The sequence below is a fragment of the Coloeus monedula genome, assembly GCF_965178545.1.
Source record: "Coloeus monedula genome assembly, chromosome: 2".
Classification (NCBI taxonomy): Eukaryota; Metazoa; Chordata; class Aves; order Passeriformes; family Corvidae; genus Coloeus; species Coloeus monedula.
In genome coordinates, this window is record NC_138782.1 from 119,414,253 (window position 1) to 119,541,186 (window position 126,934).

At 54.6% G+C, this 126,934-nt stretch overlaps 2 protein-coding genes across 4 annotated transcripts; both read left to right on the top strand.

Annotated features, from left to right (window-relative positions):
* Positions 1-17,516: 17,516 nt before the first annotated feature.
* On the top strand, positions 17,517-95,800 carry OTOF (otoferlin; the record flags this gene model as incomplete). Of its 3 annotated transcripts, XM_082276672.1 has the most annotated exons (52): positions 17,517-17,595; positions 22,420-22,478; positions 26,181-26,269; positions 33,175-33,274; positions 38,075-38,286; positions 41,031-41,117; positions 44,271-44,306; positions 46,065-46,100; positions 46,665-46,685; positions 47,695-47,742; positions 50,279-50,308; positions 55,870-55,943; positions 57,931-58,057; positions 58,607-58,661; positions 59,317-59,448; positions 59,820-59,882; positions 60,690-60,774; positions 61,850-62,009; positions 63,250-63,436; positions 63,746-63,932; positions 64,879-65,102; positions 65,965-66,073; positions 66,527-66,710; positions 68,023-68,143; positions 69,034-69,134; positions 69,567-69,657; positions 70,717-70,833; positions 71,994-72,146; positions 72,589-72,778; positions 73,110-73,234; positions 73,771-73,905; positions 74,640-74,801; positions 75,770-75,889; positions 77,464-77,625; positions 78,828-78,990; positions 80,404-80,534; positions 81,248-81,277; positions 82,052-82,201; positions 82,533-82,599; positions 84,120-84,274; positions 85,112-85,246; positions 85,385-85,522; positions 86,857-86,984; positions 87,493-87,663; positions 88,247-88,407; positions 89,120-89,262; positions 90,044-90,132; positions 91,952-92,050; positions 93,315-93,556; positions 94,602-94,780; positions 94,942-95,042; positions 95,620-95,800. In XM_082276672.1, 52 exons carry the CDS (start codon positions 17,517-17,519, stop codon positions 95,798-95,800), a joined length of 6,324 nt encoding a protein of 2,107 aa, XP_082132798.1. The 3 variants fall into 3 exon arrangements, with proteins under 3 accessions (XP_082132798.1, XP_082132799.1, XP_082132800.1); XM_082276673.1 differs by lacking the exons at positions 41,031-41,117; positions 44,271-44,306; positions 50,279-50,308; XM_082276674.1 differs by lacking the exons at positions 17,517-17,595; positions 22,420-22,478; positions 26,181-26,269; positions 44,271-44,306; positions 46,065-46,100 and having other exon boundaries at positions 33,194-33,274; positions 80,464-80,534; positions 84,150-84,274.
* A 5,548-nt stretch (positions 95,801-101,348) lies between these two features.
* LOC309570410 (interferon-induced very large GTPase 1-like) lies at positions 101,349-113,944 on the top strand. The gene is made up of 2 exons (XM_082277204.1): positions 101,349-101,481; positions 106,193-113,944. Exon 2 carries the CDS (start codon positions 106,195-106,197, stop codon positions 113,488-113,490), a length of 7,296 nt encoding a protein of 2,431 aa, XP_082133330.1. The 5' UTR covers positions 101,349-101,481; positions 106,193-106,194; the 3' UTR covers positions 113,491-113,944.
* Positions 113,945-126,934: the final 12,990 nt, after the last annotated feature.

Here is a 126,934-nt window from a genome sequence, read left to right on the forward strand (position 1 = left end):
CCCCGGGCGATGTCCGTGACCTTGGGACAGGAAGTGCTGCCGTTGGGAACATTCCAATATTGACGTTTTCCACTTCCAAGCCCTTGGAGCTGGGCTGTGGTCACGGATGAGGCTCTCTGGCTCCTCCGGATCGATGGGAACACCACAAGGACCTTGCCGGTGTCCTTGTCCCCACCGTGGGACAGGGAGGGATCATCCCAATCCTTGCGCTTGACCCCCAATCCCTGATGTTCTGCATTCCCTTGGAATGTCCCACCCTGCTCTCCAGGAACTGAGGAAGGAGGAAAAGCAGCTCCCAAGCTGTGGAAACCCCTGGATCCCGAGGATGGTTTTCCATGAGGATGGAAGGAGACGGGAAACGGCAGCATCGGGAACATGGGAGATGCTTCCAAATCCCAGGATTTTGGTGCCTAAGGGACAACGTGGGGCTGGGAAGGGCCCTCCTGGAGTGAGTGGGAAGGACTCTGGAAGGTCCTCCTGGAGCCGAGCCCTCTCCGGGATGTTCTCCTGCCTCCATCAAAATATTCCCGGAGTCCCAGGGGCACACGGAACACGCTTGGATGCATCCAGCCCCAAATCCATCCCCACCCCAGCATTCCCAGGAGGGATGAGCGTGCTGGAGGCACCAGGAGCACCAGGAGCCTGAGGAGCAAAGATCCTAAAAAAGTCCCCTCCAGACCTCGGGATTTCATGGAATTCCAGCCTGGTTTGGGTGGGAAGGGACCTTGAATCCCATCCCATTCCACACCCGACACTTCCACGATCCCAGGCTGCTCCAGCCTGGCCTTGGACACTTCCAGGGATCCAGGGGCAGCCCCAGCTCCTCTGGGAATTCCAGCCCAGCCCCTCCCCACCTTCCCAGGGAAGGATTCCAGAAGATCCCAGACTCCGAGAAGTTTGGGACTGTGTGGGGCTGGAGGTGACAATCCTTGTTGTTATCCTGGAATGGGACAGAGCCCTTCTGGAATTTTTGGAGCACCAGAGGGGGAATATCCCTTGCTCCTTGAGGGAATGGCCTCAGGAATCACCACGGGAAGCTTCAGTTGGATTTTGGGAACAATTCCTGCCTGGAAAGGGTTTTCCAGCCCTGGAACAGCTGTCCAGGGCAGGGCTGGAGTCGCCATTCCAGGCGGGATTTAAATCCCTGTGGATGTGGCCCCTGGGGACGCGGGTGTGGGGTGGCCCTGGCAGCGCTGCGGGAGAGGTTGGAAAAAACTCCGGAGGATTTTTCCAGCCCAAACAGCTCTGATTCCATGATTGCATGCCCAGACATCCCAGATTCCATTCCCTGCTGGTCTCCGTGAGGGAGGAAAGGGGAGAAACCAAGGGAAAACTTGGATAAATTTGGGAGAACCCAGCTTTTCCTCACCCACAGAAACAGCAAATCCCACCTGGAATTCCCCCTTGGAGAGAGCAGCTTTCCCTGGAAGGAGTGGGCAGGTGGGAAGATCCCAGCTCCAGCCGGCTGCCGCAGGATGTGTGGGTGGGAATGTCTCATCCCAGCCGGGCCAATGCCGGGAATCACCGGGGATGCAAAAAAAGGCGAAAAAATAAAGGAAAAGCATTGGGAATGAAGGAAGCGCCAGAATCCCAAATCCCGGTTGCCTGGACAACGACCCCGGAGCCCTTGGATGAGTCAGTCCTGGATAACGCCACCGAGGATGGGCTTTCCCTGCTGGAATCTCGGCTTTCCCAAGGAGCCGGAGTGGGAGCAGCCGATGCCTCACCCTGGGCTCGCCTGCTCCGGACCCGCATTCCCGGTTTCTGGCCAGACACGGATTTATCCCGAAGAACCAAAGGAATCCAAATAAGAATTGGGACAGGGGACATGGGACAGGAGGCTCCAGGTCCTGCAGGGATACCCTGGGAAGGGAAGCCAGCATGGGAATCAGGAAGCAGCAGCAGCTATAAATCTCCATCTCCCACTTCCTGGGGAATTTTGGGATTTTCCTCCCGTTTCCAGCCTGGGAAAAAGTCACTGCCAGGATGTGCCTGTGGCCTGTGTTTAAAATTCCCTCAGGTGTTGCTTTTTTATTGGATATTTTGGATTTTCCACTTTCCGGCTGCTGGCATCCCTCCACCGACCCATGCTCCCACCGGATTGGGAATATTCCGGGCAGGAATAAATAATTCATGGAGCACGGCCATGGAATGAGGCACCCGGAGGACACAGGGAGAGGCCAAATGGAATTCCTGGCTCCAGTTGGATCCCGATGCCGGCACCTGGCAGGGCTGGGAGTGGGATGTTCCTGCGGATCCATCCCGGCCGCTCCATCCGGGAGATTGGGATTCCCATCCCGGATATCAGAGTTTCCTTCCTGGAGATCGGGATTCCCATTCTGGAGATCGGGATTTCCATCCTGGAGATCGGGATTCCCATCCTGGATAATGGGTTTCTTTCCTGGAGATCGGGATTTCCATCCTGCAGATCGGGGTTTCCTTCCTGGATATCGGATTTCCATTGTGGATATCGGGGTTTCTATCCTGGATATTGGTATTCCTTCCTGGAGATCAGGATTCCCATCCTGGATATCAGAATTCCTGTCCTGGAGATCGGGATTCCCATACTGGAGATCGGGATTTCCTTCCTGGAGATCGGGATTCCATCCTGGAGATTGGGTTTTCCTTCCTGGAGACTGGGATTTCCATCCTGGAGATCAAGGTTCCCAGCATGGAGAGAGGGAAGGAACTGGGATTTGAGTTGGAGAAGCTGGAGGATTTGGGATGGGGATTGATGGGAATTTTTGGTCAGGCTGGGGATGGATGGGAATTTTCCGGGGGTTTGGGAGGAGGAAGAGCTGGTGACAATCAGGATATGGATCCCGAGGGAATGCAGGGGCTGGGACAAGGAATCCTCACCGGAGCCATCCATATCCAAATCCATGTCTGGATCCAAGGATGGAGTGAATCCAGGGAAAGCGTGGATCCAGCTGATCCCTGTCTGGATCCAGGGGTGGTGTGGATCAGGGATAGTGCCTGGCTGGATCGAGGGACAGTGAGGATCCAGGATGGCCCCGGCCTGGATCCAGGGAAAGCGTGGATCCAGCTGGTCCCTGGCTGGAGCCAGGGATTGTCCGGATCGATGCTGTTCCCTATTTGGACCCTGGGATGGTGTGGATCCAGCTGGTCCCTCTCTGGATCCAGGGATAGTGTGGATCCAGCTGGTCCCTGGCTGGACCCAGGGATGATCTGGATCCAGGGATGGTCTCTGGCGGGATCCAGGGATGGTGCGGATCCAGCTGATCCCTGTCGGGATCCAGGGATAATCTGGATCCAGCTGATCCATCTCAGGATCCATGCTGTGTATCCAGGGATGATCTGGATCCAGGGATGGTCTCTGGCTGGATCCAGGGATAGTGTGGATCCAGCTGATCCCTGTCGGGATCCAGGATGGATCCAGCTGCTCCCTGTCCCGAAAGAGGCCATTGCCAGAGCTGGTCCAGGTCTTTGTAGGGAAGGAGTCCGGGATATTTCAGGAAAACCATTCCCAGCAGGATTGGCTGCTGTCCCTGACTCCCTTTGCAGGATCCTGTCCCACCTGGAATTCCCATCCTATCCCAGTTATCCCAGTGGGACAGAGACAGCCCTGGGGCCCATAAAACCGGGATTCAATCCATCCTGGAGAAGGGGAACATCCCAACTTCCACAGCTTCCAAAGGCGCTATTCCAGCTGGGAGGAGCCAGAGCCACTCTGGGATGTACAGCTACAAATCCTGGAGCTTTGGCTCATTCCTTGAGGAATTTTTCCCTGGAAAAAGCCCTTCCAGAGGGCTGGAATGTAGCGGGGAGGGGGGGCCTGGAATGTTTTTGTGTCACCTCTGCCGGAGCTTTTCCAGCTGCTCCCACGCCTCTCCCTGGGGACAAGGAGGGAACACGGCACCGCCGGATAGGGATGAGCTCCCGGATTCCTGCTGGGAATGACATCCCTGCAGGCAGCCCCGGCGTGGTCCCGCTTCCAGCCTGGACAGGGAAATAAATCCCAAGGGTTGGAGCTGGATCCCCACAAAAGCACCTGGATTCCTGGGAATTGCGTTATCCCTTGACTTCCTGGGGGAATTCTTTCTCCTTCTCGTTATTTGGGTTATCTTTGTCCCATTATCCCAACAGTTTGGTGTTGGGAAGTGCCTGGATTTCTGCTGTGCAGGGAATGATGTGGTTCCGGAAAGGAAAGTATGGAATGGAATAAAATGGGTTTCAATAAAATGGGATGGGATGGGATGGGATGGGATGGGATGGGATGGGATCAATGGGATGGGATGGGATCAATGGGATGGAATGGAATGGGATTGGGATGGGATCTGTGGGATCTATGGGATGGGATGGGATCTATGGGATCTATGGGATGGGATCTGTGGGATCTATGGGATGGGATCTATGGGATCTATGGGATCTATGGGATGGGATCAATGGGATGGGATGGGATGGGATGGAATGGGATGGGATGGAATGGGATGGGATGGGATCAATGAGGTGGGGTGGGATGGGGTGGGATCAGTGGGATGGGATGGGATCAATGGGATGGGATGGGATGGAGTGGGATGGGGTGGGATGGGATGGGATCAATGGGGTGGGATGGGGTCAATGGGGTGGGATGGGGTGGGGTGGGATCAATGGGATGGGATCAATGGGGTGGGATGGGATGGGATGGGATGGGATGGGGTGGGATGGGATGGGATGGGATGGGATGGGATGGGATGGGATGGGATGGGATGGGATGGGGTGGGATGGGATGGGATATTTTCATTTGGAAGGAACCTACATGGATCAAATGGCCTTGGATCAGGGACACCTCCCATGATCCCAGGGTGCTCCAGCCTGGCCTTGGACACTCCCAGGGATCCAGGGGCAGCCCCAGCTCCTCTGGGAATTCCAGCCCAGCCCCTCCCCACCCTCCCAGTGGGAATTCCTTCCCGTTATTCCATCTATCCCTGCTTTTTTCCTCCTTGTTTGATTTCTGCTGGAGAAAATCCTGTTCCCGAAGTCCAGTGCAGGGTTTGGAGCAACTTCCAGCCCCTCCAGTCCACCTGGAGCAGTGGGGAAGGCAGGAAAAAATGGCAAGGAAAATCCATGGAAAAAACATTTCCCAGAGGGATCAGCCTGTCCTTGCCCGGAGGAGAAGCACAGGCGGAAATGGGGGAAAATCTGGGATAGTGGGAAGTGTGCCCTGCCCATGGAAGGGGATGGGCTGGATGGGCTTTGAGGTTCCTTCCCACCCAAACCATTCCACGATTCCCACCCAAACCATTCCATGATTCTTACCCAAGCCATTCCACGATTCCCACCCAAGCCATTCCACAACTCCCACCCAAACCATTGCATTATTCCAAGGGATTCTGCACTGCCCATGTCCCCCATGGCACCAGCTTCCCACATCCCTCCCGGGATCCTGCTCCGGCTGCGTCTCCGCATCCCTGGAACCAGCAGCAGCCGGAGGCAAGGGCTGCCTTTGATCTTTTTCCAGGAAATCCAAGGACACGGAATAACCGGGAGAGGCCCAGCAGGGCCAGCAGGTGCCTGATGGAAAACAGAGACGGCTGCAGGCGCTTCCCAAAATTTAATTAGGGATTGTAAACAGCTCTGCTGGGCTGGGCCTGGACACTGGGAGAAACCCTGTGGAAAATGGTCCTGGGGGAAGGGCTTCCTGGGAAAAGGGGGATTTTTGGGGCAGCCCAGGGAGGTGGGGGAGGGAAAACGGGACCAAACTCAGCCCAGTTCGGCTCCGGGTCTTCCCCAGTGGTGGGAGAGGAGCGGAGGGTGGGAAAATGGGTGGCCAAAAATGGGAGCCTCTGGATCCTGGCATGGCTTCGGGAAGTCACTCGGGACACGGAAGTGATGCCACGGCCGGACATCCGGCGGGGATTTGGGTCCTTCACTCTGGATTTGGAACCTCCACCTCTGGATTTGGAACCTCAACCTCCAGGTTTGGAACCTCCACCTCCGGGTTTGGAACCTCCACCTCCGGGTTTGGAACCTCCACCTCCGGGTTTGGAACCTCCACCTCTGGATTTGGAACCTCCACCTCCGGGTTTGGAACCTCCACCTCTGGGTTTGGAACCTCCACCTCCAGGTTTGGGCCCTTCACTCTGGATTTGGAACCTCCACCTCTGGATTTGGAACCTTCACCCCTGGATTTGGATCTGCCACCCCTGGATTTGGGTTTACCACCTCTGGATTTGCATCCCCCACCTCTGGATTTGGGTCCTGGGATGGCCTGAAGTGCCACTGTCCCTCCCATCCCATCCCATCCCATCCCATCCCATCCCATCCCATCCCATCCCATCCCATCCCATCCCATCCCACTGTGTGCAGATTCAGGGAATCATGGAATGGTTTGGGTGGGAAGGGATCTTAAATCCCACCCAGGGCCACCCCCTGCCACAGGCAGGGACACCTCCCGCTCTCCCAGGGCGCTCCAAGCTCCATCCAGCCTGGCCTTGGACACTCGCAGGGATGGGAATGGGACCCCAGCAAGGAATGTTTTCCTCATTTCCCGCTATTTCCGGGGCACAGGGACAAATCAATCCCTTTTTGTTGCAGTTTTGGGGGAGCCTTTCCCTGATCCCACCCTCCTCCAGCTGCTCCTGATCCTGCACATCCCTTTTCCAGCCACAGAAGGGGATGGAGATGGGATGGGGGAACAGGATACGGGAGGAGGATGGAGCCAACGGGCTGGAGGGGCAGGAGGCAGGGAATGGCTTCCCAGTGGGAAAGGGGAGCTTGGGGTGGGATCCTGGGAAGGAATTCGTGGCTGGGAAGGTGGGGAGGGGCTGGGCTGGAATTCCCAGAGAAGCTGTGGCTGCCCCTGGATCCCTGGGAGTGTCCAAGGAAAGGTTGGAGAAACTTGGGGTCAGGGAAGGTGTCGGGGTTGGACTGGGATGGGATTTAAGGTCCCTTCCCACCTTTCCACAATTCCATGGAACATCAGGTGCCAGCATCCGGAGCGGTTGGAAGGAGGAATTGCAGCTGCTCCCTGTTCCAAAGGCTGCAACAGAGCCGGGATCCAGAGCCCGGATCCGATCCAACCTGGACCTTTCCAGAACCAATCTGCAAAGTGGGAGATCATGGCTGGGAGCCGACATTCCCGATCCCTCTCCCGGACATTCCGGATGGACTCCCGACACCTCCGCTGCCTGGTTTTCATTTGGATTTCACCTCCAGGCCACCCTCCCGTTTTTCCACTCGAATCCTGGTTTTCCACTGCTGTCGGATCCAGTGTCTCAAGTGGCCAGTGGCACCGTCTGCTTCCCCAAGGGATGGATAAGGAGCTTTTTCCCGGGAGGGAATAGAATTAAGGAACCTGTCGGGAATTAGGGGGGCACTCGCTGGATTTATTCCGGAGCTCAATCCAATTCCAGCCACAGGAGAGTTTGGGCTCCGCATCCACAGCCCTTGGAGCAGGACAGGCAAATCCAGTTCCAATCCCCCTGGAAAACCTCGGCACGGGGTGAGGGTGGAGCCCCGGGGATGCTCCACAGCCGCCCTTCACCCACAGCGGGAATCCTTGGAGCAGCGGGAAAATCCCTGGAGCTGGGAGAGGGGAATCCAAACTGGGATCAGGGTGCCCAGGTCATCCAACCTCCCATTCCCACTCCATGTGAGCAACCCCGACATTCCCAATCCATGTGAGCAGCCCCAACATTCCCAATCCATGGCACCAACCCCGACATTCCCAATCCATGTGAGCAACCCCACCATTCCCAATCCATGTGAGCAACCCCAACATTCCCAATCCATGGCACCAACCCCAACATTCCCAATCCATGTGAGCAACCCCAACATTCCCAATCCATGTGAGCAACCCCAACATTCCCAATCCATGGCACCAACCTCAATGTTCCCGGTTTGTGTCTTCCAACCTGAACCTTCCCAGTCCATGTCACTCATCCCCAACATTCCCAGTCCATGTCACTCATCCCCAACATTCCCAGTTCATGTCACTCATCCCCAACATTCCCAGTCCATGTCAGCCATCCCCAACATTCCCAGTCCATGTCACCCACAGGGAAGAATTCCTTCCCAATATCCCATCTATCCCTGCCCTTTCCCAGTGGGAAGCCATTCCCTGGTTCCTGTCCCTCCACCCTTCTCACAAGTTCCTCTTCAGCTCTCCTGGAGCCCCTTCAGGCTCAGGAAAAGGCTCCAAGGATTCCCTGGAATCTATTTTTTTATGCTTTGATCCCTTGGAGCTTCATCCCATGGGATTTGTCTGCAGGGACACAGAATTCCAGCCTGGAGCCATCCCAGCAGCTCCAGAGGATCCTGGAATGGTTTGGTTGGGAAGGGACCTCAAATCCCATCCCATTGCAACCCTGACCCCTTCCCCTATCCCAGGCTGCTCCAATCCCATCCAACCTTTCCTTGGACACTCCCAGGGATGGAGCAGCCGCAGCTTCCCTGGGAATTCCAGCCAGAGCCTCATCTGCTTTTCCCGAACTTTTGCAGAACCTGGGAAAAATTCACTGGAATTTTCCCTCTTGTTTTGACTCCAAATACAAACGGAACACCCGGAAAACTCAGCTCCGGTTTTCTGCTCTCCTTTTTCCTTTTTATTTATCCTCTTTCCTTGTTGGTTTTTTTTTTCCTGCTTTGTGGCTCTCCCCACTCCAGGAAAGCTCTGGAGAAGGGAAAGGGGCTGCCAAACTTATTCCCTAAAAACCATCTGGTCGTTTTCCAGCCGCTCCAGGGTTTTCCTGCCTTTTTCCTGGCAGCTCCATGTTCCCAGTTAAATCCTGACCTTGTCCTTCCCTCTTCCCTCAAGGCAAATCCGTCCTTTCCAGCAGAGACTCCTCCAGGCTTTTCCAGGAGAATCCTGGGAAGCAGCTGGGCTGGAGCTGTGTGGTAGAAATTCCAGGATTTGGGATGGATTGGTCTCACCTGGGCTCACCTGGAGCCGAAAGTGGGGGGAGGGGGGATGCCCAAGGTGGGAAAAAGGGAAAATATGGGGGGGAAAAGAGGAGGAAAAAGAGGGGGGAAGAGGAGGAAAAAGAAGGGAAAGAGGTGGAAAAAGAGGGAAATAAGAGTGGGAAAAAGAGGGGAAGAGGTGGAAAAAGAGGGGGAAAGAGGAGGAAAAAGAGGGGGAAAGAGGAGGGAAAAGAGGGGAAAAGAGATGGGAAAAGAGGGGAAAGGAGGTGGGAAAAGATGGGAAATAAGAGGTGGAAAAAGAGGGGGAAAGAGGTGGGAAAAGTGGGGGAAGAGGTGGGAAAAGAGGGGGAAGGAGGTGGGAAAAGAGAGGAAAAGAGGTGGAAAAAGAGGGGAAAGGAAGTGGAAAAAGAGGGGTGATAAGGAAAAAAAAAGATGATAAAAGAGATACAGAAGGATGTTGATAAGAGAGATAAAAAGACACAAAGTGATGATAGAAGAGGTGTAAAATCAGGATAAAAGGGATGGAAAAGGAGGGTGAAAAGCGGTTTCAAAGGGGACTGATAAGAGAGAGAAAAGGAAATAAAATGATGATAAAAGAGGTGTGAAAAGAGGGGAAAAGGTTTAAAAAGAGGAGTAAAAGTGGTTCAAAAGGAGGGTGATAAGAGGTTTAAAAGAGGATTGATAAGAGATGGAAAAGGAAATAAAATGATGATCAAAGAGTTGTGAAAGGAGGGGGGGAAAGGTTTAAAAGCAGTAAAAGGGGGTGAAAGAGGTGTAAGAAGGCGATGATAAGAAATAGGAGATAAAACGATGAGATAAGAGGGGCAGAAGGAGAGAAAAAGATGAAAAAGAGAAGAAAAGAGGTGCAAAAGGAGAGTGTAAAATCAGAGGAGTAAAGGGAGGGCGATAAGGGATAGAGAAAGAAATAAAACTGCTAAAAGAGAGGATGGTGATAAGAGCTGGAAAAGGAGGGCGATAAGAGGTACAAAGGGGGTGGGAAGAGATAAGAAAGGAGATCAAATAATCATGAAAATGCGTGAAATGGGGGGAAAAGGGGGGAAAAGGAGGGGAAGAGCAGAGTAAAAGTGGTTTGAAAGTGGGGTGAAAGGGGGTCACAAGAGGAGTGATAAGAGGTGTAAAAGGAGGGTGATAAGAGAGAAAATGGGGGCGATAAGAGAGGGAAAAAAATGAGGATGCAGGAGGTGTAAAAGGAGGGGAAAAGTGGTTTAAAAGGCGGTGATAAGAGGTGTAAAAGGAGGGTGATAAGAGATAGAAAAGGAAATAAATGGATGATAAAAGAGTTGTAAAAAGGGGGGGAAGTACTGTAAAAGGGGGAGAGAAAGGTTTAAAAAGAGGAGTAAAAAGTGTAAAAAGAAGTTGAAAAGGAGGGAGATTAGAGCTAAAAATGGGGGTTGATAAGAGATAGAAAAGGAAATAAAATGATGATAAAGGAGTTGGAAAAGGAGGGTCAAATAGAGACGAAAGGGAGGGTGGTGAGAGAGCAAAGGAAATAAAATCATGGTAAAAGAGGCGAAAACTGAGGGTAAAAGAGGTGCAAAAGGGGGGCAAAAAGGTTCAAAAAGAGGAGTAAAAGAGGTGTAAAAGGAGGCGCAAAAGGGGTCCAAGAGAGAGGTGATGAGAGGTAGGAAAAGGAAATGAAATGATGATAAAAGGGAGAATCCAGGGTGGTGCTGAGAGCTCTAAAAGGCTGTAAAAAATGCTGATAAAAGAGCTCGAAAAGGGTGGGAATGTGGCCCCAAAATTCCCTGCGCTCCCAGGGCCGGGCAAGCCTTGCCCATGGAATCGTGCCCCTCTCCGGGTCCCATCCCGGGCAGGGATGAGGCTCCTCCTTTCCCAGGGATCGGCGGCATCAAGGACAAATTAATGAGCAGCTTTAATTAACGATTCCTCCCCCCCCCCCCCCGGAAGCCGGGGGGGGTGGGGGTGGGGAGGTGTGTCAGACCCAGATGTTCTCCACAGCTGGATATGGAAAATCCCAATCCCAACCTCAGGAAAGGACTGGGAGAGACCGGGAGAAAGGATGTGCCTGCCCAGATCCCACTGGGAATGAGCCCGGCCTGGAACTGGGAATGCCCGGGAAGGGTGGTCTGGAAATTGCCATCAGCGATTTCCAACGGCCCCAAAGTGTAATTACAGGGATTAGAGGGATTAGGGAAAAGCAGGACACGGCAATTCCCTTAATTCCACATATTGGCACTCCGAGGGCGAACGGGAGCATCTGGGGACAGCCTGGAATGGTTTTCCAGGGGGATTCTCCATCCATTATCCCAACCCGGCCGGGGATCAAAGCAAATCCCCTGGAAGACAGAGCAGGGAATGGCTGGAGATACATGGGTGGAGCTCGGGGTGGGATGTTGGGAAGGAATTCGCGGCTGGGCTGGAATTGCCAGGGAATGCCCGGATCCCTGGCAGTGCCCAAGGAAAGGCTGGAGCAGCCTGGGATCATCGGGGGAGGTGCCGGCCTTGGAATGGGATGGGATTGAAGCTGCGTGGATCCCAGCCAAAGCATTCCGGGATTCTGGGATCCAGGAGGCTCCGAATCCATGGCCAGGGGTTTTTCTGGAAGTCGGGCATGGGAAAGGGAAGGGAGAGCCTTCCTGGAGTGCCGAGATTGCCAGGGAAGGGCCTGGAGGCCGGAATTCCTTCCCGCAGAGGAGTCGGGATGGGGCTGGATCCAATGGCAGGCTGGGAGAGGCGGGAATGGAGGGATTTCCCTGGGAAAGGGCAGCTCGGGCTGGGATCTTGGGAAGGAATTCCCGGCTGGGCCGGAATTCCCAGAGAGGCTGTGGCTGCCCCTGGATCCCTGGAATTTTCCAAGGCCGGGAATCTGGGATAGTGGGAGGTGTCCCTGCCCTTGGAATGGGATGGGATTGAAGGTCCCTTCCCAGCCAACCCATCCCTTCATTTTGGGATTCATCCTTCTGCTCATCCCAGGAGCATCCGAGGACTTGGCAGAATTCCCGCCGGGATTTGCAGAGCTGGCTGCTCCTTCCCAGCTTATTTGTGATCCTGAAAAAAAAAAAGGAAAAAAATGGAACTGTTCCTCTGGAAAGGCACAGAACAGAGCGGCCCCGTCATCAAAGAGAGCCTTTCCTTGGGATTTTTCCAGGTTTTTCCTGCTGACGCCACCGGCATCCATCACCCGCCTGGGACTTCAAACACGGACGGAGAGATCCGTGCGGGAAACGTGCTCCGTGTCCCAGAAAAGAGTCCAAAGGAGGAATTCCGGGCTGTGCCGAAGGAATCCGAGAACGGCGCCTGAGGATTTCATTAAAATCCAGGAATCTGAAGAGATTTGGCCGCGCTGGCCATCGGAATCCCCCCTCAGGATGGGAAAACCCCAGGGAGTCATGGAATTGTTCAGGCTGGAAAAGAGCTCTGAGAGCAGCGAGTCCATGGGGAGTTTGTGCCTCTCTTCCCGGGAATGTGGATCCTGGAGAGGACACTGAGGACAACTCCATCCCGGAGGGCCAAAAGCTGGAATTGCAGCCGGGATTCGGGAATTTCATGGGATCCTGGAATGGTTTGGGTGGGAAGAGCCCTTAAATCCCATCCCATTCCACTTCCCACGATCCCAGGGTGTTCCAACCCCATCCCTGGACACTCCAGGGATCCAGGGGCAGCCACAGCTTCTCTGGGAATTCCAGCCCAGTGCCTCCACACCCTTCCGGCCAGGAATTCCTTCCCCAAATCCCACTTTCCAGGATGAAACCATTCCTTTCCATGATTCCCCCGCCTCCAATCCCTGCTCCAGCGCTGCCATCCCGATATTCCAGCGGCTGCGATCGGGAGGGATCTCCCGCTGCGGATCCCACACGAACGGGGAATCGCCGAGCGCCGGGACACCGGGAATGGATCCCACCGGGAATGGATCCCACCGGGAATGGATCCCACCGGGAAGGGATCCCAGGGCGGGCGGGCAGGGGTGGCTGGGATCTTGGGAAGCGATTCCTCCCTCCGGGAGCTTCCAGGGACGCAATTCCCGAGCTCGTGGGGCCCCCTAAAGGCCCGCATTGGGAGCGAGCCCGGGAGTGGGAAAAATCCACGGAAAGGCCCCCAAATCCCTCCCTTGGAATCTCAGATGGGAGCGCGGAGCCGGCCCGGATCCAGAGGGGGATTTGGGATCGCCCGTTCCAGGCGGGAACATCCCCGAAGCCCAAAAGGAGCTCCGGGATCAGATCCCGGCCCTGCCTGGCCGGGGCAGCGCTGAGATTCCGCCCTTCCCGTTAAAGATCCCACAGAATTCCCGGATCCCCGGGGCTTTTCCTGCATTTCCCTCCTCTTCCCTGCCTTTTCCCAGATTTTTCTTCCTCTTTTTGTTTCATTTTTTCTTCATTTTTCCCCATTTGTTTTTGTCCTTCATTCCCACCTTTCCCTTCTTTCCCCTTTTCTCCCCTTCTCCCTCTCTTTTTCCCATTTTTCCTTTGCTTTCCCCCTATTTCCTGCTGTTTTCCTTCATTTTTACCCTTTCTTCTCAGTTTTCCCTTCGCTTTTCCCCATTTTTCCCGGTGTTCCCCATTTCTCCCCCCCTCCCCCCCAGCGCATCGGGGGGGGTTTTGGGGAAACCCCAAATTGGGGGGGATTTGGGGGTCGGGGGGGAGGAAATGGGGAACACCGGGAAAAATGGGGAAAAGCAAAGGGAAAACTGGGGGGAAAGGGGTAAAAATGGAGGGAAAAATGGCAGGAAAATGGGGAAAAGCAAAGGAAAAATGGGGAAAAAGCAAAGGGAAAACTGAGGGAAAATGGTAAAAATGAAGGAAAACAGCAGGAAAATGGGGAAAAGTGAAGGAAAATGGGGGAAAGTGAAGGAAAATGGGGAAAAGTGAAGGAAAATGGGGAAAAGTGAAGGAAAAGCAGGAAAATGGGGAAAAGCGAAGGGAAAACTGAGGGAAAGGGGTAAAAATGAAGGAAATCAGCAGGAAAATGGGGGAAAGTGAAGGAAAATGGGAAAAAGCGAAGGGAAAATGAGGAAAAGAGAGGGAGAAGGGGAGAAAAGGGGAAAGAAGGGAAAGGTGGGAATGAAGGACAAAAACAAATGGGGAAAAATGAAGAAAAAATGAAACAAAAAGAGGAAGAAAAATCTGGGAAAAGGCAGGGAAGAGGAGGGAAATGCAGGAAAAGCCCCGGGGATCCGGGAATTCTGTGGGATCTTTAACGGGAAGGGCGGAATCTCAGCGCTGCCCCGGCCAGGCAGGGCCGGGATCTGATCCCGGAGCTCCTTTTGGGCTTCGGGGATGTTCCCGCCTGGAACGGGCGATCCCAAATCCCCCTCTGGATCCGGGCCGGCTCCGCGCTCCCATCTGAGATTCCAAGGGAGGGATTTGGGGGCCTTTCCGTGGATTTTTCCCACTCCCGGGCTCGCTCCCAATGCGGGCCTTTAGGGGGCCCCACGAGCTCGGGAATTGCGTCCCTGGAAGCTCCCGGAGGGAGGAATCGCTTCCCAAGATCCCAGCCACCCCTGCCCGCCCGCCCTGGGATCCATTCCCGGTGGGATCCATTCCCGGTGGGATCCATTCCCGGTGGGATCCATTCCCGGTGTCCCGGCGCTCGGCGATTCCCCGTTCGTGTGGGATCCGCAGCGGGAGATCCCTCCCGATCGCAGCCGCTGGAATATCGGGATGGCAGCGCTGGAGCAGGGATTGGAGGCGGGGGAATCATGGAAAGGAATCGTTTCATCCTGGAAAGTGGGATTTGGGGAAGGAATTCCCGGCTGGGCTGGAATTCCCAGAGAATTCCCCCTCCTTTTTGGCGGGGTTTATCCCGGTTTTGGGGGTTTATTTTGGGATTTGGCCTCATTTTGGGGGGAGGCTCGTTCCGGTCCGGCATTAAAATGATCCCAAATAATCACCGGAATTCCGGAGCCAACGAGCCCGGGAGCCAAAGCCAAAACCATGGATTTTCTTGAAATGATCCCAAATAATCGCTGGAATTCCGGAGCGGGAAATGTGGATTTTATGGAACAGGGAATGCGGGAGAGAGGGACGGGAAAAGGCAGAGAAAGGGCCGGGAGCGAGGTGCGGGGACAGAAGGAGGGACAGAGCCAAGGAAACGTCCCCATCCCGGGATCCCGCTGGATCCACGCCCGGGGGATCCTCCCGGGATGGGGCAGAATTCCCGGAAAGCGCAAATCCCGTGGATTCACAGGTGGGAACGGCCCGGTTTGTCCTGGGATGGGGGAGAATTCCCGAAAAACACAAATCCCGTGGATTCATAAGTGGGAACGCCCGGCAGCCTCCTGGGATGGGGAAGATTTGGGGTCTCTGGGGTCCCTTTGGGGTCTGGGGGGAATTTGGGGTCTGGGGGAATTTGGGGTCTGGGGGCGCTTTGGGGTCTCTGGGACAGTGCTCGCTCCCCACCCAGGGACCTCACTGGGGGAGCTGCACCCCCACTTTGGGGTGATTTATCCCATTTTTGGGGCCGTTGCAGGGCTGTACCCCCACTTTGGGGTGATTTATCCCATTTTTGGGGCCGTTGCAGGGCTGCACCCCCGTTTTGGGGTGATTTATCCCATTTTCGGGGCCGTTGCAGGGCTGCACCCCCACTTTGGGGTGGTTTATCCCATTTTGGGGGCTGCTGCAGGGCTGCACCCCCGTTTTGGGGTGATTTATCCCATTTTTGGGGCTGTTGCAGGGCTGCACCCCCACTTTGGGGTGATTTATCCCATTTTCGGGGCCGTTGCAGGGCTGCACCCCCACTTTGGGGTGATTTATCCCATTTTTGGGGCCGTTGCAGGGCTGTACCCCCACTTTGGGGTTATTTATCCCATTTTTGGGGCCGTTGCAGGGCTGCACCCCCATTTTGGGGTAGTTTATCCCATTTTTGGGGCCGTTGCAGGGCTGCACCCCCACTTTGGGGTGATTTATCCCATTTTCGGGGCTGCTGCAGGGCTGCACCCCCGTTTTGGGGTGATTTATCCCATTTTCGGGGCCGTTGCAGGGCTGCACCCCCACTTTGGGATGGTTTATCCCAACCTCAGCAATTTTCCCAGCCTCAACAATTCCACAATTCCCGGATTCCAGGAGCAGCCGCCTCCTCCCAGCCCCGCTCCCCGCATTCCAGCGGCTCCATCCTCATCGCTCCCGCTTTTCCTTGGGGTCCCTCCCTCTGTTCTCGGGACACCAAGAGAATTCCCAACCCCCTCATCCTGCCCAGGGCAGGGCTGGGGTCCCCATTCCTGGAGGGATTTCAGATCCCTGTGGATTTGGGGGGACCTGGATCAGGGGTGGCCTGGAGGGGGGGGGGGGCGGTTGGGCTTTTCCAGCCCGAAGAATTCCAGGATTCCCGGAGCTTTCCCGCTCGCTCCTCTCCCTCTGGCGCTGACGCTCACCTGGGTTCGCTCTTCCCAACAGAGGCGGGGCCGGCTCAGCTCCTCCGCGACATTCCCGGGAATTTTGGGAAGGGCGGGCGGGGGGTGCTCGTCCTTATCCCGAGGTTGCAGCCTCGTGGAGCCGTGCCTCAGTTTCCCCATTCCCGGCCTCCCGCGGCTGGGAAGGGAAGGGAAGGGAAGGGAAGGGAAGGGAAGGGAAGGGAAGGGAAGGGAAGGGAAGGGAAGGGAAGGGAAGGGAAGGGAAGGGAAGGGAAGGGAAGGGAAGGGAAGGGAAGGGAAGGGAAGGGTGGGAGGAGGAGGAGGGAAGGGTGGGAGGAGGAGGAGGGAGGGAAGGGTGGGAGGAGGAGGAGGGAGGGAAGGGAAGGGAGGGGTGGGAGGGGTTCGAGGGAGGGGAGGGGCGGCCCCGCTGCTGAATAATTCAGCGCTGGCAGCGGGGGAAGCTCCGCACCGGCACCGGCACCGCACCGAGCTGAGCTCCGGAGCGCGGCACCGGCACCGAGACCGGAACCGCACCGAGCTGAGCTCCGGAGCGCGGCACCGGCACCGAGACCGGAACCGCACCGAGCTGAGCTCCGGAGCGCGGCACCGGCACCGAGACCGGAACCGCACCGAGCTGAGCTCCGGAGCGCGGCACCGAGACCACACCGGGACCGGGACCGCACCGAGCTGAGCTCCGGAACGCGGCACCGAGACCGCACCGGGACCGGGACCGCACCGAGCTGAGCTCCGGAACGCGGCACCGAGACCGCACCGGGACCGGGACCGCACCGAGCTGAGCTCCGGAGCGCGGCACCGAGACCACACCGGGACCGGGACCGCACCGAGCTGAGCTCCGGAACGCGGCACCGAGACCGCACCGGGACCTCATCAGGCTCCGGGCACCTCACCGGGCTGAGCACCAGGACCACACCGGGCTGAGCACCGGGACCGCATCAGGCACCGGGACCGCATAAGGTACCGGACACTGCACCAGGACTGCACCGGGCACCTCGCTCTGCACCGACACCGCACCGGGACCGCCTCAGGCACCGGGAACCGCCCCGGGACCACCTCGGGCTCCGCTCCGAGACCGCCCCGACACCACCCCGAGCTCTGCACCGAGCACCGGGCACCGCAGCTGGATCGTATCAGCCACCGGGACCACCTCGGGACTGCCCCGGGCACCTCGAACCGCCCCGGGACCGCCCCGGGCTCTGCTCCGAGACCGCACCGGGACCACCCCGAGCACCTCGATCCGCACCGGGACCGCCCCGAGCCCTTCCCGGCGCCCCCCGGCCCCGTCCCGAGCCCCCCGCAGGGTCCCCCCATGGCTCTGGTGCTGCAGCTCCGCTCCGTCTCCGGCCTGCGCGGCAAAGGCGACCGCATCGCCAAGGCGGCGTTCCGGGGTACCGGGAGCGGGGACGGGAATTTGGGATCGGGATTTGGGCCGCCGGAATGTGGGGACAGGATTAGTGGAGCAGGATTTGGGGTGCAGGAATTGGGGGAGGGGGATTTGGGGAGCAGGAATTGGGGGAGAGGGATTTGGGGAGCGGGATTTGAGGGAAAGGATTTGGGGGGAAGGATTTGGGGGAGCGGGATTTGGGGGTGAGGCTTTGAGGAACAGGATTGGAGGAGCAGGATTTGGGGTGCATGAACTGGGGGAGCGGGATTTGGGGAGCGGGATTTGAGGGAAAGGATTTGGGGACAGGATTTGGGGAACGAGATTTGGGGTGCGGGATTTTGGGGTCAGGATTTGGGGGGCAGGGTCTGAGAGACAGGGTTTGGGGGGAAGGATTTGGGGGACAGGATTTTGGGGAGCGGGATTTGAGGGGCAGGGTTCGAGGGGGAGGATTTGGAGGCAGGAATTTGGGATTTTGGGAGCAGCATTTGGAGAGTGGGATTTGAGGGACAGGATTTTGGAGCAGGGTTTGGGTGCAGGATATGGGGGGCAGGATTTTGGGGGGGGTGCGGGATTTGGGATGCAGGAATTGGGGGATCAGTATGTGGGGAGTGGGATTTGGGGGGACAGGATTTTGGGAGCAGGGTTTGGGTGCAGGATATGGGGGGCAGGATTTTGTGGGGGCGGGATTTGGGGTGCAGGAATTGGGGGAGAAGGATTTGAGGGAAAGGATTTGAGGGATCGGGATTTGGGGAGCAGGATTTTAGGGGGGCAGGATTTTTTGGGAGCAGGATTGGGGGATGGGATTTGGGAACAGGATTTTTGGGGGCAAGGTTTGGGGTCAGGATTTGAGGGCAGGAATTTGGGAGCGGGATTTTGAGGACAGGAATTTGGGAGTGGGATGTTGGGGACAGGATTTGGCGGACGGGATTGGAGGTCGGGATCTGGGGACACGGAATTTGGGGGGTGGGATTCGGGGACAGGATTTGGGGATCAGGATTCGGGGAGTCCCAGCATCCATCCCTGCCTCAGTTTCCCCACGCACGACCCCAAAGCGGCTCTTTTGGGGTCCCCTCCCCACGGGTTCATCCAGGGAAAAGGGGGTGAATTCCCAGGGTGAAATTCCCGCCGGGAATCCGGCTGTGGGATCACGGCTTTGGAGGATCGAGGGTCGCAAGGAGAGATCCCGAAGGAATCCTGGTCTGGGATCCGGGATCAGCCGGGATTTCTCCCGAGGATTCCGCAGCTTCCGATTCCCGCCGGGATCCGCAGCAGCTCCAAAGATTTCCACGGGAAGGAGGAACAATTCTGCCGGGGATGTGGAAGTTCGGGAGCTGCCGGAGCTTTTCCAAGGCTTGGGAAAGGCTCGGGATGGGATCCCGGCTGGGGCCGGATCCCTCTTCCAGCGGCTGGGAATCCATGGAGGCGGAGTGGGATGAGGGCAGCAAGAGCGATCCCAGCTCAGGGAAGCGGGGGAATTCCAGGAATTCCATGGCCGGCCTGGATCAGCTTTCCCTGCTCTTAACGACCTTGGGATCATTAACCAGGGCCAATTAACCCTCAGTTCCCTGTGCTGCTTCCCAGCGCCAAGAAAATCCCCGGGAAGAGGCGGAATTCCCGGCTAACTCGGAGCCTGGAGCAATCCCAGCAGCGGGAATGGGATGCAGGGCGGGAAAAGCCACCTTGGGTTTTCCCAGTGAGCCCTGGGAGATCTCAAATTTCCAGTTTGGAACATTCCCGGTCCCGAATCCAGCCCAAATTCCCTGTGGGACGGACAGGATCCATCCCAGGACAGGATACAGGGAATGGCTTCCCACTGGGAAAGGAGAGCTTGGGGTGGGATCTTGGGAAGGAATTCCCGGCTGGGAGAGTGGGGAGGGGCTGGGCTGGAATTCCCAGAGAATCCCTGGAAAGGCTGGAGCAGCCTGGGATCATGGGAGGTGTCCCTGGAACGGGATGGGATTCAAGGTCCCTTCCCACCCAAACCATTCCAGGATGGAATTGCAAGGAAGGAATTTGGTGTCGCCTTCCAGGACAGTCGGATCAGGGTCCAGAGGTTCTTTCCCGGTCTTTTCCTTCCGTGAATTCCTGTGGAAAGGGGGATTGAGCGTCATGCTGGGATGAAGCTGATCTCCCTGGTGCTTCCAGGTGGGAATTCCTCTTCCCAGGCTCATCCAGGCCCTGGCCAGGAAAATCCAGCTGCTAAAAGGGGCTGGAAGCAGCTCGGGAAGCGATTCCCGGTGCGGTTGGACTGGGAAGCGATTCCAGGTGGGGTTGGATCGGGAAGCGATTCCAGGTGGGGTTGGATCGGGAAGCAATTCCAGGTGGGGTTGGATTGGGAAGCGATTCCAGGTGGGGTTGGATTGGGAAGCGATTCCAGGTGCAGTTGGATCGGGAAGCGATTCCCAGTGCGGTTGGATCGGGAAGCGATTCCAGGTGGGGTTGGATTGGGAGGTGATTCCAGGTGGGGTTGGATTGGAAAGCGATTCCCGGTGCGGTTGGATCGGGAAGTGATTCCAGGTGCGGTTGGATTGGGAAGCGATTCCAGGTGCAGTTGGATCGGGAAGGCAGCGGGGAAGCGGATCAGGATGGATCCATCCCTCGCACGCACCCGGAGAAGGATTTGGGCTCATTCCCTGCTCATTCCCTGTTCCAAAGCTGCAGCAAACCTCGGATCCGCAGGGGAAAGATCGGCTCCAAAGGCTCTCAGCATCTTTCCCAAATTCTTGGTATCCGAAGGGAAACCGAGGGAGCAGCTCCATAGGGACAGGGAATTCCGGGGACGATCCCCGGGAACCTCTTGGATGGGCAGCCGGAACATTTTGGGATGTGGGAGAACTCTGGGGCTGGAATCCGGGCTGCACTCTGGGCCGGAACGTTCCGTGGGATGCAGGAGCTGGTTCGGGATGAGGGGATGGGAATAATCCGTCAGGGTAAATAAGCGGGATAATCCTTAGGGATCACCCACACCGTGGATGCCAACAGCAGCAGGAACAGAAAGATGGGAGTTCTCCATTCTCTTGGGATCATGGAATGATTTGGGATGGAAGGGATCCTCAAGCTCATCCCATTCCAACCCGCCTGAGAGCTCCTCCCTCATTCCATGTCTTTGGGAATGCTCTGCTGCCCCCTCGCTCCATGAAAGTTTGGGAATGCCGGGCAGCTCAGTCCTGCTGGCTCCTCGTCCTCTCCGAGCAATTCCTTAAAATCCCTGAGGGAATTCTGGCGCTTGGATTAAACAGACGGTGCCCTGAGCCCCATCCCGGCCCCCAGGGGAATAATTCCTTGGGAATAATTCCTTGGGAACAATTCCTGCCTGGAAGGGGCTGTCCAGCCCCGGCACGGCTGCCCAGGGCAGCGGGATCCCCATTCCGGCAGGGATTGAAATCCCTGGGGATGCGGCACTCGGGGACACGGATCAGGGAATGTTGGGCTGGCTCCCAGAGGGCTTTTCCAAGAGAAGTAATTCCGTGATTCCGTGATTCCTTCCTTAACCAGGGCCCTGTCCTGCCCTGGGATGGAATAGGATGCATTCCAGGCACATTGACCTGGAATTCCAGGCCTGGAATGTGTCCAGTTGGAGCTCAGTCCCAAAATCTGTTGGGAAGAGCTTCCTGCCCTTTTCCAGTGCCTCTGGAAAAGCTTTGGAGCCTTGGCCATGGGATGAGGAGCCCTCTCCCAGCTCCCGGCTGGATTTTCCTCATTCCTCTGGTTTTCCTGGATCCCCGAGCCTGGCACGGGGATTCCCTTCCCGATGCCAGCCCCATCCAGCTTCTCCCTCCGGCAGCGCATCCCGAGGGATCTGGCGGAGCTCCCAGGCTCAGGTGGGAGAGGAAGGAGTGAAATCCGGGATGAAGCATTCCCGAGGCTGACACCGCGTGGGAAGGCCTTGGGATGACGCTGCTCCTCCTCTTCCGGGAATCCTGGGAGCTGCAGTGTTTTCCAAACCAGGGAAACTGAGGCACAAATGGAATTCCGGATCCATGGGAGCAGCCAGGGAGGGGGGAGAGTGGATCCTGCTCGGGAAGTGGAGGGAAAAGATGGATTCCGTGGCCAAAATCCACTCCCATCCTGGAATTTCAGGGCTTCCTCTCCATCCACAGCCTTGCATTTGACTCCCACATTCCCAAGGGATCCCTGTGCACTGTGAGGATCCGGAGGGGGGGGTTCAGCTTTGCCTTTAGGATTCTCCCAGTTTTCCATCAGGGATTTGGGAATGGGATTGAATTTCGGTGGCTCCAAAGGGCTCCCGGATCTGTCGCGGTTCCATTTCTCCCCCTCCTCGCTCCGCACATGGAAACAAAGCTGGGATGACTCCAGGATTTTTCGGGAATTCTGGCTTTTCAGCCTGGCTTCAGGGAAAATGCAGGAAAACGGGGAATTTTAATTACCTGGCCCGTTTTTTGGGAAGCTCCAGCAGGATCGGAGCTCTTCCAGAGTCACTTTCCCATGGGAATTCCCACTTGGAGTCCGGCTTAATTGCGTTTGTGTCCGGGGTAATTAGGGAGCCGGGAGTTAATGGATCACAGATGGATCGTAATGAGCTGCCAGGAGAGGCTTCCTCTCGGGAATGGGGCTGGAAAATCAGGGATGTCGCTCATGGATACCTCCTGGAGAACTGGCAGATAAAGATTCTGCCGTCAGGAAAAGTTGGGATGCTCCTGGATTGGGAAGGGTTGGAGCAGGGAGGTCCCACAGGATCAAGGGGCCTCTCTCAGGAGATGGGATTCAGGCGGAATTTTCCTTCCGGCTGTTCCCAACCCGCAGATCCCAAAATCCCAGGCTCTCCCACACCTTCATCCAACTGTTGTCCCTCTTTTTCCCTCTCCAGGGCTTTCCTTCTACACCCGAGTGCTGGAAAACTGCGAGGACGAGGCCAAGTTTGACGAGGTGGGAGAACTTTTCCATCCTTTTATCCCATAAATCCTTTTTGCTTTCCCAGGATTCCCAGTCCCGGTGAAATCCCTATTCCCAGTTATTGTTGCCACCCTTGTTGTCTGCTCCAAGGTTTTTCCTGGCAGGGCCCAAATGGGATTCCTGGCTGGACACAGGTGGGAAAATCCCTACGGCATTTTCCAAAGGGGGAATAAATGAAAACCACAAAAAAATTCCACGTTTTCTGCTGAAATTTCAGGAAAATTTGTTCATCCACGCTGGGAAAATCCGGCTGGGATTTTGGCTCCATTGTTCCTTCTCTCAGGAGGAAAAAGTCGGATTTTTTTCCCCTTGAAATTCCTTCTTTTTCCTTCAGAGTGAGGCCCTGGCACAGAATTCCCAGAGAAGCCGTGGCTGCCCCTGGATCCCAGGAAGTGGCCAAGGAAAAGGCTTGGAGCACCCTGGGATGGTGGGAGATGTCCGTGCCCATGGAATGGGATAGGATTTCAGGTCCCTTCCCACCCAAACCAGCCCGTGAACACTTCCAGGGTTGGAACGTCCCATAATTTTGGGAATTTTTTCCTCTCCAAGCCACATCAAATTCCATCTCCCACCCTGTGGGATTTCCCCCCCTCATTCACCATGTGCCGTTGGAAAGCTCTGTTTGGGAATGGTTTGGATCGTGTTGGCTCAGGAGCTGTGTCCAGCCTGGAATTCCAGCTTTTTTTAGGGAAGCAATTCCCTCCTGGAGCAGCCACAGGCTCCGTGTTCGATGCCGTGGAGGCATTCCCAGACCCAGAGGATCAAATCCTTCCCGCTGGGGGACTATCCAGGGAATCACCACCCTCGTGCTGGCACAGGGAATACCTGGGAATGTTTTAAGTTCAAACCACCTGGATTATCCATGGCAGATCCCAAATCCCGGAGCAGGAGGTGGCGGCCGGGTGGGATCGAGCTTTGATTCCAGGGAACAGGGATGGGATGAGGGAAAATGGCCTCAGGCTGTGCCAGGGAGGTTGGATTTTGGGAACAATTCCTCAGGGAAAGGGCGGCCAGGCCTTGGAAGGGGCTCCTGGGGAGGTTTGGAGTCCCCATCCCTGGAGGTTTCCAAGGAATTCCTGGATGTGGCACTTGGGGGCTCCGGTGGGGATCGGCCACAGCTTGGATTTGATGATCCCAGAGGGATTTTCCAACCTCAATAATCCCTGGATTCTGTGATCTCAGAGCTGGAAAAATCCATGGCAATTCCCTCTTTTCCTGCCACCGCTTCCCACGAATCAGGGGCTGCCTCCAGGCAGGATTTGGATTTCAAGCCCCGGTGGTTTCCATTTGTTTGGTTTCGCTCCGTTTCTTTTCCAATTATTTTCCCTCGTTCCTTAACGAGCTCTGCAAATCCTCGGCTGCTCCGGAGCCTGCCGGCTATTCCAGAGGCTGCACACAGCTCCCCAGTTAATCAGGAATGTTTGCGTTCCGTGCTGCGTCCCGAAGAGTTTAACCTTGGAGGGGCTTTTCCTGGAGATCTCCCACAGCTCGGGAGGGAAGGGAATCTCCGGGAATGAAGGAGCCTGAATTCCGTGGAGCTGCAGTTTTCTGGGATAATTTCGAACAGGCCCTGAGGGATGAGCTGCTCACATCAATCCCAGGAAACACGAACCATGGAAGCATGGAATGGGTTGGGTGGGAACTTCAATCCCATCCCATTCCATGGGCAGCGAATTCCCGATCCCAGGGTGCTCCAAGCCCCATCCAACCTTTCCTTGGACACTTCCAGGAATCCAGGGGCAGCCACAGATTCTCTGGGAATTCTGTGCCAGGGCCTTCCCTGTTGGTTTTTTCCCAGCATGTGGAAAACCCCTCGGATCAACCTGTGACTTTTCCAGACTTATTTTCCCCCTTTTCCTTTGGCAAACACAATCCCAAACTTTACCAAATCCCTGGACATGGCTCCCCACAATCGCGGCCATTTTCTCTGCCTTTCCTTGGATTTGGAGTGGATTTCCTTGGATTTGGTGGATCTGGAGCCCCCAAAGCACATTCGGGACCCTTTGGAAGGAGCTTGGACAGGGACAAGGGAACCTGGCTGGAAAAATTCCCATTTTTGTCCTCCTCTGCCTGGGAAAAGGAGCTGAGGGCTGATGGTGCAGAGGCCTGAAAAGTGGGAACAGAACAATTCCTCAGGCCAGAGAGGTATTCCCGAAGAATTCCTTCCTGGAAAGGGCTGTCCAGTGGTGGAGCCCCCATTCCAGGAGGGATCGAAATCCTTGTGGATGTGGGGACATGGATCAGGGGTGGCCTCATCAGCGCTGGGAATTCTTGGATTTGGGGATCTCCGAGGGCTTTTCCAACCCAAACAACTCCTTGGTTCCATAATCTTGGGATTGCCGGGGGATTTTATCACTGGATCCAATCCCTGGAGCATCAAAACCATTGGAAAAAAACAGGAAAAAGCAGGGGAAGGACTGAATTCCATCCCCACATGGAGAGCTTGGGATAAATCCTGCTGCAGGATCCAGAGCGGTGCCGGATCCATTGGCACCATTTCCCATTTCCTTTTATATTCCCGTAATTTTTCCTTTGCTTCCTTGGCTCTGCAGACAAATTAAAACCGGGAATAAATAGCTCGGGAATGAGGGCTGGGGAAGTGCTGAAGAGGCACCGGTTCCTTCCTGGGAATTTGCTGGATGAGCAAATTCCCTTCCCGTGGTTTTCAGTTCTGCTCTGCTGCTCCTGGGAGAGATCCCGGATCCGCTGCCTCCGGCACATTCCCAGCCTGGGATGCACCGGGAGCAGCTTGGGAAGGGGGGATGATTGGATTTGGGAGGCTCTGGGGCTTGGGAAACCAACGGGAATTCAGGGGGTTGGGCTGGAAGAGGGATTTGCCTTGGGAAGCAGAAAAATTAGGAAAGGGATTCTATTTTATGGAATGCATTGGGTGGGGAGGGAATTCAAGGATCATCCCATTCCAACCCCGACACCTCCCACGATCCCAGGCTGCTCCAACCTTTCCTGGGACACTCCCAGGGATCCAGGGGCAGCCACAGCTTCTCTGGGAATTCCAGCCCAGCCAGGAATTCCTTCCCAACATCCCACCCCAAGCTCCCCTTTCCCACTGGGAAGCCATTCCCTGCCTCCTGCTCCTCCAGCCCTTTCCCAAATCCCTCTCCAGCTCTCCTGGAGCCCCTTCAGGCTCGGGAAGTGGCTCCGAGGATTCCCTGGATCCTTCCCTTCTCCAGCTGGACATTCCCAGCTCTCCCAGCCTGGCTCCATATTCCCATCCTCATCCAATGTCCAGATTTATATTTTCCATATGTGCATCCATAAAATATTTGGCGCTGGGCACATCCTTAGCGACATCCCTATAAAACAGCCCTGCCGCCTTTTTCCTGGGAAAAGAGGCCTTTTCCCATCCTCATCCCCCCCACAGCAGCTCCCTGGAACACTCCTGCCTCATCCCTCTCTTCCTTTTCCCAAAAATCTCCTGGATCATCCTTGTCCTCCTTTTCCCAACTGATCCTCGCTCATCCCTCTCCTCCTTTTCCTGGAATGCCCCTGGCTCTTCCCTCTCCTTTTCCCAACCGATCCTTGCTCATCCATCTCCTCCTTTTCCCAAAAAACTCCTGGATCATTCTTGTCCTCCTTTTCCCAACCGATCCTGGCTCATCCCTCTCCTCCTTTTCCCACAACGATCCTGGCTCATCCCTCTCCTCCTTTTCCCAGACTTTCCGCTGGCCGGTGGCGACCAACATTGATGGGAATGAGATCCTGGAGATCCAAGTGTTCAACTACAGCAAAGTCTTCACCAACAGGTGAGTCCTCCCTTCCCAAGGATCCCATCCGGATCTTATCCCGCAGGAAGAGGCAGCTCCGGTTTGGTCCGGAGGCGGGAGGGTGAGGAATGCACCGGTTGGAGTTTCCCGGGAATTTCCAGTGCCGTGCGAGCAGCTCAGGGGGTGAGGAATTCACCCCAGGAATTCCGTGCCGCTCAGCTCCGATTTTTCCCCGAGTTGTGCCGTTTATTTCCATGAAATGTCTGTGTTTTAAAGGAAACTGGAATTTTCTGGTGGATTATCCAGGTGGAAGTTGATGCCAGAATGTGTTTTCCCAGATTTTCCAAATCCTGAAGGTGTTGGATTTATTGTCCAGGGAAATTGTGGCTGCCCCATCCCTGGAAGTGTCCAAGAAAAGGTTGGATGGGGCTTGGAGCAGCCTGGGATAGCGGAAAGTGTTGAGGTTGGAATGGGATGGGATTTAAGGTCCCTTCCCACATGGATCCATGAGGACCCCTGGAAAAGAGAAGGATCCAGGGAATCCATGGAGGCACTTCCCGAGCCTAAAGGGGCTCTGGAAGAGCTGGAATTTGGGATTTGGGATAAAGGCTGGAGGGGCAGGAGGCAGGGAATGGCTTCCCAGTGGGAAAGGGGAGCTTGGGGTGGGATCTTGGGAAGGAATTCCTGGCTGGGAGGGTGGGGAGGAGAAGAAAGGAGCTGGTGCTGGGAGCATCCCTCCAGGAATGCTGGGAATATGTGGAATAGGAAATCCCACAAAACCAAGGCAGTGCTGGAACTCCGGCCCTTTTTCCTTGTCCAGGAGTAAGTCGGAGGAGGTTGGGATGGTTCTGGGAACGTCCCTCCAGGAGTGCAAGGAATAAATGGGAAAAGAAATCCCACTAAAGAGGGGCTGTAACGGAACTCCAGCCCATCCTTCTTATCCAGGAAGAAGCTGGAGAAGGAGAGTGGAGAGGAGGGAGAAGGTTGGGAACATCCCTCTGGGAATGCAGGGAATATGTGGGAAAAGAAATCCCGTGGGCTGTCCAGAACCGAGTTGGAAGAGGAGGAAGAGAGAGGAGGGAAAGGGTTGGGAACGTCCCTCCAGGAACGGCGGGAATATATGGGATAGGAATTCCCGTCAAACCAAAGCAGTGCTGGAACTCCGGCCCATCCCCCAAATCAGCTGGAGGAGGAGGAGAGGAGGGAGAAGGTTGGGATCAGCGGGGCTGGGAAAGCTGATCCCGGTGCCCCGTGAATAATTCACACGCGGCTGATGAAGGCCATTGATCAAAGGCCTGGAAAAAGGCGGGATACCTGATCCAGACCCTCCGGAATGACGAGGGAGTCGCATCCGAGGGGCTGCTTTTGTTCCCTGTCTCTGTGGCCGTCAGCAGCAGACAATTAGCGGGAATATGATCCTTGTTTGGCCTCATCCAGGTGCCTCTGGATCCTGCTGGGTTCATCCCAACTCCAGAGGGTCCCTGGGAGTGTTCCCAGGGTGCTGAGTATCCAAGGAAAAGGGCAGGGTTGGATGTAGGGAGAAGCCTCCTAAGCCTCCAAATGGGCCCCGGCATCCCAAAATCCTGTCCCCAGCTCCTGGATTGGGAATCTCTAGGCTGGGATTCTCTCCAGGACACATCCAGAGCATCCAGGTGCAGGTGGATGAAGGGCAGGGCCACATTCTGCCTGTGGAAATTCCCACTGGAAAAGCTCCACACGAGGGAAGGATCAAAAATCGTGGGGCCTCCACACCCTGCAGAAAACCCAGGAGATTCCCATGGCATGGAATAATCCATCTGATCCCATCCCGGAAAATCCTGGTGTGAGGCGGGATGAGCTGGGTGGGAACACCGGGATCCTGCTGGGATTCAGTTGTTTTCCATGCTCCTCTGGGACACCTTCAGAATCCCTCCGAGATGGGAGAAAATTCCTGGGATGTTTTCCCGTGGTTTTGGGCCCTGGGAAAGGCTGGATGGAGGAAATCTGAGATCCCAGATTTTTGGGATTTGAGCAGGAAAAGCTGCAATGGGACATTCCTGAGGCATGTGGGAATGGGAATCACACTCAGGAGAGGGGAAGATCCAGAAAAAAGTGGAGGCACAACCAGGAATGAATCCAAGAGGCAGCCATGATCCAGTGGCTATGGAATACCATCCCTGTGCTCCCGTTCCCAAAGTTCTGGGACAGCCTGGACCAGCCTTTCCAAGCAGATTTTCCTCGTGCAGAAAACAGGGATAACACTGGGAAGAGATCCCAATCCTTCAGGAGCGTGCACAAAACCCAGGAGCTTTTGCTCCCGGGGGGTTCCGTCTCCTCCGTGTCCCTGTTTTCCTCTGGAGCAGCAATGGGATCCGGCCAAAGGCCCAAAGCCACATTCCAAACCCGGAGCAGGGGGCACAGAGGATTTTCCTATGGAAAACCGATCCTATGGAGAAGAGGCGGGAGCTGCTCCGTTACCCGGCAGGGACACAAAGAGCCGGATTCCGAAGGGTTTAATCCATCCCCGGAGTCTCCGGGATGGAAGCGGAGTTTGGTCCTGTCCTTTGTTCTTCTCCAGCCACGGAGATCCTGGCACAGCTCAAGCCCTTCGTGTCTCCAGAGGGAAAATTATCTCCGCGGAAAATTATCCGGTACCGGAACAGGAGAATGGGAAAAATGAACTCCGGAGCCAGAGGGTTCCCCCTTGTCCAACTGCCCTCCCCACACGGAGCAGTTACATGGGATTTTGGGATGGAATTCCTGCCTGTGAGGGGCTGGGATGGAATTCCCAGGGAAGCTGTGGCTGCCCCTGGATCCCCGGGAGTGTCCAAGGAAAGGTTGGACGGGGCTTGGAGCAGCCTGGGATAGTGGAAGGTGTTGGAGTTGGAATGGGATGGGATTTAAGGGCCCTTCCCACCCAAACCATTCCAGGATTCCATGCTGGAATCCTCGGTGCCCAATCCCTGCCTGCAGCCCCTCGTGTGGGGCCCCTTCTGCTCCGGCCACGTCGGATTTTGTGGAACTTTTCATTTCTGGATCAAAACTCGGAGCGACACCGAGCCGAACGCACCCAAACTGCCGCTTCCGGAATCTCATCCCGAATTAATTGCCTGGCAGGATATTCCCACACCCGGACCCGACTTCCCTTGTTATCCTACTCCACTTGTCTCTCAAAGAAAAATCCATTTATATGTAATGGGAATTTTCCTGAAGGAAAAGTGTGAAGAAACTCGGCTGGGGCAACTTTTACTATCCGGAGGCTGCTGAGCTGGAGCAGCTGGAGTGTCCCGGATTTCTCCCGGTTATCCAGGCAGAAAGGAACCCAGAGCAATTACGGGCTCCTGCAAGTGGAGTGAAGGGGATAATTAGGAGGGAAGCGATTTTGGAAGCTCTAATTCCAGGGAGTCCCACAATTCCAGATGAAGCTGCAACTTGGCTGGAGAGGGAAAAAGGCTCCTCATTCCGGAGCGAGCTCCGAGCTCCAGGCGGGAGCCACAAGAGGAAGCAGCTGGAATTAATCAGGATTGCCCAAGCAGGGATTTGGACATCCATGGAAAAGCTGCAGGTTCCAAATGGGAATGGAGACCTTCCGCTATCCCAGGGTGCTCCAAGCCCCGTCCAACCTGGCCTTGGACACTTCCATGAGGGTTCAGCAGGAGAATTCCCTGGGAAGGGGCCAAAAGCTGTGGAATCCATCCGCTTTCCTTATCCCACCTTTCCAGGGATGTCTGGAAGTGGGGACCAAACCAGGATGGAGGTGCCAGGATTTGGTTCTTGTCAGTTCCCAGGGAGGATGGAGGGATGGAGGGATGGAGGGAGGGACAGATGGATGGACGGATGGATGGACCCATGGATGGATCCATGGATGGATGATGGATGGAGAGAGGGAGGGAGGGATGGATGGAGGGATGGAGGGATCCATGGATGGATCCACGGAGGGATGGATGGATGGATGGATGGATGGATGGATGGATGGATGGATGGAAGGAGGGAGGGATGGACACAGGGATGGATGGGATGGGATGGAGGGATGGATGGAGGGATGGATGGATGGATGGATGGATGGATGGATGGATGGATGGATGGATGGATGGAGGGATGGATGGATGGATGGATGGATGGATGGATGGATCCATGGATGGATGGATGGATCCATGGATGGATGATGGACGGAGAGAGGGAGGGAGGGATGGATGGAGGGATGGAGGGATCCATGGATGGATCCACGGAGGGATGGATGGATGGATCCATGGATGGATGGATGGAAGGAGGGAGGGATGGACACAGGGATGGACACAGGGATGGATGGGATGGGATGGATGGATGGATGGATGGATGGATGGATGGATGGATGGAGGGAGGGATTGATGGAATGGAGGGATGGATCCATGATGATGGATGGAATGGATGGATGGATGGATGGAATGGATGGAGGGATGGAATGGATGGATGGATGAAGGCATGGATGGAGGCATGGATGGAGGCATGGATGGATGATGCCATTCCCAAAAAAGAGCCTCTCCCTGGCTTCAGGAGCAGAACTTGCCCATGGATCAAACAGCATCCAAGGGCTGAGGGAGCAGAAGAGGGAAAATGGGATTTCCTGGACTGGAGAATGCTCTTGGCACAGACAGGTGGAATTCCTGCCTTTGGAAAACTTCAGTGCTGGCAAAGCCTGACCGGATTCATGGGATTCACCATCACCCCTGGATGTCCCTGGAATTGCAGGAGGCATCCCTGGAAGTTGGGATGCACCACGAGGGCAAAGCCTGGTGGGTCCTGGGGTTTGGAGCATCCCGGACTCCCTGATCCCGGGATTTGAGCGAGCTCCTGGTACGGAACCAGCCTGGCTGGGGTTGGAAACCAGAGCTGCTGCTCCGGGCTGATAAAATTACGGATGACCCAGAAAATGTCCCTTTTTTCCATCAGTAGAAGTGCCGGGGAAGGGAGGGAGCAGGGCCCTGATGAATTATGGAACACTTGGAATTGAACGGCTGCACAGACGAGTCCTGAATATTTAATTCCGTCTTGCTCGGATCCTGCTGGGGGAAGCGGCTGGGAAAGGATCCGAGGAAGGAGAGGAGCTTCTCTGGGAATCTGTGCCAGGACCTCCCGACCCTCACGGCCGGGAATTCCTTCCCAATCTCCCTGCCCTCTGCTGCAGGGCTTGGAATGGCTCTGAGTTGCCTGCTTTTGTCATGGATTCATGGAATGGTTTGGGTGGGAAGGGACCTTTGGGATCATCCAGTTCCAACCCTGACACCTCCCAATATCCCAGGCTGCTCCAAGCCCCATCCAACCCAGGGATCCGGGGGCTGCCACAGCTTCTCTGGGAATTACAGCCTAGCCCCTCCCCACCCTCCCAGCTGGGAATTCCTTCCCAACATCCCACCCCAAGCTCCCCTTTCCCACTGGGAAGCCATTCCCTGCCTCCTGCCCCTCCAGCCTTTATCCCAAATTCCAGCTCTCCTGGAGCCCCTTTAGGCTCAGGAAGTGACTCCAAGGATTCCCTGGATCCTTCCCTTCTCCAGCCGGACATTCCCAGCTCTCCCAGCCTGGCTCCAGAGCAGCTCCAGCCCTCGGAGCAGCTCCATGGCCTCCTCTGGACTCTCTCCATCAGCTCCACATCCCGATGCTGGATCCTGGAGCTGGAGCAGCTCTGCAGGGGGACATTCCAGGAGGAAATTCCTGTTCTTTCCTCAGGTCTCTCTGGGCATTGAGCACCTGGGAGCCAAAAGTTCCTGGATCCACCTGGATCCAGGAGGAGCAGGGAAGCCACCACCACACCTGGGAATGTTTGGGATTCCAAACAGGTTAAAAAACAGGGACACCTGCAGGAATCCAGAGCCCTGCAGGCTCCACTCCTGAGGAATAGCTGGAATTGGCCTGGATGGTCCTCGTGGGTCCCTTCCAACTCAGGATATTCCATGGAATAAGCCCCAGCCTTTTCTCAAGGAATACTTTCCACAACAAAAGAGCTGCTGCTCTGGCAAACAGGGAATAACGTTGTTCTCCAAACCCTGAAATCCAGGTGGATCCAGCCGCTTTCTCCCCATCTTGGAGAAGAAGCAGGAGATTTCCATGGGATGCATTGCTCCTTCTGGATTGAGAATTACGGAGTAAACAAAGGAAAACTTTCCCTGCTCCGTGTCCTGCAGGGCACCTTGGAGACAGGGCTGGGATTGATCCGTGCATGGAGTGTGGAAAATGAGGGATGGAGGTGGAAGTCTTGCAGGGACCTGGAGGGGCTGGAGCGTGTCCAGGGCAGGGAACGGAGCTGGGAAGGGGCTGGAGCAGCAGGAGCGGCTGAGGGAGCTGGGAAAGGGGCTCAGGCTGGAGCAAAGGAGGCTCCGGGGGGACCTTTTCCCTTGCCACAGTTCCCAGGGAGGAGCCAGATGGGATTGGGATCTGCTCCCAGGGAACAAGGGACAGGAGGAGAGGGAACGGCCTCAGGGGAGGTTCAGGTTGGATACTGGGAACAATTCCTTCGTCTCATTGGATGGGGCTTGGAGCAACCTGGGATCGTGGAAGGAATCGGGTGGGATGGGATGAGCTCCAAGGTCCATTCCCACCCAAAGCATTCCGTGGTTCCATGTCCTGGTGCAGACAGATGAGGGACAGTCCCTGGTCCTTGTTTGAGTCACCAGCATGGAAAACACGGAGGACATTCCGGATGGAAAAGGCTGGTTTGGGATCTCTCAGCTTCATCCCAGGAATTCAAGACTGATGGCTCCCAAATTTCCTTCTTTCCTTATCCCAACAGCATTCCCTTGGAACGGCTCCTCTCCCACCTTCTCCGTTTTCCAGCATCTCCTGGATGAGCCCTGATCTGGGATCTCACCTCTCCCTAAGCAAAACGGGAAGCAGAGCCCCGCACAGCTCCTTGGCCAGCAAAGCCCTTTTCCCGTGAGAACCAGATCCTGGTGGGTGAAAGCTCCCAGGATTTCCTGTCCTTTGCTCCTCAGGCTCATCGGGACGTTCCGGATGGTCCTGCAGAAGGTGGTGGCGGAAGGGCAGCTGGAGGTGACGGACACGCTCATCGATGACAACAATTCCGCCATTCAGGTGGGTCTCCAGGGGGAACAGACAACATTCCCATCATTCCTGGATCCACGTGTCCATGTCTCCGCTGAATCTGTGGGAACGGGGGTATTGGTGTTCCCACCTGGGTCCTCAGCCTTGCCTTGATCCCGTTACTCCTGGTCTGAAGGGATGAGGCAGCCGGGGGTGTCCAGAGGGTGCACAGAGAAGCCTGGATTGGGAAAGTGTGGGAAGTTCGGGATGGGGAAAAGCAGGAATGGATCTGGTTTGATCCGAGCATGGACAGGGACCACCGGAGCCCAGGATGGAATCACTGAATTCCAGATTGGTTTGGGTGGGAGAGGAGCTTAAATCCCATCCCATTCCAATCCCAACACCTCCCAATAGCCCAGGCTGCTCCAGCCTGGCCTTGGACACTGCCAGGGATCCAGGGGCAGCCACAGCTTCTCTGGGAATTCCAGCCCAGCCGGGAATTCCTTCCCAACATCCCACCCCAAGCTCCCCTTTCCCACTGGGAAGCCATTCCCTGCCTCCTGCCCCTCCAGCCCTTTCCCAAATCCCAGCTCTCCTGGAGCCCCTTTAGGTTTGGGAAGGGGCTCCAAGGTTTCCCTGGCTCCTTCTCCAGCCGGACATTCCCAGCTCTCCCGGCCTGGCTCCGGAGCCTGACACTGGATCCATTCACACCCAGCTCCTCTCTGAGAAGGAATTTAAGGAATAAGGGACTTCACTCGGAATCCCGGCATTCCAGGAAGGGTCTCCCTTCCCTTTTCCTCCCTTTTCCATCCCCCACTTCCATAAAAATCCCTCTGAATGGATTCTGAGTGTCCTTTAGCATGGAATCCTGGAATGGTTTGGGTTGAAAGGGACCTTAAAGCTCATCCAGTTCCACCCCCTGCCAGAGGGCAGGGATAGATGGGATCTTGGGAAGGAATTCCTGTCTGGGCGGGGGCGGCAGGGGCTGGGCTGGAATTCCCAGAGCAGCTGTGGCTGTCCCTGGATCCCTGGGAACGTCCAAGGCCGGGTTGGAGCAGCCTGGGGTCGTGGAAGGTGTCAGAGTTGGAATGAGATGGGATTTAAGCTCCCCTCCCACCCAAACCAGTCTGGGATTCCGGGATTCCATCCCAAGCCCTGGCCAGGCACATCCTCATCCCCGTTATTTCATTCCAAAGCCCTCATTATTTTGCCATCAGAAATTTGGGAGCGTTTAACTCCCATTCTCTGATTTTCCTCTCTGCCCTCCGTGACACCGAAGGATCCTAAAAATGTGTGATTTTTCTCCTTTGGAGCGTGACTTTAATCAGGCAACTTCCCGGTATCCCAAGAGAGCAGCTGGAATTACTTCTTCCCCGATCTGCATCCTTTGCATTTTCCCTCCCTCCTCAGGAGCGTATTCCTTGTTTTTATGGCTTTCATTCCCTCTATCCCCCCAGGAGAAGCCGCTTAATTCAATCCTGCTCTCCTCCCTGCCAATCCCGAGCGTTCCGCGCATCTCCCCCTGTCCGCGGTGCTGGATGAGGCGGCGGCTTCCCGGGAAAAGGGGGAGGCCGATTTTTGATGGCAGCCCCGGGGCTGGATATCAGGATCAGAAATAGCTGCGTTTCCAAGCGCGTTCCAAAACTCCGTTTCCATGGGAAACGGCTCCCGGGAGATGGGAGCGCAGCGAGGGAGGCGGCGGCTGCTCCGCACGCGGGGAGCTTTTCCTCGGGATGGGGGCTCGGGATGAGGGGGCCACACCTGGACTGGGCCGGGGGGTGGGGCGGGTCTCATCCCGCTTTTCCCAGAGGGGTGGGAATTATGGGATTCCAGGCGAGGAGGTGCCTGAGGGATTTTCCATGTGATCCAAGGGTGTGGGAAAGCAGAGTCAGAGGCCAGAGGAGGCCGCAGAGATGCTCCCAGGGCTGGGAGAGCTGGGAATGTCCGGCTGGAGAAGGGAAGGATCCAGGGAATATTTGGAGCCGCTTCCTGAGCCTAAAGGGGCTCCAGGAGAGCTGGAATTTGGGAAAGGGCTGGAGGGGCAGGAGGCAGGGAATGGCTTCCCAGTGGGAAAGGGGAGCTTGGGGTGGGATGTTGGGAAGGAATTCCCGGCTGGGAGGGTGGGGAGGGGCTGGGCTGGAATTCCCAGAGAATCCCTGGATCCCTGGCAGTGTCCAAAGCCAGGCTGGAGCACCCTGGGATCGTGGGAAGGTGTCAGGATTGGATTGGGATGAGCTTTGAAATCCTTTCCCACCCCTCCCAAGGCAGTTTCTGGGAACAGCCTCATTTTTTCCATAATGGAACCCAAAGGAAAGGTTGGAATTGTTTTCCTTTCTCCGGGCTGGCTGAGAACCATCCCTGGCAGCTCCCATCCTCCCTCCTGACTTTATTGCCTCGGCCAGGAGATTAAAAACTCCAGGAATGCCAGAGCCAGGAGCGAAATTCCGGCCATGTCTGGTCTCCTACAACAGAAAAGCTGGGATGGCTCTGAATTAATTTTTTCTCAAGAACTAGGGGGGGAAAAAAATCCATAAAAAATCAATTTAAGATCAATTTTAAATCAATTTAAAATCCCCAGGAAAAGATCAACCCCCCGCCCCACCCCCACCCCAGCCCAGCAGGGGATTTTCTCCTTCTTCATTTTCTCTCCCATTCCATTGTTTCCAGCGGGAATTTCTCCTAATTCCAGCCCACACCTCCTAATTGCCCTTCCAAGGGATGATCCCACTCATCCCACAGATCTTTCACTTTGTTATATCCTTAATTTTTCCTGCCTCAAAAGGATATTTTAACTCCCAAATCCAGCTGGGAAAGGAGATTTTAACCCCAAAGGTTTGAAAATGTGAAAATCCCAATATTCCAATGTTGATCCTTGGTTTTGCTCCTCATTTCCTGGTTTTTTTTTTTTTTTTTTTTTTTTTTTTTTTTTTTTGACGTTCTCAAACAGCTTCAGGGGGTCACAGGGGGGAAAATTGGGTATGAATGACTCAAATTTGGATTTTGGCCAAAAAAGGAAGAAAAATCAATCAAAACCTTCTCCCACAGCTCCGTTCCCAGCTGGGATTGAGTCACCCTTCGGCTGTCACGTGCAGAATGCACAGGATCCCCGTGGAACTGTTGTTACCTTCCCAAATCTTGGATTTTCCAGCCTTCCAGCATCCCCTTGTTTGGAGCGAGGGAGGGGGGATGGGGAGCACCTCCTCTTACACATAAACATGGAAAAAGGAGGATTTCTGTCAGAAATTTCCCCTTTTTTGTCTTTCTTTTCCCCCCCCCCCCCCCGGTGTTTTTATCTCAAATCCATTGGTTTTGAATCCAAAAGAACAGATAATTTCTCCATGGAAGCGGAGTGGAGGTGGAAAAGTGCTTTTCCCTTGTACTTTGATCTCGGCAGCGGCTGTTGGCTTTTCAAAAGAGACATTTCTTAGGAGAGGGATTTTTTTTCTGGCTTTTTCCCCCCTGATTTGCTTCATCCAAATCGCAGCTTTTAGAAGGATTTTGGCCACCAGAGCAAAGGCAGCGGGATGAACTCTGATGGATTTGATTCCATTTCGAATCCAGGGAAAGATTTTAGGGAGATAAAGGGAAGAATTTAGGTAGAAAAAAGCTTGAAAGCTCCAAACCTGAATTTGCTGCAACCTGGAGTAAGTTGGGAACGGCCACATGGAAAAGGGAGAGGAACTTGCTCGGAGTTGGTTCATCCAAGGAGGTTTAGATTAGAGATTGGATCTGGGATCTTGGGAAGGAATTCCCGGCTGGGAGGGTGGGGAGGGGCTGGGCTGGAATTCCCGGAGAAGCTGGGGCTGCCCCTGGATCCCTGGGAGTGGCCCAGGCCAGACTGGAGCACCCTGGGACAGGGGAAGGGGTCAGGGGTTGGGATGGGATGATCCTTAAGGTTCCTTCCCAGCCAAAGCATCCTGGGATGCTGTGATTCCATGGAATTGTAGGACGCTGATGGCTGGAGTGGCTCCAGGCTGGGTTTAGAGCCAGAGACCTCAGAGCCCCTCCCTGAGCCTAAAGGGGGTCCAGGAGAGCTGGGATTTGGGAAAGGGCTGGAGGGGCAGGAGGCAGGGAATGGCTTCCCAGTGGGAAAGGGGAGCTTGGGGTGGGATGTTGGGAAGGAATTCCCGGCTGGGCTGGAATTCCCAGAGAAGCTGTGGCTGCCCCTGGATCCCTGGAAGTGTCCCAGGAAAGGCTGGACGGGGCTTGGAGCACCCTGGGATAATGGGAAGAGTCAGGGTTGGACCGGGATGGGATTTAAGGTCCCTTCCCACGCAAACCATTCCAGGATTCCATGATCCATAAGAAGCTTGAGATGAAGCTTGGACAGAGCCAGTGCCAGGCCCCTTCCTGTCCCCGGGCCCCACCAGGACTGGTCATGGCCAGGCTGGGAGATCCAAACCAGGGCTGATCCAAGATTCCCCAGGAATGCCCATTCCTAAAAAAACCCTGCCCTGCCTGGAGATGGGACCAGGCTGGAGTAAAGCACCACAAATCCAGGGATTAGCAGCATCGCAGGGTAAAATTCCCAGCAAAATGGTGGAGCAGGGAACAAAGCCCCACCAGGACCCGGCTCCATCTGCTCCCAGTGCCTTCAGCTGCTCCAAGGGCTTGCGGCTCTTCCGGACTTTTCCTGTCTCCTGGCTCTGCTGCAGCTGGTCCGGGATGCACCGGGAATTGCCGGTGAATCAGGACCATGGTCAGATCCCTCAAAAACTGCTGTCCAAGTATCCAGGAACAGAGAAACTTTGGGATCAGCAAGGCTAAAACATCCAACAGCTGATGCTCTTCCCGCTTTTTGGATTTCCCAGGATATTCCATGGGCGCTGATTGTGTCTCTCTGTGTTGCAGACCAGCATCTCCATAGAGATCCGGTACCAGGCTCTGGATGGGACGGTGGGCACCTGGAATGACAAGGAATTCCTGGAGACGCCCAGCATGCACTCGGAGGGGGATGGAAGGTATTCCTTGGAGACCGACAGCCTCCTGTCCGGCCACCGGCACGGCTCCGACGTCTCTCCTGGGAAATCCAACCAGCAATCCATGGAGAGGAGCTTCAGGAGGTAACGGGATGCGGAGATCTTGGATGTGGGATTGGGGGGGAATTGGAACGGCTTGGATTGTTGGGAAAGGGCAGCAGCATCCCAGTGCTGCTCCAGGGGGCATCTCCTGTCGTTGGAAGATCCATCGGAACAGCTCCAGGTGAGGGTGGGATCCAGGCGGCCACCGGCAGCTCCTGGTGCTCCACAGCTGGAGCTGAGACTTCTAAGACTGGACCACAGGGAGAGAAATTGTCATTCCATGCAGATCCCGAGGGATGGAGGGTCAGGCTCCCCAGACCCCGAGGGATGGAGGGTCAGGCTCCCCAGACCCCGAGGGATGGAGGGTCAGGCTCCCCAGATCCCGAGGGATGGAGGGTCAGGCTCCCCAGATCCCGAGGGATGGAGGGTCTGGCTCCTGGTTGGACCTCACTGGTGGGATTAAGTCCATGTGGGATCTCAGGTGTCCATGGAGTCCATGTTGCTCCCAGGATTGAGGTCCCAGGGCAGTCGCTGGGATGTCAGTCCCTCCCCAGGATAAGTGAAATCCCACACCAGGCGATTCCCGCTGGGAATTCCTGAGGAATCCTGTGGTGGCAGGTGGGAACACCTCCAGTTCTTCCAAGGGATGTTGTTCCAGTTTTCCATCCATTTAAGGATCCATAGCTTCCCTTGGGTGTCTTTGTGAGCTCAGGGGATCTGCCCGTGGATGAGAACAATCCCAGGGACTGAATCCCAACATTCCCTGGCACAAAGCTGCTGGAACCAGCTGCAATCCCAGCCCAGTGAGTGGGAATGCTGCAGGTGACTCCACAGGGATAAAGGGCGAGCTGGGACCAGTTTTCCAGGAGCCTATGGACACTCAGGGCTCCATCTTTGGATGGTGGTGGAGTCCCCATCCCCGGAGGTGTCCAAGGAATTCCTGGAGGTGGCACTCAGTGCTCTGGGCTGGGGATAAGGGGGGGATCAGGCACAGCTTGGACTCGATGATCCGGGAGGGATTTTCCAGCTTGTGGGATTCTGTAATTCCAGGATATGCAGCCACAAGGGCATTCATGGAATGCCAAGATGGATTTTCAGGCAGCTTTCCGCAGTCTTTGGAGTTGTGTTCTCTGGGGTGGCTTCGTCTGTGGGTCTCCACTCTGGGAGCTCTTGAATCCATTGGAAAAGGGAACAGTTGGAAGAGGGGGGACACGTCAAAGCCCTGAAGTTGCTGGAATTCTTAAGGAATGAGATGGAGATGGAGGGGAGACTCTGGAAGTGGGAGAGGGGGACGGTGAGGGCAGAGCTGGGTCCTGGTGTCACCCACGGCTCCCTCGGGATCACCACATTCCCTGTCTGCTCCTCACGGACCAACCACTTCCACAGTGATAGATAAAGGAGGACAATCCTTGTACTCCCAAATCATGGAATCATGGAATATCAGAACCATTCCAGCTGGAAAATCCCTCCGAGCGCACTGAGTCCGAACACTCCCCCAGCACAGCCAAATCCCTAAATCCACATGGGGAGCCCAGCCCGGAGCTGTGAATCCAAACACAGCCCTTGGAATCAGCTGCTTTTTCCATTCCATTTCTCCCCCTCAGGGTTATCCTGTTTTGGATCACATTCCATCCGGGATTAGCACTTCATTGTGGCCAAAAAAAGGGGGGAAAACGGCTTTTTCCCTATGGATGGAGACAGAGGGAATATCCCTCTTAATTGCTCGCGTCCCTCCAAGGCAGTTCATTAACTGTGGGAACTGGGCTGAATCCAGGGAATTTTCAAACAAATTGGAAGTGCAGCTTTATTTCCCGGCCCAGCGAACCGGGACGAGGCTGAGCGGGAATGTGCCAATGGATTAAAGAGGCGGATGCCGGGCAGGGAGCCAGGAATGGCATGGCTCAGAGTGGGGGTCAGGCTGTCTGGGATGGGAAATCCGATCCTTCCTGCGCCACTGGAATCTGGGGATGCAGGGAGCACGATGGATGCTCCGTCCCTCATGGGAGTGTCCAAGGCCAGGTTGGAGCAGCCTGGGACGGTGGGAGGTGTCCCTGCCCATGGCAGGGGTGGGACTGGGTGGGATTTGAGGTCTCTTCCCACCAAAACTGGGATTCGTGGATTCCAGGGAATTGGAGGATGCTGCTGGGATGGCTCTGGGATGGGTTTTCCAGTTTCTCATCAGATGAATCCTGTGGGATGCAGCTCCATGGGATTAAAGGAAAAAAATAAGGATCCAGGGGGAGCTTGGAGTCCTTTCTCGAGCCTAAAGGGGCTCCAGGAGAGCTGGAGAGAGATTTGGGAAAAGGGCTGGAGGGGCAGGAAGCAGGGAATGGCTTCCCAGTGGGAAAGGGGAGCTTGGGGTGGGATCTTGGGAAGGAATTCCCAGCTGGGAGGGGGGGGAGGGGCTGGGTTGGAATTCCCAGAGAAGCTGTGGCTGCTCCATTTTAGGAGGAGTTGTGGGATTTGCCAAGCATGGGATGTGCAGAGCCGTGTCCTGGGTGGCGGATCCAGGTTGGATTTTGGGAGCAATTCCTGCCTGGAAAGGGTTTTCCAGCCTTGGCACAGCTGCCCAAGCCAGGGCTGGAGCCCCGATCCCCGGAGGGACTGAAATCCCTGTGGATGTGGCACCTGGGGACATGGATCAGGGGTGGCCTTGGCAGTGCTGGGAATGGTTGGACTCCATGAGCTTCGAGGGCTTTTCCAACCCAAAGGACTCGGTGATTCCATGATTTTGGAATCCCGAATCCCAGGAAGGACAGAGCTGATGCTGGCAGTATTCCCACCAGGATGGAAGAGGAAGAGCTCTATTTCCACAGCGAGGACGAGCTCCTGGGAGAGGGGGATTCCCTGAGCCAGGGATCCCTGGACACGAGGTAGGGAGAGGCTCTGCAGTGCTGTGCTGCTCCTGCCTTTTCCCGATGGATCCCCCACAGGAATTGTCCCTGAATTCCCATTCCTGGGCTGCCGGTGGGGAGGAGAAGTGATGGAACAGCCAGAAAAGCAGCCTTGGAATGGGGTCCCGGACAGAGATGGGGGTCCTGGCTGGGACCAGATCCCGGGATCAGCCATTCCCATGGGAATCAGTTCCCTGTGTGTGCATGAAGGTTTGTTTGCTGTGGTGTTTCTTGGAGTGCCAAAAAGAGTTTGGGAAGGAGCCGAAAGAAAAGGGAATTCAGGGAAAACCCAGGGATCATCCCAAGATGAGCTCAGCTCACAGGAAGGAGAATTCTGGGAGAGGTTCCTGAATTTCTGTGGGATAAAGGATGGCAGGAAGGACATGGAGGGGCTCATGGATTTAACACTGGATCAGCCTGGGGTAGGGCAGAGTTGGATCAGGTGATCCCTGTAGGTCCCTTCCATTGGAAAATATCCCATCCCATCCCACTGATCCCATCCCATCCTATCCCATCCTGTCCCATCCCATCCCATTGATCCCATCCCATCCCATCCTGTCCCATCGATCCCATCCCATCCCATCCCATTGATCCCATCCCACTGATCCCACTGATCCCATCCCATCCTATCCCATCCCATTGATCCCATCCCATCCCATCCTGTCCCATCGATCCCATCCCATCCCATCCCATTGATCCCATCCCATCCTGTCCCATCGATCCCATCCCATCCCACTGATCCCATCCCATCCCATCCTGTCCCATCAATCCCATCCCATCCCACTGATCCCATCCCATCCCATCCCGCCTTTTCCCTGGCTGCGCCATGCACTCCTTTGGATTATCAGGGCAGAAAACCAGACCTGGACCAGGATTTTCCATCCCAGGATTCCTGATCAACCTGGATCAATCCTGGCTGGGAGGGGCAGGAATTGCCCCAGCCCTTTCTTCTGGAAGTCAGGGATGAGGGAGGATGTGGAGATAAAAGTTGGAAGAGGGAGATTCCTGCGGCAAAGCCGTTTAAATGGGGTTTTTAGGGATAACGGGAATAGAGGCATCCATAAAAGCAGCAGGAAGGGGATGATGCAGGGAATACTGGAAATACAGGAAATTCCCTGGGATAGGAAAGGTTTATCCCCCATCCCAAACAATTCCCAGATCTCGGCACCTCTGGGATGTTAATGGCGTTTTATCCCTGTTTTCACTGAGATTCCCTAGAGGATTTTCCTCCGGGAAATTCATGGCTCAGGTTGTAGCAACTCCATGCTGGGGTTTACCAGGAATCAAAAAAAGGCCGGAAAAAAAAAGAAAAAAAAGGAAAGAGGTTCCACATTCCAGCTTTTGGGAAGGATCCCAGGGCACTTGGACGTGAACCATCCTTTGGAATCAAAGGGAAAGGCTTTCGTTAAAATTCCTTTGGGAGCAAAAATGTCCCAGCTCCTTTGGAAGGCCCTTCCTGCTCCATCACTTATAGATCCCAGACCTGGGAAAAATTTGGATTGGAAGAATAAAAATAGGAATTTTGGTGCTTCCAGAGCTGCGATTCCAACAGGGAACTTGGCGGGATGCGGAGGGCTCCTGCTGGACCCTGTCCTGGCCTTCCTCATCCTCATTCCCAATCCCATTCCCCATCCCATGCCCCAGGATGTCCTTCCTCCAGCCCAGGGATCCCTCTGGATTCCCTGTTCTCCACATGGATGGAAGGTTTGCGGGAGGGGTCAGGAATGGGCAGAGGGGCAGGGATGGGAAGGAAAAGGGGAGTGGGATACACAAGGAAAAGTGGGATAAAGAAGGCAGGGAGCTCCCTGTCCCTTGAATGTCACAGGAGCAGCCTCAGGGATCGTGGGCCAGGCCAATCCACAGCCCTGGAGACAGGGAATTGCGAACCTATGGAATATTCTGGGTGGGAAGGGACCTTAAATCCCATCCTGTTCCAATCCCGACACCTCCCACTATCCCAGGGTGTCCAAGCCCCATCCAGCCTGGCCTGGGACACTTCCAGGGATCCAGGGGCAGCCACAGCTTCTCCGGGAATTGCATCCCAGCCCCTCCCCACCCTCCCAGGGAGCAATTCCTTCCCAAAATTCCATCTAAATCCAGCCTTTATTGGTTTAAAGCCTTTCCCCCTTTTCCTGGCATTCCAGGCCCTGCTGAAATCTGTTCCCAAACATGGGGACCTGATTTAATTTCAAAGACTTTTCCCATAATCTCAGACATTCCCTGCCCTGTGCTGCCTTTCTCCCAGCCCACTCCCAACCCTGAGCCCCTTTTCCTCCTGGAGAATCCCCTGGGATCCGGGCACAGACATCCTGGAGAGGCTTGAGCCCAGAGATCCCAGAGTTTGGCAGCTCTGGAAGCAGAGGAAGATCCCTCTCCAGCAGATCCAGGACAGCCTTGTCCCATTCCCACGGAGCAGAGAATTCTGGGAATTGTGCTGTGGAGCTGCCGATTCCAGGGGAAGCAGATCCATCTTTTCCTGGGTGTCTTCCTTGGCCGGTGCTGGATCCAGGCTGATCCCGTGCTCTGGCACCAGGAATTTTCACCTTCATTCCCTCTTTTCCAGAATGTCTCTGGGAATGTGTGACCCTCCCGTGTCTGCAGATCCACATGGACACTTCTGCTTGGGAATTCCCAAAATTTGGGCATTTATGTGTAAACAGCACCCCCCAGGAAGCGATCCCATAGCTTTCCAAGTGTTGGGAAGGGTTTTCCATCACTGGGATGATGGCAGGGCTTTCCAAGGTTTCCAAGGGCTGGGAATTCCCCTTTCCTCCTTCCAGGAATTCCAGCACAGGGTACAGCACCCACCCATTCCCACTTTTCCTTTGGGATTTGTGCAAATCCATCCCAATCAGAAGGAAGGAGCGGGAAAAGGAGGTCAGGGAGGAGGGAACCACTTGGAAAATGTGGAATATTGGCCAAATATCCCCCCAAATCCGGTCTGGGACAGACCTGGATCCTGTGGACACCACTGGAAGTGGCCTGGGGGGGATCCTGGGATTCCAGCCGTGCATGGAGTGCTTTGCTGTGCCAGAGTGTTCCCAAGTTTTTCCTGGTTTACAAAACAATGGAAGAGCCCTTAATCCTCACATCACAGCTGGAATTTTTCCTCTCTCCCTGTAAATTCCCAAGCCTTGGAGACGAAGCAGAAGAAGATCAGCATTCCAGGTAAATTCCCACAGCAGATCCCCCTCTCCAGGGCTGATCCACCTCCCAAGTCATGCTTTCCAGGGAAAATTCCTTAAATCCAGGAACATCAGAACGTGGATTTGTTAAATCCCATTTTTGTGTTTCCCTGGGGATCCCAAGTTTGGAACCTGCTCATCCCACACAGAATCCAGGGGTGAAGGAGCCAGGAATGGGAGGTGGAGCCTTCCCATGTGCCAGGTCCCTGGAATGGCTTCAGCTCCTTGATCCATTGGGAGCTTTGACCAAACGCATCCATGAAAAAAATCACGGGAAAGGATCCAGAGGAGGGAAAAAATGAGCTAAAAAATCCCAGGAAATGGGAAACCATTGGAACCAGGACAGGATCCTAGAAAAAGCGGGACATGTGTTCCAGTGAGGAAAACAGCAAAGAACAGGAAATCGGGAAGGAATTCTGGGCTGGGAGGGTGGAGAGCAGCTGGGCTGGAATTCCTGGAGGAGCTGTGGCTGCCCCTGGATCCCTGGGAGTGTCCAAGGCCAGGATGGAGAACTGGGATAGTGGGAGGTGTCCCTGCCCATGGAATGGGATGAGGTCCCTTCCCACCCAAACCATCCCGGGATTCTACAATTCCGTGATTTATTTACCAGTACAGACTCACCCTTAGATTCCCAGGGAAAGCCAAGAGGGATGGGCACTTCCAGAGGCAGTTCAGGAATTGCCCAAACCTGGCTGAGCCCAGCTCCCAACCCTCTGGAAACTGAGATCCCGGGAAGCACCACCCGATAGGGGCTGTCCTTGAAATATTCATGGCGAGGACAGAGCTCGGAGCCGAAAGGAATCTGCTCCCGGTGAATTATTGATGGAAGCTCTTCTTCCGTGTCCCGGCGGATCCGAGCCTTGTCCAACTGCCTGTTGCTAATTATCCCTCCGGCACCTGCTCCAAAGCTGGGATCTGTGCCAGGCACGGGAGAACTTGGGATGAAACTCCCCACAGGCTGCCCAGGGCATTCCCATTCCCGTGTGGACGTGGCACTTGGGGACATGGATCAGTGCTGGGAATGGTTGGAATTTGGGATAGTGGATAATTCATCCATGTCCAAGTAGTTAAGGAGGGTCCAAAATTCCCAAATCCGTGTGGCGTTCGGGCACAGATCTTTGGGATCTGTGGGATCCCAAAGGATCTTTGGGATGTCACACTCCAGATCCGTGCCACCACCAGGATGGACAGGAAGTTTGGGATCCTTTCCATCCTGGGAAAAACAGCCCCAGTCAAGGTTTTCCATCTTTTTTTCCAACCCCTCCGTTAAATTTAATTAAATTATGTTAATCATTTAATGTGCCATTAAATTCCTTGGGAAAAAATGCATCCTGTGGATCCTGAAAATCAGGAAAAGGTTCAAACCAATGGAGCAGGTGCTGCCATGAGTCCCAGGGAAGAGCCTCCAGCACCTGGAGATTTTCCGGAATGCTGGGAATGTAAATTGCCCCCAACCTGTCCCGGTGAAGACCTCTCAGATGGAGCAGGAGCAATGGATAATTCTGGAAGTGCTGGGGACAGCTCCTGTTCCCCATGCCCGAAGTGCAGATCCAGCCTCCAGCCGGGTTTTTCCTGAGAACAGGGGGAGGGGAACACCCTGGGCTGGAATTCCCTCCCTGGAGCACCCGGAGCTTGGACACGGCCTCATCCTCCTGGGAAGGGGTGTCCCTGCTCCCTCAGGAATTCTGACATTGGGATTTGATTGGATTTTTTTTCTCTTTCTCTCCGGTGCCTCTTCCAGGATTAAGTTTAACGATGGATACAAGGCAGTGGCAAGGTACCAAAATGTCCTGCTGGGAGGGATCCCGGATTTTGGAGGGATCCCGGATTTTGGGGGAATCCCAGTTTTGGGGGGTTGCCCCCATCCCAGGCACCCACATTTTACAAGTAGGTGCTGGTCTTGGCATAAATCCAGGATTTGGGATACAGGCCAAGCTCATCCTGTGCTCCCTCTCCACCATATCCCACATAATACAGGGATACTGGGAATTACAGTGTCAGGACATAGGGAATGGCTTCCCCCTGCCAGAGGGCAGGAATAGATGGGATACTGGGAAGGAATTGCTCCCTGGGAGGGGATGGGATGGAATTCCCAGAGAAGCTGTGGCAGCCCCTGGATCCCTGAGAGTGTCCGAGGCCAGGTTGGAGCAGCCTGGGATTGTGGGAGGTGTTGGGGTTGGAATGGGATGGGATTTAAGGTCCCTCCCACCCAAAGAATTCTGGGATTTGAGGATCAGCCCCTCCCCCGTCCTTCTCCCGTGGGCTGGGGGTGGCTGTGTTCATTTGGGAATGTTCGTTAATTCCTCACATTCCTCCTCCTGGCTCCGTCTCCTCCCAACAGTGAAGACCCGGAAGATCCCAGGTACGGGATGTGGTGTCTCTGCTTCCCTTTGGGAATGGTGTGTGCATGGATGGGAGCATGGTGTTTGGATCCGTGGAAAGGGCCTTTTCTGGGATCACTCACCCCTGGGGTTCCCTCTGTCCTTCCTAATCCCAGCAAGGACAAGTCTCCTTCCGGTCAGGGACTTCCGAAGGGGCTCGAGGGTCCTGCTTGTCTGTATTCCCAGCTATCCATCCACCCATCCAACCATCCATCCATCCATGGATCCCTCCATTCCTCCATCCATCCCTTCCTCCATCCATCTGTGGATCCATCCATCCCTCCATCCATCCCTTCACCCATTCCATCCATCCATCCATGGATCCATGGATCCATCCATCCATCCAACCATCCATCCCTTCACCCATTCCATCCATCCATGGATCCATCCATCCATCCATGGATCCATCCATCCATCCATGGATCCCTCCATTCCTCCATCCATCCCTTCCTCCATCCATCTGTGGATCCATCCCTCCATCCATGGATCCATCCATCCCTCCATCCATCCCTTCACCCATTCCATCCATCCATCCATGGATCCATCCCTCCATCCATCCATCCATGGATCCCTCCCTCCCTCCCTCCCTCCATCCATCCCTTCCTCCATCCATCCATCCATGGATCCCTCCATCCCTCCATCCATCCCTTCCCCCATTCCATCCATCCATCCATCCATCCATGGATCCCTCCATCCATCCATGGATTCCTCCATCCATCCCTTCCTCCATCCATCCATCTGTGGATCCATCCATCCCTCCCTCCATCCCTCCATCATTCCAGCCCCACCAGTGCTGTCCTGCCTCTGTTCCCAATTCCCTGGATGCCGTGGGATCCTTGGGAAGCCCTGTTGCAGGGAGCTCTCCCTCTGGGACACTCCTGGATTGGCTTTGTTGGATTGCTCCGTGCACGTGGATGAGTTTGGGGCAAGAAGGTGGATGAGGGTCCATCCCTGGATCACATCTCATGGAATTGCTCCTTTGGATTGCAGAGCCAAGGCCAAAGGGAAGGAGAAAAAACACCTGGTGTTGCCGTTCAGGTATCCCGATTCCCTGATCCCTGATTCCCAGGGTGACACCCTGGCCCTTGGCAGCAGAATCCCTGGGGAACAGCAGCAGGGCAGGACCAGGAGTCCAATTTCCCAAGGAAAGGGTTCCAAACTGAGTGGTTTGAGAGATCAGATGGGAATTCCCCATCCATGCACATTCCAGGCCCCTGGAGCCCAGGCTGGGACTGTCCGTGGTCAGCTTTGGCAGGGAGGGTTGGACTGGAAGAGCCCAGGGAAAAGGAAAGGATGGACAAAGAGGAATTTGGCACTGGCTGCTCCACCAGGCCCTTGGAAAAGGGTCCTGGATCCCTCAGGAAGCACAGCCACCCACCCGGACACCCTGATCCGAGTGCCAGGAATGGAGGGGATGCAGGAATCAGGAGAGGAAGGAGATGGGGGAAACACTTGGAGCAGGAGGAGGGAAACACGGGAAAAGGAGGGACACACCTGGAATGCACCGTGTTCCTGCATCCCTCATCCGAGATGAGGGAAAGGACACAGGATCCGCACTTCCCTGGCCCCTCTCCTAAGGATGGATCCCAGGGATGGGACACCCCCGACCCTCTGCCCACCCAGGGATGGATCCCATCCCGATTCTGGGGGACATTCCAGCCCCTCTTCTCACCCCAGGATGGATCCCCAAGGATGGGACATCCCAGACCCTCTGCCCACCCAGGGATGGATGCCATCCCGATTCCAGGGAACATTCCAGGCCCTCTGCCCACCCAGAGCAGTTTGGATCGGGAAGAGTGGGAGTTTTCCAGCCGGGCTGTGGAGGGAAGGATCCCAGCCAGTGAGATCTGAGGGATGTGATCCCATAGGGATCCTGCCTGGAATCCCGGCCAATCCATCTCCGATGTGTCCAGCAGGACCTGGACCAGATCCCTGAGCTCCGGGGGGAGGCGTGGAATGATTTAATTCCTCTCCTGGCAGCTTTTCCAATGCCAAGCTGGGCTTTGGTGCTCCCGGGAGGAGCTCAGCTGGCACGGGAATAATTTTTCCCGCTGTGCTTCCACAGCAGGATCGGGACAGGGAAAAAACAGGAATGCTTGGATCAGAGCAGGCTCCAAGCTGATCCCTGCCCGTGCTGCTCTTCCCAGTTTCCCACCCGTGTCCCATGTTTTCCTGGAGCCCTTATGGAATTCCCCTCTCCCAAAACCCATCCAGCAGCCCTTCACAATTTAATCTTTTCCTGGATGGTTTTCCAGCCGCTCAGAGCACAAGGAGCTGGAATTTCAGGCTCTGAAATCAGTCCCCCTGTCCCTTGTCCCCAGCCCGGCGGAGGAGTTGCTGTAATTAACTCCAGCTTCCTTAATTACATCCCCGAGCTGCTTAATTGCTTTCTCCTCCCTAATTGCTGCAGGACAATGAGGGCGGTTAATGGGGGAGAGAGAGGGAGAGGGAGGGAAACCGGGAGGAAAACAGGGAAGCAGCACCGGGGAGGAAAACAGGGAGAGAAGCAGTGCTGGGGAATAAAATAGGGAGGAAAAGAGGGAAGCAGGATGCGGGAGGAAATTAGGGAAGAAAATAGGGAGGAAAATAGGGAAGCAGGACCTGGGAGGGAAATAGGGAAGAAAATAGGGAGGAAAAGAGGGAAGCAGGACCTGGGAGGGAAACAGGGAGGAAAAGAGGGAAGCAGGACTGGAGTGGAAACCTGACAGGAAAACAGGGAGGCAGGTCCAGGGAGGAAAATAGGGAGGAGAACAGGGAGAGAAGCAGGATCTGAGAGGAAAACAGGGAAGAAGGACCAGGGAGGAAAACGGAAGGAGAGAGGCAGGACCCGGAGAGGAAAGCAGGGAGGCAGGACTTGGAGGGAGAAATATGAGAGAGACGGAAAACAGAAGCCAGAGAGCGGAGCAGGATCCCAAAGGGAACGGGGAAGGAAGGGATTGATGTTTCCGATGTGGAGTCGGGGCGGGAATGAGGAATTCCAGATCCAGCCCAAACCCTGCAGCACAAGCCCCTCTGGAGGGGGGATATGGATGCACCTCTGCAGGGGGATAAGGAAAACCATTCCCCTCTCCAGAAAGGAGAAGCCTTGTCCCCTGCCTAGGAGCTTCCCAAATCCGGGAACGGAATCCGGGAATCCCACGTGTCCTGCACAGCGGTGCTGCTTTGCCAGCCCCAAACACAAATCCAGGGAATGTCCATCGCTTCCAGCTCCAGTGCTGGGAGCTGGGGTATCCTAAGCCATGCAGGGATGTTTTCCGCCTGAATTTTAAGCTGAGAGAGAGGAGGTTTGGATGGGATATTGGGAAGGAATTCTTCCCTGTGGTGGTGGGGAGGGGTTGGGCTGGAACTCCCAGAGAAGCTGTGGCTGCCCCTGGATCCCTGGAAGCATCCAAGGCCAGCTTGGACAGGCTTGGAAAAACCTGGGATAGTGGAAGGTGTCCCTGCCCATGGTAGGGGTGGGATTAGGGATCCTTAAGGTCCCTTCCCACCCAAAGCATTCCATGATTCCCGGATTCCTTGGTGCACTGAAGTTTGTTTGCCTTTTATTCCCTCGATATTCCGCCACTGGCTCCAGCAAAGGCAAGGAGAAGACCAAGGAGCACAAGTAGGTTTGCTCTCCCTGCTCCTCTTCCTCCTTGGTCCCACTTTTCCAGCTGATCTGGTTGGTTTGCTCTCCCTGCTCCTCTTCCTCCTGGTTCCCACTTTTCCAGCTGATCCGGTGGCTGTGCTCTCCCTTTTCCAAAGCTGGACCTGTCCACCCTGGAAAAACTTGGCTCTCTTGGATGTGTGGCCTGAGGGTTTGGAGACTGCAGGGAATATTTATCCAAAAAACCAAGGAATGTTTATCCTGCAAAAGCTTTGGAGCCTGGCAGCGCCAGAAGGGAACTGAGAGGTTTTGAGGGAAGCCTGGATCTGTCCGGTCTGGATGAAGGGAGTTTCCCAGCCTGGGCATGGACAGGACAGGAGAGGTCAGGGTGCAGATGGGACTTAGATCCAGCTTTTCTTTGGATATCAGGAAAAGGTCCATCCCTCAGAGCCGGTGAGGCACTGGAACGGCTCCCCAGGGAATGGTCACATTCCCAAGGCTGCCAGAGCTCCAGGAGCGCTTGGACAGGGACAGGGTGGGATTGCTTGGGTGTCCTGGGCAGGAGTTGGATCAATGATCCCAGTGGGTCCCTTCCCACTTGGGAATTCCTTGATTCCATGATCCAACAGCTCCTGTGCCCTCATTAGGCTGCCAGGTTTCTCCAGCTCCTGCCTTCCTCTTATTCCCAGCTGTTTTCATGGATACCAGACCGGGCTGTTCTCCCAAGAGCCCGATCCTCCAGCTCTGCTGGAGCAGCTCAGCTCAAATTTAAACTCAGCTCCAGGGAATGCTCCTGGAATCACCCCCAGGCACTTCCCCACCCAGGAGGTCTCTTCTGGCTCCCGTTCCTTGTTTTGTGGTTTAAGGATCAATTCATGGCACATCCCATGGATGGACCTTCCCAATTAATGGGATAAAGTGAGGAAGAGGAGACGAGGTGGGAAAGGAGGAAAATGTCCTCAAGGAGAGGGCAGAGTCAGGAAAAACAGGAAGAGATCTCCCAGCTCTGGTCCTTCCTCTGGGAAGAGGCACAAAGGGATTGAGGGTTGGGATCTTCCCAAGGGTGGTGGGTGTAGGATGAACCGGGATCTGTCCCCTGGAAGAACAGGAAGATTCCTGACAGGTGGAATTCCTGCAAGGAAGTGAGCCGTGGGAATGCTGCTCCCAGCAAAAAGCAGTGATTACAACGTCCTTTTATCCATGGATAATTCACCAGTAACGGGATCTTTAACTGGAATCTGGCCAGGAGAGGCTGCTCCTGACTCCCTGCTGTGGCTCCAGAATCCCTGTGTGTGGATTCGGGAGATCCCCGTGGGTGAAATCCTAAAGGACAAAGCCAAGAGGAGCAGCAGGAGGATTTGTGGAACTGGAGATGATCCATGCTCAATCCCGTATTAGACCGCAGAAAATCCACGGGAAGAGCACTTCTGGAGGCTGGGTGGAATCTCCCGTGTCTAATACGGATCCAAACTTCGTTGGAAGTTTCTGCTGACGTGGGATCAGCATCAGGATGCTCCCTCCTCCACCCCAAATTTTCCAGAATCCAGGTGGGATGTGCCGGAGCAGCAGCAGCTTCTCCGGAGATCGGCTCTTCGGGAAAGAGGGAGAAGGCCGGGTACTGGCAAAGGAGCGCTCCGGCTGCCGTGGCAGCAGCTCAGGTTCCGCGGGGCCGCGGATCCTCATGGAATATTCATGTGGAGACGGTGTCAGCTCTCCGCCAGCCCCCGCTTCCCACCGGCGCCGTCGGGAGCGTGGCGGGAGCAGCGGAGGGATCGGGAAGATCCCACAAAACTCCCGCTCCGCCCACGGAGGAGGCTCGGAGGGATCCCCCATCCCTGCTCCGTCCCCTCGGGCACTGGGATGGACGTTCCACCATAGAGGTGCCGCCATTCCCGGCTCAGCTCTTCCAGAACCTTCTCCTGCAGGGCTGGGTGAAGGTAGAAGCTGGGATGGGAAGGGGGAGGTGTTTGGGATTGGGCAGGGCTCACCCAGCTGGGAAAAGGGACGGGTGGGGATTGGGAAGGGGTTGGGGATCGGGATGAGCCACTGGGAAGCTGCTCCAGAACATTTGGGATGGCTCCGTCCTCATCCTCATCCTGTTCCTTCACTTCTCTTCCACACCTGCCAAGTGCCGCCAAAATCGGCCAAAATCCACTGCTTTGGAATTTATTTGTCTCTTTTTTCCTGTTATTCCTCTTTTTCTCCTTTTTTCCTGTTTTTTTTTTCCCCCTCTTTTTCTCCCCTTCCTTTTCCTGGTGCTTTTTCCTGTTCGTTTGGAGGTTTTTTCCCTGCTTTATCCTCAGCATGTTTTAATCCTGACAGGATTTTTCCGCATGTTTTTTCTTTCCTTTATTTTTTCTTCCCTTTTTTTTTTTCTCCCCCCCCCGCTGATTCCTCCTGGGGTTTCTTTCCCAAATTTTTCTGTTTTTTTTTTTTTTCTTTTTTTTCCCCTACTTTCCCCCTGTTCTTCCCTCGGGTTTTTCCTCCCCACAATTTATTTTCCTTCTACCTTTTTTTCCCATTTTTTTTCTTTTTTCCCCCCTCTGCTTATTCCTCCTGGGGTTTTTTTCCTAATTTTTTCTGTGTTTTTTCCCTTTTTTTTCTATTTTCCCTCCCCATTTTTCCATCCCCATTTTTACCTCCCTGTTTTTCCTTCCCATCTTTTCCCCCCATTTCTTTTCTCCCTCATTTTTCCCTGTCTTTTCCCCTTTTCTCCTTTTCCTTCTTTTTTCTATTTCTTTTTATGTTTTTGCCTTTTTTTCTTCTTCCTTTTTTCTTTTCCCTCTTTTTTCCTTTTGTCTCTTTTTACTTTAGTTCCCCTTTTTCGTTTTTTGCCCCTTTTCCCAATTTTTTCTTTATTTTCCCTTTTTCTTTTCCATCCTTTTTTCCCCCTTCTTTTCCCCTTTTTTTCTTTTTTCCCCTCTTCCTTCCCCCTTGTTTCTTTCCATTTTTTCCCCTTCCCCCAGCACTCTCGAAACCCTGTTATTCCTTGCCCCTTCCCCTTCCCAGGGCTCCATTCCCAGTGCTGGGAATTGGCTCAGAGGAACCGGGATGGACACGGACACAGCACCTGGGGCTCTGTTCCATGGACGGGCCTGGAGCTCTCTGGATTTTTCCCTCTGATCCACCTCATCCCGTGGATGTTCCAGAGGCTTTTCCCCAGCTCCAGGGCCTTTAGGAACACATGGAGCTGCTGATCCCAATTCCTTCCCTGAGTCCCCACTCCACGAGGGGCCGGAGGGGTGATCCCAGCTCCCGCATGGATCCCTTGGGAAGGGGCTGGGTTGGGATGGTGATGCTGGGATGGTGATGCTGGGATGGGTCTCAGCGCACATTCCTTGGATCAAGCACTTAATCCCAGTTTTTTCCAAATGGCCCAAAACCAACGTCATCGTTTTGCTGATGGGAACATCCGAGAGATCCAAAGCATCCTCGGTGTCCGTGGATTTGGGAGGATGGGAGAGGACCCTGCCAGGTTTTTCCCTGCAGGGTCCATCACCAGCTGCTCCTCACTTTGGTTTTCCTTCCCAAGGAACCTCAGAAATTCCCGGAACAGGGATTTTATCCCTGAGCATCCACAGGTAAAATGGCAGCTCTGGGACTGGAGGGATTTTTTGCTCTCCGGTTCTAAGAATTCCACAGAAAAGAAAGGAATGTAATCCAACTGGAGGTGTGTTGTCTTATGGAGGGCTGTGGCTGCTGGGTATTCCGGGCTGGAAGGAATCTCTGTGGCGGAGAGCGGTCTGGGAGCAGAATTCCAGAACCTGAGCTGTGATTCCAGCATTTCCTCATTAAAGAAATGAGTTTGAAAACAGCTCCAAAGGGTTCCATCCCCTGGGTGTTTCCTGGTGGGATTACAGGTACAGAACCCTTATCCTCACCTTTTCTCCTCCAATCCATGGAAAAACTGCACCATCATCGAGCCTCCTGGGAATTAATCGCAGCTCCCAGAGGCCGGAGTGTTGCTTTAGTCCCAGATTTAAATAGTTCCTGGATCTCATCCCGACTGGATTCCTCTTCCTCAGATAATGTTATTTTCCCAGTCTCCTTAATTTTCTTCCCGCTTGCTCCGGCTCTCTCTGCAGCCTGCAGACTTCTGGGGGTTGCTTCCAACCAGGATGCACCAGGCTGGCTGCAATTCCAGGGTTTCTTGGTCTTGGGAAAAAATTCCCAAGGATAAAGCTTGACCCCTTGGCCTCATCCAGAGGTGGGACTGGGAAACCCCACAGATTCCATGCCGTTGCCTTGTGGGCAGCACATCCCAATCCCACAGGATCCAGGAGCTCTGGATCTGCTGGATCCCCTGGCCTGGCAGCCAGCTGGAGGTGAGGTCCTGGCTGGAGGTGAGGTCCTGGCTGGAGATTAGATTTGGGTTGGAGGTGAGGAAAAGTCCAGGCTGGAGGTGACGTGTTGTCCTGGCTGGAAGTGGATCCCAGCTTGGAGGTGAGGTCCAGCTTGGAGGTGAGTTCCCATCTGGAGGTGAGGTTCATGTTGGAGGTGAAGTCCAGTCAGAAGATGAGGAAAGCTCCAGCCTGGAGGTGAGATCTGGGCCTGGCTGGAGGTGAGGAAAGGTCCAGGCTGGAGGTGAGCTCCCAGTTGGAGGTGAGTTCCAGGCTGGAGGTGAGGATCATCTTGGAGGTTAGACCTGGGCTGTAGGAGAGGTCCAGCCTGGAGCTGAGTTCCTCGTTTGGAGGTGAGGCCCAACCTGGAGGCAAGGCTCATCTTGGAGATTAGATCCGGGCTGGAAGTGAGGTGGGGAAAGGTCCATCCTGGAGGTGAGGTCCAAGCAGCAGGTGAGGTCAGGGCTGGAGGTGAAGTGAGGTCCTGTCTGGAAGTTAGATCCATCCTGGAGGTGAGGTCCATCCTGGAGGTGAGATCCAGGAAGGAGGTGAGGTCCCAGCTGGATCTGAGGTCCAGTCAGGAGCGGGGGGAAGGTCCCAGTTTGGAGGTGAGGTACAAGAAGAAGGTGAGGTCCTGGCCGGAGCTGAGGAAAGGTCCAGCCTGCAGGTGGGGTGTGATCCTGGCTGGAGCTGAGGTCCAGCCTGGAGCTGAGGTCCCGTGTTATTTCCAAGCTGCCCCAAGAACATCTCCAGCAAAGCTGCCAAGGTTCCTACGCTTCCAGTGACGGGAATTTTCCGATTAAAAACATTCCCCCCTCACAGGTGGGGGAGTAGTTGGGGTGTCTGAAATTTGGGGTGTCTGAAATTTGGGGTGTTTCGATGTTTGGATTTTTGGGTGTTTCATTTTCAGTCGTTTCATTTTTTGGTCTCTTGGAAAGAAATTCCATGAACCGGTTGGGAGAGATGAGGAGTGGGACCACAACACGGACCCCCAGCAGGGACTCTGCTCAGTTATCCCAAGTTATGATTCCCAGACAAAAAATGGGTTCCAAGATTCCAGGGCTGTGGATTCCACTGTGATCCTGCCTCTGCCTCTGGAATATTCCCTGCTCTGTTTTTCAGCTGATATTTCCTCTTTTCCCTTTGGAAGAAATTCCTCCTGTTCCCACCTCCCAGGTTCTAGAAAACACTAAAATACAGCACTTAATGGGAATTTTTATTCTCCCTCTCTCCATCCAGAGCTGGAAAAGGAGTTTTTTCAGCCATGAAGCTTGGAAAGACACGTCCGTCCAAGGACGAGCATCGGAAACAAGGTACGGTCGTGGAATGATGGTGGATTCCTGGGACAGCAGCAGCGGGAGAGGAAGGGCTGCTTGTTCCCTGGGCTGGGCACCGTGGTGGGGCTGGAACTGGATACCTCTGGAAAGGCAGGAGAGGGCAGCAGGTGGAAATTCATTGTTGTTTCCATTCAGACCCTCAGGATCAGTTTTCCACTGCGAAGAAAAGCAGGAATGTGCGCTTGCAGGCAGGGAAAAGCCTTGCTTTGGATCGCGGTGCTGGGAAAACTTCCACTGCTTTCCAGCCAGGTTTCAGGATAGGAAAAGGGAATTTTGCCTGGGATGCTGGCATGGATACCTGGGTGCTCTTCCCAGGCCCTGGGTGTTCCCCTCGTGGTTAAAGCTTCCAGCAGGACCATGGGAAAACATCCAGGATGCAAAGGCAGGAATGGGGCGCTCGGTCCCATGGAAGTTGGATTTATCCATGGTCAGGGAATGGTCACTGTGTGGTGTGGTCAGTGCTGCACGGCCAGGAAGCTCCTGATCCCACCTTTCCCAGGAACCTCGGGCTGTCCCACACCTCCCCTGGGCTGGGATTGTTATTCCGACCCTTGGCCACTGCAGATGGGATGGGATGGGATGGGATGGGATGGGATGGGATGGGATGGGATGGGATGGGATGGGATGGGATGGGATGGGATGGGATGGGTGTCCTGCACCCACTGCCTGTTGGCCAAGCCAGCATTCCATGGGTGCTTCCATCCCATCCAGGCTCCTCTGGTGGGTTAGATCAGGACCTGTTCACAAGGTGGGACAGGCTGGAAAGGGCTTGGAGCAACCTGGGATAGTGGAGGTGTCCTTGCCTATGGAAGGGGGTGGGATGGGTGGGAATGGTCCTGCTTAGGGCTAACAGATTCTCCAGATGACCAAAATCCAAACTGGGAGGTGCTGGTCTGTCCATCGCCTGCAGGTCGTGGGACTTGACCTGCTCAAGTCCTTCATCATCAAGGAATCATGGAATGGTTTGGGTGGGAAGGGACCTTACAGCTCATCTTGTTCCACGGGCAGGGACAACTTCCACTATCCCAGGTGGCTCCAAGCCCCCTCCAACCTGGCCTGGGACACTTCCAGGGATCCAGGGGCAGCCACAGCTTCTCTGGGGATTCCAGCCCAGCCCCTCCCCACCCTCCCAGCTGGGAATTCCTTCCCAACATCCCACCCCAAGCTCCCCTTTCCCACTGGGAAGCCATTCCCTGCCTCCTGCCCCTCCAGCCCTTGTCCCCAGTCCCTCTGCAGTTCTCCTGGAGCCCCTTTAGGCTTGGGAAGGGGCTTCAAGCTCTCCCTGGAGCCTTCTCTTCTCCAGGTGAACATTCCCAGCTCTCCCAGCCTGGCTCCAGAGCAGAGGGGCTCCAGCCCTGGGAGCAGCTCCGTGGTCTCCTCTGGAGCCGCTCCAGCAGCTCCATGACCGTCCTATGCCGAGGATCCCAGAGCTGGAGGCAGTGTGACTCTGGCTCCGTCTCAGTCTCCCAGCTGGGTTGAGGACTCCCTTTCCCACAGGAAAGGAGCATTCCAGCACCTTCCTCCAACAGAAACCCAGGCATGGGGATGTGCTGGTGGGATCTGGGCTCCTGCCGTAGTTTTTCCTCTTGGAATTGACCGGTTCCTCCCATTTTTTCACCCCTTTCTCCTCAAAACCAGGGAATTGGTTGTCTTGGCAACATCTCTTGTGCTCCTCAGATCCCCAGCTCTTCCTCCAATGCTCTTCCCCCCCCTGAATTTGGGGTGTTTATCATTATTCCTTTTTTTTTGTTCCCAAAACCCTCCGCAGGAATTCTGCCCGGATGGAATTCCATGTCAGCTCTCTGATAACCCCTTTTCTGAGCAGGTTGTCCGAGACCCGACCTGGTTCCCATTGTTTTTGCGTTCCCGGCCGAGGGGATGGGTTGGTTTCCTTTCTCTCAGCCTTTAATTATTCACAGATGGAAATTAAAACCGGAGCCATTCCTTTGTCCCGTTCCTGCAGATGATCCGGCTGTTCTGGAAACAGAAGACCTGGATAGAAAGGCCATGAGATACGGAGCAGGCCTGGAGCCAGACACCATCTCCCTGGCCTCTGTCACCGCTGTCACCACCAATGTCTCCAATAAAAGGTGAGATCCCAGCTGGGATTGTGCCAGTGGGAGGTGAGGACGGACATCCCAAAAATGTCTGACCCCTGACTCGGGGAATGTTGGAAATCATTGTCCCATGGAGCCAGCAGGGTGTTTTTTTTGGAATATCTGTCCTGCAGCAGTGATCACCAAAGTTCTGTGGAGTGTTCCAGGTCCCAGGGTTGAAGGAATGTTGAGGGTGACCCTGCTCTTGTAGTGAGAGAAACTTGGGACAAGGACCTGGAGGGACAGGACACAGGGAATGGCTTCCCACTGCCAGAGGGCAGGGATGGATGGGATATTGGGAAGGAATTCCTGGCTGGGAGGGTGGGGAGGGGCTGGGATGGAATTCCCAGAGAAGCTGTGGCTGCCCTGGATCCCTGGGAGTATCCAAGACCAGGTTGGACGGGGCTGGGAGCAGCCTGGGATAGTGGAAGGTGTCAGGGTTGGAACTGAATGATCTTTAATGTCCCTTCCTACACAAACCATTCCATGATTCCATGAATTCCATCCGTGCTTTGACCCAGAGTTTCTTCTGCTCTTCCAAAGGTCCAAGCCTGACATCAGGATGGAGCCAAGTGCCGGGAGGCCCATGGATTACCAGGTCGGTGACACTGCTGTGTCCCCAAGCTCCGCTCAGGGGGTCACAACCCAGGCTTGGGGACACTGTTCGCAGGGACCGAGCTCCTGGTGGGGCTCAACTCACTGGGCTTGGAACCAGGATATCCCAAGAGCTGGAATTTCACTGGTGGAGCCATAAATGCAGGATTAAGTCATTTCCTGGGGTTGGTGTCCAGCATGTGAAGCCCAAATTAAGCCCAAATTAAGCTCTCTTTGAGGCTGTCCCCAGGGAATTTCTCCTTGGAGCGACCTGGGATAGCAGAAGGTGTCCCTGCCCATGGCAAGGTGTGGAATGGGATGAGCTTTAAGATCCCTCCCAATTCCAATCACTCCACGATCCCGTTGTGTTTTCCAGCAGAAGTGAAGCCAATGGGATGGGTCTCTCTGATCCCACAGCTTGGCTAAATCCATTGGATTTTCCATGTTGTGCGAAGCGCCCACACCCTGGGGCTGGAATAACCGGGATTCCTGGGATCTCCTGCATCCCACACCCCACCAGCCCCTCCTCACCTGTGTCCCAGTGGGAGCAGCAGACCCCATTGCACTGGAAATTCCCCTTGGTCAGAGGTGGGGGGGATGGGTGACGGCAGCCTGGAGCTGCTCCCGGGATGTGGAAGTTTGGGAATTCCTCTCCCCAGGTCAGTGTCACCATCATCGAGGCCCGGCAGCTCGTGGGGCTCAACATGGACCCCGTGGTGTGCGTGGAGGTGGGGGAGGAGAAGAAATACACGTCCATGAAGGAATCCACCAATTGTCCCTACTACAACGAGGTGGGTCCAGCCCCTCTGCTACTCCCACCCCTCCATCCGGTGATTTCTTTCTTCTCCGTGTTTTTTTTTGGGTTGAATTCCTGTCGGAATAAGGTGAAATCTCAAACCACCCATGAGAAACGAAGCCTTTGCCCTCTGGAATTTTGTGACCAGTTATTCCCAGGTTTTCCAAGAAATCAGCGCTTCCGTTGCCTCCCCCCACTCATTGGGGGGTCAGTGATCCACGTGGTCGCACGCTCAGCGTTGGGATCGCATGGATGCATCCCTGCTGGGCCGTGGGCTGCAGGAGCTCCCCCAGGCATCCGCAGCTTCTCCGGGGTGTTCCCGATCCTGATGGATCCCACCCCTCACGATTCCTCTTTCCCTTCCAGTATTTTGTCTTCGATTTCCACGTCCCCCCCGATGTCATGTTCGACAAGATCATCAAGCTCTCCGTAAGTGACCCCGGTGGCCTTGTCCTTGTCCTTTTTGGGGGGCTTTGGAAGCAAACAACCCATTTTTGGGATGGATTTAAGGTCCTTGATGTGAGATTCCCAACAGGAATTCTCTTCTGCAGTCCTCCAGTCTGTTTTTCTGTTCCAACCTTCATTCCTGGCTCCACACAGCTCCCACATTCCCTGTGTCCCTTCATGGGTGGTCTCTGGTATTCCAGAGCTGGATAGAACCAAACTTTGGGATTTGGTTATTCCTGGGGAGAGGAAAGACCTTCCTGAGCCTGCCAGGGAAATTCCCGGAGCATCAGACCTCTTGTGGAAATCCAGGACTGGGAATGCTGAGAGCAAAGCCAAGATTTCAGCCCTCCCAAAAGCAAGAAGGTGATGGACGAGATTTGCAGATTCCCTGCCCAATTAGGACATGTTAATTAGGATCATCCGTATCCATCCCATGCACAAACTGCTCGTACAATTTCCCCCAGTTTTCCTCAAATTCTGAGCATCCTAAAGGCTTCTCCATCAGGGAAATATCCAAATGTTTGCTGCCATAGGGGCCGGAAAAGGGATCTTGCTCCAAAGATTAATTTCTTTGCATTTTTTGTTCATTCCAAATATAAACTTCCTGGCAATTCCACTAATCAGGAGCTGCCAACCCCACCAGGCCTCTTGGTGTCCATAGAATCCTCCCCAGACCAAGGAAAACTCCTCAGCTCCTTTTCCATCTGGCACTGAAGGGCTCCGGAAATCGTTTTGTGCCTCCCAGGTCCTGGGAAAATTCCTGAGTGGTTTTCCCCTCTCGATTTCCAGGTGATCCACTCCAAAAACCTCCTGCGGAGCGGGACACTGGTGGGGTCCTTCAAGATGGATGTTGGGACTGTTTATACCCAGCCTGGTATGTGAATGTTGTTTACGACAATTCCCGGGTGTCTGTGCCTGCTCTGTGGAGTAAAATTCCTGGCAAAGGAGCCAGGCAGGCGCTGGTTTCCTTGGAAAATGCTTTCCCAATTTAGTGTAAATGTGCAAGACATTGGTCACCTGGGCTCACTCGTAGGTCAGGGAAAGAGCACTTGGTGCTTCTGGAGAAGGCTCCATATACCCCCCTGAATTCATGGAATTCCAGAACAGCTTGGGTGTGATGGGACTTTAAAGATTATTTAATTCCAACCCTGACATGGGCAGGGACACCTCCCGCTATTCCAGGTGGCTCCAAGCCCTGCTCAACCTGGCCTTGGACACTGCCAGGGATGGGGCAGCCACGGCTGCTCCAAGAATTCCATCCCAGCCCCTCTCCAGCATCACAGGGAAGAATTTCTTCCCAATATCCCATCCAGCCCTGCCCTCTCCCAGTTCCCTCTGTCCTGGCCCTCCGGCCCTTGTCCCCAGTCCCTCTCCAGCTCTCCTGGAGCCCCTTTAGGCCCCACAAGGGGCTCTGAGCTCTCCCTGGGTCCAGGTCTTCTCCAGCTCTCCCGGGTGTCAGAGATCCCTCCCGGATATGCTGGTATCCAGCCCAGCCCCGCCCTGCCAAGGAAGAAGCCCCAGGTGACATTCCCAGGCAGGACATCAACGTTCCGGACAGGAAGGTCCAGGACTGGATTCTGCCCTCCATGTCTGGCATTTCATCCAAGCCATGAAGGCGCCTGGAAAAGAGAGGGGAGGTTGATTAGAGCGGCTGTTCACCGACTCCAACCATCCCCAGCACTGCCAAGGCCACCCCTGTCCCATGTCCCCAAGTGCCACATCCATAAGGGTTTTAATCCCTCCAGAATGGGGACTTGAGGCTCCACCCCTCCCAGTTTATCCCATTGTTTCTTTGCCTTCAGCACTAGACACATATTCCCAATAAATTTTCCAGGGGTTGTTGGGATCCCTCACACACAGGGCAGGTGCCACTCCATGGAAGGCTGTGTCCTGGTGGCGTTGGCCGAGTCTAGTTGTGACCAAGGTGTCTTTTGTCCCCTGGGTCGCAGAGCACCAGTTCTACCACAAATGGGCCATCCTGTCTGACCCTGAGGACCTCACGGCTGGCCTCAAGGGCTACCTCAAGTGTGACATCGCCGTGGTGGGCAAAGGGGACAACATCAAGACCCCGCACAAGGCCAACGAGACGGATGAGGATGACATTGAAGGGTGAGGATCTGCCAGGATCCACTTCTCCTTGACTTCCTTGGGAATGGCTTTCCACCTCTCTTTACCTCGGATGGGATGAGAGGATCCAAACCTGGGGCTGGTGGCACACAATGAGCCACGAAACCAGAGGGAGCAATCCGGTGCTTTTCCAAGAGAACGCGTGGTCCTGGTGCAATTCCAGGTGATCCCTGGCACAGAGCAGACATTCCTGGCAGGTCAGACCATCCACTGGTGGTTGAACTCTACAACAACACCAGCCTGGTGTCACCCAGCCACTCTTTACCTGATGCTCCTGATGGGCCCTGGGTGGGAGGATGGGATGGGATGGGATGGGATGGGATGGGATGGGATGGGATGGGATGGGATGGGGTCTCAGCGCCCACTGCCAAGGCAGAGCAAGCACCTGCCTTGGATGAGGTTTGGACCTCTGGATGAGGTTTACCAGGCTGTGTGTGTGGACGGGGCTCCTGGACTGCCCAGAACATCTCAAAGATCATGGAACAAAAATCAGGAGATTTTAGGACTTGATTCCAGCCCCAACATTTTCCAGCTAAATAAACATCTCCATCTCAAATCTGCCTCTCAGGCTCTCCCCACGTGGAGTCATGGAATGGTTTAGGTTGGAAAAGACCTCTGGGATCGAGTCCAACTGTTAACAGTCAGAAACCACCAGCACAGCTTTCCTGACCTGCTAGGGTTTGAGGAGCCACCTCCAGTATGTTGGGCTTCATTCCAGGCTGTAGTGGTGATGTTCTACTTATTCCTAAAATCCTGGAATGGCTTGGGATGGAAGGGATCTTCAAGATCACCTTATTCCAACCCTCCTGCCATGGGCAGGGACACCTTCCAGCAGACATGGGCAACTCCAGCAATTCCTAGAATTCCTCTAGAAATATTTTGTTCCCAGCATTCCCATGTGCTCATCTATTCCTGCAGAGGAATAAAGCCGCAAATAAAAAAAAACCACAATGGATGGAGTTCATTTCTTCCCCAAAATAATCCTCCGAGCCCCTCTTGATAAGGAAAAAATTACTCTTCCAACATCCTGTTCACTCTGTTTCCATGGAATGGAGTGGAAGTTGACGGAGTCAGTGCTCAGAAAACGGAGCAGCTCCTCTTTGGTCTTTTATGGGATCACAAAGGTTGGAAAAGACCTCTGAGACCATCTCATCCAACCTTTAGTCTTCCCTGACCACCCCACCCCAGCAGCTCTTCCCAACCCTATCCATTGACATTCCAGGAACCTCCTGCTCCCGGACGGGGTCCCCCCGGAGCGGCAGTGGGCTCGGTTCTACATCAAGATCTACCGCGCCGAGGGGCTGCCGCGGATGAACACCAGCATCATGGCCAACGTCAAGAAGGCCCTCATTGGGGAGAACAAGGACCTGGTGGACCCCTACGTGCAGGTGGCCTTCGCGGGGCAGAAGGTGAGTGGGGAGGTGCCAGGGTGACCATGGGAGGTGACACCAGCAGGGCCAGCAGGTAGCCACAGATGGTCTCAGTTGTCATGGTACATTGGGATGGGTGTGGTGTCACCTGGCACCTCAGGATGGGTGTGGGGTCACCTCGTTTTCTATGCTTCCCCTCTCCATGATGGGTTTGAGCGCTCTCCAGTTGAGGTAGGGAATTCTTTACTCAGGAGAGGGCAGAATGGATGGAAGGGAGCAGCTCAGGTGGTGAGGGATGGTTTGGGACATCTAACCCTTGTCTGAAATCCGTGTCTTTCCGCTTCCCAGGGAAAGACATCCATACAGAAGAGCAGCTACGAGCCCCTCTGGAACGAGCAAATCATCTTCACGGAGATGTTCCCCCCGCTGTGCAAACGGATCAAGATCCAGATCCGTGACTCAGACAAGGTCAACGACGTGGCCATTGGGACCCATTTCATCGATCTGAGGAAGATCTCCAACGAAGGGGACAAAGGTAAAGTTGAAGTGGGGGCATTCCTTTGGCAGAGTTCCCAAAGTTTCCCAGACTCCCTCCCACCCCTGGAATTCCCTGGTGCCCATCTGGAGAGACCTTGATGCCCTGAAATGTGAGAGGTTGTTGGACCAATACTCTAAAACCCGAGATCCGTCACAAGCCTTCAGCCAATACCTGAAAGCAAAGATACCCCAGAATAATTTGCTTTTCCAAGAATTCCATGGGTGGATGAGCATTTGTCGGGCTCCCCATTCCCACACATGCAGGCAAAGATGGGAAACCAAAGGTGGAACTGGAAAGGGACCAATGGGGAGTTCTTCTTCCTCAACTCTCAAAATGGGGAATTGCTCAATGGGAGCCTCATCTCTACCTTTTGGGCTGGGGGCCCTCCCAGTCTCCATCACTGCCTTCCCTGCAAAACTTCCCTGAAAAAAAGGAGGTTCCAGGGGGACCTTGTGGCTCTGCACAAGTCCCTGACAGGAGGGGGCAGCCGGGGGGATCGGGCTCTGCTACAGGGACAGGAGGAGAGGGAACGGCCTCAGGCTGGGCCAGGGCAGGCTCAGGGTGGACAGCAGCAGGAATTTCTGCATGGAAAGGGTGGCCAGGCCTTGGCAGGAGCTGCCCAGGGAGGTTTGGAGTGCCCATCCCTGGAGGTGTGCCAGGAAGGGCTGGAGGTGGCACTCAGAGCTCTGGGCTGGGGACAAGGTGGGGACTGGGCACAACTGGGACTCGATGGGCTGGGAGGGCTTTTCCAACCCAAATGATACTGGGATTCCCTGAAAACTGTCTCCATGGATGGCTGCAACCACACTTCCATGGACACCCAAGAACATATCCCAGCCTGTGCCACCACACACAGACCAGGAAAGTGATGCCACCCACAAGTGCCAGGACATTCCCTTTTGCCCGTCCATCCCCTTCCCGCCTGCCCATTCCATCCCCACAGGTTTCCTGCCCACCTTTGGCCCTGCCTGGGTGAACATGTACGGCTCCACCCGCAACTACACCCTCATGGACGAGCACCAGGAGCTCAACGAGGGCCTGGGCGAGGGCGTCTCCTTCCGTGCCCGGCTCCTGCTGGGCCTGGCCGTGGAGATCCTGGACACCACCAACCCCGAGATCAACAGCTCCACCGAGGTGCAGGTGGAGCAGGCCACGGCGGTGGCTGACGTAAGTCCCCGTGACCCCACAGCATCCAGGGGGCAGTTTGGGGTCTCAGGAATATTGGATTGTTACCTTCGGCCTCACAAATCGAGGATTTCAAGTGTTGCCCCAGCTGTTCTGGATCTCACAGAGCAATGGAAGTAAATCTTGCAGGATTTCAGGTTTTAGCATCGTTCCAGTTCTCACTTCCCTCGGGAGTGCTGGGAATATCTGAGTGAGATACTTTGGCTCTGGCACAGCTTTCCCAGAGAAGCTGTGGCTGGTCCCTCCCTGGAAGTGTCCAAGGCCAGGTTGGACAGGGCATGGAGCAACCTAGGATAGAGGAAGGTGGCTCTGCCCATGGAACCAGACAATCTTTAAGGTCCCTTCTCACCCAAACCATTTTGTGATTTCTATCGTCTCCTAAACTTAGGGATGTTTCTCCGTGTGGAAAATACACACAGACAGTGACTCATCCCCTAATTCCAGTTGTCCCACTCTTATCCTGATGGGTTCCAATCAGAAGCCAATTCCCCCAGCCAGGGGGAATGAAACCACCGGGAAATAAACCCCTTCCAATTCTGTGGGAGCATCCAGGCACCTGGATTTGTGTGGTTTGATCAGTTCCGTTTGGGAGTGAACTCAGGCTCGTATTCCTGAATTTCTCTGAGAGTCCATCCCGGGCACGGGGTGATGGCTCCCAGCACAGTTCAAGGTTATCTTTAATTAAAAGATACTAAAACGAAATCTTTAATTAACCACTCTCTGCAACGAGCCAAGAGATGGGAGACAAGACCCTCCCGGTCCCTTTGGCAGTGGCATCCCGAGGGATGGACCTGTCTCTCCCTCTGGCCCCGACCCTCAGCCCTGGGATCTCTTTCTCCTGCAGAACTGCAGTGGGAAGATGGAGGAATTCTTCCTCTTTGGAGCCTTCCTGGAGGCCACCATGATCGACAGGAAGATTGGGGACAAACCCATCAACTTCGAGGTCACCATAGGTTGGTTGTTCTTTGGGGAGTGTGACGGTTTTGAAAATCAGAATCCAAAGCTGGGAGAGGGGTTTATTCCCGATTTTCCATTCCAACCCCTGCTGGAGCAGGTCTGGGGAGCAGGGAATGGCCCCTCCATGGGCGTGAGGGATGTGGGATCCCACACCCCCTATTTTGTGCCTGCTGGGGTGTGGCCAGTGGAGCTGATCCCTCTCCCATCCTGGCTTTGTGCTCTGGAGAGGCCAGCTCCAGGAGGGAATGTATTCCCAGGGGATTGAGAGGGGACAGGAGCAGGGTATAGACACCTCTCCCTAATTTCTGGCTCCTGGACGTGGCTCCAGGAAGTCAAACATTCTCTGTGATTCCAGCAGAGAAAACTTCTGCCAGCCTGAATTCAGTCTCCCAGAGCTGGGAATTACAACCCTGTGAATCGATTCCATTTTTTTTTTTTTTTTCCTTGAGGTAACTATGGCAACCAGGTGGATGGCTCCAGCAAACCCCTCCTGCGGAGGAAGAAAGAGGGAGGGGATGGGGACGAGGAGGAGTCGGAGCTGCTCCAGAATTCCAGTGAGGATGAAGGTGGTGAGGATGGAGAGCTGGTCTCCGTTTCTTCATCCCAGCCCATGAAGCCCCTGGTCACGGACAGGTCAGTGTGTCCACCTGGGCACGGACAGGTCAGTGTGTCCACTTGGGCACTGGGTCAGTGTGTCCACCTGGGCACGGACAGGTCAGTGTGTCCACCTGGGCACTGGGTCAGTGTGTCCACCTGGATTTATGTGCTCAGTGTGTCCACTTGGGCATTGGATCAGTGTGTCCACCTGGGCACAGACAGGTCAGTGTGTCCACCTGGGCACTGGGTCAGTGTGTCCACCTTGTGTGGCACCTGGGGACGTGGGTCAGTGGTGGCCTTGGCAGTGCCGAAATCCCAGATGGAAAAACTGCTGGAAAAATCTGCCAATGCATCAGGCAGGAGATTGGCATAAAAAGACTCAAATCCTCTCCCTGGTGAGATGTGCCTGGGAATGTCTGGATGTGGATACAAAGGACTGGGATAAGCAAGATAATTGGATTTATGATGATGAGATTCGTTTAAAGTGGATTTTAATCAAGTTTTAGCAGTAGATTGGTGTTAATTGAATTAACTGTTTGATTAAATCAGTTGGGAAAGGAGTATCCAGTGAAGTGTCTCCCTGGAATTCCCTCCCTTTTCCCGTGAATATCCAGCACAGATAAAGTCCCCCTGGAATTCCCGCCCCTGGTCCTCGGCTCCTTGTCCATCTGAATCCCAAAGGGAGATGAGAAGCTCCGATGTTTTAGGGCCGCGCCCACCCTGTTTTCCCAAAAATCTCCCGCCTCTGGGAGCCTCCTGCTCCACCACGGGGCTCTGCTGACATCTCCTGGCGGGAATACCCGGGAAGAGCTGGAGCGGGATTTAACTCCTGGTGATTCCAGGTGCAGCAGGATCCACAGTGGCTTTCCAGGGGGTGGATCCCGGCTCATGGCCAGTGCTCCAAAAGTATGGATCACCCTTCCTTTAGCTGTGCCATCACTATTCCAAGGACAGGTTGGGCAGGGGTTGGAGCAACCAGAAGGTTTCAGAATCCCAAAACGGTTTGGGTGGGAAGGGACCTTAACACTAATCCCATTCCAACCCCAACACATTCCAGTGTCCCAGGTGGCTCCGAGCCCCATCCAACCTGGCCTTGGGCACTTCCAGGGATGGGGCAGCCCCTGGGCACTGCACCCATCCATCCTGGGCCTGGCATTGGGAATGGCCTCGGGAGAAATGGAGCCTCTGTTCTCCAGGATGCATCCGAAGCCACCTCCCTCCCACTCCTGAGCTCCTTTAGTAGCCTTCCCACCACGGCAGTGCCTCCCGGGAGCGGGGTGGGATGGGGGCTGCTCCAGGCCGGGATTGTCACCCCCACACGGAGCATCTCTCCTGCCTCCTCCTGCAGGAATTATTTCCACCTGCCCTACCTGGAGAAGAAGCCCTGCATCTACATCCGGAGCTGGTGGCAGGACCAGCGGCGCCGGCTCTACAACGCCAACATCATGGACAAGATCGCGGACAAGCTGGTCAGGGATGGACAGGGAGGGATGGAGGGACACAGCTGGGACACGGGGCTGGCACAAGGCACAGCCACATCCAGGCTCCCTGGGTGTCTCTGCACCTTGGCGCAAAGCAGGGACAGACAGTGCCCGAAAAGGGGGAAATTCCCAGTGAGGAATCACCAAATTCCAGCAGCTCCTTGAGAATTCTGTGGGTTAGATCCAGGTGTTCCCACAAATGGGAACAGGGGCAGGGAAGCTGGGCTGGAGGGGTGAAGCACTCCTGTGGCAGAGCCAGGGAAGGGAAAGCTCCAGGGAGAGCTCCGAGCCCCTTGCAGGGCCTAAAGGGGCTCCGGGAGAGCTGCAGAGGGACTGGGGCCAAGGCATGGAGGGACAGGACACAGGGAATGGGTACAAACTGGAAAAGGAGATTTAGGCAGGATATTGGGAAGGAATTGTTCCCTGGGAGGGTGGGGAGGTCCTGGCACAGGGTTCCCAGAGCAGCTGGGGCTGCCCCTGGATCCCTGGAAGGTTCCAAGGGACAGGGTTTGGAGCAACCTGGGATAGTGGAAGATGTCCCTGCCCGTGGTAGTGGAGTTGGAATTCAATGATTCCCACCCAACCCATTCCATGATTTTATGATTAACAGTCTCAGCTCATTCCCAGGGAGCCTTCGGGAGAGGTCGACATTGGCAGGGTCATAGCAGGATCCAGGAAGGGTCCCCCTGGCAGGTCCCTCCAAGAGGGTTTGGATCTTGGCCAGCTCATTCCTGGAGGGCACCGGAGCCATTCCCAGTCCCCAGAGCTGGGTCCCCAAACATGTTCCAGGGAAGCAGCCGGGGTTTCCCTCGGTGTGGGGTTGGATCAGGGGGTCCCCCGGCCCCCCACCCCTCACGCTGTCCCCATTGGTGCTGCAGGAGGAGGGGCTCAATGACGTGCAGGAGATGATCAAGACGGAGAAGCCGCACCCGGAGCGCCGGCTCCGAGGGGTCCTGGAGGAGCTGAGCAGCGGCTGCCTGTGAGTGACACGTGGGAAGGGTGGCACCGTGTGGGTTCCTGCTTCCAGCGGATGAGGCTGGGAATATCACCTCTGGGAGTGTCACCTCACCTTGCCTTGTCCTCGGGATGACGGCACAACATTCCATGACGTTGGCGCGGTGCCGGATCTTTTGCCTCGGGCTGCCATCTGCACCCCAAAGACCCCAGAGCAGGGCTGAAAACCTCAAATCCTGCAGCCTCCACGGGCTGCTGGCACCTGGTGGCACCTGGTGGCACCTACTGTCCCTTCCTGACCCTGAGTCCAGGGTGTGAACCAGCCCCTCGGCCACAGTTTTGTTGGAGACTGGAGGGAATGGGAGCGTTTCCCTCCCATTCCCAGGCTGGCCAGGCTGGCAGAGACCTCCCTGGGAAGGGCTCCCGTGGGAATCACCCTGCCGGCCTTTTCCCGCAGGCGCTTCCTGACCTTGGCTGACAAGGACCAGCATCACTCGTCCCGCACGAGGCTGGACCGGGAGAGGCTCAAATCCTGCATGCGGGAGCTGGTGAGTGGGATCTGGTCCCTAAAGGGGCTCCAGGAGAGCTGGAGCGGGACTTTGGATGAGGCCTGGAGGGACAGGACACAGGGAATGGCTTCCCAGTGCCAGAGGGCAGGGCTGGATGGGATATTGGGCAGGAATTGTTCCCTGGGAGGGTGGGGACGGGTTGTTCAGGAAAGCTTTGGAAGTAGTGGAGGAGGATTCCTGAGCAGGGCTGGAATTTTGTCCATGGACGCGCTGGTTTCCAGTCCCTGTGGGTCGAGGGTTTGGGGTTTAATTCTGAGCAGAGGAGCCCAAAGACCCCTCGGGTCTCACCCACGTCCCAGGTGTCATTTGGGCCTCCGCTGCCTCCCCTCCACCAGACTCTGGAAAGAAATTCGGGAGCACAGAGGAGCTGGAAGGGGGAATTTTGGGAACCCTGAGGAGCAGAGCTGCGCCAGGGACAGAGGTTTGGGGGTGATTTTGGGAACCCTGAGGAGCAGAGCTGTGCCAGGGACAGAGGTTTGGGGGTGATTTTGGGAACCCTGAGGAGCAGAGCTGTGCCAGGGACAGAGGTTTGGGGATGATTTTGGGAACCCTGAGGAGCAGAGCTGCACCAGGGACAGAGGTTTGGGGGTGATTTTGGGAACTGTGCAGGACAGAGCTGCTCCAGGGACGGAGGTTTGGGGGTGGTGGCCCTGCTCCTTGCCAAGGATGTGCAGGAGAGATGGACAAGGAGCTGGTGGCTTCTCCACCTGGCACAGCCAAGGACACCAATTTCAGTGGCCAGCTGCACCCTGGAGAGCCAGGAATTGTTAAATTCTGCACGTTCACGTGGAAGCTCCAAGGCTCAGGTGCTGGGTGACAGCAGGAGGGGCCCCTTCCTTAATCTACCCCAAAACTCTCCAAGCTCAGGTGACACCGTTGTGGTGTCATCTTCTCCTGGGCTCGGTCTCTGCCCTCTCAGGGGCCCTCCCATGCCAAGGTCAACAGAAGGATGTCCGAAGGTGTCCATCCTGACATAGCGGGATTGAGGCACCTTTGCCTCGTCCGAGCTGTGTCCTGATGACCCGACTGTCCCTGCAGGAGAACATGGCCCAACAGGCCACGGCCCTGCGCTCCCAGGTCAAGAGGAACACCATGAAAGACAAGCTGAAGCTGGTGCAGAACTTCCTGCAGAAGCTGCGGTTCCTGGCGGACGAGGTGGGTCCCTCACGAGCAGAGGTGGCTCTGGCTGGGTCAGCACACGGAGACAGAAACCAGGGATGGATGGATGGATGGATGGATGGATGGATGGATTGAGACCTCCGAGGGCAGGAGAGGTCCCTCTGCAAGGAGCCATTCCAAGTCCATGAGCTGCCCCATGATCCCTGTGCACTCCTGGGTGGGAATGAGCTGATGAAGAAGAACCTTAAGAGTTTCCTGGGGAAGGGACAGAGCTGGATCCTCCTGCAGCAGAGCTGGAGATGTTTCTGCCAGTCCCAGCCATGGAGGGATCCTGTGGGATCAGGATCTGGGAGGTGACACATCAAATCCCAGGCTGGTTTGGGTGGGAAGGGATCTGAAATCCCATCCAGTTCTAACCCCAGCACCTTCCACCATCCCAGGCTGCTCCAAGCCCTGTCTGACCTGTCCAGGGACACTGCCAGGCATCCAGGGGCAGCCACGGCTGCTCTGGGAATTCCAGCCCAGCCCCTCACCACCCTCAAGGGGCTGAATTCCTTCCCAATATCCCACCTATCCCTGCCCTTTCCCAGTGGGAAGCCATTCCCTGTGTCCTGTCCCTCCATCCCTTGTCGCAAGTCCCTCTCCTGCTCTCCTGGAGCCCCTTCAGGCTCTGGAATGATTTTATGACATTTTTACACTTCAGGACTGGCTCGGAGGGGGTTCTTGGTCCTCCCTGGAGCTGCAGCTGTTCCACCTCCTGCTCCCGTTTCCCATGGAGGACTCCCAGCTCCATCCTTGGTTAAAGCCAGGCCTTCCTTGGCCCTGACCCAACTCAGATTTGAGGTGCGATGGGCCCTGTCCAGACTGGGAACCTCTTTCCTGGAAAGGGATGAAGGAATGGCTCCTGCCGTCCCCTCCCCAAGGCCACTGAAGGAGAAAAGGAAAATCTTCTGTCTTCTTAGCCCAAATTTATATTTTTTAAAACTTTAACCAACCTAAATCCCAGGTTTTTTCCTGCTCTGAGCAGCTATTTTGGAGTGAGAATCTCAAAACTATTCCAGTGCCCACAGTGTGGCAACAGGCACATCCATCTTCCATGGAATCTGTTGGATTTGCCTCCAGACAGTCTCCAGCCCCACCAGTGCCTCAGTGGTTGGAGCTGGGACACTGACGGGGCTCTCCCGTGGCATTCCCAGCCCCAGCACACGATTCCCGATGTTTTCATCTGGATGATGAGCAGCAACAAGCGCATCGCCTACGCCCGCATCCCTTCCAAGGACATCCTGTACTCCATTGTGGATGAGGAGATGGGCAAGGACTGCGCCAAGGTGAAGACGGTTTTCCTCAAGGTGAGGATCCGTCTGTCCTGGGGGAGCTGCGGCCAAGAGGAGGGAAGTGGAGGAGGGAATTTGGGAGATGAAGATGAGAGTTGTGTATCCGTTTTTCCTGGGGGTTGAATATTGGAAAAAAGTGATCCATACTCTGCTGGTAGGGGTGGAAATCTGCTCCTAGGGAGGGTGAAGCACTGACCTTACCCAGTCCGATAAGTGGGAAATGTTTGGAAAGGGGGGACATGTTTTATCCAGCTGGAAATCCAGAGAATTCATCGCTTAGGGAAAGGAAATCATGATGGGAAGAGGACAATGCACGAGCCAGAGTAGTGTCATGATCCCAGAGGATCCTTGGGTTTAAGGAACAGCAGCACAATGGCCCAAAGGGGTTGGGCGCTCCAAGAGGTGGTGTGTCCATATTCCCGATATCCATGTGAAATCTTCCCTTCCTTGTGCTCAGCTCCCCGGGAAGAGGGGGTTCGGACCTGCTGGCTGGACAGTCCAGGCCAAGATGGAGATCTACCTGTGGCTGGGCCTCAACAAGCAGCGCAAGGACTTCCTGAGCGGCCTCCCCTGTGGATTCGAGGAGAAGAAAACCCCCCGAGGACAAAACCTGCCTTCCTTCCCACCCATCAGCCTCCTGTACACCAGTAAGGAATTCCCACAGGATGGGACATGGAGAAGGTGGGAGGGAGTCTGGCTGGACACCCCCTGGTCCAACGGCTTCCAGGAGCTAAGGGGGAAATCACTCCAGTTGTCCCAGGAGAGCTGGGGGGTGGGAATTGTGTCCCCTCATCCCGCTTCTGTTCACGGCTGACGTTGTGCGCACAACGAGCAGGATGCCAAAGAAATCCGTATCCATTTGGGATTCGCGCTTTGAGCTGAGATCCTTCCCCCGTGAGGAAAAACAGGCCCCTGAGACCTCCCTTGGATGGGTTCTGGGAGATTGTCCCAAGCCATTCCATCCCCTCTCTCTTCCAGAGAAACAGGTTTTCCAGCTGCGAGCCCACATGTACCAAGCCAGGAGTTTGTTCGCAGCCGACAGCAGCGGCCTCTCGGATCCCTTCGCGCGGGTCTTCTTCATCTCCCAGAGCCAGTGCACCGAGGTGACCATTCCTGGGATGCAGGGATGCGGGGATGGCTGGTGATGCTGCAGGTTCCATCCTGCTCCCGTGGCACAAATCCCACGAGGATTAGGATCCCATAAGGATTAGGATGATCCTGGGGTCCTGCAATGGGAAAGCAGCTCTGGAGCTGGGGATTGACTGTCTCCAGGAGATCTTTCCTCAGGAGCCCATTCCCAAATATGTCCCACATGCTGGTGGCTGCAATTGCCCATGATTCCCCATGATTCCCTGTGATTCCTTGTGAATGCCTGCCTGTTGAGGCAGAACTGGGTCATGTTAAAGTGGTTTTTGGGCTTCCTTCCCAGTCCAAGGGTTGCCAAGCTTTAGGAAGCCTGGAGGACACTGGGAATAATCCATCTCTGCTCATCTCCTGTTCGATTGTTTCCCTCAGAAGAATCCCTGGGAGATTCCCGATGCCTCTCTGATCCAAAAAATGCGCAGCAGCCCCACCTGCCACCCTTTCCCAGGACTTTGGTCCATCCCCGGAGCAGTAGCAATGTCTCCCATCTTTCCAGGTTCTCAACGAGACCCTTTGCCCAACCTGGGACCAGCTCCTGGTGTTCGACAATGTGGAGCTGTACGGGGAAGCTCACGAGATGCGGGATGACCCTCCCATCATCGTCATCGAGATCTATGACCAGGACACTGTGGTGAGAAAAGCCCATGGAATTGTGTGTGGTTTGGATGCCGGGATCTCTCCAGAGTTGGAGGCAGAGGATGTGGGGAGCCTTTTTTCCTGATTCCTGGAAAACGATCCCTCCACATCACCCACAGAGCCTCTGGTGCTCATAAATCTCAGACGTAACTTGATGTATCTTATTTTTGGAGAGGGAAGCAAGAGGCTGTAGCCAAGGAGATTTTCCCTTTGGGAAAACTGCTCATCCCTGGCCATCCCTGTCCCAACCCTTGGCTGTCCCAAACCTCCTTCAAGGAGCCAGGACTGAAAGTTTTCCCTGAGCTTTGGCATCCCAAGCCCAGAGCGCTGATCCTGTTCCTGTTCCGACCACGATGGGGAGGACCACAGGGCTAATTTTGAATTCTTGTGTTGGATCCCCAACTCCAAGTGCTCTTGGGGAGAACCACAGGGATAATCTTGGAATTCCCCTGTTGGATCCCAACTCCAAGTGCTCTTGAGGAGAACCATGGGTCTAATCTTGGAACTCTCCTGTTGGATCCCAACTCCAAGTGCTCTTAGGAGGAGCTGCAGGGATAATCTTGGAATTCCCCTGTTGGATCCCAACTCCAACCGCCCTTGGGGAGAACCATGGGTCTAATCTTGGAACTCCCCTGTTGGATCCCAACTCCAGGTGCTCTTGGGGAGAACCATGGGTCTAGTCTTGGAATTCCCATGTTGGATCCCCAACTCCACGTGCTCTTTCCACAGGGAAAAGCTGACTTCATGGGCCGGACGTTTGCCAAGCCGGTGGTGAAGATGTCAGACGAGCAGTACTGCCCCCCACGCTTCCCGCCACAGCTGGAATATTACCAGATCTACCGCGGCAATGCCACGGCCGGGGACCTGCTGGCCGCCTTTGAACTGCTCCAGGTGCCACCTGGACAAAGGGATGGGAAGGCTGGATGCATGGATGGAAGGGAGAAGGGATTAATTTATGGAAAATCAGATAACTGGGAATAACTGGGAATAACTGCCCCTTCACTGCTTCATTGTTCTGCTGAACCCTTGTAGTTTCTCTTGGATGGATCAACCACTTGTTCATCAAAGACACCTGGAAGTGTCCATGGACAGGTTGGACAGGGCTTGGACCAGCCCAGGATAGAGGAAGGTGTCCCTGCCCATGGCAGGGGGTTGGAATTCAATGGTCTTTCAAGTCCCTTCCAGCCCCAACCATTCCTTGATTCATGTCAGTCTGGGGCAATACCAGAGTAAAATTCTTCCACTTTTGTGCCTCATGCTCCATCCACTGAAATGCTTTCCCAACCTCCTTTTTCTGCCAGGGCAGGTGCTCATCCAAGCCCTTTTCCCCACCACTTTCCTTGTATTCGAGGAACGGCTCACACGGGAGATTTGATCTTTCCTGAGCCCTGGGCTGGATATGGGACCTTAAAGCTGCTCCTGGGCTGAGCTCTGGGACCACATCTCCATTTCCTCACACCCAGCCCAGCAGATGCAATTCCAGGGTGGAACAGCCCTGGGAGTGGGATACATTGGTGGGCTGAGATTGCTGGATTGCTCCTGGGACTGTCCTGTGTGGAAGGACAGCAATTCCCAGCACCTTCTGCTCTTGCATTTCACTTTTCCCAAAGCAACTGCCCTGGGCTCTCAGCGCTCCCAGACAATGCAGATCCAACAACTGGGACCAGTTCCAGCTGAGACACCACCCAGTTCCCTCTGGAAGTTGTCCCTGTCCATGGCAGGGGTTGGAATGAGTTGATCTTTGAGGTCCCTTCCAAAGCAAACCAATCTGTGATTCCACAATTCTGGGAGATGGACCAAAAAACTGCTTTCCAGCCGCTCAGAGGAGCAGATCCTAATCCATGATCTATCTGTTGCAGATCGGCCCTGGGGGCAAGTCAGACCTGCCCCCAATCGATGGCCCCACGGACATGGATCGGGGCCCCATCCTGCCGGTGCCTCTGGGAATTCGGCCGGTGCTGAGCAGATACAGAGTGGAGGTAACAGCCTCGGAGCACCCGGTGTCCATGTGGAGCATTTCCTGGGGCAGGAGAGCGTCTCCAAGGGTGCTGGAAGGGCAGGAGGGAGCTGGGAGCCAAGGATCTGTCTGTGGTGGCCAGCCTGGGAACCAGGCTGCAGCATCCCTAAAAAAACAGGGAACTGGATCACTTTGTGCTGTCAAAACTGGGCAGGACAGTGAGACAGCAGCACCTGGGCTGAGATGCAGCTCAGGGAACGTTAGAGATGGACACGGAGCTGGATCATCTCTTCCCAAAACAATCCCATAGCTCAGGTGTTCTGCATCCCACCAAACTCGGGCAAAGAGGATGGAATGCCTCTCATGTATCCATGGTTATCTAAATTGGGATTTTGTATCCAAAATAGTGTGGGCACAACCCAGGGCAGTGCCCGTCCCCTGTGCTGGCACTGCTGGGGCACCTCCAGTGCTGGGGGCAGCTCTGGGCCCCTCCTGACAGGAGAGACCCTGAGGGGCTGGAGCGTGTCCAGGGAAGGGAACGGAGCTGGGAAGGGGCTGGAGCAGCAGGAGCGGCTGAGGGAGCTGGGAAAGGGGCTCAGCCTGGAGCAAAGGAGGCTCCGGGGGGACCTTGTGGCTCTGCACAAGTCCCTGACAGGAGGGGGCAGCTGGGGGGGTCGGGCTCTGCTCGCAGGGAACAGGGACAGGAGGAGAGGGAACGGCCTCAGGCTGGGCCAGGGCAGGCTCAGGGTGGACAGCAGCAGGAATTTCCCCATGGAAAGGGTGCTCAGGCCTTGGCAGGGGCTGCCCAGGGAGGTTTGGAGTGCCCATCCCTGGAGGTGTCCAAGGAAGGGCTGGAGGTGGCACTCAGTGCTCTGGGCTGGGGACAAGGTGGGGACCGGGCACAGGTTGGGCTCGATGGGCTGGGAGGGCTTTTTCAAATGATTCCGTGGTTCTGTGATGTGTCCCACGAGGGCCCCTGTCCCTTGGAGGTCCTGGTGGACACCCGTGACCCAGGCAATGTCCACAGGGATGTTCAGGGCACATCTCAGCCCCGGGTGAAGGTGCTTCTGCTCAGGTGAGATGCCACTGACCAGGTCTCCAAAGGGATCTCAGCTCCTGGTTTTCCACACATTTGCATCTCCATAAATGAGTTGTGTTCCTCACAATTTTAATACAGCCATGGGGAATGAGGAGGTGGGGAAATCTCCATTTTGGGGAATTTTGGATGGTGGCACTCTGTTACCCCAGGCAGGGACAGGGAAGTTTCCCCAGTGACACTGATTCCATTGGGACAAAGCAATGGCAGTGCTGGATCCAGAGCCACCACAGATGGACAGAGCTGCTCTGAGGAGTCCCAGGGCGGGAAAAGGCCAGGAAGGGAGAAAGGCAGGAAAAGGAGTGTCAAGAGCAGCAGCTGGGAGACCTTGGGCTGCAAACCAGGAGTGGGATGGAAGATTTGGGGTGTCAGGAGGAGATAGCTCAGGAATCCCACTGCCCAGAGATGACATCGTCAGTGGGATCCCTCTCCATGGAGAACCAGCTCTCCAATGTGAGATCGTCCCGCTCACATTCACGTGCTCTCTCCTCCTGCCCTAGATCCTGTTCTGGGGGCTCAGGGACCTGAAGAGAGTGAACCTGGCTCAAGTGGACCGGCCCCGTGTGGACATCGAGTGCGCCGGAAAGGGCGTCCAGTCTGCCCTGATCCAGAACTACAAGAAAAACCCCAACTTCAGCACTTTGGTCAAGTGGTTCGAGGTGGTGAGTGTGGCTCCTTCCCTCTGATCCCTCACCTGGAACCCAGAATTTCTGGAGCCCAGCATGTCTCCGAGCCCTTTACTCCAGTTTTCCCAAAGGAGTGGAGCATATGGACACTATTCCTTTACCTGAGGGCTCCCAAACCACGTTTTGCTGGAGCGGATCTGGACCTCTTCCTCCAGCATGATCCCAGTTCTGGTCTCTGCTCGTCTTCCCAACATGATCCCATTCTTAATCCCTACCGGCCTTCCCAGCATGATCCCATTCTTAATCCCTACCCACCTTCCCAACATGATCCCATTCTTAATCCCTACCCGCCTTCCCGACATGATCCCATTCTTAATCCCTACGGGTCTTCCCAACATGATCCCATTCTTAATCCCTACCCGCCTTGCCAGCATGATCCCATTCTTAATCCCTACCCGCCTTCCCAGCATGATCCCATTCTTAATCCCTACCCGCCTTCCCGACATGATCCCATTCTTAATCCCTACGGGTCTTCCCAACATAATCCCATTCTTAATCCCTACCCGCCTTCCCGACATGATCCCATTCTTAATCCCTACCCGCCTTCCCGACATGATCCCATTCTTAATCCCTACCCGCCTTCCCGACATGATCCCATTCTTAATCCCTACCCGCCTTCCCGACATGATCCCATTCTTAATCCCTACCCGCCTTCCCGACATGATCCCATTCTTAATCCCTACCCGCCTTCCCGACATGATCCCATTCTTAATCCCTACCCGCCTTCCCAACATAATCCCATTCTTAATCCCTACGGGTCTTCCCAACATGATCCCATTCTTAATCCCTACGGGTCTTCCCGACATGATCCCATTCTTAATCCCTACGGGTCTTCCCGACATGATCCCATTCTTAATCCCTACCTGCCTTCCCGACATGATCCCATTCTTAATCCCTACCCGCCTTCCCGACATGATCCCATTCTTAATCCCTACCCGCCTTCCCGACATGATCCCATTCTTAATCCCTACCCACCTTCCCGACATGATCCCATTCTTAATCCCTACCAGCCTTCCCAGCATGATCCCACTCTTAATCCCTACCGGCCTTCCCAGCATGATCCCATTCTTAATCCCTACGGGTCTTCCCAACATGATCCCAATTCTGGTCCCTACTGCCCTTCCCAACCACCAAACCAGACGCTCCCAGTCCCTGATAACCATCCCTCCTCTTCGCAGGACCTCCCGGAGAACGAGCTGCTGCACCCGCCCCTGAACATCCGGGTGGTGGACTGCCGGGCCTTCGGGCGCTACACCCTGGTGGGCTCCCACACCGTCAGCTCCCTCCGCAAGTTCATCTACCGCCCGCCCGATAAGAAAGCCCAGCACTGGAACATGGCAGGTACCAGGACTGGGACATGGGGGCCTGGTCTGGAGCATCCATGGGGAGAAGAGGGAGGTGGGATGGGCTGTGAGGACCACGAGATGGTTGGTTAACCCACAGAACTTCTGGGTTTGGGTCCAGTCTTAACCAGAACTTCAAAAAAACCACCCAAATTTAGCACTTTGGTGGTTCCAAGGGGTGAATCTCCTCTTCCCTTTGAGCCCTCAACCGGAACCCAGAATTTCTGGGGCCCAAACCGTGGCTCCAAGCCCTTTGCTGTAGTTTCCTCAGAGGGGTGAGGAGCCACAGGGTGCAATCCATCACTTCCCATTAATTTTTTGATCTGTGGGTCTTGCTTGCTCCCCCAATTCCTGTAAGACAAGAAAGGTTCACCTCTGACATCTCTGCAGCTTCAGGACTTGAGTCCCCAAGTATTCCTCAGGACTGGGACTGGATTTGGCCACGCTCAGTCCCCGTGGTGGCTGTAAAGAGCAGAGGTCGAGGCCCCTCTCAACCCAAACCACCCCAATGCATCAGTGACTGCAGCAAAACCCATCCCAGACCCACTTCCCACCCATCCCGAGGGCTTGGGAGCCGCAGGAATTGCTCCTCTCCTCCCAGCTTTGGGGCCGGAGGCTGGGCGAGATTCCCAAGGACACATCTGGTTGCATCCAGCTGACCAAGGGTTGTGTCTAAGCCAGCGGAGGCTTTCAGGACAATCTTCTCTGCCTCTTCTCCTCTGGACATTTCCTGCTTATCCTCCACCTTCCTTTGCTCCATGTGGGATTTTGGTCCTGCTGAAGGCTCTGTGCTTCTTTCCACTGCTCCAAACAAGGTGGTCCCACAGCGCTCCAGCCTGAATCCTGTGGGATCTCACCTGAGCTCAGTTTCTGGTGTGAATCCTGTGGGATCTCTCCTGAGCTCAGTTTCTGGTGTGAATCCTGTAGGATCTCTCCTGAATTCTCAGTTTCTGGCATGAATCCTGTAGGATCTCTCCTGAATTCTTAGTTTCTGGCATGAATCCTGTGGGATCTCTCCTGAATTCTCAGTTTCTGGTGTGAATCCTGTGGGATCTCTCCTGAATTCTCAGTTTCTGGTGTGAATCCTGTAGGATCTCTCCTGAATTCTCAGTTTCTGGTGTGAATCCTGTAGGATCTCTCCTGAATTCTCAGTTTCTGGCGTGAATCCTGTGGGATCTCACCTGAGCTCAGTTTCTGGCGTGAATCCTGTAGGATCTCACCTGAATTCTCAGTTTCTGGTGTGAATCCTGTAGGATCTCTCCTGAATTCTCAGTTTCTGGCGTGAATCCTGTGGGATCTTGCCTGAGCTTGGTTTCTGGTCTGAATCCTGTAGGATCCTGCCTGAACTGTCGGTTTCTCCTCTCCAGTGTCCCTCTCCCTTGTTCTTTCTCCTTCTCTGTCCTCTGTCCAGCCAAACACCTCAACGGGTACCTGGCCATGACCAGCAGGGCCCATCGCTCTCGCCCCACAGGGGAGATCGTTGTCAACATGGAACCCGAGGTTCCCATCAAGAAGATGGACACAATGGTGAAGCTGGAAGCTGTGAGTATCCGCGTGGCAGCACCTCTTTCCTCATGGAATTGCCGATTTCTGAGGGGTTCCACCCTGCACTGGGTCAGCAGCATGTCCCAGGGACGCCGGGCTGTGTCACACTGAATGTGTCTGTGCCCAATTACTTGACCAGAATGGGACTTTCAGCTCCTTCTCCCACCCTTCTGCTCCAGAGCTTCCTCCACAAAAACAGATTCCTGCCAAGATGCTCCCAGGGCTGGAGCCCCTCTGCTCTGGAGCCAGGCTGGGAGAGCTGGGGGTGCTCACCTGGAGAAGAGAAGGATCCAGGGAGAGCTCAGAGCCCCTTGCAGGGCCTAAAGGGGCTCCAGGAGAGCTGGAGAGGGACTGGGGACAAGGGCTGGAGGGACAGGACACAGGGAATGGCTTCCACTGCCAGAGGGCAGGGCTGGATGGGACATTGGGAAGGAATTGTTCCCTGGGAGGGTGGTGAGGGTGTGGGATGGAATTCCCAGGGAAGCTGGGGCTGCCCATGGATCCCTGGCAGTATCCAAGGCCAGGTTGGACGGAGCTTGGAGCCACCTGGGCTAGTGGAAGTTGTCCCTGCCCATGGCAGGGGTGGAATGAGATTAAATTTAAGGTCTCTTCCCACCCAAGCCATTCTGGGACTGATGGTTTGCACTCAGCTGAGGGTGTGTCCTTAACCTGCTCTCCCTCTCCCTGTTCCGTTCCATCCCGGGCGGCAGAATTCCGATGCAGTGGTGAAGGTGGATGTGGTAAGCGATGGATCTTCTCTGCATCCCTGCTCCCAACCCTCTGCTCCCTCTGCAGCCCTTCTGTGCCACTTTCAATGGACCAGGCACCCTCGCCAGCCCAAGCCAGGCAGGGACATCCCCCCTCTGTCCCACGACAGAGACACAGCAGCGCTGTCCCCTTAAGGGATGTGGCAGTGGCCTCGTTCCTGCAGTTTGGGAAGCTCTTCTGGGCCGGGACTTCTCATCCCAGCTGTCCCAGGAGGAGCCAGGCAGGCAGTGCCCTGTGGGAGGGATGCTGAGAATTCCCACCACAACCAGATAGCAGCTGGGAAAGGTTCCCTCGCTCCACCAGGTGGGCCCAGGGTGCTTTGCTGGGCACAGTTTGACGGCTGCCATGGCAGATTCCAGAGATGTAGCCTGGGAAATGCGTGGATAAATGGGATGATGGAAATGCGGAGGTGTCTTGGGACTTCCCCATCCCTGAAAGTGTCCAAGGTCAGGTTAGATGGGGCTTGCAACAACCTGGAATAGTGGAAGGTGTCAGGACTGGAATTGGATGGGCCATAAGGTCCCTTCCCACCCAACCATTCCGTGATTCTGGCACTGTCTCCCTAACCTTGGTCATCCTTGGCTGTTTTGTGCCTCAGTGTCTGCGGCTGTAAAAAGGAGAAAGTTCGTGAGGCCCCCAAGCCTGGGGGGTCCTCCCTCCTCACCCCCCACCTTTGTACTTCCAGAGGCGATTCCCCTTCACCTGATCCCTCCCCTTCCCCGTCTGTGCTTCCCTTGTCCCTTCAGACCGAGGAAGAGAAGGAGAAAAAGAAAAAGAAGAAGAAAGGAGGAGGAGGAGGAGGAGGTGGCGGGGAGGAAGTGGAGGAGGAGGAGCCAGACGAGAGCATGTTGGACTGGTGGTCCAAGTACTTCGCTTCCATTGAGACGATGAAGGAGGTGGGTGAGGAGCAGCAGCGAGGGGTATCCAGGGGACATTGTTTCCTTACTGCAAGGTCTCCCCTAATTCCAGCTCCTTCCAAAGCCTTGGGGCTGTGCTGCATCCCACGACTGTTACAGAATCCCAAAATTGTTCAGGCTGGAAAAGCCCTTGGAGATCATCGAGTCCAACCATTCCCTGGCACTGCCAAGGCCACCACTGACCATGTCCCCAAGTGCCACATCCACAGGGCTTCAAACCCCTCCAGGGATGGGGACTCCACCACTGCCCTGGGCAGCTTTTCCGTGAAAACTTTGTTCCTAATTTCCAGTGGCTTCCTTTCTCCCCCAGCAACTCCGGCAGCAGGAAGCAGCTGCGGCAGAAGCGGAGGAGAAGGAAGAGATGGAGATCGGAGAGGGTAAGGCCAGGAGTGAGAGAGGGAACATGGCAGGGAAATGTGGGACCAGGATTCCTCTTGGTGCTTGGACATCCCTTTGGGAATCTGCCGCAGCTCTCCGGCCAAACCGGACGCTCCCAGTGTGTTGTGTTTTCCCAAAAAGGGTCGATTTTTGAGGATGTTTTTCCCTGCGTGTTGAACTCTTTGTTGCTGTCCTAACGCGGGTGGTGAAGACAAATACACAATGTAGGGCAAGTTGTCTCACCTAATTTATCCATTTATAACATTTTATATATTATATATAATATAATATATATTATATATAGAGATTTTTTTTTTTTTTTTTTACTTATTATCCTCTTATAAAATTATGGGATTGATTATGGCCTAAATGTGTTTTTCACTGAAGGAAGTTGGGTCCGTAGCTCAGGTGGGCTTCTGACATTGCCTAAATTCGGGCGAGACTGATTTTGCCCCAAAAATTATGCAAGCCAAGAGTCCTGGGACTGGTTGGTCAAGGATGACTTTGTCCATCTGCCCGTGCCGCCAGCAGGGCTGGGAGGGGCGTCCCTGTGGAATTCCACCCTCGTTTTCCATATGCTCCATGTCCCCATGACAGGGGGTTGTTGTTGTGCCCAGGTGACACAAAATCCTTCAGCTGAGTAAAATTCCGAGCCTGCTTTCTTTTGGAAGACTGATTTTTATACCCCAGGAAAAATGAGGTCGGGTCTTGCCGAGCTTGGAGACAACTCGGAGCAGGTTCTTCTGGGCTTGCTCTGGTGTCCCCCGTGGTTTTCTTTCTGTCTCTTTAGAATGATCCATTTCCTTCAGCTCTCCCACTCCTTCTTCCTTTCCTCTTCCATGTGAAGTTTTTCCGTCTGTCTGTCCCCATCACTGGGCATTGTCCAGCCCTCATGAAAGCTGGCAGAGGCACCAAGGGACAGGGATTGCAACGGGGGGAGAAGTTTCCTTTGAATCCACCTTTTCCAGCAGCATCTTCCCAGCTGTCCATGGCTGGTGGTTGCTCTGAACGAGCTCTGGTGACCTGGGATTGCAGCTGCTCCTGGACAAACTGAGGGCAGAAGCATCCCCTCTGTATTCCCAGGCTGGGCTTCCACTCCCCAGGCTCCATAAAGCAGGAAAAGTCTCTGGCAGAAGGAAGAAGAGATGCTGTGGGCAGGACCAGGTTTTCTCACCGCTGTCGAAGTTCTCTGTCCCTGTCTTGTAGTCCTCAAAGTGATTCCTGCTGAGGTCAGCGCTGGAATTCCCTGCACAGAGACCCCCAGGCTCCTGGAGATGCTGTGATCCAGAGCCAAGGAAAGAGGACAGGGCTGGGATGGGACTTGCAGGCAGTGGCAGCTGGCAGCTTTCATGCTCCTCTTCTTTGAAGGACCTTGTCCAAGCCTCGCCCCATCTCCTCCACCTTTCCTCACCCTCATTTCCATCTCCTCCACCTTTCCTCACCCTCATTTCCATCTCCTCCTTCCCTCCTCACCCTCATTTCCGTCTCCTCCCTCCGCACCGTTCCCCCCCGGACTCAGAGACCAAACTTGGTGACTCTCCCATGAAAGGCTCCAAGGCTCAGGCGAAGAACAAGGACAAGTCCAAGGCACCCAAAGATGACAAGAAAAAGAAGCAGCAGCCAGTCCCTGAGCTCCCTGAGAAGAAGAAGCAGCAGAAGATCGATGAACTCAAGGTACTGGGGGGTGCTTCCAAGGAAGTACCTAATCCTAGGGATGATGTGCCTTGGGACACCTCTCCTAGGGATGTATCTTGGGACAAGGCTTCCCAGCCTCTCTCCATAGCTGGAAGGAGTCCAAGGTCACAAGAAAAGGGGCTGTCCTGGGATAGGCTCGTCCTTGGGGCATCTTGGATATGCCCCAGCTAGAGGGGAGAGTTTTCCTGCCTGGATGTGGCTGGCCCAGCTGGGATTCAGGGCGGGAATGGGCTCTGGTTCAGTGATCCCAAGGATTTCTTAGGGTTTATGTCACCTGTGGTTCTGGGGCTCAGATTGAGTTTGGACCTGGGTCCTTGTCTTGGTTTGAGACACCCCCAGACAGTGGCCCCAATGGCCCCACCTGTTGTTCCGAGATGCCCTTTTTCCAACCCAGTAACGCTGGAGATCCTTCCCCTTCCTAGAAAAATCAGGCACTGGGAGCTGAGGTGTCCACGTTCACAGAATCCCAGGATCGCTGAGGCTGGAAAAGCCCTCCCAGACCATCGAGTCCCAGTTGTGCCCAATCCCCACCTTGTCCCCAGCCCAGAGCTCTGAGTGCAACCTCCAGCCCTTCCTTGGACACCTCCAGGGATGGGCACTCCAAACCTCCCTGGGCAGTCCCTGCCAAGGCCTGGCCACCCTTTCCATGCAGAAATTCCTGCTGCTGTCCAACCTGAGCCTGCCCTGGTCCAGCCTGAGGCCATTTCCTCTTGTCCTGTCCCTTGTTTTTTCTGAGCTGCCTGAGTACTCCCCACATCTTTTCCTCACCTTTATTTTTATCCCAAATTCCCTCCTTTTATCTTCCTGTCATCTCAGGTCTTCAACAAAGAGCTGGAAGCAGAGTTTGACAACTTTGAGGATTGGCTGCACACCTTCAACCTGCTCCGGGGGAAGATCGGGGACAATGATGACAACGCTACAGAGGAGGAGCGGATAGTGGGGAGGTTCAAAGTGAGTGAGTGGGGAGGTTCAAAGCGAGCGGTCAGAAATGTTGGCTGGGACCTCGGGGAGGGTGTTTTGGGATGGGTTTGCTTCCCTGGAGACCCTGGGCAGCAGGACTCAGCCGGGCCGTGCTCTCCCTTGCACCAGGGCTCCATGTGCGTCTACAAAGTGCCGCTCCCTGATGACATCACCAAGGAGGCTGGATATGACCCCACCTTTGGGATGTTCCAGGGGATCCCCAGCAATGACCCCATCAATGTGCTGGTCCGAGTCTACATCGTGAGGGTGAGTGGGAGTTTGGGGTGTGACAGGCGGGATCCAGCACTCCCTTCCACCCAGAGCTGGTCCTGGTGCCATAGGGATGGTGGGATTTAGATCCAGTGCATCAGGACCCGGGATGCCGCTTGAGGACTGAAGCAGCTCCTTGGTTATGGAATGGTTTGGGTTGGAAGAGACCTTTAAGCCCATCCCCTTCCACCCCCTGCTGTGGGCAGGGACACCTCCCACTGTCCCAAGTTGTTCAGGCATATCCCAGGGTATCCAGACCCTGAACGGTGTCCCCAGGGCTGTGTGCTCCCACCACTGGGAACAGGACAGATCCAAGCTCCTGCCAGATCCAGAGACCTCCTGCCGGCAGGTGGGATGGACCGGCATATCCTAGTGCTCAATTCCCATGGATAGTTTGGACCAGCCCGGAATGTGAGGCGTTGGTTCCTTCCACAGCCATGCCACCACCCCAGTGATTGTTCAGGATGGGAGAGAATGGGAGAAAAAGACTGGAATGGGATCTGGCAGGATCGAGTAGATCCATCTGAAGGACAGGGCACTTCCTTGAACATGTGCTCCTTGATCATTGATCATATCCAGCCAATGCGCGTTGTTCCTTTATATATGGAGTGTGCTCCGGAAAAAGTCACTTCCTGACTTCTGAGCTGGTCATCCGCCCGTCCCCAGGTGTGGAGTTCTGCAGCCAGGCTCTTGGGAGGGGTCTCCATCCTGCTGGAAGCACCTGGGCTGCCCTTTGCCACCACCTTGTCCCAGTGTGCTACAAATGGAACCTACTTTTGGTTCCTTTCCCACCAGCCTGGTTGTCCATCCAGAGCTGCTTCCCGCTGGGATATGGAGTCTCCCATCCATCACCAGGCTGGAATAGTAGACAACCTATTGGTTGGTCAACCCCAAAACCGGCCAGGACTGGGTGGATGTGTTCTCACGTGGGCATCTGCTGCTGCGCCATGCTTGGAGGTGGGATTGGAGAGTTTGGGGGTCCTCACCCCCTCTCTGGGGAGAATCCAGTGTGGACAGAACACAAGGGGAAGGGGACGGATGTTTCCACATCTTGGTCAGGTTCTTGTTGAGGGTGTTTCCCGAGAGCCTCTTTTTTGCCTCTGATGAGATTCCAAAGGTGACTGTGGTGACATCTCAGGACACAGCCAGCTCCAGCCTTGCCCTAAACCAGGACAGGGATTAACACGAGGCGGGAATATCCCCGTTTCAATCCAAGACACTCTGTTTAGGGACTGAAGTGGCCGAGTGTTCTCAGGGATGGGAGAATGAGCCCATCCCTGAATCCATGGCTGCCTGGGACAGCAGTGACCCATCCCATCTGTTCCCTCCAGGCCACGGACCTCCACCCAGCTGACATCAACGGGAAAGCCGATCCCTACATTGCCATCAAGCTGGGCAAGACGGACATCAAGGACAAGGAGAACTACATCTCCAAGCAGCTGAACCCTGTCTTTGGGAAGTGAGTCTGCGCCTGGAATTGCTGAGCTGAGCCTGAGCTTGCCCGCCCTTAGCCCTGCACCTGAGCTCTCCCGTGGCTGCTCCTTGAGCTGGAATGATGGGATTCATCCCACAGTGTGGATGCCCTTCTGGGATGTCCTTCTTTGCCAGTGTGTGGCCAATGTAGGAGCGGGTGTTTAAGAGACGAACCTGAAATTTATCTGATCAGGGTGAAACACCCACTGAGGAATCATTAGACCTAAATTTGAGTGAGAATAAAACACAAACTCAGTTTCAGAACTGTTGGGACATCCAGGTCAAGGATTTTCCCTCCTGTCGAGGGCTGGTGGGCCTGGCAGAGTTGGTGGTTGAGTTAAACCCACCTCAGATGTCCTGCAGTAGTGGATGCAAATTGAACACCATCCATGGACTGGAGTATACCCACCTCCCCCGTGGCGGACAAACCACGGGTCTGTCCTGAGTGGCAGCCAGACCCTCCAGCTGCTTTTCTCTACTTCCCCCAATCCCAGATCCTTCGACATCGAGGCCACCTTCCCCATGGAGTCCATGCTGACCGTGGCTGTGTACGACTGGGACCTGGTGGGCACCGACGACCTCATTGGGGAGACCAAGATCGACCTGGAGAATCGCTTCTACAGCAAGCACCGGGCAACCTGCGGGGTGTCCCAGACCTACTCCATGTGCGGGAAAAGCCTTCCCTGCCCCACCTTCCACCTGGACCCTCCTCTGCATCACCTCCCACCCCGAGCCAAGAGCTCCCACAGGAATCCTCCCCCTTCACTGCCTGCTGATCCTGGAATGATTTGTTTTGGGAAGGACCTCGCTCCGTCCAATCCTGCCTTGGGCAGGGCTTAACGGAGGAGTCTGTGCTGTCCCTGGTTTTGTGACCAGCACTAGGGAGCAGTGGAATGAGTTGTCAGGAGCCCAGGGCAGGAGGGAGGGACTGGGAGGACTGGTCGGACTGGGAAGAGGGTTGAGGTCAGGGCTGAAATAGGAGCAGAGCAAGTGGGGTGATGCGAGCATCAGGAAGCAAGTGGGATGCACTGGGAATTCCAGGTCTGAGCCAAGGTGGGGTGGAAGGTGTTTGCAGAAGGGGCACAGAGGGGTCAAGTTTTCTCTGAAGTTTCACCTCTGCTGCCTCAAATCCTTTCCCTGGGAATTTTGGGTCCTTTGTGGTGCAGTGGTTTTTTTTCTGGCAAAAGGGAAAAAAATGTTTCTTTCCTCCCAACCTTTTTTTCTCTGACCTGGCCCTCCTGTTCCCAGCCATGGGTACAACACCTGGCGTGACCCCATGAAGCCCTCCCAAATCCTGTCCAAGCTGTGCAAAGAGGGAAAAGTGGATGGGCCGCACTTCGGGCCAGGGGGAAGAGTGAAAGTTGCCAACAGGGTCTTCACCGGCCCCACGGAGATCGAGGATGAAAATGGTATGGCGCTGTGGGGTCATCCCATGGGATGGAGGTTCTGGAGGGGAGCGCGGGTCTGGGGGGTCTGCTCATCATCCAGGGTTGGAATCTCAGACTAATTTGAATCATGGAATGGTTTGAAAGGGACTTCTGAAGGTCATCCAGTCCAACCCGCCCAGACAGATGTGGTGGCCCCATCCCCCAGCCCTGCAGTCACCATCCCAGTATGGGACCAGAGTCCTACAGCCCCTCCAGGCCAGTGGGTTCCTCTTGGAATCACTCAAGGACATCCATGGACACCCAGAGTGACCAAAGCTACCTCTGGAAACACCCCCCTGGCAGTGCATGTCCAAAGAGCAATGGAGACACCTCATGGCTTTTCCAGGGTGCAGGAAATAGTCATCCATGGAAATGCATTCCCAAACCATGGGATATGAGGGTTGCCTTCCAACACATGTGTGCCCAAGAAAGAGGGAGACGGGCCAGGAGGGGTGAAGGAGAGGAGTTAAAACATGGTCAGCAGACATGGAATTGGTTCAGACAGGGAAGACTGGATGGGGATCTGGACCTTCTGTAGGGATAGAGAGAAAAGAGCAGAGTGAGGAAATGCCGGCTGAGGAACAAAGTGTTCCCAAGGGATGGTGAGGCAGTTCTGCACCTTGGAGCAGGGGTGGAGGCCCCGGGTGCTTTGCCATCCCTGTCCCAGTTGTCCAAGATCTCCTTTGTCCTCCAGGCCAGAAGAAGCCGACGGATGAGCACCTGGCGCTGGCGGTGCTGCGGCACTGGGAGGACATCCCGCGGGCCGGCTGCCGCCTCGTCCCTGAGCACGTGGAGACGCGGCCGCTGCTCAACCCTGACAAACCGGGCATCGAGCAGGTCTCACATCCCAGCGGGAACGGGAGTGGCCCATGGGGGCCAAAGCAGCCCTGACCCACCTCGGGATGGGCAGGTCACCCCGGGAGCCCAGCAGAGAAAATCTCCGGTGCCTCCCGATCCATCCTCATCCATTTCACCTCCCACAGTCCCTCCTGAGTCCCCACATCTGGGGTACCTGGGAGCAAAATTCCCAAGAGATTCCCAAGCAGAAGGGACTGGGAATCCCTGGGATGCTGTACATAAAAGGCAGTGCTGGGAATTCCTGGGAGACTCTGAACCTTCTGGAGTCCTGAGGAGGACTCTCAGCCCATTTTGCAGGGAGAGGTCACAGCCCTGTTGAGTGAAGGGGGGAGAGCAGGAAAAGAGTTGGGCTCTGGTTGTTTTACAGACCTGATTTTGGTCAGAAATCTCCCAAAATCCAATCTGGGCTGCCCCACTGAGTCTTCCACAGGTTCCTTGTAGAGGCTGGGAGCAGAGAAGGGAAAGCTCCCCTTGGTGCTTGGCTCACCCTGGTGAGGCTGATCCGAGCTCACATGGAAATCATGGAATGGTTTGGGTGGGAAGGGCCTTAAAGCCCATCCAGTTCCACCTCCTGCCATGGGCAGGGACACCTTCCATGAGATGCTTCTGCAGGGGTGGAGAAGGATTCATGGCATGGGAGAAGCTTGTCCCACTCCATGTCTGGCATGGCCGGAGGGATTGCTGTGGGAAGAGGGGGACACTCGGTGAGGAGGGGACAGGAGGGACCAGGGGAGCTGACAGTGTCTCTGCCACCCCGCAGGGCCGCCTGGAGATGTGGGTGGACATGTTCCCCATGGATATGCCAGCGCCTGGCCCTGCCATCGATATTTCTCCCAGGAAACCAAAGAAGTAAGGAACAGGCCAGCCAAGCAATCCCAGGGAAAACGGGAGGTTGGGGATGGAGCCCATCTTCTCCCATCTCCTGCTGCTGCTCCATGGCCAGCCCAGCCCTCTGCTCGGGTTCCTCAGCCATGCTGGCACTTCCAGAGATCCCAACACTGGAGGCAGTTCCAGAGCTGCTCCCGAGGGTGGTATCCCACCTCTTCCATCCCCTGCAGCTCCCGATCTTTCTTGGCTGTGTCAACTGGGAAATTCCATCGTTCCCAGGCCTTGTCACGGGGCCAGGGCAAAGCAGAATGCCCAGCCCTGAGCCTCTCCTGGGCAGGGATATCCCAGGGCAGTTTGGAGGGGGCTTTCCCAGGAGGTGATGGATAGAAGGAGGGGTGGTGGAGGCGACTGGGACAGCTGATCATTCCCAGCAGGAAAGAGCAGGCACAAACAGTGCATGGAGAGGGAAGAAGGACATTTCTTCCCGCGATATCCCTCCTAGCCCTCTCTCACCCTGCTGGCCTAGGTCCTTGGGCCCCTTTTCCTACTCCCAGGGCTGGGATACAGGGATGGCACTGGGAATCCTGCTGGGAGCCTCTTGTGCAGGCTTGGGTGGAGAGAACATCCCTGGATCCCGGCTGGGAGAGGCACAGCATGGGACAGGCAGGAGCAGACAGGAGGGGCTGGAAAAGGTGGAGGAATCCCACGAATGGGCTCAGCCAGGGCACCGCCAGAGGGAGATCCCAAAGGATTCCCGGGTTAAGGAAGCTGTGCTTCCCTCACCTGGGGGACTCCCTGGTACTTCCAGTGAGGTGCTGTGGCTGTGGCCACATGTCCTGAGCCTCCCTCCAGCCTCACCTCACTGCAGGAGCCAGGATTCTGCTCTTCCTCCAGCCACTCCCACTGTGGGAGCCACTTCCTCCATCACCAAAATTCCCAGCCAAGCAGAAGTGATGGGAAACACCCTGGATGCTGCACAGTGCCGGGAATTCCTGGGAGACCCCAAACCTCCTGGAGTCCTGAGGAGGACTCTGAGCCCATTTTGGAGGGAGAGGTCACAGCCCTCTTGAGTAAAGGGGGGAGAGCAGGAAGAGAGTTGGGCTCTGGTTGTTTTACAGACCTGATTTTGGTCAGAAATCTCCCAAAATCCAATCTGGGCTGCCCCACTGAGTCTTCCACAGGTTCCTTGTAGAGGCTGCGAGCAGAGAAGGGAAAGCTCCCCTTGGTGCTTGGCTCACCCTGGTGAGGCTGATCCGAGCTCACATGGAAATCATGGAATCATGGAATGGTTTGGGTGGGAAGGGCCTTAAAGCCCATCCAGTTCCACCTCCTGCCGTGGGCAGGGACAACTTCCACTATCCCGGGTGCTCCAAGCCCCATTCAAGCTTTGGACACTTCCAGGGATCCAGGGACAGCCACAGCTTCCCTGGGAATTCCATCCCAGCCCCTCCCCACCCTCCCAGGGAACAATTCCTTCCCAATATCCCATCCAGCCCTGCCCTCTGGCAGTGGGAAGCCATTCCCTGTGTCCTGTCCCTCCAGCCCTTGTCCCCAGTCCCTCTCCAGCTCTCCTGGAGCCCTGGAAGGGGCTCTGAGCTCTCTCTGGATCCCTCTTTTCTCCAGGTGAGCACCCCCAGCTCTCCCAGCCTGTCCCCATAGCAAGAGTCCCATCCCTGTAATCATCTCCATGGTTGAGACCCCCTCTTGATCCCTGGGATAGATCCCTTTGAGCAGTTCCCTGTTCCTGGTGTCCGGCCCTGCTTTCTGGTGGCATCGCCCCGTCCCCTCCTATCCCATTCCCTGTTCCCATACCTCACCTCCCTTTCCCTCCCTCGGGCAGGTACGAGCTCAGGGTGATCGTGTGGAACACCGACGAGGTCATCCTGGAGGATGACGACTACTTCACGGGCGAGAAATCCAGTGACATTTTTGTCAGGGGGTAGGTACAGCCTGGAATTCCAGTGGTGCCTCCTCCGCTCCTCCCGGGGTGGGCGCCAGTCCTTGCTGGGGTAGGAGCGGGAAGAGGGGTAGGACGCGGATGGTGCTGGGGGTCCCACCGCTGCCGGGGTCTCCTGTGCCGTTTCCTGCCTCTCCCCTCTCCTCGGCTGCACATCCCACTGCCTGTGCCCGGTGCCCCGCTTGGAGCTGCGGGTGGCTGTCTGGAGCACCCCTGAGGTGGTTTTGGAATGCGATGCTTTCCTGGCGGGAGAGGAGACGCCTGACGTCTCTGGCAGGGGGTGATGAGGCCTCTTGGTCCCCTCTGCCCCTCTCTGAGTTTGTCTTGGTGTCCCCCTCATGGCATTCCCACCATGACACCTCCAGTTCCAGCATCTGGAGCCAAACTGGTGGTGGTTGTTCTGAAGGTTTGCTCCCATCTCCGCTTCAACCTCATTCAGCAGGAAGGGAAAGCCCCTTCCAGAATTCCACCACATCAGAGAGCCACAGAATCGTGGAATGCTTTGGGTGGGAAGGGACCTTAAACCTCATCCCATGGGGATGGGGTGCCACGGGCAGGGACACCTTCCACTATCCCAGGCTGCGGTTCTGTCTCTCAACAGACAAATCCCATGGGATGCAGCTCCAAGGAATCCAAGCAAAACCCCTGAGATCCAGGGAGACCTTGGAGCCATCCCAGCAGCTCCATCCCTCTGGAATTTCAGCACCTTTCATCCCTGGAAGTGTCCAAGGCCAGGTTGGACGGAGCTTGGAACAGCCTTGGGCACTGCCAGGGATCCAGGGGCAGACACAGCTTCCCTGTGCCAGGGCCTGCCCACCCTCCCAGGGAACAATTCCTTCCCAGTATCCCATCCATCCAGCCCTCTGGCACTGGGAAGCCATTCCCTGTGTCCTGTCCCTCCATCCCTTGTCCCCAGTCCCTCTCCAGCTCTGATCCCTTTCCATCCTGCTCTGCTCCAGCCTCCCCAGCAGTGCCCCCAGCTCCTGTACAGTTCCTTAACACCTCCGTGCCCAGGGTAGACCCTCAGACAATCCCCTTGAATCTCCCGAAGTCCTCTGTTCCCTCTGGGACCCTCCTGCCCCTTGGATTTGCTGCTGCAGTGTCTGGAGCAGCCCCAGTGCCTCGTTCACATCTTTTAGTTCCTTCCAGTCCTGGAGACAGCCTGGCTGCCTGGACAGGGTGGTCCTGTGCCCTCTCCTTCCCAGTGTAAACCTGTGCCCCCCCTCTCACCCCCCGGGCCCTGCAGGTGGCTGAAGGGGCAGCAGGAGGACAAGCAGGACACGGATGTCCATTACCACTCCCTCACCGGTGAAGGCAACTTCAACTGGCGCTACATCTTCCCCTTCGACTACCTGATGGCCGAGGAGAAGATCGTAATCTCCAAGAAGGAGTCCATGTTCTCCTGGGATGAGACCGAGTACAAGATCCCAGCCCGCCTCACCCTGCAGGTCTGGGATGCCGACCACTTCTCGGCCGATGATTTCCTGGGTATGTGGAGGGTCCAGAGCATCCCACAAACCCCTTGAGCTGCTGCTGGATGGAGCAGGTGGGATGAGAGAGCAGGAAGGGTCTGCAGAGGGATCAGGACAGGCTGGATCCATGGGCCAAGGCCAAGCGGCAGGGCCTGAACTGGGGTCACACCAACCCCACAGAGCACTCCAGGCTGGGCCAGAGGGGCTGGAAAAGGCCGTGGTGGTGCCAGTGGCTGGACACGAGCCCAGGTGTGCCCAGGGGGGCAAGAGGCCACTGGCCCCAGGGCTGTGCCAGCTCTGGGGGGGCAGCAGGGCCAGGGCAGTGCCCGTCCCCTGTGCTGGCACTGCTGGGGCACCTCCAGTGCTGGGGGCAGCTCTGGGCCCCTCCTGACAGGAGAGACCCTGAGGGGCTGGAGCGTGTCCAGGGAAGGGAACGGAGCTGGGAAGGGGCTGGAGAGTGCCCAGGGCAGGGAATGGAGCTGGGAAGGGGCTGGAGCAGCAGGAGCGGCTGAGGGAGCTGGGAAAGGGGCTCAGGCTGGAGCAAAGGAGGCTCCGGGGGGACCTTGTGGCTCTGCACAAGTCCCTGACAGGAGGGGGCAGCCGGGGGGGTCGGGCTCTGCTGCCAGGGAACAGGGACAGGAGGAGAGGGAACGGCCTCAGGCTGGGCCAGGGCAGGCTCAGGGTGGACAGCAGCAGGAATTTCTGCATGGAAAGGGTGCTCAGGCCTTGGCAGGGGCTGCCCAGGGAGGTTTGGAGTGCCCATCCCTGGAGGTGTCCAAGGAAGGGCTGGAGGTGGCACTCAGAGCTCTGGGCTGGGGACAAGGTGGGGATTGGGCACAGGTTGGGCTTGGTGGTCTCAGAGGTCTTTTCCAACATTCATGATCCCATCATTCTGAGATCCCTTTTCTCCACTCCTCCTGTAGCCAAGACACCGTGTTTTTCCTTCCCAGAGCTGGTTCAAAGCTGCTCCCCAGGGCAGGAGATGCTGGTCCAGCCCCTCTCCAGGCAAGGACTTGGCCTTTTTGGGGTGCCAACCTCTGTGCTCCCCTTTGTCCTGGCAGGAGCCATTGAGCTGGACCTGAACCGCTTCCCCCGGGGAGCCAAGACATCCAAGCAGTGCAGCCTGGAGATGGTGACCAACGAGGCCGAGCTGCCCATGATCTCCATCTTCAAGCAGAAGCGGGTCAAAGGCTGGTGGCCATTTGTGGCCAGAGACGAGAACGACGAGCTGGAGATCACCGTAAGGATGGGGGAAAGGGAGGGTTTGCCTCCTGGGGACTGCACTCTTTGTGGACACCCCGCATCCCCCCACATGGCTTCGCTCCCTCGGGACCCCTCTGCCCTGGGGGATGGAGGTGGGAGCGTGTTCCAGGCCTCAGCACAGCTCTCTGCTCCCTGCAGGGCAAAGTCGAGGCTGAGCTGCACCTTCTGACAGCAGAGGAGGCCGAGAAATCCCCTGCTGGGCTGGCCCGAAACGAGCCTGATCCCCTGGAGAAACCCAAGTGAGCAGGAAAAGCCTCTGCAGCAGAGACCTGGGATTATGGGCTTCTACTCCCACCTGGAGTGCTGCATCCAGATGTGGGCCCCAAAACAAGGAAGACATGGACCTGTTGGAATGGCTCCAGAGGAGGCCCCGGAGCTGCTCCAGGGCTGGAGCCCCTCTGCTCTGGAGCCAGGCTGGGAGAGCTGGGGGTGCTCACCTGGAGAAGAGAAGGATCCAGGGAGAGCTCAGAGCCCCTTCCAGGGCCTGAAGGGGCTCCAGGAGAGCTGCAGAGGGACTGGGGACAAGGCCTGGAGGGACAGGACACAGGGAATGGCTTCCCACTGCCAGAGGGCAGGGCTGGATGGGATATTGGGAAGGAATTGTTCCCTGGGAGGGTGGGCAGGCCCTGGCACAGGGTGCCCAGAACAGCTGGGGCTGCCCCTGGATCCCTGGCAGTGCCCAAGGCCAGGCTGGACACTGGGGCTGGGAGCAGCCTGGGACAGTGGGAGGTGTCCCTGCCCATGGATGGGCTCTGAGGTCCATGAATCCCTCTTCCCTGGCGATGGATTAACGATGGGTGTTTGTTTCCTCTGCAGCCGCCCGGACACGTCGTTCATCTGGTTCCTGAACCCGCTCAAGTCCATCAAATACCTCATCTGCACCCGCTACAAGTGGCTCATCATCAAGATTGTGCTGGCCCTGCTGCTCCTCATCATGGTGGCCCTGTTCCTCTACAGCATGCCGGGATACATGGTCAAGAAGCTGCTGGGAGCGTGAAGGGTGGGAGCCTCTCCCGTGTCCCCAGCCCCTGGCACAACCTTCCCAGCTCCGTGTCCTTCTCCTCCCTGTGACCTCTGGGCAGCCCTGGGGGTATCTCCTCCCTGCTGCTGCTGCTGCTGCTGCTGGGCCTCCTCTTTGCATTCCCCCTCTGTGGGTCCCACTCAGGCTTTAGTCCCAGGGAAGTGGGGCTGGAGCACGGCACAGATCCCCAGACTCTGCATCCCTCACCAGCGCTGGGAGAGGTGCCCAGCTGGCTCCTGTGGGAGTCTCCGTGGCCTCTGCCCATTGGGGTCGTGGCTGGTGCCTTCCTGGGAATCAGGGGAAGGAGATGGGAGCTGGGGCTGCATTCCTGGAGCTGCGGGAGGGCTCCAGAAAGGCTCCTTGGAGGGACGTTCAGAATCCAGGATGGAGCAGGGAGCTGGGCTGGAGCCGCTGGGGATGTGCCGGCCCCACCAGAGTGAGGGCACAGAGCATCCCCCGTGCCTGACCCCGCTGCCAGCACCATCCCCGCTCCACTCGGAGCTCTGGAGGTCACATTCCCCGGCACAGGGATCCGTCCCACCTCAGGAATGCTGGACACGGTGCCCCAGCAGGCCCCGCAGAGAGCCCTGGGGTGGGCCAGGGGCAGAGCCTGCCCTTCCCTCCCACGGCTCCGGCAGAGACTGGGACGTGTCCCACAGCTCAGACGTCTTCCCAAGATCACCCAGCCCGAGGTGGCGCTGGCTGGACATCCCCGGGGCTCACGGCTCCTCTGGCACAGTCTGAGCTCCTGGTCTCCTGCCGGATTCTCCGCGTATTTTGTTTGGCTTGGTAATTCTTGCGGCTGGAGTCCTTCTGGCCGTGTGTCCTGGGGAAGGGCTCTTTCCTCGGCTCTCGGCGGTGTCCAGCTGCTGCAGAGCCGCCTTTCTCAGCTCCCGGTGTGCAAGATCCCCACTGAAGAACTGAGGCCACCTCAGCGATGTTTGAATGAGGATATTACTGTCCCAGTCAGTCAATAAAAACCAGCTTTCACGTCCAGGTCCTCGTGGTAGTGGGTGTCGTGGTTTGACGCTGGCCAAACACCAGGCACCTGCGAAAGCTGTTTGTTCAGAAAAAGAAATAATGAAAGGTTTGTGAGTTGAGATGAGGATTGGGGGAAAAACACTCTAAGGGCAAAACAGGTTCAAGTGTAAAGAAAGGTATGAAGTAAATTTATTATTAACAGAGTCGGAGGAGGATAATGAGAAATAAAAAAAGCTTTCAAAACATTCTTTTCCCCCCCAGCCCCTCCCTCTTTCCCACTGACAGCGCAGGGAGACAGGGCGTGGGGGTTTTGGTGAGTTTGGTACTGGAGATCTTTTTCAGTTCGCTCAGGGAGAGGAGTCTTTCTTCTGCTGTGCCACGAGTCCCTGCCACGGGCACAACAGTTTTCCCAGAGCTGCTGTGGCGTGGGTCAGTCACCCATGGGGTGCAGTCTTTTAAGGATAGGATGCTCTAATTTGGATGCAAGGGCCCTCTGTCTCTCTGATCTCCCACTGGGTCACAGCTTCTTCTGCCTGCGAGTGGATCTGTGCATCCCCCATGGACTTCACGGATTACACGGGGACAGTTTGTCTCACTGCGGTCCTCACCACGGCTTGCAGAAGAATTTTGGCTCTGACTCTTGGAGCACCTCCTCCCCCTCCTTCTTCACTGACCTTCGTGGTGATTCACCCCAAACCGGGCCAAGTCAGTTCCTTGATCACACAAACCTGCCCCACACAGATAATGTCGTTCCATCACATTCAAAGAAGCCATGGAAAAAAGGTAACCTGATCAAAAATTTCCCTCAATTTATAATTGGAGCATAATTAAATCTCTGTTTATAGGCACAGAGGCCAGAGGTCACCACACCCCCACAGTGTGGAGCAGAAGAAGCTGGCTTTAGTCACGGGGTGGATTGTGGGGTGCATCCCCCCCTTTTCCAGGCTGCACCGTGATCTGAGAAATGCTCCTTAGGCCTCAGCCTTGACAAAGAGCACCTGGGCTCAGCTCCTCTGGAGCTGATCAGAAATGCCGTCTGCTCCCAGGCACCGCTGCTGTCTGACCAGCTCCTGCTTCTTTTACTGTGCTCTGGCTTCTTACTAAATCTGCTTTTTACTGATCCCCTGGACGATGGTTTTTTGACTGATCTCAGTCATTTGTCACAAGAGGACATTCCCTACCACAGCTGCTTCCCCACCCCTGAATCCTTGTTGGAGGAAATCCCAGCTGGGCTGCAGGGGGCCAGGACAGACCCCACACCTTCTCCCTGCCTTCTCCTGACTGACTCGGAGCTCCCCCGGCTCCCTGGAGCCAACCCGGGCATGCTCTGGGGCAGGTGGGGCTTTGGGCATGGGGGGCGAGCCAGAGGAGCAGGACAAGCACAGCCAGGGAACAGGTTTTGCAAGGAAGAGCTCTCAGCCAGCAGAGCCCAGCTGTGAAGCAGCAGCTGGGGGGGTCACAGAGCCCCTCTGCAGCCCCTGCCCCCTTATTACAGACTGCCAAAAATACCCCCAAATTCCCTTCTGGAAAGTGTCCCCAGGGTTAATGAAGCGACCCAGGGAATCCCGGACTGGTTTGGGTGGGAAAAGGCCTTAAAGCCCATCCCACCCCACCCCTGCCATGGGCAGGGACACCTCCCTCTATCCCAGGTGGCTCCCAGCCCCAACCAACCTGGCCTTGGGCACTGCCAGGGATCCAGGGGCAGCCCCAGCTTCTCTGGGAATTCCAGCCCAGCTCCTGCCCACCCTCCCAGGGAACAATTCCTTCCCAAAATCCCATCCAGCCCTGCCCTCTGGCACTGGGAAACCATTTCCCCTTGTCCTGTCCCTCCAGGCCCTTGCCCAAAGTCCTTTCCAGCTTCTCCTACCTGGATATGCATCCAGCTAGCACACTTGATATTATTATCAGTAATTAGTTGTATCCCAGTACTCCTGTGATACTAACTAATTGCAGCAGCAGTCAATTATTGTAGCAGTCAATTCTAAAGAATTATATTAATAGTAACAGTCAATAGTAATAATAATTACATCATTATTATATACATTGTAGCAGCAGGGAATAGGAATAAAAACGAATAACAACAATCAATACCAGCAGCAATCAAATCCACATTACATTATGGATCACTACAAATTTATCACTGCTGAAGAAAACTTACACAGGCTGTAACACTAAAGAAACTTATGAAAGATGACTTTATGCATCAATCTGTCGATAACAGAGATGCTGTGCTGCCCCTGCTCCTTTTCCTGATGGAGCACCAGCCCCAGGAAGGGCTGAGGGCCTCACCTGCCCTCCAGGTACCAGCACAGCAGTTCAGGGTCAGAGCTCTGTGCAGAGAGCTGAGAGTGGAGCGTCAGCCAACTCAAACCACAGCTGGTGCGGAAATTGGGTTCTAATCTAATTCTAACCTGACTCCAAAAGAGTGGTTCCACTTTCACATTCTGCTGCAGTAAAATGCCTGATTTCTTGGAATTGCTCGGCTGCTGCTATGAAAAGGGAGGCAGCACCGAGTTAAGAGGCAGGGCTGGATAAAAACGGACTGGGATGGGCTTCTCTCAGTCCGGGAGCTGCGGGTCCGGAGGGGGACGGTAGGACCTGGGATGGGCTGTGGGGCTGGGAGGCGGGAGCAGCCCGGAGCGGGATCTTGTTGGGCTCCTGCCTCCTGTTGCCTGTGTTTGGCCGTGTCTGGGGAGATGGCCGGGCAGGAGAAGAGGGGTCCGAGGGCAGCGGGCGGGTGGTGTCTGCTCCGAGCGGGGGCTGGAGGAAGCCGCCTTTGCTGGCAGCCGGTTTGGGGGAGCTCGGGGGAGCCGTGAGCGCTGCGGGGGCTGAGCTGGGAGGGGGCCGGGGTCAGAGGGGTGGGAGCGGAGCGGCGGGGGAAGGAGGAGGGATGCGGGGGGATGGAGGGGCAGAGTGAGGTCTGCGGAGGCGCAAAGCCTGGCCCGGGAGCTGCCAGCGGGGCTGGCCGGGCACAGATCCATTGCGGAGCCCCTTCCCTGCCGTCTGCCCGTGCCCGGCCGGGAAACGCTCCCCGCGGGCGGGGCCGACCCTGCCCGGCCCGGGCACGGCCAGCGCCGCGGTGGGGCCGGGTGGCTGCGCTGCCCTGAAGGCAGGAGCGATGGGGGCCGGGCGCCGTCCTGGGGCTGATGCTGGGGGGGTTCCTGGCCCCCGCGCCGCTCCTTCGGGAGCAGGGCAGCTTGGCGGTGCTGAGGGGCAGGCACGGGACATCCTGCTCTGTCCGGGTACCCGGGGCTACAGCTCTACCTTTTCCTCCCCATGCACGGAGGGTGGCATTCTCCTCTCTTCCAGCTCAGAGAGCTCTGCTCCCTGCGGCAGCCCCTCAAAGGCGCTCCCAGAGCCCCTTTCCCTGGGGCAGGGCTGGGGAAAACACTCTCGGGGGGCTCTTCCCGTGAAACGGGCTGCAGGCATTCCCATGGCAGGTGATGCTGCCCGCCTTGCTGCTTCCCTCGTTTGCTTCCAAGGAGGAACTCGATCCCGAGTTATCCCCTGCATGTGTTCAGTGCCTCTCTGCGGGCACTGGCACACTTGCATGGGGCTTTTTCCCTATTCCTGCAGCAATGGAAGCCGTGCGGGACTGCCAAGGGTGCCTGGGGGCTGCTTCAGGGTGTGGCTGGGCTGGAGTTAATGTTGTCCAGGGCAGCCCCCGGCTCCTGAGCCTGAACCAGCGCTGGCAGCGCCCCAATGGGAGAGAATTTGGGAGGGGACAGGGCTGGGACAAGTGGCCCGAGTGGATAAGCTACAGCAGTGGCTCTGAGCCAGCAGTTCCCTTCCCAAGCAGCCATCCCGAACTGAGGCTCTGCTGCCCGGGGAGCAGCTGGACATGTGCCCAAACAACTGGTGCCCAAAGTCCCTCCTGTGCTCTGCCAGCACACCCACCTCTCCTCCGCTGCTGAACTGCCCCCATCTCGAGCCAGCATTTTTTCCTGCTTTTGCTTTCCCCCTCCTGTCCCCATCCTACTGGTGGGGGCTCAGTGCCTGCTGGGATCCAAGCCCAGCGCTGCTTCTCCCCCTCTCCGGGGGCCTGAGCTTCCCCCCAGCAGCAGCTGTGGGATGTGGGCAGTGGTGGGACGGGGCTGCCCCACTGTCAGTGCTGTTCCCTGGCCTCTGCCCCCTGCACACCTTGTCTCCTGCCCTGAGAGCACAGATGTTCCCTGGACAGCCTCTCACCCATCAGCACCCCCAAGTCCTTCTCCTCAGGGCTGCTCTCAATCCATTCTCTTCCCCTCTTGTGTCTGTGCCTGGCATTGCCTTTCCAGCATGTCCAGCTTCCTTCTGGTGGGGGAACAGGGATGCACGTCCCAGGTGAAACCCTGCTCGTGTCAGCTCCCCAAAAAGGGCCCTGAGGAGTCTTTGCTGCCTGGGCAATCCCCAGTGGAGGAGAAGGGTTGGCCTCCAGAGCTCCCTGGAATGAATCCTCCATGCTCATGGGTTGCCTTCTCCTGTCTCTCTGCTCTTCTCCTTTAGGATTTTGAGCCTTTCCTTGCCGGTGCTCTTCCTCCTGACTTCTCAAGGTGGTTCCCATCTTCTTCTCCTCACCCCGCTGTGTGTCCCAGGCCTGCCACTGCTGCTGTGCTGTGTCCCCTGAGCTGGGGCTCTCGGCTGCCGGTGTCCACTGGGAAACCAAGGCTTGGAGCAACGGGAGCATCTGCTGTGAGGTGGGTGAGGGGAATCAGAGCCCACAGCCCTTGCACAGTTAGCTCAAATCTCCATGGACCCTGAGGGAAAGCTGCACCTGAAGGCTCTGGGAGGGTGCAGGAGCCCTCAGATCTGTACCTGAGTCCAAGCCCCTCGCATCGATACCTGTGCTGGTAAGAGTCTCGTGGGGGGGACAGAAGCTGCATGCACAGGAAGGTTTTGTGCACGGAATAAATCTCTCCACTATCCAGCTGAACTGAGATTGGGACAGTTTTGTGACAGTGTCAAAAACCCCAAAGGTGTAAAGGCAGGTGTGCAGTGAGAGCGCCAGCTCCATAAGGGTGAGAATCATGGAATGATGGAATGGCCCGAGTTGGAGGGGACACACCAGGATCCTGGGAGAGGCAGGATCAAAAACTTTACTGAAATCCAAATACTGGCTGTCCTTGATCAGCTCTGTGGCTTAATGTGTTATAAAAGGAAACTCATGTGACAAGCAGGACTTTCCTGTCCTGAGCCCATAGTGCCTGTGACCCATGACTGCCTTGTCCTCAGGGGCTTTTCAATCAAAAGTGACCAGCACTGATGGACCCCAGCACATTCCAGAGCCTTTTCCCAGGGACCCTCCCTAACTCCCTCCCTGAGCAGCCTGAAGTTGTGGAGTTTCCTCCTGCACTGGGGTGCGCCTGTCACAAAATTGCCAGAAACAGATGAATAAGTCTCCCTAACACCAATTTAGTGATAAAGAGGGCATCATTTATTCAGGCGCCTGGAGTGGCATGGGGGAGAAGTCTTCCTAACATGCCAGCTGATTTCTACAAGTGTGTTGCTAATACATAGTCACTACAGGCATATTCTAATTTGCCCATTACCAGAAAAACTCTTCCCATGTTCCCCAAGTTCCCAAACTCAGTTCTTGTTTTGGCTGTAGCTGCCTGCCTGAACCAGATGTCACCTCTTCATCTTCCAATGTCCTTGCTTGGAGAGCAGTTTCTGCAGGCCTTGTTTCCCTGCTAAAGATTATCAGACACAGTGTCTTCTCTGCTCAAAGTTCATGGTTACAGTAGAAATTGAATAAACCTTTTTGGTATCACTAAGGCTTTACCATTATCGAGATCCACACATCCACCTAGGAGCCCCGTTACGGTGAGGGACTGGAGAGCTCCTCCCCATAACTGGGAGGGGGGAGTGCTGAAGGAAACGAGGCTTCCGACTTTGCTGTGAGAGGGCACAGCTTTTATAGTGTTGAATAAAAAAGCTGACATCACTTCTAGTGCAGGAGCATCTGGTTTTCTTGTCCTCTTGGGTTCCTCGCAAAGCCTGGCCAGCGCTAAAGAGGGAACCAAGGGAGTTGTCTTTGATCTTTGTTATGAATGAATGATGCCAGTTTAAATTAGCCTCCGCCTTTTGCCCATGCCTCTGGCAGCAGGCAGTTGTGTTATTGAGGTGGCCAGCATGCCAAGACCCACTCTCATTCGCAAGTTCTTTAATAATGGCTGATTCGGTCTATTATAAAATGAATTATTTATTAATAGACACAAAGCTAACAGGCATGAGACTTAAAACAGACTATTACTACACAGGGATAAGGCAAAAAGGGACTACTAGTATTACACGCGGGGTTAAAGGTACCATTAAATTAACAACTAGCTAAAAAATACTGTAACTTAGGATCCCATGTTTCTTACCATCCAATTCCTGAAGGAGCACACATCGAAATATTTTCTCTCAATTTCTGGAAAAATAACCTCGAAGTTTGCATCCAGCTTCAGGAAGAAATTGTCTCACACGTTCCCAAGGAGTGTGTAAGAGACTTCTGCCTCTGTGATAAACTGTAGTACTTTTATAGTGTAAAACCAGGCCTTTTGGTCACCTCTGGTTTTTTATCTCTTCCCACACCTGTTAAGCTGGCAGACTTTTTTGCGCCAGGAGGTGCCACCCACTAGGCCTTGCCCGCCTGGGTTATCTCTCCTCTCTGCACCGGCCACCTGTGGTGTGGAGAAGGGTGATATGCCCTGCCACAGTCCTACACCCCAAAAAAAGACCAGATGTCTGATTTCTTGGTCTTGTCCAATTATCTAAATAGGGAAAGGTAAATACCTGTTTTGCTAATGAGCGAGTACACAGATCATATACTTAATAATACTTTGTTAATGAGTAGATACATATCTTGCCAATGCTACTTCAGTTAAGAGTGGATAAAAATATCATACTGCTAATAATACTTGGTTCATGAGTAGATACATTTATCACATTGCTAATAATTCTTTGTTAATAACTGGATACAAATAACATTTTTGCATTTGGTTGCAAAATTCATTCAGAGGTCAACTTTGGCTCAAGGCCTGTTGTTCAGGCCTTAGTACTTCAGAAGGGACATACAGGGATCCTGGGAGAGGCAGGATTTAAAGATTTACTGAAATCCAAAAAGCTCAGATTAACTGGCTGTCTTTGATCAGTTCTGAGGGTTAACATGTTGTAAAAGGAAATTCAGTGTGACAAGCAGGACTTTCCTGTCCTGTGCCCGTGCTGGCTGTGACCCATGACTGCCTAGTCCTTCAAGGGCTTTTCAATCAAAAATGACCAGCATTGATAGACCCCAGCACATTCCCTGGGCCTTTTCCCAGGGCCCTCCCTAACTCCCTCCCTGAGCAGCCTGAAGTCTGCTCCCCTCAAGGCCAGGGTTGAAGGCTTGCTGGGCACTTTTCCTCCTGTCAGCAGAGATTTTAAACTCGGTGGCTCTGTGGTGGCTGTGGCCAAGATGGCCACCAATGGGCACTTGCCTGATGAGACCCTCTGTGGTAACAAGCAGCAGATCACAGGGGGCACCTCTCTGAGTTGGCTCCCAAAGTCTCCAGTCTGTCCTGATGGGCCACCAGGATGCCCCAGGCACTGCTATGGGCAGGGGCAAGGTGGATTTTCCCCCTGCACTGCACTGGGCCCCTGAGTGTGCCAGGAAGCAGCTCCTGGGAACAGGAGTGTGTTATGGATGGATGAGGTAGGTTTAAATTGGCTCCTGTCTGTTGCCCAGGCCTCTGGCAGCAGGCAGTCGTGTTATTGAGGTGGCCAGCTGTCTTGGTTTGAAAGACAGGTGTCTGCCAAGGAAGGCAGGAGTCTCCCTTGAAATGAAAAAAAGAAAATGCAACCCCCTTCCCTCTGAATTATTATAATTTCAAAATTAAGTGGCTTTCAGGCAAAGATATGAGGAACAGGAATAACAGTTCTTTACTATTATATATCTATATGTGTATAACCAGTCAAACAAACAGCAATAACTATGGCAGTAACAGCAAACAATCACAAACCCAGTGCCAGCCTTCTCGGCTGTCGGGCCCTTTCCCCTCGGGTGCAGTTCCGCTCGCAGCCGGCAGGGGCGCTGGCGGCTCCCGGTGAGCAGGGCAGGTGCGATGGTTCCCCCGCGGCTGCAGGGGGCGCTCCGGAGCGAGCTCGGGGAGCACGCGGCACTGGTGGCCTGGGATCCCGGGAAGGGATGGAACAAAGGAGCTTCACAAACCCCTGGGCAGCCGATCCCGGGATCCCGGGAAGGGAAGGAACAAAGGCTTCACAAACCACTGGGCAGCCAATCCCGGTGTCCGGCCGGACCCTCGGGAACAGCAGGCTGGAATGGCAGGGACGAACACAAATCCCAGGTGGCAGACGAGATGTATCAAACTCTGGAGCTGTGGTGGGAACCTGGGGAAGTCTCAGCAGGCAGGACGTGCAGGGCTACAGAGTAGCGAAGGCTCAAAGCAATGGCCAGGGCAGGGTGGTTGCAGCCCAGCTCCCAGCGGGGCAGGGAAGCCGGGCTTGGGAATCCCGGTGTCTCTCCGGTAGAAGGAAGGCAGCCGAAAAAGCAGAAGTCCCCAGTGCTGACGAATTCCTTCCAGCCTCCCTCTCTGTCCAAACGGAGGGAACTAACTGCCCACAAGCCCAGGTGAAAGAAGAGTAGCCAGATGGAGCCCACTTCTGTGGCCAGGTCTTTTGTTTTTCTTAAGCACTCAGTAATTTGTCACCCTGGCAACACCTATGGAGAAAAAGAAAAAGAAGGGGAACTCCTAAAACCTCAACACCAGCACCCAAAAATCCACTACCATTCACAAGTTCTTTAATAATGGCTGATTCAGTCTATTATGAAATGAATTATTTATTAATAGACACAAAACTAACAGACATAAGACTTAAAACAGACTATTACTACAGAGATAGAACAAAAAGGTATATGCTAGTATTACATGCGGAAATAAAGGTACCATTAAATTTTCAGCTAGTAAGTCAGGATTCAGTGTTTCTTACCATCCAGTCTTGATGGAGCACACATTGAGAAATCCTCTCTCTCAATTCCCAGGGAAAGGGACCTGGGCTTGCGTCCAGCTCCAGGGGAGAAACCTTCTCACACCTTTCCGAGGAGTGTGTAAGAGACTTCTGCCTCTGTGATAAACTGTGCCTGTGTGTGTGTGTCCCTGTGTATCTGTGTGTATCTGTGGGTCTGTGTGTCTGTCTGTGTTGTCTGTGGGATACACACTCAGCTTCAGGGTTGATCCTGCAAACAGGAAAGCAACAGGCACATCCAGTGTGCTGGGAAGGAGGCCCTGGCTCTTGTGCCATCGCAGGCTGGGCTCCAGCAGCCGGGTGGGAGCAATCCCCAGGGCCGCAGCTGCTGCAGAGCCTCTGCCAGGAGGCTGGGGCCTCTGACAACACAGCTTAGGGACAGTCTCTTTTCTTCCTCCACAGCCATGGCTTCGCAGGAGGACACGCAAGAGGGGGATGCCAAGGCACAGCTGGCAAAGGCATTTCAGAAGGAAGGACTGGATGCTGGATACTGGGTGCCCAAGGTGTCGCAGGTCCTGGGAATTGAGTGCAGAGAAGCCCTGCAACATCTGGAATATAAAGACTACCTCAAGCTGGAGCGTGAAGCACGGCACCCCTGGGAGAAAAAGGCACTCCAGAAACTCCTGAAAATAAAAGATGACAAAACAACCACTGAAGAGGTGCAGAAGGAGCACTTGGAGAAGACAAAGCAGAGACAAGAAGTGGCCAAACAAGCCCTAAATGATCTGACAGAAATGCTCAAGAGCCACAGCCAGGATGCTCTGAGGGAGAAAGCAGAGACCCTGTGGAAAGCCATGGAAATTCCAAAAGAGTTCTGGCCATCGCCAAAGAAGCCCTTGGCGGATACGCTGGAGAGTATCCACAAGCAGCTGGAGCAGCAGGAGCTGTCAGCAGGCAGGACGGAGCACATCCCCGACACGGAGGTGCTGAGCCGTGCGTCAGGGGGACTGGCCCTGCAGGGCATCTACAGAACCAGCAGACCTGAAGATGTGCTGGCAAAGAGAGAGCAGCTCCTCAGGGTTCCTGAGGGATTCCAGCTCTCCGGTCCGGAGCAAGGATCACTGCTTGAGAGGAAGGAGTTCTCCTCCTCTGCGGCAGAATCCAATTTCACCAAGTCCATGGAGCAGCTGGGGTTCAGCATCAGCGTTTCTGCCAAAGCCGCATTCTGGGGGGCTTGTCTGGAATCGGGTGTAGATCACAGCAGCTCCTCACAGTCACGGAACATCCACCAGTCCCACTCTGAGCAGAGCTACTTTTGCACCACCATGTACCAGTACATCCCTCTGGCCTCCTGCTACTTCCAAAGGCATCAGCTTCGCCTCTCGGATGCGGCTCTGCAGGAGCTGCAAGACATGGAGCAGCTTTTGAGCTTCACTGAGGAAGAAGACAGCCCCACCCTGCTGAAGATGTGTGAGAGCTTCTTCAACAGGTTTGGGTCCCACATAAACCAGGGTCCCCTCCACTTTGGGGGGATATTCTGGTGGAAGGCGTCTACAGAAGGATTCCGAGCCAAGCAGCGGGAAGAGATGAAGCAACAAACCTCTGAAGCTCTGAACAACTTTGTCAGGGCCAGCTGGGGTGACTTCGGGGCCAGTGTTGGGAGGGACCTGGATATTTCCAAATCCAGCTCCAAGGCTTCCATCCAGGAAAGAGCCGGAGAGAGTTCCCACACAGCGATTCAGCTCTACGTGGTCAACACAGGGGGCCCACCAGACACAGCTTCTCTTCCTCAGTGGAAAACGGGGCTCGTGTCTGATAACACAACGTGGTGCGTTATCGACCGCGGCTTTGAGCTGATCCCAGTGTGGGATGTTATCCGGTGCAATCACAGCAGGGATTTTAAGTCCGTCACTCAGATGAGCAGAGCCCTCAGGGCTGCGTACAAAGCACTGACAAATCAGAGCATTGGCACCATTTTTGGAGAGGAACTGGACAGTGCAGTGCAAGAGGCCAGAGATTTCATGGCCACTGTGAAGGCCTGGGAGGTGACGGTGGATGAAAGGAAGCTGCTCATGCTGATGGAGCTAAAAGAGGGTCTGCATGCAAAAACCAAGAACCCCAGTGTGTGGATCAATGTGTGCCTGTCGGACAAAGCCCTGCAGGACTTCCTGGTGAACACCGTGCGTAGTTGCCAGGAGTCACCTCCAGAAAACACCACCTCGATCAAGGTAATGTTGAGGAGCCTCCTGGATCCTCATATCTACTCTGTCAAGGACTTCCCTGAGGCTTCCCTCATTATGCAATGGATCTTCCAGACTGAGCAGCAGCTTCCCAGACCTCCCAAAGTCTCTGAGCTGGAAGAGCTCATCAAAACACTGCAGCAAATGAGGGAGCACATCCATGCTGTCACCTATGCACCAGGAAGCTCTGCTTCTGCTGTTCATGAAGCAAAGATAGAAGCCACCCTGACCAGCAGCCTCGCCATTTATTCCTTGCTCCAGTCTCTCCAGGAACGGGCTGAGAAGGACATGGAACTGTTGGTGCTCTTGATTGTGACCAGCACAGGGTACGACGTGGAAAGCAGCACTTTTCCACACCTCCTTGGACACCCAGAAATTCAGTACATGGCCAAGGAAATGGAAGCGGCACATGAGGAGTACGTGAACCTGAAGGAGCAAGATGCCGACAGAGCTGAGGCCTCCCTTCTGCTGACGGGTCTGACTGTGACACCCGAAAGTCAAGAGCTGTCCCCTGAGCAGAAGAAGGAGCGTTTAGTTTTCATGGAAGATCACATGCAAGGCTTGTGGTCCACACGGATCAAGCATCTCCTCCAAAAGCACAGTGGAGGCGAAGACTGGGAGAGGCTGGAACAGGACTTGCATTCCTTGATCAGAGGGTGTTTGGATGAGAAATGGGATGAACAGAGGGTGGAGAATATACTCAGAGACATGGAAGAGACTTTTCCAACACCTGAGCCCCCCAGTCAGTCCCAGTTCAAGTCAGATGGCAGCGAATCCCAAGCAAATGAAGCCATTGCAAACCAGGAATTCCTCCAGTTGCTCAAGTGCCTTGGACTCAAAAGTCACTATCCAAGAAAAATGGGGATGGGAAATTTCCGCACCATCTGCAAGACATCTCTGCAGGACAGCCAGCCCAGCAAGGACAAGGAACTGCCATTTTACTTCTTGCAAAAGCTGCTCACAGTGGATTACCAGGTGAGGTACCTGACTTGCTGGGACGAGAACAATACAGGACTTGCACCTGTGCCACAAATGACAGAGCAAGAGGACGAACCTTCAGACTCCTTTGAAAACTTTCTTGATGATTTGAAGGAAGCAGTCCCTGAACCTGGAAGCAGGGACAGCCGTGTGCACCCCATGGACCTGCAGATGGCCATTTTCCATTGTGCTGATGACTTCCTGAGAGAGACCCTTGCAACCAAGCTGGCGTTCTGCCAACTGGCGCTGCCTCTGCTGGTGCCCAACCCGTGCACTTCACACATCGAGTTCCCGCTCTTCGCCCTCAGCCAAATCCAGAGGAGCTGGAAAGAGGCAGACAAGTCAGGAAAGGAGGCCAGAACAAAGAGTTACAACAACAAACTCATCTTTCAGGCACAGACACCCATTGTGTCCTTCATCCGCATTGGCAGCTCGGCCTCCTCTTCCAAGTCTCAGCTCCTGAACGCTCTGCTGAGCAAACGCAAACACGACACTTTCTTCCACCGCCACTGCAGAGGCAGCACCAGAGAGCGTTTGCTGATGGAAGGGGTGGTGGAGATCACCTGGTACTGCCCCCGCGGAAGCCCTGATGACACCTTTGAGTGCTGCGTGGCTTTCTGTAACCTGCATGGAGATGCCAGGGCTCACGGAGCACAGCTGCAGTTCCTGCAGGAGATATCTGCTGTCAACGTGGCTCTCGTATCTGATTCAGAGCACATGGACAACAGGGGGGAGAAGATTCTGCGGGGTCTGTGGCAGTCACAAAGGCCTTTGGTTTGTCTTCTCACGGAAAAAGAGAATGTTGCAGCTGGACAAGCCAGCAAAAACATAACAATAGGGATCAAGAACAGAAATGAAGCAGAACTGGCCGTCCAGCTGACTGAAACAATCCAGACTCTCCTGGAAAGGTCTCATCCACGTTTCAGCCTGGAGGCCTGTCTGGACAAAGCTCGCCAGCACAGATTCGTAGTGGATGCAGATCAACCTGCGTGTGTGACAGCCAAAGCAAAGGCAAAGGAGCTGGTGGAGCTTCTGAAGAAAGAGAAGCTGTCTGAGATCAAATCCCAGCTCCTGCCCCTTCAAGGAAAACTGTGGTACCAGTGGTGCAAAATGGACAAAGAGCTCACTCGCTTACAGGAGAAGGGAAACAAGAGCATTGAGCATCATCGCAGCCAAATTGAAATTGAGAAGGCAGAACTAAGAAGAAAGCAACTTGAGCAAGCTTTCCCCCTTAACCCGCTGATGAAATCATTCCTTGGCTTTCTCCAGGCCCAGCCAGCAGATACCAAGAAATACTTCCTGCACTGGATGAAGGTCTTTATGGATGAGCTGTCCTGTGGTTGCCTTGAAGAACTGAGGAGAGACTATCACGAGTTATGGTCTGAAATACGGACAGCAAAGAAAAACCAGGAAAAAACCAGTGAGAACACCAAATTGATGAATAAGCTGGATGCTCTCTCTGATGAAATCAACAATTCATCCATTGGCCTGGAGCATGTCTTGAGAGAGGTGGGGCAGATTTATGAAGCTCTGGAAGTAATGAACTCCAAGAATGAGAGTTTTGTCAAACTGCCAGAGATTGCAGCAGATCTGATGGTTTCGGGGTATCCCGTGGAGCTGATGGATGGGGATGCATCTTACCTGCCCTTGCGCTGGGTGGGAGCAATCTTTGACAGCTTAATTGAGAGGCTGGGGGACAAACGAGTGTTTGTGCTCTCTGTGCTCGGCATCCAGAGCACAGGCAAGTCCACCCTGCTGAATGCCATGTTTGGTCTGCAGTTCAACGTCAGCGCGGGGAGATGCACCCGCGGAGCCTTTATGCAGCTCATCCCAGTGGGCGAGGAGCTGCAGCAAGACTTGGGCTTTGATTTTGTGCTGGTGGTGGACACAGAGGGACTTCGTGCCATTGAGATGGCCAATAAACACTCCCTGAACCACGACAACGAGCTGGCCACCTTTGTCATTGGCATTGGCAACTTGACTGTGATCAATATCTTTGGAGAAAATCCATCAGAAATGCAAGATGTTCTCCAGATCGCCGTGCAGGCTTTCCTGAGGATGAAGAAAGTCAATCTTTCCCCAAGCTGCCTCTTTGTCCACCAAAACGTGGGAGAAGCAACTGCCAAGGAGCAGAACATGGAAGGACAAAGGCGTTTGCAGGAAAAGCTGGATGAAATGACTGTGGTAGCTGCCCAGCAGGAATTCTGTGACATCTCCTCCTTCAGCGACGTCATCGGCTTTGATGTGAACACCCACATTCACTACTTTGCTCAGCTGTGGGAAGGAAACCCCCCAATGGCACCACCCAACCCCACCTACAGCCAGAACGTCCAGCAACTAAAGAGCAAAATCCTCCAGGCTGCCCAGAAGCAGTCGCAGCGCAGCATTTTGAGGCTCTCGAGCCTGAAAGTTCGTATTCGTGACCTCTGGAATGCGTTGCTGAATGAAAACTTTGTTTTCAGCTTCAAGAATTCCCTGGAGATTGCCGCATACAGGAAACTGGAAAGCGCCTTTAGTCAGTGGACCTGGAGGCTGAGGAGTCACGTCTTAGACCTGCAGATGAGACTGGACAACAAAATTCGGAATGGGGACTTGCGGAACGTCACCAGAGAACACCTTGAAGGGCAGGTGCAAGAGGCAAGTGATGCCATTGAGAAAGAAGTGGAAAAGTATTTCAGGGAGGACAAAGACCGTGAGACACTGGTCCAGTGGAAATCAAGCACAGAACTGAAGCTGAAAGAACTAAAAGAGGCTCTTCTTCTTGAAACGAAAAAGAAATGTGAGAATCTTATTGAGCTACAGAAGGAGCAGAGTAAACTGGATGCAAGGAAGGTGCAGTATGAAGCCGAGCTCCTGAGAAAGAGTAAGGAGTTGGCTGTGACTCTGAAAGGGAAGAGCCTCAGTGAGAGAGAACTGAAGGACAACTTTATTTTTGTCTGGAACAATTGGATTGCCGAAGTTTCCCGTGTTGCTCCTCCCCTGAAACCAGTGGATATTGATGCAGAAATCAAAGATGTCCTTCTAGAGCACTTTAAGGAGCCAGGACTCCATGAACGGATCAGGTCATTTCCCAAAGACGGAAGATTTTCTGTTGATCCAGAGAAACATGTCATGAAGAAAAAGTATTGGGGCTTCTTCCAAGATCCCAGGAGCATTTCCAACGCTGATGTGAGCAGCTTGCAGCACATAACAGACAGCATCATAGCGTGTGTGAGAGCAAAGATTGATAAGAAGGAACAGAAGAAACGGGATTACAGTCGAAATTTTATTCATGAAATACTCAATGAAGTACAGGAAGGTGTGAACTCCGTGCCCAGCAATGCAAAATGTACTTTTAACAGGGAGTACAGCATAGATTTGTCTCTGTATCTGTGCAGAATGGCAGCAGAAAGGTTTAAAGTCATGCATGAAGCGTTCCAAAAGGCAAATTACCCAGTCGTGTACCTGAGCAGCAAGAGAGAGAACTTCTTCCAATGCTTCCAGATTTCCTGCCAAGGAGCCACTTCTATCACAACTTTTGCTGTTTTCCTTTGTGACAAGATTGAACCAGCTCTTCACCGGGCGGTCTATGAGAAGACGGCTAAAGCCATTGCTGAGGACATGCAGGGCAAATTCCCAGATTTCCAGGGCAACAGAGCCAGTCTGGAAGTCTCCATCCTGAGATACCTGGCAGAACAAGAAAATTTTGAGTATTTCAAAGATTATCTTAATTGCCCAAAAAATTTATTTCAGAGTTACACTGAGACACGAGTTAGGAGTTACTGTTTAGATGGGAACAGGAGGCTGGAAAAGTTTTTAGATTCCTCCCTTAATCTTCTCCATGGAAACATCCTGAAAGCTGTTTCCTTCTCAACCCAAATTATCAAAGACAGAAAAGACAGAGAGGACAAAGTCTCTCTTTGGCTGGATGCATTTTGCAGGGAACTGACAGAGGTGATCAACTTGCCCAGAAGTGACCTGAAGGGCATTGAGCACCAGGAGGTCACAGACATTGAGTTCCTGAGCAGTGTCATGGCAGAAGCTCTGGATGATCTGAGGGACAGGCTCAGGAAAGAATTTGCTGATGCCGATATGAGCTCGTTTGCAAGGCAGCCTCACACCATCCTGGCAGAGCAGTTTTCGGGGTGCTGGGAGCAGTGTCCCTTTTGTGGGGCTGTTTGCACAAACACCATGCGGAATCACGATGGAGACCATCAGCTGGTCTTCCATCGCCCACGAGCTTTGACGGGAGCCATGTGGCATGAGACGGACCACCTGGTCATTGATATTTGTTCCAGCCTTGTTGCAAGTGACTCTTTATTCAGAGTGGGTGACAGTGAATGGATAACCTACAAGAGATACCGGGATGCAGGACCCCGTTTTTCCACTTGGAACATTCTTCCTGATTCATCCATGCAGGCGTACTGGAAATGGTTTGTGTCTCATTTCAGGACACAGCTGGAAGCTTTGTACAATGGGAAATTTCAGGGCAAAGGAGAAATCCCTGAGGCGTGGCAGAGAGTTACCAAGCAGGAAGCACTGTCTGAGCTGGACAAGAGTTAGGCCACGTCCGTGGGAAGGAAGAACCACAACGGCTTTGCAGTTTAGAAGAACTTTGTACCAGGCTCTCCACAAAATGCAGTTACAACAATGACACTCTCAAGCCATACGCAGCCAATGGTATCTAATTGCTCCCAAATTTGGTGAAATAAGGTGTGTTACTGCAGCCATCGCTCAGCAACTCCCTCGCTTCATAATAAAGCCAGAATGCTCTTGCCTTCCTGCCATAAACACTTCCCTCTGCATTGTCCTAGAGCTAAACCAAACCCCTTCCCTGGGCCCATCGGCCTCGTGGCCAAGGCTGATCCCAAGGGCCAGGGCAAGGGCAAAGGCAGCACTCAAAACCCCCCTTGGATCCGCTGCTGTGAGACAAGAAGGGACAGTGTCCCAAAGGCAGTTTTCCTGCAGCAAGGAGGTGTCCTTCCTGGAGAAAGGGCTGTGAGGCCTGAGGGCAGCTCCACGCTGGCTGCAAGCTGGGCTACTTGGCTTTTGGGCATCATCCCTGCCTCCCTCATTGCAGCCTCCTGCATCAGCTGAGGCCATTCTCCCAGCAGGAGCTGTTGTGTCTCTGGGCTCAGGAAAGCAGGGACATGACAGCCCCATGGCTCAGGCAGTGCTTCCACTCCCTGGCTCGGAGGTGCTCCGTCTCTGTCCAGGGCAGCCGCTCCTGCTCAGCTGCCTGGAGCTGCTGCCCTTCCCTCCAGCCCTCAGCCCCGGCAGGAGCTGCTCCTGCCCTTGGCCTCGCTGCTGAGCAAAAGCCTTTGGAATGCCCCATGGGGAGAATCCCATCTGCCAGCACCTTCCGCAGCGGCCCTCAGGGCAGTGCTGGTGCTGTCCAGGCAGGCTGGTGGCACCAGAGCCGTGCCCTGGAGAAGGTGGCACCATCTGGCACTGCCCCAGGGACGTGGGGGCAGTTTGGCTGTGCAGGTGCTGCAATGCCGCTGGCAATGCGAGGGCCAAGCCCTCCTGGAGAGCTGCTGAAGGGCTGCTTCAGCCTCATCCCCTGCAGGCTCTGCTAATAAAGGAGTTGATTTGGACCGTGCTGCTCTGTGCCTCCTTTGTGTTCAGGGGAGCCACAGCTGGGTGTGACTGGAGCTCTGTGTGGGGCAATCAGGCAGGGGACAGCAGGGTGGCACTGGGGGAGGGCGTGTGGCAGCAGAGGCTCTGCTCCATTCAGGGTCTCTGCTCCAGGAGCGGCTTCACTGTCTGCAGGGACAGCAGAGAGGGCAGGAAGCCCCAAACCACAGCAACATCCAGGGAAAGCAGTGGGAGTGGCAGGTGCCAAGGGAGGCAGCACTGGGAACCAAGCCTGGCCTGTCACTCGCACGGAGGGCTGGGAAGGTTGATCCAGCGTGGTTCTGTGCTCTGGAGCTGCTCAGCTGGGAACCTGCGGGACAAAAGGGGAACGGGCCCAAACTCTGCCAAGCCCAGCCCCGGCCAAGCAGACCCGGAGCCAGTGACAGGAGCCAGAGCTGGGCTGGGTGAGCGTGTGCTGCAAGGGCTGAGTGCCAGGGCCTGGGGACAGCTGGGCTGGGAGGGGATTTGGGCCGGTTCCTGGAGCCGGACTGGGAGTTGAGGTGCCCCTTGCTATGGTGTCAACTCTTGGGCTCAGTGGGATGGATCACTGTGCTGCTACTGCAGTGAAGGGGTCCCAGTTATGTGTTTAAGGTTGTCAGTTAACGCAGTTCTGTGCTCGTGGCACAAGCTCTGGCATGCCCTCGGTCCGAGAGAGTCCAGCTGCGTTACTTCTGTGTGTTGCAGAAGCGACCTCGGCATCAGGATATGCGCTGCTGGCTGAGCTTGCTGGCTTCTTTGCAGAGGAGACACGGCAGGAGCCGACAATACAGGCTCACGTTAGTTCAGAGATAAAGGAAGAGAGGCCATTCTGGTCTGGCTTCCAACAGGTTTATTGTCAGAAGTTTCGCAACCAGAACATGGCAATGATCTTAATCTCGGATCCTCAAGAGGCTTCTCCCTCAGTTTTAGAGGGGGTTTGAAAACCGCGGGGAAAGGGGAAAGGGGAAAGCAACCAATGAGTTACAAGCCAGGGCGAGGATACAATTCAACAAGAACCAATGGGGGAAACTGGGAGGCGGGAGATACAACAAAGAACCAATGAACAACCGAGTTAGAGGGAATTTTTCCCAACCACGACAGGCAGTTTGGACCCGGGTGTGGCCCAGGGACGATGCGGCTTAAGCTTCTAAGCTGCCCCTCGACCCACCCTCCGAGTCTGTGTCTTCCACCGGAGGGTCTGGGGTTGATCGGCATCTCGCTGCCCCAGCCCTGCAGTGGGCTGGGTCATAGCAACATCCAGTGAATTTTTTCCTGCTATCATCATAAAGTTGTTGGGGAGGGGAGGGGAATAATGGATAGCCAGTGATTAAGCCACACAAAGGAGTAGCTAATAGCCCTCACTTACCAACTTCTGATAAGGGGTGTGACTATGTAAAATAATGTAATATATATCCATCAAGTAAGCAGGGATAGCTAATGAATATGCAATAATTGTGTATGAGAACAACTCTGTTCACCCAATGCTTGGTGCACTCGATTAGAGAAAGGATTCCCTGAGTGACCAGCACTGCAATAAAGAATAGCTGCTTTCTAATACTCAAAACTGTGTTCGAAAGTTTCCATCTGGCTGATTTTGGTAACAATGGCCACTAATCAAAGCTATGTGTATGATGGCTCAAAGGATGAATCACCTCAAATAACAACTCAAGAAGTCCCATACACAGCTACTGAATTAGACATATTATTAATGAATATGGTCGAACCTTTAAGGAGTCTGAGACTAAGTATGTTGGGAGTGTGTCCCTCTGTGGAGGTGATCATGTTTTATTGTCAAATAAAAAGACTGAAGGATATTGGGGATTCGGTGTCTTCACTACAGGAGACAATTGAGCTCCCTGGTCTCTTACACAGACAGCAGCTTACTGGGCTGGCAGACTAAATTCCCTGGAAAGAGGAGATGCCCTGGTGACAGTGGGAGCTACTGATCAAATAGTGGAGAATGTACAAAAAGCTGCCTGTTTGCAAATGACGCATGACCTAGAATTAAAACTTTGGCATGAATCTCCTAAGGTGATATCAGTAGATCCTGAAAGAATGACCCCCCCCTTGTTAGAGGACTTCCAGAGTCCCTAAAACCCATGGGTGTTCAGCTCCATGGTCAGATAGTAAGCCTGAGAAATGGGGAAAGAGCTGTTGCCACCCTGGAAGGGGCTATAACCCCTGATCATAGTCACAGAGAGCACAAAATCTGGGCCTGGGGAGAAGATGCAGAAGAACTGATGAATAACGGCAGAAAATATGGTCCAGTGCTTCCCAGTAAAACTGATTATTAAGCACTCTGACGTGTGAATGGAAAACACCATTGCCCCTGACAATACCCAAAAAGGCAGCCTTTTCCCCCAGACAGGGAGGATGAGTAAACATGAGTGATGAACACAGAAAAAAAAAGAAATAGTCTTTGGATTTCTGGTTTGCAAAAGGGGATCCTGAAAACACTTATGGATGGTCAGCCTAGTGATAAAGTGGAGTTATTAGTGAAAGGGTGGCTGACAAAGGAGGGATCAGCTGAAGTCGTTGTCCCACTACAGCTCCTCCCTTAGAAGATACAAAAAAAGAAAAGATGGTGGGAAACCCTATTCTTCATCCCCAGTCGGTGAGCTGGCAGACAAAGGGTGGCTTTTTATCAGACGGCTCACTAAAAACTCAAAAGGAGATTGTCTTGGTTTTGAAAGACAGGTGTCTGCTGAGGAAGGCGGAAGCCTCCCTTGAAATGGCAGATGCAACCCCTTTCCCTCTGAGTTATCATAATTTTGAAATCAAGGGCCTTTAGGCAAAGATGTGGGAAATAGGAATAACAGTTCTTTACTATTATACATATATATAACCAGTCAAACAAACAGCAATAACTACGGCAGTAACAGCGAACAATCACAAACCCAGTGCCAGCCTTCTCGGCTGTCAGGCCCTTTCCCCTCGGGTGCAGTTCCGCTCGCAGCCGGCAGGGGCGCTGGCGGCTCCCGGTGAGCAGGGCAGGTGCGATGGTTCCCCCGCGGCTGCAGGGGGCGCTCCGGAGCGAGCTCGGGGAGCACGCGGCACTGGTGCCCTGGGATCCCGGGGAAGGATGGAACAAAGGCTTCCCAAACCGCTGGGCAGCCGATCCCAGACTCTCAGGAACAGCAGACTGGAACGGCAGGCTGGAGCAGCAGGCACAAGCACAAATCCCGGGTGGCAGACGAGATGCATCCAAATGGGGACCCCCCCCAGGCTTCAGGCAGGCAGGGTGAGCACGGCTACAGAGCAGCGAAGGCTTGAAGCAACAGTGGGGCAGGACGGCCACAGCCCGGCCTCCAGCAGGGCAGGGAAAGCGGCTTTGGGATCCCGGCGTTGTTTCCAGCAGAAAGAAAAACGGCCGAAAAAAGGAACCAGCAGCTCCTTTCTCTGCAGCTTCTCTCTCCAGACGCTGAGAGCGAACTGACCCCACACCCAGGTGAAAACAAAAGAGTAGCCAGGTCTTTTGTCTTCTCTTAAGTACAGCCATTTGTCCCCTAGCAACATGCATATGGGAAAAAATTCCTTTAACAGGAAAAAAAAACTAGGACTAAACTAAAACCCCCACAGAGATTTACTAATCACTTGTGCTATTGGTCCCCGTAAAGTCACCATCACCTTTTTCACAGATACTGGGGCGCAAATATCCGCCCTCAAAGTTGAAGACACTTCCTCATGGGGCATTGTGCCCTCATGGAAGAGTATATTTGTAGGGGATGTAAATGCTAAGAGATGTGGCAGAGAAATTTTCCTATTTTTACAGCCACCTGTGAAAGTCTCCTTTCTCACGCTAACCAGCTGGGAAAATGGTTTGAGGTTTTGTAAACTATCTCACAGGTGCACAAGCTGTTTGTGTCTTTGTTTTCCACACTGGGAAGAATATTTTGGAAATGGGTGTTATGCCGTTCAGCCAATTGAGGCGGATGGTCAAGTACCCAATGGTGTTATGCCACTCTTGCGAACAAAGCTATATAAGCTGATTTATGTAATTAAATATAGCCATCTCTGGCCTTTGAACCCAATCCTGGACTGTGTCGTTCTTGGTACAACAGCGACAGGGGATGCTTTTGGGTACCCACCACCCCAAAAGATGGCTGAAGTGAAATGTTGGGTACTGGGGAAGGAAAAGCAATTGAAACACTGAAGGTTTTTTGTCCTGAGTCCGAACACTAACATGGGACGTGTAGTTGTTGGGGCACCTCTCAAAAGGCTGGAAAAATCAAGATGAGCACTATAGCTCCCATCTAATTAACCAACGCAGAATTCCTATCAACCATTACCCAATTCAAGGTACCTTATTAAATACAGAGCCAAAAATCACCATTCTTGATTTGAAAGATAAAACCCGTTGTAAAGAAGCCAAGTACCCAGCTCCCCTAGGAATGGCCTGGGGGCACTCCAATGGAAAATTTTATTCCCACCTACCTCTGGAATCAGAGAATGCTAGACTGAGGTGTGGAGTCAGAATCCCCTACCTCTGTCCCAAGTGCATCTTCAATTTTGCTGAAGTGTCCAAAAGACACAATTACCATAGCGTGCCTTCCTCAGAAGCAGCACAAAGACAAAAATGGCAAATTTTGAATTATTAGAGCACTTGATAAACAATAGCACTAATGCTTGAAAACATTTTCACCCCTTCAGTTACTCTAAAAAGGCATCAGTTTGTATTAGAAAATATTATTTGGCAATTACATTTACCAAGCAACTGGACCCAACGTGTGTTTGGAAAGCTAAACACCCACGTCCATCAGGCTCCCAAATTGACATTATAAAGTAGATTAGCTCTAGATGTTGTTGAAACAACAAGGTGTATGTGGAATTTTACAATTGTCTGAAGCAGAATGTTGTAAAATTGACAATGCATCATCCTCCATCAAGGAGGCGAGAGCTTAAATGAGAGAAATAAGTGATCAGATGGGAGAATTGTTTCAATCTATGCAACCACAAAACTGGTTTGATGGATTAGATCCTGGATCATGGATTGCTACCATCCTGAAGTCTTTAGGACTTAGCCGGTGGAAAAAATGGTTGGTACAAATTGGAATAGTCCGGGTAACCAGATTTGTATTCATAATTATTGGCACTGGGATGGCTAAATATATGATAATGTGCTTGCTAAACTCACTTTCCCTCTCTGTTCACTGTATTTGTAGCACCACCAAGAAAGAAGAACATACTGAGGTTCCCTGGGGCAGTGTGGAAACCCAGGGTGGTGTGGAGAACTGCTAGAGAACAACCTGTTTCACCATCTGTTTCCTTGATCTTCTCCTTTTGTTTTGTGAATGCCACCCAAGCAGTGGGTATGGTTCCCCTGCCCACCCCAAGGTGGGGATCCAATTTCATGCACAAAGGAACTTGAGGTAGGTAAAGAATAATTTTCCTTAGTTCATTATCACAGGGATCACCCACTATATTTTCACTAGTGCCAGGGGGGTCAGGACAGTCAGGCATATACAAAAATTGGTGGGCTAGCCACCTTTGTCCAAGTTTGAACTTTAACAGTTGGAAAAATGGCCTATTTTCCATTTTCTATGTCTGACCATCTACATTTATTGTCTCTGAGTAAGCTTTCCTTTACATGCATTCAACAGTGAATCTGCTGCTCCCGTATCTATCAAAAATCTATTTCTGCATTCCCCAGCTTTAGCACAACCAGGGGTTTAGCTGGGATGATTCCCAGGTCCTCTTCATGCTTCATCCAAACTCATCAATATGACTGCCTGCGGGGTGGGCTCTAATGCTGAAGGATTCATTGTCTCTGCCTGCAGGCATTCCTGATTCCTGTTTCCTTGCAAATAGCACATTGATCTTTTCCTAATGGTCATCATTGAAAATCTCCTCTACCTGCTCTACCTCTTCCCCAATGACTCCTCTCTCTCCTCTGGGACCTGCTAGAGCAGCCATGAGTTTTCCCTCTTGACCTTCCCAAGCCAGCTCTCTGTCATTATATAACTTCCATGCAGTTTCTAACCGTTTATTTATGTTTCTGGAATCCTCTCCCTCCAGTCTCTGTAACTTCCTTCTGAAGTCCAGAACTGATTGTCCCATAATTATGGCTGCCATTTGTAACATATCTCCTTCTCTGTCAGGATCTATGTTAAAAAATTTCCCATCTGTATGCCTTAATCATTGATGGACATTTGAAGGAGACTCATCCTTTCCTTGGATTACTTGATACAATTCTGACATAATTATAGGCTTTGGAATTACGTGTTTGTTGGCGTTTTAGGAGCTGGTTTGGGGGTTTTTTTTCTGTTAAAGGAATTGCTAGGGGGACAAATGGCTGGGTACTTCAGAAAACAAAAGAGGTGCCTATGGGGGTGGGGTGCATCTGGCTACTCTTGTTTCACCTGGGTGTGCAGTCAGTCCGTCCCAGCGCTTGGACAGAGAGAGAGGCTGTTTCTTCAGCTGCTTTTCCTTCTGCTGGAGAAAAACCCCGAGATCCCAAGCCTGCCTTCCCTGCCCCGCTGGGAGCTGGGCCATGGCCGCCCTGCCCCCACCGTTGCTTTGAGCCTTCGCTGCTCTGTAGCCGTGCTCACCCTGCCTGCCCAGACCTCCGGGGGGTTGTCCGTTTTGATACATCTCGTCTGCCACCCGGGATTTGTGCTTGTGCCTGCTGCTCCAGCCTGCTGTTCCTGAGGGTCCGGCCGGACACTGGGATCGGCTGCCCAGGGGTTTGTGAAGCTCCTTTGTTCCACCCCTTCCCGGGATCCCAGGCCGCCAGTGCCGCGTGCTCCCCGAGCTCGCTCCGGAGCGCCCCCTGCAGCCGCGGGGGAACCATCGCACCTGCCCTGCTCACCGGGAGCCGCCAGCGCCCCTGCCGGCTGCGAGCGGAACTGCACCCGAGGGGAAAGGGCCTGACAGCCGAGAAGGCTGGCACTGGGTTTGTGATTGTTTGCTGTTACTGCCGTAGTTATTGCTGTTTGTTTGGCTGGTTATACACATATAGATATATAATAGTAAAGAACTGTTATTCCTATTTCCCGTATCTTTGCCTGAAAGCCCCTTGATTTCAAAAGTATAATAACTCGGAGGGAAGGGGGGTCACATCTGCCATTTCAAGGGAGGCCCCTGCCTTCCTTAGCAGACACCTGTCTTTCAAACCAAGACAATATTTCATAAAAAAAAATGAATTATCTCTGATATCTGGTCAAAAGATATCTGTGTCTGGTTGGTTGGGATCCCATCTTGGATCCACAGGTTGAAAAAGTTGATCTGCTGCTCCTGGTTGCACATTTTGGGCATGAACTCATTCTACCCTTGACTTTGCTACCACCGTTGTCTTCTCATCTACATTCAGCCACGTATCTTGTGGCTTGAGCGTCATTCCAGCTGGGATCCTGTGTCCTTACAGGTCTGAAAGGCCTTACCTGCCTTCTCAGGTTTTTCCCTCTAAGTCCCTTTAAGTCCTTCAAGGACCTCAACTCGGTTACTGAAAAAGGCACCATTACCATAACCAGTCCATTTGCACCGACTGCCCACCTGAGAGGGGCTTGAATCACCCCCCTTTCTTCATTTCTTATCTCTCCTCCTCGGGGTGTTCTCCATGCCACTGGCCTATATTCCTCTACAGTCTGTGTCTGCCCTCCTTCCTCTTCATCCGCAGGGTTGGGGAGCTACCAACATTTTAAAATCCTCTTCCTCTCTGTTGTGGCTTTGGGTATTTTCAGGGAATTTTCTCCCATCTCTTACCTGAAAGAAGGAAGCTGTGAGGGGAGGGGGTTGTCCAGGAGACAAACTGGGGGCAATTAAGAAAAAAAGAAATGGCCAAGCGCTCTCACATATCACTGTAGTGGCTGGCCAGGGGAACAAGGGTTTGGGAGTCATGCCCGAGGAAGGGGGGATGGGTTCTTTAGGAGTTGTGGCATAATACTGGGAGATGGATTGGGGTGGACTCTGGGACTCTTGTCTGGGGTGTGAGGAGCTGGTTTATGGCCACTTTTTTGGCTCAGCGGTTGAGGATAGCAGTCGTGTGTGTTACAGATGCCATTTGGCTCCTGTGGGCCCATTGATATAGTTTACCTCGCCACCCTGGGTCTGCCCACCTCCACTGTTCCAGCCCACTGCTCTGGGGATACTCCTACACTTTAGCCCTTTTTCCCATCTCAGGAAAGACAGGCACCCAATGCGTGCACCACACGTGACCATCTCCCATCTCCTCTCTTGACTGAGCTCCCACCACCACCTCAGGAGGCTTCCAAGCCCACGTCGGAGTGGCCCTGTAGCCACAGGGGAAGCATTGTGGCCCCTCTGCCTTGTCAGGAGCCAGCAGCACCCCCTGGAGCTGCAGGAGAGGCACTGTAGCCTCTCTGCCTTGACATGAGCCAACATCACTCCCTGCTGGTTGTGGTAACTACACCGAAGGGGACATTACTTGGTGGGCAAGAAAAGGCTGTTAGTGGGTCTTCTGGTTTGGGTTTTTGTTTGGTTTGGGGGGTTTTTTGGCTTGTTGCTGTTGTATGCCTCAGTTTAGAGGCATAGAAAGGCACAGGAATTAATTTCTGGGCATAGGCAGTGATATGGGATACACATCATATGGTCACCCCAAGACACGTTGTTGCTGTTGTCGTTGTTTATGTGTCTTTTTATATATCTTTATCTACCTATATATCTCCTAGTAAAGAACACGTATTCCTTTTCCCATATCTTTTCCTAGAAGCCCAGTAATTTCAAAATTACAATAATTCGGAGGGAGGCGGTCATCTTTCCATCCAGAAAGGTTCCTGCCTTCCTTGGCAGACATCTGCCTGTTAAATCAGGACACTCTTCCTTTCCAGCTTCAAGACAACGTTCTCCTGTCATTCAGGCTGAACAACATCTCTCAGGTTTCTGTCCTTACTCCTTTTCCACTGGTGACACCATGGCATCTTTAGGCACTACACCGTGATCCTTCTGCTTATCTGAATGGTGGCACAAAGTGAGAAATAAATCAACTTATGCTACTTCATTCCATTTTCCTTCCCAGTGACAAAACAACATTAATTTTAATAAGTTGTTATATATGAAAGTACCATTCTTTGGCTATTTTTCTTCATGTCTAACGCACAGATTGGCCACCAATGGTTACAATATTCAACCAATTGTTTTCTTGTCAAGGAGTCTCCACCCACACCCTTTCCCCAGTGTTTCAATATACTCTCCAAAGGGGACTTCTTTAGAATTCCCCCTTCAGCAGATTGACCTGATCCCATGATACAAAACTACAACAATAGTAAAATTTATCACTCACACACCACAGAGCTTGAAACAGGGTGCTTGTATAAGCTCCCTACAAAACAGCCAGCACAGCTTTCAGCACCTTAGAAGTGAGACTACTCCAATCCCCAAGGTACCTTCCCTTTACTCCTCCTTTTAATCCAATCCTGCAAGGATTTTCCGCCATGACTTAAGGACAAGTGTACCCTTCATCCCGCTTAGTAATGCCATAAAATTCCACGGGCCTCGTCCTGAACTCACTGGATCCAGAGAAGAGACAATCTCCCTGAAAAAGCCTTTGATGTGCACTGGAAATCTCTTGAGCCTGTGAAACCATGGAGTGTCAGAAGCACTGCCCCATCTGGGTTGCCAGAAACTGCCACCAAATTAAAACCCCTGAACTCCAGTGTGTATTAAGAAGCAGAATCACTTTATTGCAGCGCTGGGTGCAGGGGGTATAACTCCACCTAAAGTCCCTGCCTGGCTCAGGAGGTTACAGGTGTTTATTAACCAGAAGTATCCATACTCATTACATAGGTGGTTACAGAAGATTCCATGATCTTCCATATATGTTTGGGGGGGTTTTTATTTTACCTTGGTGTCTTTTTGGGGGTCCTTAGGGATTCCGCTGGTGTTCCATATATGATGTTTTTTTGCCCAGGTTATGTAAAGCTGCCAAAGATGTTTCTGAACCAAATGGGTTGGGCTGGTTTGACTTTTTACAGAACTCTCAACATTCCAGCCCCTGTTATATAACATTCCGTTAGCTGTGACTTCTGCGTAAGTGATTTACAAGAAGGTTGGACATCAGGAGGAATTTCTTCCTGGAAAGGGTGGTCAGGCATTGGAAGGGGCTGCCCAGGGAGGTCTGGAAGTGCCCCAGGAAGGCCTCATTCAGTGCTCCGGGCTGCTGACAAGGTGGGAATTAGTCATGGGTTGGACTTGGTCTCAGAGGTCTTTTCCAACCTAAATAATCCTGTCATTCTGTGATTCTGTGTGTACAGTGGGATTGCACTCAAGATGATCTGTTTCATGGCCTTCCTGGGCACCAGCATCAGGGTGAAAAGTCTGTAGTTCCCTGGATCCTCCCTTCAGCCCTTCTTGTAGATGGGTGTCGCCCACCTCCAGTTTTCTGGGGCTGCCCTGGTGAGCCAGGATGGATAATAAACCATAGAGAGTGGCCTGGGGAGCTCTTCCATCAGCTCCCTCAGCTCCCTTGGATGAATTGCATCCAGCCCCATAGACTTGTGATTGTCTCAGCAGGTCACCAACTGCCTCCTCCTGGATTACAGGTGATCTGTTCTGCTCCCCATCCCTGGCTACCTGCTCCGGGACCCCTTTTCCCCCAGGATTATTGGTCTTAATATTAAAGACTGAGGCAAAAAAGGCATTAAGTACCTCACCCTTTTCCTCTTTCATGGTGACAATGACACAGAGGGGACTTCTGTGTCCAAAAAAGGATGGAGATTTTCTTTGGCCCTCCTTTAGTTGTTGATATATTTAAAAAACCATTTTTTGTTACCTTTCCCAGCAGTGCCCAGACCAAGTTCTACCTGAGCTTTCGCCTTTCTGGTTTTCTCTCTGCATGACCTAACGACATCCTTGCACTCTTCCTGAGCTGCCTGCCCCTTCTTCCAAAAGTCATGAGTTCCCCTGAGTTCCAAGTTCCCTGTTCAGCCAGGCTGGTGGTCTCCTGCCCCTCTGGCTCATCGTTTGGCAGTACAGATGGGCAGCTCCCATGCCTTTAAGTTTTCCTTCTTAAAGCATGTCCAGCCCTCCTGAACCCCCTGGTTCTTAAGGACTATTTCCCAAGGGATTCACTGAACCAGCGTCCTGAACAAGACAAAGCCCTTCCTCTGGAAGTCCAAGGTTTTGTTGAAGCCCCTCCTTATTTCATGGAGGATTGAAAACTGTATCCATTTGTGGTTGCTGTGCCCAAGATGCCTCCGACCACCACACCTCCCACCAGCCCTTCTCTGTCTGTAAACAGCAGGTCCAGCAGGACCCCGCCCCTGGTCGGCTGCTCAGCTGCTGTGTCAGGAGTTGTCTTCACTCCAGCAGCCTCCCAGACTCTCTCCTCTCCATTGTGTTGAGTTCCCAGCAGACATCCAGCAGGATAAAATCTCTCACAAGAACAAGGGCTGGCGATGGTGAAACATCAGCCAGCAGCTCATAGAATAATTCATCCCCCTCTTCATCCTGGTTGGGTGCTCTAGAACAGATTCTTTGCTCCAGGATGTCTGCCTTGATGGGCTTCCCTTGATTCTTGCCCATAGGCACTTGACCTTATGGAGTGTCCAAGGCCAGGTTGGATGGGGCTTGGAGCCCCTTGGGATGGTGGAAGGTGTCCCTGCCTGTGGCAGGGAGTGGGATGAGATGAGCTTTCAGGTCCCTTTTCACCCCAGCCATTGTATCCATTGATGATTCAGCAACATTCAGGAGGTGCAAACACAGGATTGGCTTCCTGCCTCCCCCAGAGCTGCAAACATCCCTGCCTAGGGCACGGCTGGAATCCATCCCTCATGTTCAGGTACCTCTATTCCCACAGCAGGATTTCCTCAGTGTTCCTGCAGCCCTAAGTCCATCTCACCAGGAGGGTGGGAGCAGTTCCGGGAAGGTGGGAGCAGTTCCGGGAAGGTGGGAGCAGCCCCAGGAGGGTGGGAGCATTCCTGGGAAGGTGGGAGCAGTCCCGAGAGGGTGGGAGCAGCCCCAGGAGGGTGGGAGCGTTCCTGGGAAGGTGGGAGCAGTCCCGAGAGGGTGGGAGCAGCCCCAGAAGGTGGGAGTAGCCAGGGAGGGTGGGAGCAGTCCCAGGAAGGTGGAGCAGCCCACGCCACCAGCACCTGGTGTGCTGCCGAAACCTATTGTCAGTAGCAATCCCTTAATTCCATTACACCTACCGCAGCAATCTGCTTAGGGGAAGCCGTGGAGAGGCTGAGAAAGGAAGAGGCATCGCTTAAATACACCTAGGCTTTATCCCAGGGGGAAGCACACGGCCCAGGGCACAGAAGAGGCCACAGGGCTCTTGTGCTGTGCTCGAGGTTTGCTGCCAGCCTGCAGCCTCCTCCACTGCTGCTGGGACAGCTTCACCCACATGCCCCGTCACTGCTGTCACTGGTGTCCCTTGTGCTGCTCAGATGTTCCCCAGCCCAGCTGTGGCTGCTCCCCCACGTCCTGCAGATGTGTTCCA

What these genes read in the sequence shown, in the direction of transcription:
- LOC309570410 (XM_082277204.1), top strand. Translation starts at nt 106,195, where the DNA reads ATGGCTTCGCAGGAGGACACGCAAGAGGGGGATGCCAAGGCACAGCTG.